Below are 144,179 nucleotides of genomic sequence, written 5' to 3'. Positions count from 1 at the left end.
AATGCAGTGGTGGCACACAGATGCTGGTCAGAGCAAGAAAAGAGTGCAATACATGACCTGTGCATAAATGTACCTTTTATGTCAAAAAAAAAGACAAAATTAAAAGTATGTTTTTTTCATTATGTGTGTGTTTACTGAACTGAAAAACAAAGAAGTACATGCATCCTTACTGTGATCAACTTTGCATCTCCACAACATGGACTCTTGTTTGGTCTGGAAGAGGGCAATTTCTTACTTCTCCTGCTTATTTCTGTGGAAATGGTTTTCCTTTGGCTATAATATTCCACAGTATTGCCTAAAATGTGTGTTCTGTAGTGTGGGTTTAATTTTCTATTTCCATTGTATCATGCAGTTGTCTTTTCACCTCCAAAAAGTGACATATTTTAGGATCACAATGCACCCAAGAGGTGTATTTTATTAATGCCGAATACTCACTCTGATTCTCAACTTTGCTGTAAGCATCACTGACACATGATAAGTATCACCAAACAGACTCCCTCCTTTTCATACTAACTCAAGACAGTTCAGGTTCTCATCAAAGTCACATTCACAAGTGATCTGTGACTCTGGGAGAAGAGCAGGGGGAAAGAACACAGCCCTGGGGAATTCCAGTGTTGATGGCCCCACTGCTTAAGACACTCTTCCCTAGTCGCACATGCAGAAAACAAATGTAAGTAAGAATGGAAGAAGAATTTGTTTCAGATTGCTTTACCTGTTGTGTCTTTGTCCAGTTGGAGTCAGTAAGTGCATCTGGTGTAACAACAGGCTGTAACTACCCAGGCAGGTTTTACACCAAAGTTGCTGCTCCTGAAAGAAAGTGGGCAGCTCAAATGTGTCTTTGTCACATAGATTTATCAAAGGCAAGAAAATGCATATGTTCTTTGTAACATGTATGAATGTATTATACAATTCTGTGGATTTAACACAAAATAAACCACTGAGAACTTAAGCATACAATATATGCAAATACAACCATAATATTTACAAATACAAAGTATTATTGAAAGAGGAAGTTGTTAGCACAAGTTCAGCTGCAGTTAAACAAATCTTAACACTTGAGTTTAGTGGTGTGAGAGCTCCTCCTGTGTTGGCCACAGTGAATAACAGTCTGATGTGTTTTTGTACAAGCTCTACACATGTACTTTGTGTGACTGTGTGATACCGAGCACAGTAGTACACTGCAGTGTCTCCAGGCTGCATGTTCTGTCCATTCAGAGTCACTGTGTTACTGGAGGAATCTACATTTATACTGAACTTGTTCTTCAGTGAATCTTTGTAAAATAGGTTGGGACTACACCAAGGACAGTGATGTCCAATCCACTCCATTGCCTTTCCCAGCAGGCTGTCTGATCCATGCAGTACCGTAAGCTGCTAACAGAATAAGAGACAGTACAGGAGATGGTGAGAGTGTGTCCTGGCTGCACAGTCACAGAGGCTGGCTGTGTCAGTGTCTCACACTTCACACCTGTGGAGGACAGAGCACAATATTGAGGATCAAACTGTGCTGTTTAGTTGTACCAGAGTTTACTGATGTGAACAGAGACTTACAGGATCCAGCTGCCAGCAGCAGCAGAAGAGCTACAGACAACATCATCAGTGTGGAGTGCACTGTCACACTCTCACATGGGCCTTATATAAACACACAGGAGTAGTTTCCACAGTTTCCATTCAAAATAAAGGGGAGGGGCATCTGTGGGAAACAAAAAATGGGTTTTCTATTCATTCATTCACAACTTCCCTGAACACAAATGAACAGTAAGAAGCAAACACCTCCTCTAGTGGTGAGACAGTAAACTACATGCTCTATTAACCTATTGATTTAGCACATTGTGTTGGACTGCTGTAGTAGTTTTACATTCATTCACTTGAGGTAGTAGTTTGCCTGATGTAGTTGTGTGTCCAGACGAGGAGTGGGTCTGGGTGTGTAAGCCTCTGTTCACTCCACCTTGTGTTTGAGAGTCTCTGTTCTCTGTTTAAATAGGATGGACACAGAGACACATGGTGAAAATATCAGTGTTCATAATGCAGTGGTGGCACACAGATGCTCCTCCTGTGTTCAGCTGAGTTACCCTGGACATCTGAGTAGTGTTTAGAGCAGGAAAAGAGTGTAGCACATGACCTGTGTGTAAATGTACCTTTATTGCCAAAAATAGACTCAATTAGAAGTATGTTTTTTCATTATGTGTGTGTTTATTGAACTGAAAAAGAAAGAAGAGCATGCATCCTTAAAGTGAACAGCTTTGTATCTCCACAACATGGCGTCTTGTTTGGTCTGGAAGAGAGCAATTTCCTGCTTCTCCTGCTTATTTATCAAAGGTAGTTTAACTAAATTAAATAGTTTAAATAAAATGCATATGTTCTTTATGACACATATAACTATTATACAATTTTGTGGATTTAACACAAAATAAACCTCTAAGAAAATTATGCAAATACAACCACAACATTTACAAATACAAACTATTATTAAAAGAGGACGGTGGTACCACAAGTCCAGCTGTAGTTAAACAAATCTTAACACATTTATTGTGAAAGTGGTATGAGAGCTCCTCCTGTGTTGGCCACAGTGAATAACAGTCTGATGTGTTTTTGTACAGCTCTGCATATACTTTGTGTGACTGTGGGTCTCGAGCACAGTAGTACACTGCAGTGTCTCCAGGCTGCATGTTCTGTCCATTCAGAGTCACTGTGTTACTGGAGGATTCTATATTTATACTGAACTTGTTCTTCAGTGAATCTTTAAGATAAAGAGTGCCTCCTGTACGGTAACTCCCAATCCACTCCAGGCCTTTCCCAGCAGACTGTCTGATCCATGCTGTGTAGTAGCTGCTAACAGAATATGAGACAGAACAGGAGATGGTGAGCGTGTGTCCTGGCTGCACAGTCACAGAGGCTGGCTGTGTCAGTGTCTCACACTTCACACCTGTGGAGGACAGAGCACAATATTGAGGATCAAACTGTGCTGTTTAGTTGTACCAGAGTTTACTGATGTGAACAGAGACTTACAGGATCCAGCTGCCAGCAGCAGCAGAAGAGCTACAGACAACATCATCAGTGTGGAGTGCACTGTCACACTTCTCACATGGGCCTTATATAAACACACAGGAGCACAGCAGTAGTTTGCATTCACACTAACAGGGAGGGGCAACAGAGGGAGACTAATTATAAAAGATGTGTTTGAGCATGTGTATTAAAATGTCAGTTATTACTGGTGTCAAATAAGTTTTCTTTAACTTCAGAACTTTTGATCATCACCAGCTGTTTTCAAGGAAGGCATGTGGTCACATTAAGATTTCCTTATTTTACTTTACTTTACTTTTATTTAGATGTTTTTCACACATTCATCTTCTCTATCTCCTCCTGTTTGGTTTAGTGTGTGAATGAAACCTTCTCCACAGCTATGGTCCTGCGCAGGTACCTCCCAGGATTGATTCAGTGACTTGTTTTTAATAATAATAATAATAACATAATAATAATCATTGCATTTATATAGCACTTATCAAAATACCCAAAGTGCTTTACAGTTCACTCAACACACAGCTGCCCTAGGACAGACCAACAGAAGCGAGGCTGCCAATCCGTGCCATCTGCCCCTCCGACCACCACTAACACTCACACACACACACCACTTTCATACTAGGCAGTGTGGGTGAAGTGCCTTGCCCAACCCATCTATACAGTAATGAATGCATGTTCATTACTCACATTCATTATTCAAGTTTGTCGTAACCATCACTGAGGCATGTTATGTATCACCAAACAGACTCCCTCCTTTTCATACTAACACAAAGGAGAAAAGGTTCACGAGGAGGCAACTGCTGAGAAGGCTCTGTAGAGCTGAGTTTGGTCTTGGGCAGGCAGAGACAGTATGAGTTGTTGGATGCAAGAGACCTTGAGTTGGACTGTATGGTGAGGAGGTTTTTCAGATACTGAGGGGCAGCACTGTTTTGAATGTGATGATGCTTTTGAAGGCTTCTGCCTGGGATCTTGATGAGCACATTGGAATAATCCAACCAGGAGGAGACAATGACGTGGACCAGCTTCTCAGCATCACAGAAAAAAAGGGAATGGCGGAGTTTGGCGATGTTTGTCAAATGAAGGAAAGCAGTTTTGGACAGATGATGGACATGTGAGTAAAATTTGAGGTGGGGGTTGAATTTGACCTCCCATTTTAGTGGAATTGGGAAATGGGGTGATGAAGTGGCCAGATAAACAAATGCAATTTAGAGACAAGGATCAAAGTTGATCTGGGGTGCTAATTTGGAGGGCTTCAGTTTTAGTGCTGTTTGGCTGTAGGAAATGAAGCAACATTCACACCTTTATCTCCTCCAGGCAGGAGACAAGAGCTGAAGGGGCAGTAGGGGAGGCCGGGTCCAATCTCATATACAGCTGAGTATGATTGGCATAACTATGGAAGGACACTCCACGCTTGTCAATGATGTGACCCAGGGGGAGCATATAGATGTTGAAATGGGTTGACCCAAGAACCAGCCCCTGTGGAACATTACAAGCGATGGTGTGGGGATTAGATTTAAACTCCCCCAGGGCCAAATGCTCAGCTCTATCAGTGAGATAGGACCCGAACCACTTCAAGGCAGTGCCAGATAAACCAACTATTGTCCAGAGGAAATGGATCTTGTAGTCAGCTGTATCAAATGAAGCTGTGAGGTCCAGAAGGAGAAGCAGGGATGGTGAGCTCTCGGCAGCGGCCACCATAAGGCCATTAATGACCCTGAAGAGGGCTGTCTCTGTGCTGTGATTTGACCGGAATCCTGATTGAAATTTTTCAAACAAGCTGTTTTATTTTGAGGTGGTCCTGAAGTTTGGCAGAAACAACCTTTTCCTTGACCTTGGCCAGGAAAGGGAGGCTGGAGATCGAACAATAGTTTGTCATAACTTCAGGATCCAAGGAAGTTTTTTTGAGATGTGGTCAGATTAAGGTGGCTCTTAGAGAGAGTGGGACTTGGTCATTTTTGGAGAGATTGTTTAATTATTGTAGTGATAAACCGATAAAAGGGGCTATAGCAGAAACATTACATTTAACAAGGGGGGTGGGAAGAGGATCCACAGAACATTAAGAGGGTCTCATCCTCTGGATATCCCTCTCATCGTCTCCTGAAGAGGTGATGGTGAACTGGGAGAAACCACCTTCTGTTTCTGCTACAGGCAAGTCCTGCAATGATTGATCAGTGAATATGATTTCGGCTGTTGACAACCTTTCTAGTGAAATATGCTGTGAATTTATTGCACTGCTGTGTTTAGTTGGGGCCAAAATATTAACTATGGAGAAAAATTTTTAAGAATTTCCAGGATTGTTTATTGCACTTGAGTAGTGCTGGGACCTGGCAAGTAGCTAGTCTTGAATCGAGCTTTTGGTGTTCTCTATATGCCAGTTTATGAACTGTCAGGTCACTTGCCACAGTATGTCACTCAAGAGTCTGTTCAGCAGCCTTCATAAGGCATTAGGCTTAACATTTTAATTAAATAAAATGCACATATTCTTTGCAACATGTATGACTGTATTATACAATTCTGTGGATTTAACACAAAATTAACCACCAAGAACTTTATCATAAAATCTATTCAAATACAAAGTTAGTACCACAAGTCCAGCTGCAGTTAAGCAAATCTAAACACTTGATTTTTTGATAAAAGGCAAATGTTCTTTGTAACATGTATGATTGTATTATACAATTCTATAGATTTAATACAAAATAAACCAGTAAATTACTAACTTTATCCTACAACATATGCAAATACAACCACGACATTTACAAATAAAATGTATTGGTACCACAAGTCCAGCTGCAGTTTAACAAATCTTACATTATCTCAGTGGTATGAGAGCTCCTCCTGTGTTGGCCACAGTGAATAACAGTCTGATGTGTTTTTGTACAGCTCTACACATGCTTTGTGTGACTGTGGGTCTCGAGCACAGTAGTACACTGCAGTGTCTCCAGGCTGCATGTTCTTTCCATTCAGAGTCACTGTTTTACTGGAGGAATCTAAATTTATACTGAACTTGCTCTTCAGAGATTCTTTGAGGAAGATGCTGTATCCTACACGGTTACTCCCAATCCACTCCAGGCCTTTCCCAGCAGGCTGTCTGATCCAGTGTGTTCTGTAGCTACTCAGATCATAAGAGACAGTACAGGAGATGGTGAGAGTGTGTCCTGGCTGCACAGTCACAGAGGCTGGCTGTGTCAGTGTCTCACACTTCACACCTGTGGAGGACAGAGCACAATATTGAGGATCAAACTGTGCTGTTTAGTTGTACCAGAGTTTACTGATGTGAACAGAGACTTACAGGATCCAGCTGCCAGCAGCAGCAGAAGAGCTACAGACAACATCATCAGTGTGGAGTGCACTGTCACACTCTCACATGGGCCTTATATAAACACACAGGAGCACAGCAGTAGTTTGTATTCAAACTAACAGGGAGGGGCATTAGAGGCAGACTCTTTTAAAATAAATATTTGAGCATGTGTGTGAAAATATGAGTAGTTGGACATGTTTTGATTAACCTCAGAACTTCAGATCATCACCAGCTGTTTTCTTTATAATGAATATTAAGAATGTGCAATGCATCCAGGAGGTTTATTGTATTATGATTAAACACTCACTTTCATTATTCAAGTTTGTCATAACCATCACTGAGACATAGTTAAGGTCTTGCCCAAATTGCCCAAAATTGACTCTTGTGAGCTTTAAGACATCTCAGAATGTTGTTACCTCCTCAGGATCAGACCTGAAATTGTATTTTGTTTCATTCACACATGTTTGAGTAACCCATTATTATTAGATTATCTCCATCTCCAAAGCTAAATTTTCTGTTCCACTTTGTGATGTCATGAAGATGTAGTTTTCAAGTTAACAACTATATTTTACCTTTAGTTTAGTAGAGATTATGCCTTTCAGCACTGAATATTCAATAATATCCAAATTATTCTATGTATGTGAATGAGTTTAAAAACACAGTGGAGCACTTCCTGAATTACTAAATGACAATCACAGCGTGGAATAGACTGTTTTCTAAATGCAGCCTAAATATGCAAGGTTTGTGTGAATAAAAACATTTTTTTTTTAAACTCTCAGTATGATTTTGATGAGAAAATAACATTAGAACAAATCAGAAAATCGGATAACATGAGCCAAAAACAAACCAAACTGACCTTTTCATACTAACACAAGACATTTCAGGTTCTCATCAAGTCACATTCACAAGTGATCTGTGACTCTGGGAGAAGAGCAGGGGGGAAAGAACACATCCCTGAGGAATACAATATTGATGGTCCCACTGCTTAAGACACTCTTCCCCAGTCGCACATGCAGAAAACAAATGTATGTAAGAATGGTATAAGATTTGTTTCAGATTGCTTGACCTTTGCATGAGAAACAGACTAGAGGCCATAATGGAAACCTGCCCCCACCCCCTTCACAGTGTCCTGGCTGCACAGAGGAGCAGCAGTGGCAGACGGCTCCTCTCACTTCGGTGTAGGACTGAAAGATTCAAGAAAACCTTTTTCCACACAGCCATCAGGCTTTATAACCTGTCATAACCCCACCCGTCACCCTACAGAACTAGCACTGTATGCACACAGCCTTTGCACGTCTTGCACAAACTTTGAATGACTATTTACTGCATTTTATTAATTTTTTTACTGTTTTAATGTTTAATGAAATGTGTGAATGTGAGCTATGTGGACACCTGAATTTCCTTTTCTGGGGCTCAGTACATTATTTATCTATCTTATTTATCTGTCTATCTATCTATCTATCTATCTACCTGTTGTGTCTTTGTCCCAGTGGGAGTCAGCAAGTGCATCTGGGGTAACAACAGGCTGTAAATACCCAGGCAAGTTTTGAAAGTAAGTGGGCAGAGGAAATGTGTCTTTGTCACATAGATTTATGAAACGCAGTTTAATAGTTTAAATAAAACACATGTATGACTGTATTATACAATTCAATGGATTTAACACAAAATAAACCACTAAGAACTTTATCATACAATATATGAAAATACAACCACAACATTTACAAAAGAGGAAATTGGTACCAGTCAAGCTGCAGTTAAACAAATCCAAACACATGACTTCAGTAGTGTTAGAGCTCCTCCTCTGGTAACTACAGTGACTAACACTGTAATGTGTTTTTGTACAGCTCTACATATACTTTGTGTGACTGTGGTTGTCTGGCACAGTAGTACACTGCAGTGTCTCCAGGCTGCATGTTCTGTCCGTTTAGAGTCACTGTGTTACTGGAGGAATCTACATTTATTCTGAACTTGCTCTTCAGTGAATCTTTGATGAACATGGTGCAGCTTCCAGAACAGTGTTCTCCGATCCACTCCAGGCCTTTTCCAGCAGGTTGTCTCACCCAGTTTGTTGGTGTAGCCACAGAATATGATACAGTACAGGGGATGGTGAGAGTGTGTCCTGGATGCACAGTCACAGAGGCTGGCTGTGTCAGTGTCACACATTCCACACCTGTGGAGGAAACAGAGTGAGTGTGACCCAGTCAACAGTCAGCCATATTCTGTCAATCAAACTCACTGTGTCCAACAGCCAGCAGCAGCAGCACACACACACTCCTCATGGTTGGACTCATGCTGTTCTCAAGGAGACACCTCCCTATGTCTGCTTTTATATCTCCACCCATTTGCATGAGGATCACATTATGACCAGTATATCTCTGCCCATTACTGGCATCACTGGCAACATTCAAGTTTGCTAGAATCATCAATGAGACAAGTTCAGTGAAACAGACTCCTTCCCTTTCGTACAGGCCATCACAGAAGACATTTAAGTCTCTTGTCAAAACCATATGTACAAGTGATTTCTGACTTTGGGGTCAAGTGCACAGGTCTGGGGTGTTACAGTATTGAATGTTGGACTGTCTATAACAGGCACAAGTGCAGCAAGTGCTTTACAAGAAGAAACACTTCATAAAACATATATTTAAAATAGTACATGAAAAGATAGGTGAATAGTGAATAGCTGAACACACAATGATAACTATGTTATTAGGTTCTTTTTTTCAGACCTAGAGTGTTATTTCATACCTGACAGTTTTGACAGCTCACTAGCGTCTTCCTCAGAGTGGTCATGTGATGTTGCTGTGACGTGTCTGGTCAGCTGATTTAAACAGGTTTTGGCGCTGTCTTCCTACCGGTGGAGGCAGGACGACAGCGCCATCTGCAGTCCCACTTCCTCAGGACAGCATCCCAGGTGTGTGAGAGTAAAAAAGCCCCCTCGTCCCGGTTTACAGTCCTGTGGGCACGTTTCCGTATTTCGATTGCTTCTTTAATCCAGCGGCGATGTTTGTTTTCCTCTGCCCCAGTGATGTTTGCTCCATCCCAATCCATAACGTGGTTCTCTCTTTTACAATGGTCAGAAATGGCCGATTTGAGTTGTTCCTGTTCTGCTTTGTGTTTTGTTGCTCGTGTGCATGCCTTCGCTGTTTCCTTCTCGCATTCTGTTCTATGTTCCTTTTTTCGTGTACTGAACGCCCTCCCTGTTTCCCCGATGTATGTTTTATTGCAGGACATGCAGGGTATTTCGTATATAACATTATATTTATGCTCTGGTTCTATTTTGTCTTTCGGGTGGACGAGTAATTGTCTGAGTTTTCTGTACAGTTTCACTGGTGTGTTGATATTGTGTTTTTTCATCGCCCTCCGTACTTTTTCTGTTATGCCCCTGATGTATGGTAATGTTACCATGCCTGTGCTAATTTTTTCTGTTTTGTTTTTGTTTCTCTGGTTCTGTTTTTCTTTCTCCTTAACCTGTTGTTTATTGCCCATTTTGGGTATTGGCATTACCTTAGCCCATTGTGAATGTGTCTTCTTCCTGTTTGTCTTGTTCATCTGTTATGATGTTGGTTCTGTCATACAATGTTCTTACAATGGAGAGTTTGTGGGCTGTGGGATGTTCTGATGTCCATAAGATAAGATAGTCCGTGTGGGTTGGTTTTCTGTGTATTTTTATTTTGATGCTGCCATCTTCCTTGTGTGTAAAGGGGGCTTTTTTACTCTCACACACCTGGGATGCTGTCCTGAGGAAGTCTGACTGCAGATGGCGCTGTCGTCCTGCCTCCACCGGTAGGAAGACAGCGCCAAAACCTGTTTAAATCAGCTGACCAGACACGTCACAGCAACATCACGTGACCACTCTGAGGAAGACGCTAGTGAGCAGTCGAAACTGACAGGTATGAAATAACACTCTAGGTCTGAAAAAAAGAACCTAATAACATAGAATATCAGAAGACCAAATGAATCTCATTGGACTACACAATGATAACATCCAAATATTATGGGCCCCAAGCACTGGGGCTGCTCTAGCAGTGATGTTGCAATCTGAAAAAGATATCTTAATAGGTAAGAGAAAATTGCATTTGTTATAAACAGGGAGCTTCGCCATAAAACCCAATTGGGGCAATGCCTCCAGTATAAAGGTTCATCATTAAAATTCTAATCCCTTACTAAAAACAGGAAAGTACTTATAAATCACATTCAGTATGTCTAAATGTAAACTTAGCAGTGTAGCATGTTCTCAGATGAAGAGGGAGAGCATCCCAGAGCTTAAGGGCCACACAGAGAAATCTCATCCTCCTTTGGTTTTGGGGGATGGTGAGGAGGGAATTAAAGAGAGAGTCTGACAGCTTTTTTATTTTGTTTGTTTTTAAGGCAACCTCTGAAAAAAGTGAGCAGCACAAACTGTTTTTATCTGACACATTTCCAAATGGTGCTGCATAATTTCAATACAAAATTCATCATATTTATGCATCTATATAAAAAGTTGTCAAAAGAGGAATTTGGTATCACACATCCAGTTGCTGTGAAGCCTTCAGCAAATGATATCAGTGGTGTGAGAGCGCCTCATCTGGTGGTTATAGTGAGTAATAGTTTTTGTATAGCTCTACATATACTTAATGTGACTGTGGTGCTCTGGCACAGTAGTACACTGCAGTGTCTCCAGGCTGCATGTTCTGTCCATTCAGAGTTACTGTGTTACTGGAGGGATGAGCTACACACAGGAGCACAGCAGTAGTTCGTATTCACACTAATAGGGAGGAGCATTAGAGGGAGACTAATTATAGAACATGTGTTTGTGCATGTGTGTGATAACAATAAAGTTCACAATTTATCAGCAGTTTAGTTTTTCTTACTCACTGTATTGAGATGTTTCCAGTGATTAATTTTCCCCCCTTCTCCTCCTGTTTGGTGTAGTATGTGACTGAAACCTTCTCCACAGCTATGGTTTTAGGCAGGTTTACTCTCCCAGAACTGGGAGACTAAGTAGACTAAGAGACTAATACTTGTTTTACTTCATTCACTTGAGGCATTAATAATTTGTCTAATGTAGCTGCATGTCCTGATAAGGAGTGTGTGTCTGCTGCAGAGTCATTATTCTCTGTTTAATTAAGGTATTAATAAATGTAAACAGGTGTCAGCAGAAACTGAATAACCATGGACTTGAATCACATGTAGTATGTACTGTACAGACCAAGAGAAGAGTCTAGGAAAACACCGAAAGATGATCCATGAGTGCCTATTTAAAATGAATACTAAGAGCGTACAATACACCCAAAAGGTTCATTGTATTATGATTGAAAACTCACTTTTATTATTCAAGTTTTCTATAAACATCAGTGAGACATGTTAAGTACCACCGAACAGACTCCTTCCTTTTGACACTAGCACAAGGCATTTCAGGTTCTCATCAAAGTCACATTCACAAGTGATCTGTGACTGTGGGAGACAACATCATCAGTGTGGAGTGCACTGTCACACTCTCACATGGACCTTATATAAACACACAGGGACACAGCAGTAGTTTGTATTCAAACTAAAGGGGAGTGGCATTTCTTAGAAAAAAACGGGCTGAGAGTAAAACTCAGTTGTGGAAATAGGCAGTGAGAATTTGTGTATGCAAGTGTTGCATGTTTTTGTCTAATTTGGGATGAACTTCTTACTTAATGACAAAGTTCATTGTATTCTTGAGATCACATAACCTTTTTTAATCATTCATCAAGAATATCTGAATAAAATGACAGTGAAAAGAGGAAGGTAAAAGCACAAGACCAACTCACTACACATGTGTAGAACAAATGTTTCCCATCATCTACTGCCCCCTGGAGTTTGTGCTGGTTTTTGTACAGACTCATAATAAAGTTAAACCACAGTGTGTCGGGCACAGTAGTACACAGCAGAGTCCTCAGGCTGCAGGTTGGACAGTGTGAGAAACGTCAAGCTTCTGCCATTGTCTCTGCTGATTTCTATCCTCCCTTGAACACTGTCTGCGTAATACGTCTTACTTGCATCGTAATAAATGAGCCCCAGCCATTCCAGCCCTTTTCCTTCAGCTTGTCTGATCCAGTTCATCCCGTAGCCACCAAAGTTAAACCCAGATCCACTGCAGGAAAGACTGACAGACTCCTGAGGGGTTTTGAGCACTGGAGAAGAGGGAATGGACTGGAGGATCTGGCAACTCACACCTGACAAATAAAAACGAGTTAAACACATGCACGATCCAAACATACTGAACATGTTTGTGGAGAAGTGAACTCACAGGGCAGGGAGAGCGCCCCCATCAGGAGGACCAGTGTGTTCATCATGGTCAGACTGTGTTAGAAAGGATGTGTCTGTCACTTTATAACAGTAGACTCCAAGGATACAATATTTACATGGGCTGTGGAGAGGAGGGGTTTGTGAGGAGATTTAAAGTTATGGAGCATGTTCCCTAAGCAGAGCATATATGAGACTCACCCTGTCACTACTGGGCAAAACCAGGTTAAATTTGAATTACAAAAAAAGTTTGGTATTCAGTGAAATATATTTGTAGAATTACGTACAATGGTAAAGGTTATATTTTTCATACAAAAATAAAATAACGGTCTAGTAATTTACTGAACCAAGTTTTTTTATGTGACTTGGCTGTGTCTTGAGAAATATAAACTTCATCACAAGTGTAATTTGTCCAAATGCCCCAAAGCAACAGTTCAGTGTTTCAAATGTGTGTTATTTAGTTACTGTAGCCATTCTGTAAATGTGTAGTTATATAAAGTGACTGTATAAAAGCTTTTAACAGACATTTTGTGATTCATTTGCACATGACATAATTTTGCACATTTTAAATAAAACAATATGTCAATAATATCTCAAAATAAAACACAAAGTATTATGCAAGTCTTCATTTAAAACAAATGAACTCAGTGATATGAGAGCTCCTCTTCTGGTGACTACAGTGAATAACAGTCTGATGCATTTTTATACATTTCTACATATACTTTGTGTGACTGTGGTGCTCTGGCACAGTAGTACACTGCAGTGTCTCCAGGCTGCATGTTTTGTCCATTCAGAGTCACTGTGTTACTGGAGGGATGAGCTATACTGAACTTGTTCTTCAGTGAATCATTTATTGTAGCTGTACACCCTGCACAATTTTGTCCAATCCACTCTAGACCTTTCCCAGCAGGCTGTCTGATCCATGCTGTGTAGTGGTCAGTATAAGAGAGAGTACAGAAGCAGCAGCAGAAGAGCTACAGACAACATCATCAGTGTGGAGTGCACTGTCACACTCTCACATGGGCCTTATATAAACACACAGGAACACAGCAGTAGTTTACATTCACACTAACAGGGAGGGGCATCAGTCAGAAACCATAAAACTATGAGGATGTTGGACAGAATTTAGTTATCTTATGTATTTTATCATTTTGCAAACTATTATGAAAGTTTGCTCAAAATGTACTTAATGACTCATAAGATTTGGCACCAGTTTATTTTGGGTGAGTGGCAGTGGACACCAGGGCAAATTAAAGGCTTGTCATGTATAAAGAGACTAAAGAGCAAAGGCCCCAGTATGGATGTATGCTCTCATGGATTTTTGTGAAGCTACTGTACATAGCATCCTGTCTGACCCAGTTTGTAGTATAACTAACATAACACAATATGACACAGTACAGAGGACGGAGAGATTGTCCTGGCCACACAGTCAGAGTCAAAGTTTTCATAGGAGGTTTTTATTTTTTATATATTTTTTGAAAACCCCTCAAATCCCTTTAGTCCACACTTACTACAATTTAATTTTGTGTGACAGTTAACATAGTCCAAGGTGGCTTTCCATTTTTTCATAGGCTAATGTCCAATCTGACATATTAAAAGACATCCGTTCATAAGAGGCCACTTTATTCAGTTCTGTGAACCACTCATGGAACGCTGGTTCCTCCAGGTCCTTCCACTGTCTCAATGTTTTGTTTTTTTTCCAATCATAATACTGGTTTGACTAAACTCTGATGATGAACACTGAGCGGCCATTTTTTTATCATTCAGAACATAGAGTTGAGGGATGAATTTAAAGGTGTTTTGAATATATATATATATATATGTTTTTGTCGGACACCCGTGAATCTTCCTCCAGGAGTTTTGAATTAAAGGACATTCCCAGTGATGTGTCAGAGTTCCTTTCAGCATTTCTAGCAGTTGTCTGAGTCCACAAGCTTCAGTCTAAAGAACCGTGATGGAGTCCAGTAGAAATGATTCAAATTTTTTAATGAATTTGCTTGATTTTTACATCACTTAACATCTTATTTGTGTTTTTACATATTTTATTCCAATCAATGTCAGATTAATGTTAAACTCTGACCAGATTGAATTCAATGTAGAGCATTAGTGATTTATTTTGAAAAATCAGACCCCAATAAAAAGATGCCTCATGTCCCAATCATATTTTTAAAATGATTTCTGACAGAAGAGTTGCCTGTTGTGGGGAAGAGTCTTTACCAGTAACTGTACTCGAGCTAATTATATTCAAGTGTCAGTTTTTCAAATGATTTCAATACATTTCCCTCATACAAATCTGCAAATTAAACAATTCCCCCTAGTAAGCCAATCATTCCACACAACACACTGTTTATCTCTTAGGAGCTTTGGATTGTTCTGGATACAGGAGTCTGTATTAAGATGCACATTTAAATTAAGTATGTGAGATCTTTCTCCATGTATTAAGGAGATTGGCTATAATGGGATGGGAACAAATCTGAGAGGTAATTTTAGTTACTATAGTACTTTGTTACTATAATTTGATAAATTTATATAAATGTATATAAATTGATGTTAAATATTATATTATGTCTTCTATTATGTATTGTATGCTGCCTGAAATAAGAATTTCCTTCAGGATAATAAAGTATCTATCTATCTAGTTCCCAGAGCATCTATTGGGCTGAGTAAAGAGAACAGTTTGGCCTCTTTTTCCATCCACGGAGGGGCTCGTTCAGGTGCCAGTTCCCATTAATGATAAAGAATTAGGGAGACCCAGCCTCCTTTCTTGACTGGCATTTACATGTATATCAGTTTTATTCTGGGATGTTTTCTGTTCCAAAAAATTACTTGCAAATGCAGTGAAATTTATTTTTGGGGTGTAATGATTGGTAAACATTAATATAGAGTTTTATTTTGGTACACAGTTTATCTTTCAAATGTTAACTTTACCACACAGTTATAGGGTTAATGATGACCATCTTTGTGTGTCTAAGGGTTGTTGTTTTTTTTTTTTTTTTTTTTTTTCCATGTGTGTTTATTGGACTGAAAAACATAGAAATGCATCCTTACAATGAGTGGGCTTGGATTTCCACAAAATAGCCTGGAAAGAGGAAGATGATATCACAAATCATGCTACAGTTGAATAAATCAACACACAAAATTGTCTCAGTGGTGTCAGAGCTCCCCCTCTGGGGACTACAGTCTGATGTGTTTTTGTACAGCTCTACATATACTTTCTGTGACTGTGACTGTCTGGCACAGTAGTACACTGCAGTGTCTCCAGACTGCATGTTTTGTCCATTCAGAGTTACAGTTTTGGTTGAAGAATCCACATTTACACTGAACTGGCTCTTCAGTGAATCTTTGAGGTACATAGTGTATCCTGCACGGTGACCTCCAATCCACTCCAGGCCTTTCCCAGAAGGCTGTCTGATCCAGTGTGTGTGGTGGCTACCAACATCATATGAGACAGTACAGGGGATGGTGAGAGTGTGTCCTGGCTGCACAGTCACAGAGGCTGGCTGTGTCAGTGTCTCACACTTCACACCTGTGGAGGACAGAGCACAATATTGAGGATCAAACTGTACTGTTTAGTTGTACCAGAGTTTACTGATGTGAACAGAGACTTACAGAATCCAGCTGCCAGCAGCAGCAGAAGAGCTACAGACAACATCATCAGTGTGGAGTGCACTGTCACACTCTCACATGGGCCTTATATAAACACACAGGAGGACGGCAGTAATTTGCATTCAAACTAATAGGGAGGGGCATTTCTTGAAAAAAATAGGCTGAGAGTAAGAATCAATTGAGGAATTAGGCCGTGACAATTTGTGTATGCAAGTGTTGCACATTTTTGTTTAACTTGGGATGAGCTTCCAGCCCTTTTCCTTCAACTTGTCTGAGCCAGTTCATCACGTAGTCACCAAAGTTAAACCCAGATCCACTGCAGGAAAGACTGAGAGACTCCTGAGGTGTTTTGAGCACCAGAGAAGAGAGAATGGACTTGAGGCAACTCACAACTGACAAATAAAAACAAGTTAAACACAAGTACGATTCAAACGTATTGAACATGTTTGTGGAGAAGTGAACTCACAGGGTAGGGAGAGCACCCCCATCAGGAGGACCAGTGTGTTCATCATGGTCAGACTGTGTTAGAAAGGATGTGTCTGTCACTTTATAACAGTAAACTCCAAGGATACAATATTTACATGGGACTGTGGAGAGGAGGGGTTTGTGAGGAGATTTAAAGTTATGGAGCATGTTCCCTAAGCAGAGCATATATGAGACTCACCCTGTCACTACTGGTCAACAACAGGTTAAATGTTATTTACAAGAAAAAATGGTTTGATGTTTAGTATTGTATATTTCTAGCATTAAACACAAAAATAATGCAGCTTTGAATGTCCAGTTAAATTGTTTTGAAAGCGGATGAAAAAACTAGAAATAGAACTCATGTGGTTATAACTACCTGACCTGTTCTGACCTGTGATATAGTGTTATAGATTCATATTTGCTGAAAGGAATCAGAAAGGCATCTGGTGATATGGGGCTGTCTCATTTCAATACAAAAACAATCTTATTTACAGATCTATGTACACGAAAAAGAGGAAGTTGATACAACACATCCAGTTGTGGTTACAAAATTTAGCAAATAATGTCAATGGTGTGAGAGCGCCTCCTCTGGTGGTTATAGTGAATAACAGTCTGATGTGTTTTTGTACAGCTCTACATATACTTTCTGTGACTGTGCTGCGTTCGTCTTGCACAACAGTAGTACACTGCAGTGTCTCCAGGCTGCATGTTCTGTCCATTCAGAGTCACTGTGCTAGAGCCAACATTTATACTGAACTTGTTCTTCAGTGAATCTTTGATGAGCATGGTACATCCAGATCCACAGTGTTCTCCAATCCACTCCAGGCCTTTCCCAGCAGGCTGTCTCACCCAGTTCGTAGCATAACTACTGTGAGAATATGAGACAGTACAGGGGATAGTGAGAGTGTGTCCTGGCTGCACAGTCACAGAGGCTGGCTGTGTCAGTGTCTCACACTTTACACCTGTGGAGGAAACAGAGTGAGTGTGACCCAGTCAACAGTCGACCATATTCTGTCAATCAAACTCACTGTGTCCAACAGCCAGCAGCAGCAGCACACACACACTCCTCATGGCTGGACTCATGCTGTTCTCATGGAGACACCTCCCTATTTCTGCTTTTATATCTTTGATTCATTTGAATGAGGATCACATTATGACCATTATATCTCCACCCATTACTGGCATCACTGGAAACATTCAAGTTTGCTAAAATCATCAAAGAGACAAGTTCAGTGAAGCAGACTCCTTCCCTTTTACACAGGCCATCACAGAAGATATTTCAGTCTCTTGTCAAAACCACATGTACAAGTGATTTCTGACTTTGGGAGAAGAGCAGGGGGAAGTACAGCCTGACAAAGTTAGACATAGAGAAAGATCAACGCAATATGAAACATTATTATCATTATTATTATTATTTATTTATTTATTTATTTATGATTTTTTTTTTCATAATTTGTCTTCACCTGTGGGATTGTATTATTGAGTCAGATCATAGAACTATAATAAAACTATAATAATATGACTCCAAGATGGAGTCATATTGTTTTCAATGGCCTGTGCTCAATGGGCCCAAAAATTTTTTTTCTGCATTTACTTCCTTAATATGGGTGAGCTCCTCCCACTCATGTGACATCTGTAACGTGCACGGCATGGAGCGTTTGGACCAATCAGAGCGAGAGCTGCTAAAGTGGAGCTACCGCGGGCTCACAGCAGGGCTAGGTTAAATCTTACAAAACTTACTTTTAGGCGCTTTGAGGATTTACTTTTTTTTTTTTTTAAGTTTATATTGTGAGAATAAATAGATAATAAATAGTACTTACAATATCTGACATTTGTGAAAGTTGTCGATGCCCTGTCAGGCAAACACAGGTAGTTTGACTTCCCAAAAAATGCATTGTGAGATGGGAGAATTCTGCAGTACCTGGAGTGGCCACTAGTCGCTCTTGAGCCAGGACAGGGGAGTGCTTTAGCCAGTTTTTACTACAGAGCCATGAGTCAGATTTGCTGAGAAAATGTATCAAAAAAGTATCTGATACCATGAGAGTTTCTGAATATCTGACAGATTTAAGTAAGAGTAACATTATGTCAAAATAATATTACTCTATATAAAAGTAAATGTACTTAAGTAAACAATGTATGTGGGAAAAGTAGTACTCAAGCAAGAGTAACATAAACTTAACTGATAACATCTGATTTATAACTTGAAGGACTTAATTTTAAATAATGCTCAAAATTTGTTATTTTCAAAGGACGAACACAAAAATTAGACAAACACAAATCATATCTGAAAGAGTGCTGCAAAAAACTGAAATGTTCAAATCATTTCATATTGTCCACAAACAGCTTTTGTCACTTGTAGACTTACTCACAGTGGGAAGAGGAACCACAACTTTTACTCTAGTAAGATCACTGTATTTTACTTAAATAATACCCAAGTAGTAGTAAAAGTATGTTGCTAGAAAAGTACTATGAAAAGTACTTGTGAATATAACTGATTACTATCCACCTCTGGCCTTTGCATAGTGTAAATCATCTGAGAATACAGATACATAAATTAGTTTCTAATATAGGACAAAAATGAGGAAGTCATGACCATAAGTCCAGCTGCAGTTTATACACCTGGGAAATTCTATCATCTTTTTGCATTTTTCACTTTCGCAGTTTCAAATGATTTAACTGCCCCCTGGAGGCTGAAGTAGGTTTAGAGCATGGCAAAAGGAGAAATTCAATTTGTCAACCAGACAAAAGTTTATTTGGTCGAATACGTTTCACAGCTCACCTGCAGCTTCTTCAGTTCTGGTCAAAATGTTGGTGAACATTTCCTTATATCTGCCTGAAGGGAGGAGCTAACTTCAAAGAAACTACTCTGAAATGAACACACCTACTTGTTTACAGTTTCTGTTAGTTCGGCGCACACACACACACACACAACATTTAAAAACCAGTAAAAGAACTTTAAAAACGATTATGAAACTCACAGGGAGCCAATTCAGTGATTTTAAAACTGGTGTAATGTGGTCACGCCCTCTGGTTCTAGTCAGGACCAATAAATAATACACTTGAAAACTACCGCTTCATGACATCACAAGGTGGAACAGAGCATACTGAGCTTTGAGATGTAGACAGACTAATGATGCAGGATTACTCAAACATGTGTGAATTAAACAAAGCTCAACTCCAGGTCTGTTTTTGAGGAGGTAACAGCAGTCTAACATGACTTAAAGCTCAATTTAAAGTCTATTTTGCGTAATATTGGAGCTTTTAATTATGAAATTGTTTGCATGCACACATTTTGATACCAGTCTTGTGCAAGGACAAAGGCAGCAGCTACGATCAGATGTCACCATTGCATGTTATTCTGCGCGTGGTCTTATCCTGTAGGTTTCATAATGCCACCACGGTTATGCAATTAAATTATAATCTTGATTGGACGTTTTATCTTATTTCGTTGCACATGCAATGAGAATTAAGCACGCAATATGTCTACATTTTGTTACGCTCTGTTCTGTTTGTGCTGATAAAATTGAATATGGAAATTAAATGAATAAAGAGATTTACAAAACGTTAAATTAAGGGTCCGTATTACGCCATTTTCTGATCTATGTTACAATTTTGTTTCTTCGTCTCAAACGTACTGTACCTGGAGTTGCATTTTGTTTCATTCACACATTTAACTCACAAACCCTACATATTTAGACTAGAGTTCTTTTATTCCTTTCTTTTATTATTAGACCAAACATACTGCCATTTTTATGCATCATTTACAAGTACACTGGGAAAAAAAAGCAATATCTAGCTAAGTTAACATGACTTAAATTAAGAATGATTTACTTAGTCTTGTTCCACTGGCAGATCATTTTACTTGTCAAGTGAAATTTATTCAAATCATCATAAAACTTTCTTAATTCAAGTCATCTTAACTTGGCTAGATTTAGTTTTTTGCAGTGTAGATTTTTTTTAAAGCCATAGTCAAAGGTTTGTTGTAACTAAAAACTGTATTTAAGTAAGAGTAACATTACCTGTGTGTGTGGTTGTAAAATCCAGCTTTACGAATGTTTCTAATCATTTTTGTAGTTTTGTAGTTGGAATGTAAAAACTTTTCTAATTGTTACTTTTAATGTAATGTTCAAGTAATGTTCCATTTCAAAAAATATATATATTTCAAGAACAATATTTTGAGAACATCTGGAGACTAGAAAGTTCAATTTGTAAATTCAAAATCGGGAATTACACACATTAATCTTGTGAGCTGATGTTGTACTATACCATACTACATGGACATAGTATAACATAGTCCGTGCTAAGCCTCCGCTATCTCTCTACCAGATTTATCTTGCTTTTCTGGACCAAAGCTGTCGAGATAATCCACATCACGACGCACTTGACTGCTGTCCACTCATGAACCAAAAAGGAGAAAGGAAATAAGAAGAAAAAGAAGAGTTTCGATTTTTCTTTTATGCTTTAATTTTTTACCAATTTGCAAATAAAACGATTCTGCGATCATGAGTTTAAAACAGCCGTGCATTTTTCTCAAAGGAGCCGCCAAGAGACATGTGAGTCACTGTTGTATGAGTGTGATTCTTTATTATTCAAATTATATTGAAACTGTAAATGTTTTATGCAAATAAAATAAAAAAAAGTTTAATACTTGAAACTTTTTTCTTTGCAGAGAAGACTTACGAATGATGAAATTGATGGTAAATATGATTATGGATTTCATATTTTCTTTAGAATAGTTGTTTGTGGTGATGTGATGTGTGTTCATGGCACGAGTCAGTCTTGTATTCCAATCGCAATTTTGAGCTGGTTGTAGTTGTGATTATTTTGTAGTATATTTATTCAACTTTCAGATTGCATCTTAGATAAAAAAATAATAATAATAATAATTCAATTTTAAAAAATCTAAAATCTGTCTATGTCATTACATAATTTTACGGCTTAAACTAAAAGGACGCAGGAGATACTTTGCAGAGAGATGAAAGCTTAAGCACTTTTTTTCTTTTTTTCTTTTTTCTTATTCCAGTTTTTGCACTAACTCACAGGCATTTTGACTGTGAGCAGGGCAGATCTGACCTGTAACTTGGATTGGTTTGGTCTCCATGAATGTAGAAAGGTATTAAACCTTTTAATCTAAGATCTCCATGGAGAAAAGCATTTGGTGGTCCATTGTGGAAAAGTTACACAATGCACCTTTTAAGTTATATTGTTGTATTTTTTCTCTAAGTTTATTTATTTATTTATGCCCATATTTGTCCAATATTTCACTTCAGTCCATTTGATTGTCAGTCTTTGAAAGAGTCTTTTTGATCTCCTAAGTTTTTGTTATGATTTTGTCTTGTCTCGTTCAGAATTGCGTGAGGCATTTGTGGAGTTTGACAAAGACAAGGATGGCTACATCAGCTGTAAAGATCTGGGGAACCTGATGAGGACCATGGGCTACATGCCCACAGAGATGGAGCTCATCGAACTGAGCCAGAACATCAACATGAACTGTGAGAGGCACACACTACACTTCACACACATTATACAGATTATTATCACCTCATCTTTATGCTCTGTTTCAACTCTCTGTATATAAAACTGAAAACAGAAAGTGCTTTCATGTTTCAAATCCATTCTCCTTCACCAAACTCATCATCGGGACTCTTCAAAAGTGTTCAATATCCACTTTTGAAGCTGTCAGCAGTCAAAAGAAAGGAACTGGGGATTGTCTTGAGAACACTCCCATATTTATCATGAATACGGTTTGGCCCTTTTCCTTTTTAGAGTCAAACTCACTACTGTAAAAAGCAACTCTGAAAAAAAATCATGATTAATGCTGTCCCTACTACTTTTATTGATGGTGAACCAGCAGTAGGAGTGGTGGGTGAGTTGGCATTTCTGTCACAAGTTCTGTCTGGTTCCCTAAAAGTTGTAAAACATGCTCAAAAACTCCTAAATTAGTTTACGTAATCTAAGTCAAATGAAAGTAAAGAACAACAATCAAGTCCAGTCAACTTAAAGCTCCTGATATTTGGAGTCAAGAGTGAAAGAAAAGAGTTTGTACTGTGGCTTTAACTAGACACAATAATGCAGAGGTTTCCAAAGTCATATATTTTACAATTATGACACTGTATTTAAAGCTGAATTATGCAGCCTTTTCAAGAGAAGGTCTGAAGATTTCTCCATGGAACCCCTATTGTGTTCCCTGGAATGATCCATGGTATAATCAATAAACCGAGAACATGTCAGATCTGTAGACAACATTTAATCATTTAATAAAGGAAAGATGGCTGAGTTCAATGCCATACATAGAGGCAAAACAATGAAATCTACATGAACATGAACCACTAGAAGTTACACCATGCCCCTTTAATCTATTCTCTTTTATTTAAAGATCACATATTACGCTATTTTCTGATCTGTTATAATGTTGTTTCCTCATCACAAACAGACCTGGAGTTGTGTTTTGTTTCATTCACTCATGTTTTATACACAAACCTGCATATTTAGCTTGAGTTTTTCTCTCAAACTCCACTGTGTTTTTAAACCCTATACACTTTCACTAGAATAATTTGGATGATTTCAGCCCTGGAACTGCCAATCTCTCCAGAACAAAAATTAAAATGTAGCTGTTAACATCACAAGGTGGAACAGAGCATTTTGAGCTTTGGAGATGTAGATAGACAGATAATAAAGGATTACTGAATCATGTGTGAATGAAACAAAACACAACTCCAGGTCTGTTTTGATCAAGTAACATTATAGAGTCCATTTTGTGTAATACAGGACCATTAAAACTGAAATTAGGTAATTAATACACTAAACTATTCTGATAAACAGTGAAATAACTACTTGAAAATACTTGTAATAAATACTAGAGTCGACAAAGTGGATCACAAGTCGAATAACTTGTGAAAACTATTATCTGTATATACTCAATTTTGTGCAGTTATAGTTAGCAAAGTTATCGCCACAATCACAACAAGACACAAATTACACTCTCCTTTGCCTGAATAAGTAAACCAAGGTAGGGCATCAGAGATAAATCCTAAATAAGAGCAAATAAGATGGCAGTAGTGTATCACATAGGCCTGGCTTGTATCAATTTTCTTTCTCTCATTACAGATACAAACTAAGGACTTTTTTATCATGAGTTTTAAGTCATGTTATAATGTTATTACCTCTTGAAAAACAGATCTGGAGTTGTGTTTTGTTTCTTTCACACATGTTTGAGGAACCCATTATTATTATTATTATTATTATTATTATTATTATTATTGTTATTATTATTATTATTATTATTTCTTCATCTCCAAAGTTCAAAATGCTCTTATGATGTCATGAAGCGGTAGTTTTCAACTTTTCACCTACCTTTTACCTGTTGTTCCAAGGCTGAAATTATCCAAATGACTCTACGATTCCATGATTTGACAGATAAATGATAAATGTATATTTACTTCAGCCACATATTGTACTAAACGTTGTTTTGTTATCATGGCAGGCCTATAGTATCATGTATATCTGGCATGTATATCTGTACTACTTTCCAGTCCATGTCTAGACTCGATACTGATTCTGATTCTAATCCGCATTACTTTTCTTCGGTTGCAGTAGGCGGCCGGGTGGATTTCGAAGACTTTGTAGAGTTAATGACTCCAAAGCTCCTGGCTGAGACTGCTGGGATGATTGGCCTAAAGGAGCTCAAGGATGCGTTTAAAGAGGTGAGCAAAGATTTTCTATAAGGATATATCTGTGGTGGAAAGAAACAAAGTACAGGTGGTAAAATACTGTACTTAAGTAGAGTTTTTTGGTATCTGTACTTTACTGAGGGCGCTTTCACACTGCTAGTTCGATTATTTGGTCCACACCAGGCAATAAAATTGTTATTATATAGCATATGGACTCCAGTGTGGTCTGCCATCACACCTGCAAATCAACCAAAGTCGGTCCGATTGACGTATATTCAAGGGTCCTTCACACAGGAGGTTCAACTACACGTGGCTCGGGGACACCAAGGCTTTCCCACATACCAGACCTCTGGCGTTTCCCTATTCCTTCTCCTCCAGCAGACACGGCAGACCCTGCCTAAGAGCCTTCCTGACCCAAGAATCTCGGACTCACAAACCTACAGACCACCAGCTACGGGGCAGGCATTCAGACCCAACCCCAGCCCCCGGGAGTTGGCGCGATCAGTTCGGGAGTCCAAACACTCCCATGATCCGTGACGCATTTCGAATTGTTTGTTTGGACCTACTGTTTATTGTTTGGACCCGAGTTTACGTTCTCACCAAAGAGACTGCACCAGAGTTTAGCATTTGGTGCAGAGTCGAGTGGACGGAGACCACCTCTTTTTTGAGGTCTCAGTCCACTTGATTTAGTGCGGGTCCAAGTGCGACTGAAGCTTTCACACCAATGAAAACAAACCAAAATAAGAGCTTTTGGTAAGAATGGAACGTTTGATTCGCACAAACTGCTGTCTGTGTAAAAGCACCCTTAAAAGGCTTATTTTCTGATCTATGTTATAATGTTCTTTCCTCATCAAAAACATACATGGCGTTGTGTTTTGTTTCAAACTTGCTCCTATAACCGCCAGCTTTGATGAGCTTCATTTGACTGGACTTGGTTGCAGTGGGTGAAGTCGCACTAATTTAGTCCACCTTTTTATACAACCTAATTTTTGGAAGAAATAGACACGCCAACAAAACGTGCTAGTCTGTGGTGGAAATTTATGGCATTTTGTCCAGGGGCAGGGCCGAGCGTACCATGTCAATCAGAGCTAATCAACTGCTGCGTACTGTGGTTTCCATTCAGTTTCAGTTCATTATATAATCTGCAGATGTAATTACAGTAAACATTATGGTTCACTGACATGGACAGTATTTTTGTGATCCAATAAATACAGCTGAGTAATAATTTTTTTTTTTATATATAATTTTCTTTTGTCTATAAAACTATAGCTCAGTTTGAATAGACCCGGTTAGAGGACCAAACCAAAAACCCTACACTTACCTATTCCTAAACCTAACCCTGAAACTTATCCTAAACTTAACATGATGTGGACTAAAAGTGGATATGTTTTTAGTATGGTTTTGGTTAAATTCAGCTTCATCGTGTCAAAAAGCCTGTTTTGTAGACCTGGCAGCACAGGTGAATGGGAAAACACTGTTTAAAAGCGGGTTGCTATGATTATAATAAAACGTTGAGTCTCGCTCTGGACGAAATGCAGAGTTTTAAGGGAGTCCCGTCCAAACAAATGTCCAGTAATTTCCTTTGTGGATCAATAACATTTGTCTAAGCCTATGTCCATGTCTAATATTTTCCTGCCTGCTTTTTACCCCTTGCAGCTGAATGCCTCTCTTAGTTTGTGGCTAATGTAAATCAGACTGTGCATGGTGTTATATGTAGCAGGTATCCAAGTACGTGTACCGGACTCTCCAGATGTGTTATTAGGATCTGGGAGATTTGAATCTCAATTAAGGGCTGCGTCCGAATGTCCACCCTAATCCCTAAACCCTCATTCACTCGGGATGAAAAAAAAAATCTAAAGGCTAAACTAAAATCTTGATTTCTGTCTTAAATAAAGATCAGATCAATTCAAGTTTTAGTCAAGATGGATTTCACGCAAACTTCCTGGATTATGTGCCTTTTGATTTTGAAAAATTATAAATGATCAGGATCAGCAATGCCATACACCAGCACTTATCTGTGTCCTTCAGTAGCGTTCTGTCTAGTTAAAGACTGCTGTTGTTGTTCCGACTTTCACAATGCATCGTAGTCTATATTGACTTAGTGTAGTGACAAACAATGCCCACTAATCTTTGGATGCATTGTGGGAAATTTTGAGTACACTACATTTTCACAGCTAAAAAATGGCAGGAATAGTGCGTACATTCAGAAGCAGCCATGGTTACAAGGTTTATATGCATTTAGAAAAATTGGTTTAAACTGGACTAGGCCAGTTATCCAGTTTTCCTGACGTGCACTTAAATGTAGTGAAAGCCAATAAACCCGAGCAAACAGATTAAGCAAAGAAAGATCATGGCTTGCTGGCAGTGTCTCTTTCAGTCTTTCAGTGTCTTAATCTGCAATTAAACACTATGAAACTATTTGCAAACTCTATTTAACTTGACCAGAAAACCTAAAAAAGACATATTGTGCTTGTGTCTACTATATAGTTATAATTTATGACATCCATGGATCATTTTGTTATGATTTGTACATTTTAAATTGCAATGATCATCTAAAAGGACTTGGCCTAAACGTCATCAGAACAAAGAGCCACGCAGCTGTTGGCACCTCTTATGAATATCTGCAGATCACCCTAGCAAACACCAAATTTAAAAAAAAAAAAGTTACACTACCCCACACTGCCAAATCCTACACCGATTACGAAAAAAGACCAAAGAACGAAATATGTACAGAGCAGTGGGCGTGTACATGTGGATTTAATCAGAGCAGTGATGTCCAGGAGTATAAAGATTGCTCAATTCACTCTAAATACAGCTTTGAGAGGGTAAACAATTTTGCATAATAGGTGAGCTTTAAAGGTGCATTGCGTAACTTTTCTGGTAGAGGGTCCATCAAATAGTCTCTTAAAAACATCTCTATGGAGATGTCACGGCTTTCTCTGGAGTGTTTCACAGTAGGGGATTCCAGCTTTCTATCTTCATGGAGACCAAACTAGTTAACGGTCAGATCTGTGGAGAGGCAATTCCGCTCACTAGATATTTTTGAGCAGTAAAACTTCTTGTAGTTGAAGAAATGTAAGGTTGAAATGTTTAAAGTCACACGGTGAGTCCTGCACGGGTCAATTTTTGAAGACCCTCACCCGCCCACAACCGCACAGTACAGCACCACACCCGCCCGTTAACCTGCGATTATATCAAAATTAAATCCACACTCGCTCGGACCTGTTAACATTCCGACCGTTACCCACCCGTGCCCATGATAAATCGGGGTCAGCTCATTCGTCTGACAGCCCAGTAGTCCAGGACTAAACCAGGACTGAATCAGGATTTAACATACACCGTGTCATTAGCGGATTATAAATACATACACGCCGTAAACCGCAGAGCTGATCACCAGGACTACACCAGGACTGGACCAGGACTAAACCAGGACTAAACCAGAAGCGCAGCCACTGAGCCGATCACCTCCGCTGATGGTTTTATGTAATAAATACACTAAAGTCACTCTCTCAACCTGGTCTCCCATCGTTCTAGAACCGGGAAATGGCTCTTGTTTACAGGGCAACTGACATCCTGGATACACGTGAAGTATTTTTCTCCCGTTCGTCGTTAATTTGATCCACTTGACCCGCCCGTGTGTAATCACTACCCACCCGCATACCCGCTCATAAAATTCCTGAATGTTAAAACCTGCCTGTTTCAGCAACTATTTGCGAGTACCCGACTCGGTGCAGGTCTCTGCTGTGACACAGTGCTGTGACAAAATCTATAGAAACAAGAGGGTGACAAACACCAAAGTTACATATTGGATCTTTACTCCAAACTGATATAACTTTACTATAACTACCATGATTTTGGTGAAGGACTCAGCACCAACTAATCATACTTTCACCTACCTTTTTTTGTCTTTTTAGTTTGATATTGATGGAGACGGCTCAATCACCATAGATGAGTTGAGGCACGCCATGGTGAAGCTGTTGGGCGAGCACACCAATCGCAAGGAGATCGAGGCGGTGGTGAGGGAGGCGGACAACAACGGAGATGGGACAGTGGACTTTGAAGGTAAGTTGTGCGTGTAGAACATTAAAAGAGACATATTACGTAAAATTTACCTTGTGTGTTTTTAACGTTATTCTGTTCTTCGCGTATCTAGTTTCATTCTGAAAAGTTTTGAGTATTTCCTTTGTGGAGATGTGGTGTTCTTTCTAAATAAAAATACTCGGTTTCAAATCTTAATGATGTGCCATGTAACTTCGAAGGTGGAGGGTCCGCTATTTGCTTGTCTTCCTGGAGCCTGTAATGTTCCACAGTAGGGCATTAAACATATTTCCCTCACGTTTATGTTTTATAGCTCAAAATCAACTTAAAAAAAATATGAATTCTTACCATCTATGGGTTTGCCTCTCCATAGATTTGACCATTAACCTGTCTCTATTGTGATTACCCTGTTTATTTCCGTACTGTGGAATAATCAAGGCAAAACAGTAACATCGCCATGGAGACAAGCAAGTGGCGGATCCTCCTGCAGAAAAGTTACACAAAGTGGCTGTACACAGATTAAATAAAAAATAAATAAATAAAATCCAGCACAGATATAGTGTAGAATTAGTTTGGACCTAAGTTTAGTCTGGATCTAATAGTGTCTTGTCTGCCTCTGTGAACCAGTCAGTAGTGCAGTTAGCATGCTAGTTGTTGTTAGTACAGGAATGGCAAAACTAGACTCTTGCCTCTAAAAGTGAGTGGGAAAAAAAAGAGTGAAAGTGAGTGTATATTTAGGATGTGGATATTTTATCTTGTGCAGCGCCTTTAAGAAATTTTAATCAGGAATTGTTTTAAAAGGTACACATATGTTCATTGAAAGTTTTTAATATTTTGAGATAATTTATGTGTTAGTGTCACGATGTTGCTCTGAAAACCAGTCCGTTCAGAATGCTTTGCTCCTCATAACGAAAGTGAAACTGAAACACATTTTACATTTACTATTTATCAACATCATTTTTTGACCAAGCCCGCAAACCTGTCTTGTGGCCTATCAGTGGAGGACCGCTTTTCTACAAAAGGTGCACTGTGTAACTTTTCTGGCAGGGGGGGTCTGTCAAATGCTTTTCAAATGTTATTGTTTTGTCTGGAAGGTTTCACAGTTTGGTATTAAACCTTTCTATCTTTCAAAACTAGACCAAGTTACAGGTCAGATCTGTGGAGAGACGACCCCACTCACTGTTAGAATGCCTATTTTTTTCTGTAATTGAACAAATGTTAGGTAGATCTGTTTATTGTCATACTGTGGAACATTGCGGACAGAGTAATGACACATCCACAGAAACAAGAAACTGACTGCCCCCCTACCGAAAAGTTACACAGTGCAGCTTTAAAGTGACATTACACTATTTTGGGTTATAAAATGACATATGTTGAGACATTATATTACTTATTTCTATTCTATTTTATTTTATTTGACATATACATTTATATAATTATGCCTTATTTGACACCAGTCTTTTGATATTTTTGCAACTTCTTTAGAATTTATTATTACCATTTGTATTTTCACTCTTTGTTATTATATTATATCCCCTTAACGCCTGAATTTATATAGATGTATGTAACAAAATGTTTGCGTTTTTGCCTTTAAGTAGATAGTAAATTAAGTTGAGAATATAAATTTGACCATAGCAAAAAAAACAAACAAAAAAAAAAAAAAAAAGGCTCCTCAGAAGATTCTGCATATGCACGAACCAGCATTAGGAGAATGCGGTTTGTTGCATATTTGTGACAGTCGGCGTTAAGAGGATATTGTGATGTGTGAGCTACTGTGTCCAAATAATTTCCCTTGTAGATCAATAAAGTTTGTCTAAGTATAAGGGTAACACAATAATTATAACGCAAAAATGTGGTCAAAAGTACTTTGAAACGCTAGAATGGAGCATAATATTTCAGACAAACTAAAATTATAGAGACAGATAATGATGACGTATTCTTGTCTTTGCAGAGTTTGTGAGGATGATGTCACAAAAATAAACAAGGATCACGTGGATAACGGTTCTGTATCTACTACAATTGGAATTCATACGAGGAATATTTATTTTATAGTTTAATTTTGAGAGAGGATATACGTACATTTACCACAGCTATTCCATTTCATGTCAATTGAATGTTATTGACTAGATTAACCTAAAACATGCTTCTTTAACCAGCCTAGTTAGATTTTAACTGAGAAAATTGCATTAATGAATGTTTATGATTGTTCTGTTAAAGGTGCACTGCGTAACTTTTTGTTGGGGGGGGGGGTCCACCACTTGCTTGTTGCTATGGAGATGTCATCGCTCTTCCTGGAATGTCCCACAGTATGACAACAGTTAAACAGTTCTACCTCACATTTATTCAATTACAGGTGGTTTTATAGCTCAAAAATACCAAGAAAAACTGGGATTCTGATAGATCTGATGTGTAACTTAGTCTTGTTTGGTCTCCATGGAGATAGAAAGGTTTAATGCCATACTGTGAAACATTCCAGACAAAGCAATAACGTCACCCTGGAGAAAAGCATTTGATGGACCCTCCTCGGAAAAGTTACACAATGCATCCTAAAATTTGATCATGTATCACTTATTTTCTCATTGTTTAAGATACTGTATTTATAAAGTAATAGCCAAAAACACATTTGGTAAACAAAATATTTAATAGCTGGATATTATTGTTGTTTTGTGCCTTTTGTTTGGTATGTACGTTTGGGGGTAATATTGATGTAAATAATGAGAAATACTCATTAATATTAAAATAAGCAAAGGATAAAAGTGTTTGGTTTGAATTAGCTACTCATTGCTTCTTATTATAATCATATAACATGTTTGTATCCTTAATTTTGTGTTATTTTATGTAAATTATATTAAAATTATATTAAAACGTACACTTGTTGGCTTATTAATTGACAAAATATGTAAGTAAACACAGTGAAAGGAATTGATCGGCAACACAAAATATGCGATTAAAAATGGCTTAAACATGCACAAATCACTCCAAACGCAACTTCAACTTTTGTTTCATTCACACATGTTTGAGTAACCTTTCATTATTAGTCTGTCTACACCTCCCAAACTGAAAATGCTCTGTTCCACCTTGTGATGTCACGAAGCAGTAGTTTTTAAATGAACAGCGAGTTACGTTTTACCGTAAATATGCAGGATTTGTGCGAAATAAAGCACAACTCCAGGTCTGTTTGTGATGAGGAAACAACATTATAACATAGGTCAGATCTACTTCACAGTAGATCATGTACGCACCAAAAATATTATTAGTAGTAGTATCCTGAAGTTATGTCATGTTTCATCTGATGTGGCTAATCCGATTTCCAGTTGATGACAAATTTAAACACAGATCTAATTATTGTGTTATCTGATTTATACTATGTAAATGTCACACTGTCTCATACCTTGTCATGTATATATAAAACATGAATACTGTGAGGATGCCCCCAACAGCATATATGACAAGAACTCACACCATAATCTATGCGTGTGCCTGTCTGAGCGGGATTAGTCCACTCGTCTGTAATCCTCATCATGGGACCCTCACAGAGCAGATGGCCGAGCAGGCGAATCACCCATAATTCCTGTCTGCAAACTCCAGCTCAAATGTCAACCAAAAGAGCCATAGCAGATTAAAACAGCACACATGGCTCGCTATGTTCTGAACTCAAAGTCAAAGAGCAGGTTTTTAGGGCAAAGAATGGTGTTTGATAGTCTTAGAATCAAGATTTAATGTGAGTATTCTATCAGTTTTGCCACGTGCTGCTTGTTGGTTCTAGTTGCTAATGTAAAGAAATGTAAACTTCTTTAACTGCAGATTATGATGGATCATTTTTATAGAGCACTTTTCTGGACATTCAGTGATGCTTTACAGAGCAATATTCATCCACTCCACACTTAGGGTGATAAGCTACTATTGGAGCCACAGCTGCCGTGTGGCAGACTGATGGAAGCAAGGCTGCCAATCTGTGCCATTGGCCACTCCGACCACCACCAACACTCACTAAAACACCACTTTCACCACTTTTAGACAATGTGGGTGAAGTGCTTTGCCTAAGATTTTGCCAGTGACAGTGTGGCACCTGGAATTCCCAGCTGTCTCCCATCCAAGTACAACCAGGCCCAGCCCTGCATAGCTTCTGAGATCTGATGAGATCAGGATTTAGCCACAACATTATAAGTGTTGAATCAGTTTTGTTGTATGTATTTGTGTGATTTTGACAGTGTTGGGAAGGTTACTTTTAAAATGTATTCCCTTACAGATTACAGATTACATACCCCAAAATGTAGTTTGTAACGTAATCCATTAAATTACTTAAAGTGAGTAACGTAATCTGATTACTTTGGATTACTTGATATTGTCATGCTTTTTAAAACAACGTGAATGTAGCAACCACATCCTGAAAATTCTTGTTTGTTCTCTTCAAATTGTCTTTTGAGCCCAAGTCTCTATGAATAAGCAACTGTTTGCTGTAGAGAAGCAAAGACAAGGATATTTTAACATAAGATGTTTTGTCTGCTAAAAGACAATAACAAGATCAGTCTTTCCTTAACCATATTAAAAAATATTATTGATAGAGAAATTATGTTTATAACAGATCACCTTAAATTATTAAAGTCTAACCTACTGTTAGGTGTCATATTGTTTAGACCTGGTTTAGTCCTGGTTTTAGTCCTGGTTTAGTCCTGATTTTAGTCCTGGTTTAGTCCTGATTTTAGACCTGGTTTAGTTCTGGTTTAGTCCTGGTTTAGTCTAGTCCTGATTTTAGACCTGGTTAGTTCTGGTTTAGTCCTAGTTTAGACTTGCTTTAGTCCTGGTTTAGTCCTAGTTTAGACCTGGTTCAGTTCTGGTTTAGTCCTAGTTTAGTCCTGGACTGGTTTAGTCCTGGTTTTAGAGGCTCACAGGAGGGAGCGCGATCTACGCAGCGTACGCGAGAAAACACGGTCCACACGCGGCACACGGGAGGACGTCGGTGTCCGCGCAGTGTCTACATGGAAGGAGACGTGACCCGCACGTTCTCAGGTTGATGACGACGATGAAGGTGTTTGTGTGTGTTTGTGTGTGTGTGTGTGTGTGTGTGTGTGTGTGTGTGTGTGTGTGTGTGTGTGTGTGTGTGTGTGTGTGTGTGTGTGTGTGTGTGTGTGTGTGTGTGTGTGTGTGTGTGTTTGTGTGCATGTCCCCTCGTGTGGCAGGTCACTATAGGACAGTAGTGCAGACATCATGAGTCTATGCAATTTGTTTTCACCAGTGCCAGTAGCTCCGGTTTGACATTTAACTTGTAGGCGATTTTATATTTGTTTTTTTGTTTTATATATATATATATATATATATATATATATATATACACAAATGTGTTTTTACCTGTGCACTGCTGACTCTGTTCTACTGGCTCTTCGACCTCGTCCATTGTGTGACTGACGCCGCCAACATTAACATGACGTTTACATCGCTCTTATTGCCGCGTTCTGTTTGGGTTTCCGGCAATGAGTAGAATTACCGAAACAAAAAAGAAATAAATGGGAGGTAGCACAGAATGTGAAAACAGGAAAATACCGCCTTGTAATCCACTTATTTCAGCAAAGTAACGGTAATCCAATTACCACTCATAATTTGTACTCTGATTACGTAACGGCGGTACATGTAATCCGTTACTCCCCAACACTGGATTTTGAGCTTTCATTTCTTAATAATCTTAATTAATAACCATAAGAAATGTAGGATATGTTTGAGGTCTATATGATCAAATGGACATACATAATAAAACCTCTGGAGATTATTTAAAAACTGAAAATATTTAAACTGACATTTTACATGATGTAATGAGACAAAAGTGACACATTTTAAACTGCAACTTCTGAATTTGCAAAGCAATTTTATTCTTGAGTTTACAAAACAGAATAAAAACAACATTTGAACTGCTTATTAAGTATTTAAAAAATGGGATCAATCAAGCCAACTAACTTTATATGTAATGTAAGTGAATAAAGTCAGTCAAGTGATGAAGTTGACATGAATTCAAACAAACTTCAAGTTAAAAGGTAGGGCATGGAGCTTTTTAATGTACAACAATCACAACTGAACCTGGGTGTGGAGAAGTAACTGAATAATACAATACATTCTGAATATTAATTTTGAGTAACTGTATTCTGGTACAGTTACTTTTTCATTTGGTGGCATTCAGAATACAGTTACTTTCCTAAAAATCATAGGAAAACATTGAGTACTTAATCACACAATTTAGGTTTCTAATTGCACAGAATTAGTGAGAAAAACTGAGAACTTTATCGCGTCTTATAGCGTGTGCATGTGCAGTTTTTCCTTCCCCAGTTAGTGATAGGAAATGCACCGAAACAAATACAAAAATATATCCATGTAAAAGTATTATAAGTATTCAGAATTCAGTACTTTAATTGGTAGGTTGGTGATGCTCCCCCAACCAAAAAGTTACATATTGCACCTTTAAGTGATTTAATCTTGATTTTAGAAAGTAATCCTATGCAATAATTTGTGATTGGGATGTTTTTGATGAATATAAACAGTGTATATTGTGTTTATTTAAAGGTATACTATGTAACTTTTCAGTAGTGGCCTCTTGTTTCTATGAAAATGTCATTGCTCTAACCTGGAATGTTCCACAGTATGACATTAAACAACTCTACTTAACATTTATTCAGCTACGGGTGGTTTTATAACTCAAAAATACCTAGAAAAATGTGAGTGGGGTCACCTCTCCACAGATCTAGCCTGTAACTTTGTCTGGCTTGGTCTACATGACAATAGAAAGGTTTAATGTCATACCAATGCCATGGAGAAAAGAATATGACAGACTCTCCAACAGAAAAGTTACACAATGCACCACGTTGAGGCTTAATTAAACATGATCTCACACTCTCACAGTTTGTTGGTTTATACGTAAACTCCATTGCTTTTTCATTGTAAACATTTTTTTTTCTGCATGCAACACTTCTGGTAATAAATTCGTTAGCTAGAATCGCATGCAGATAGTAACCTTTGTGTGCAGTAAATACGCTGATGTTACATGTAACCGTCACGGTCCTGCGTTACATGATTGGTTACAACATGCTAATGCTAACAGAACGTGGCACTTCCTGGTTTAAGCTTGTAAAAACACAGTGACGACCCAGCACAGCAGATAGAGGCACTCCAAATAAAATAAAAATAAATAAAAATAAATGAAATGTTGGCTGCAAATACATGTATAGTACAGTCTTTTTCCATTTAAATATATTATGGAAAATCTACCCATACGCTGCCCGGGCCGCACCTCCTCCCCCGTGGACCATGTCTCTAAAACAGAACTAAAACCAGGACTAAACCAGGTCTAAACCAGAACTAAAACAGGTCGAAACCATGTCTAAACTAGGTCTAAACGAGGCCTAAACCAGGTCTAAACCAGGGCTAAAACCAGGACTAAACCAGGAATAAACCAGGTCTAAACCAGAACTAAAACCAGAGCTAAATCAGAAATAAAACCAGGAATAACCATGTTTAAACCAGGACTAAACCAGGTCTAAAACAGGTCTAAACCATGTCTAAACTAGGTCTAAACCAGGTCTAAAGCAGGGCTAAACTAGGTCTAAACTAGGCCTAAACCAGGTCTTAACCAGGGCTAAAACCAGGACTAAACTAGGTCTAAACCAGAATTAAAACTATAACTAAATCAGAAATAAAACCAGGAATAACCATGTTTAAACCTGGACTAAACCATGTCTAAACAAGGTCTAAACCAGGTCTGAACCAGGACTAAATCAGGACTAAAACAGGATTTAACACAATCTCAAGTGTTTTGCCCAAGGACACAAAGTCAGCATTCATCTGTAGGAGCTGGAATCCCACCGCCTACTGATGCTCAACCAGTGTCGGGATTCGATCTGCCAACCTTCGAATCATTTCGACCATACAGGCCAAGTTCATGACCTATAAGCCACGGGCAGCCATATATTTTAGCTCTAATGTAAACAAACTCCAAATCCATAAAATGCTCTAATGTCAGAACAGTCCTAATCTTTACTGTCAGCATTTATATAACTACACTAAATACTGCATTAAACATGAACTACAGTATAAGTGGTTTTGAGCTTTTAGTGTTTATTCATAACTCTCTCTGCCTTTTATAAGTCCACACTGAATGCCCTGATATCTGCTCCGTCTGACGTTAGTTGGCCAAAACTAAAATTAAAGGTCGTATATTACCCAAAAGTGCCTTTCGTGAGCTTTACAATGTTTTTACCTCGTTAAAACATCACCCAGAGTTATGTTTTGTTTCATTTGCACATGTTTGAGTAATACTTTATTATTAGTCTGTTTACATCTCCAAAGCTTAAAATGCTCTGCTCCACTTTGATATGTCATGTAGTGGTAGTAATTTTCAAGTTAACATCTACTTTTTACCTTTAATTTGGCAATTCCAGGGCTAAAATGATCCAAATGATTCTAGTGAGGGTGCATGAAGTTTAAATATACTGTGGAGCACTGTATGCCACATGACATCACAATGTAGAACAGAGAGTTTTCTGTTTGAAAGAGAGCTCAGCCTAAATATGCAGGATTTGTGTGTTAAACATGTGTGAATGAAAGAAAACACAACTCCGGGTCAACAACATTGATCAGAAAACTGTGTAATATGAGCCCTTAGGCTACGTTTACATTAAAACAAATCACCGTATCACCGTATCGGAAACGATTTGCATACAGACATGTCGTTTCTGTGTCCGCAAGCCTTCCCTATCCACACAGCTTTGAGCATATTTGTTTACATTTTACAGAAACAAAACTTAAAACCGCATAATTTGCATAAACTGAGTGCTCAAAAAACAGCTCGCATCTTGTGCGCTGATGCGGTTCATCTTCGGTCGGACTAAAGGACACGATTCAGTGGATTATATGCATTCTTTCTGAGACAGAGGGGTGTTCTGCTGATGGTGAGTCTGTTCTGTGCTTCTATCATGTTGGAGATGGTTCATGTTAAACTTTTCAGATATTATACGTCTGCAGGTCATACACATAGACCGTATATATGAATGGACATATATTATAGCCTCTTAGCGTTTTGGCGGTGAATTACTTCACGGCACATAGACTTACATCAGTGTATCAGCGTTTTCAGGCGTCTACATGGTGCTGGATCAGATCTGTACTCAGATGAATTCGTCTCAGCTGGCGGCATCAGATTGTTCCGTCTCTGGAGCCGTTTTCCATCGGAGTAGTGCGGATGAACACTGCATCCACAACAAAAACGACTCGACTACGTACTAGTGTGGACGGGGCCTTTAAAATATGAGTACTTATGATGTCAGCCTTTTAAACTAACAAAAAATTTACTTTGAATCAAAATGAAATAAAGGAAAAAAAGATGACATAACGTGTTTGAAGCCAACATTTCTTATCTTTTGTTGGAGTGTACAGTGTCCATGTTGCATTGCCCTGCTATAGCACAGTTGGGTTACTTCAGGGCTCAGGGCTAAACATGAAGTCCAGGGCCTGTCTCTCCGCTGCAGCCACGTTGGGATGCCACAGGTCCACACTGAGAATGACGCGGGGGCCGGCCTCCTGGGGACCTGCACAATCAAAATATGGAAAAGAATGTCGTACTCGATGTTAATTTCTTTTGGTTTAGATCATTAGTCCTCAAAGACTGGGTCGCGAGAGATGTTGTTTGGGTCGCCTTGTCACGATCTGCATGTAGGTCTGCAATATACAGTTCTGACACATGACACATCTGTGCTCACAAAAATGAAGACAAAGCACAGAAACAGACTGAATCCTGCACCTGATCTGCTGCTGTGCTCTCCTCCTTCAGCCCAAACTGGAACATGTGACAAAAACGCAGACAGATCCACCTACCTCATTAGAAAGGTTGAAATCGTAAGACATGTTTTGTATAATTTCTTTTTTCTTTTCTTTCTTTTTGTAATTATTTTATTGACTCTTTTGTTCCAATATTGCTGGTTCAACTGAATGTTCAAAAGAAAAAGAAATGGGCTACATTTTATGCCCAAATAGGCGACTTATGGATCCTTTTATTGTTGGTTCAGTAATTGTTTTTCATTGTTTAAAACTTGAGTACTACTAATTGTTCAGAGAAGGTTGTGTTGTGGTCCCCAACCCCCAGGCCATGGACCAGTACCTGGGCCATGGGTCGTTTGGTACTGGGCCATGAAAGTGTGGACCTCCCCCCCCTTTTTTGACTGAAAGACTTAACGTAGAGGGAAAGAGGAGCTGACTCTCCAACAGGCTCCTACAGCTCCGCTCAAACAGTGAGAGACACAGGACTACATTCAAACAACTGTACAACAACTCACCCTTATGTAACAGATAACCCTATGTCCTGTCAATCATTATTTCATTTTTGCACTGTTTTGCCTTACGACCTCTTGTATATAGCTGAGGTATATTTGTATTACTTTATTTTGACTTGTACATATACATTTATATAATTATGCCGTATTTGACACCAGTCTCTTGCTGTGTTTGCTGTGAATGTATTATTATCATTTATATTTTATTCTTTATTATATTATATTGTGATGTGTGAGCTACTGTGTACAAATAATTTCTCTTTTGGATCAATAAAGTTGTCTAAGTCTAAGTAATCTTTGGATTTTGTTGGGTAATAATTAACAGTGAAGCTGGTCACCTATCATTGAACATTGCAAAGAGTTCTGTTACAGCTTTACTTTTATGCACAACAGAATTTAAGCTTTGCACATGCATCGGGAAGAGGTGAAGCAACTTCTTTCCCTGGTCCACATTAACCAGGCCTCAAACTACGCAGCCAGTCTCCTCTGTACGCATGGAGCGACTGGGAGAGGAGGGGGAGCGAACAGGAGAGGAGGGGGAGTCGTGTCTTTCCTCTCGCTCCTCAGATCCTCCATGACCAGAAAAGTTTCATGGCCCATATCAAACTCTTGTCCGTGTGCACTGTGGCTCCTCTCTCGTCAGATCATTTTAAAAAGTTACACTTTGAGCCCATTTTCCGTGATGTCCTTGCTCCATTGCCCTGGCCTTCTCAGCGTCACCGCGAGCGAGCACAAAGCAGCTTAAACTTCAGGTCTGAGTTAGTTTGGCCAGACTCAGGCTTATTTCTGTCATGGAACGAGTTGTGGATGGAGCTAGTTTCAGGATAAGCCTGGATTTGTTAAGCCACTTTGATGAAATACCCCCCTAGTATTGAATGTACAATAACAAGAGTAGCTATATTTATACATGACTCTAGGCCCACTTTAATATAAAACACAATTGTATGCCATATATATAGTAGGGGGGTCCCTGCTCCAGCTCTCCATCAGTTTGGGGGTCCCTGGCCTGAAAAACCAAAACGTTGACAAACCCTGCATTAGAGCTTTAGGCCATGTGAATGCTTAGCTGATAGATCTTTGCACTCATTGTGAACACGATTTGACCACAAGTTCAGTGATAGTTTATGGTCTTAAAACATGCACAGGAAAAGTCAACATTTTTACTTGTGACTAGGAATGTAACAGTAGCCAAAATATCGTGATATCGTATCGTCAAAGTTCTCACGATAATATAGTGGACCATCACAATACATCGAATTACTGAATTACTCTTTGCTTAAATTAAGAGTTATAGCCAAAAAAAAAAAAAAAAAAGACAGAGAGAACTACATAGACCATGATCTTTTGTAGACTACATGAAGAAATAACAGTTCTAAGCATTTAGTTCTTTGGATTAAATCTTGTCAAGGCATTTTAAGAGGAAAAAGTTGCATATTGGCAGTTTTGTTAGCCTTCACAAAATATCGCAGTAAATATCGTACCGTATGTAGATCTTGAAAATATCGTACCGAGTGATTTGGATATTGTTACACCCCTAATCATATCGTGATCGACTTTCACACGATATCGTAACAAAAGCCGTTCCATGAGGTTCTTACCATGACAATATCATATCGTGAGACTTGGACATCGTTACACCACTACTTGTGACTCAACAATCCAGACTAAATGAGCAAAAGAGCCTTTTTGAGAGCTCAAAGAAGTACACTTTGGATTTATTGATTAATGAAACAAGTGAACGTAGCAAAGTTTCTCATGAGGGAACAGCGTTATAGCCAAAAAGTCCATTATGCATATGTGTCCTTTAAACTAGAACTGAGCTGTTCAACCGTAAAACAACATTCAATCCAACCTCTGTTTTATCCGGGACATTGCTTCAGATTTGTGCTATTTTCTTTTATAATCCCATTGTTCATTTTTGACATTCATCCGCAGTCTAACCTTTAACCAACCTTTATGCGAGACCGTGTGGAGGAAGGAGTCATCCACCAGGAGGCAGTGTCCTTCTGACCAGCACTGCGGCTCTCCCCCCACCACCAGCTCGCACTCCGGGGGGGTCTGCAGCCCTGTGAGGCAAAGCACAGGGGTTAGCTAGAGTTTAGGGTTTACTACTGTATCGTTAGGAGGAAGCACGCACTCTTAGCCTGCACTATCCAAAAAGAAAGGATTACAGAATCAGATTAGACAGGGTACAAAACAGGATGAGTAACAAATCTTCAAACTAACTCAGTCTTATGTAATACGCTGGCGTGTGTTAAGCAGGGATGACGGATTTGGGAAACTATTTAATTGTGCCGTTTCTTACCAGTAAAGAGATTGTGTTTAGATTTGTGTTTAGATCAAGCCGGAAGTCCACAACATTTTAGTGGTGCTGCCAAAAATGACGTAGGAGGCACAGTTTTGTTATAATGATATCGCAATAATGACTATATTGTTATTAATCTGTGCAGTCCTTCATTCATCCTGGAGTGGTCTACAGTATTCTAAAATTATAGCTTCTCAGACCAGTGCCTTCAGACTGAAAATTATTTCTGAGTGGAAGTTGAAAGTTCAGATGTCTATACCTTTTAAATGCTGGTCAAAAGTTTTAAAACACCACACTTTTTCTAGTGAATTTACTGTTTACTGTTGACAAAACGTTTTCTAAACTTTTGATTCATGAACGTGTCCAGCTTTGGCAGATATAACAGCTGAACACACTCGTGGCTTGTTCTTTTTACAATAGAAATCAAATATTCTTCAGAAAGTTTTTCCCAATCTGTTGCAGAAGTTTCCATAAATGTGTGGCACTTGTAGGTTGCTTGGCTTTCACTCTTCTGTCCTGTTCATCCCAAAACCAGCTCGATGGGGCTTAAGTCTAGGTTAGGTTAGGTTAGGTCACTTTATTCATACTCGTAGGTAAATTTGTTTTGCAGATTTGAGAGGCAGGTCCCACATTTCACATTTCATTCATCCACATTATGTACAATAAACACGTCTAAAAACAGAAATACAAAATAAAGTGTTACAGTGCTCTAGTGCAGAATGGTTTGCCACATAAACAATTAGTTAAATTCATCCATCACACTTGGCAAAAAAAACACAATAAATATAAAATATATAAAAAGACACAATTTTTCCAAGACAAATGTACTAAAATTGATAGATAAATAGATTACAGTTTATTCATAAGCATGATAGCAGCTGGAATGAAGCTCCTTTTAAAATGGTTCGTTCTAGATCTCGGGACTAAAAGCTTCTGACCAAAGGGAAGCAGCTGAAACTCTGAGTTTAGTCGCTGTTGCATATCTTTTAGAATACTCTGGGACATCCTCTGGAGACTCTGGAGACTGTGCTGCCCGCTCCATGTTTTCAAGCTCACCATCTTGTTCTTTTTTTCCTGAGGTAGTTTTGGCAGAGCTTGGACTTGTATTTTGTTCTTTTATCTTTTTTTTAACCTCTGCCTGTTCAGTACTTACCTTTGTACCATTTCAAACTGTTCATGGGACTTGCACGACTTGAATTGCAACAAATAACTGGAAAAATTAGGGTGTTCTAAAACTTTTGAACAGTAGTGTAAGTTTGTCGTATTACTTTTTAGCAAACTGGTCTACTCACATATTAAAGGGACAATATTACGCTATTTTCTGATCTATGTTCTGAAGTTGTTTCCTCATCGCACCTCACCTGGAGTTGTGTTTTGTTTCATTCACACATGTAATACAGAAAGTGATCCGCTGTGTTTTTAAACTCTATACACCTTCACTAGAATCATTTTGATGCTTTCACCCATGGAATTACCAGTCTCTACTGAACTAAAGATAAAAAAGATAGCTGATAACTTGAAAAACTGCTGCTTCATTTTGAGCTTTGGATATGTAGACAGACTAATAATAAAGGATTACTCAAACATGTGAATTAAAACATAACTCCACATATGTTTGTAATGAAGTAACAGCATTATAACATGACCTAAAACTAATAAGAGTCAATTTTGTGCAATATAGGACCTGTAAGTTTAATATTATGACCAGTCAGCAGAAAGTGAATATTGAATTCTCAAAATCGATTTAGTTATCACCAGTATTTATTACAAACAGTGAAAAGTGATGTTAGCCCTGGACCCTGACATCCATGTGTAACACAGGGGTGGTATAATGTATTGATTTCATTGTCCCAAGAGACATTTGTCCTTCACATCTTTTGACCTGTCCTTCAGTGCAGCTGGAGTGACCTATCAGAGGAGCATGTGAAGGTTCGCCAGGTTGTAAGGACCTAGTTATTCTTGCATTGGCCTATTAGATTAGACCAAAACTGAAGCTGGGTTCTTATTATTGTAGAGTCAAGTTTAAAAAAAATATATATATATACACTAATGTAAACAAATGAGCAAAGACGAAATGTAAAAGTTCGAAACCTAAAAATTCTAAATGTTGGTGTGTGTTTGGGTTGACCTACTCCATTTAGGTGTGTATGTCTCACCCAGATGGCAGCGCAGGCGAGTGTTGGTGGGGCCGTAGGAACTGCCCAGAGTGGCCCCGGGCCCCAAGAGCCAAAAGCCGGCCGATCCTAAAGAGTTACTGTTGATGAAGGTGCGCAGAGAGAGAAGGGTCCTGTATGTGCACGGACACGAGCGGCAGTTTCCAGCCACACACACTCCCGCGCTGTACAGAGGGAAGACGGCCTGGCCCTGGGAGAGATCGTGCAAATCCATGTTACCAATGATGAGATGTTAAGAGTAGAGTGAGATTTCTACACTCAAAAAATGTTTCAGCACTATCACAACAAATATACTGTGCTTTTTAATGAAACAACTGCACATCGCGTCAGTTTTGTCAAGTGCCGTGTACAGTTTTGTCTCACGTTTTGTGTATTTATGAAGAATTGTCGTGTGTCTCTTAATTGGGTTCAAATATTGTAATGTATGTAATTAGCATTTGTAAAATTCAAATTTCCATGTACTTAAAATAAAACAGTCTGCAATTTCATTCAATTTCTGGTCATTTTTTAAATGCCTTGGCATCTTTGGTCATCAAATGAAATTCACAATAAAACAATTCAAACATGTCGTAGGAAATTTACATTATTTTACAATGGAACATATAACATTAATTAAATTATAGCAGAAATAAACAAAACAAAAAAAACACATTTAAAAAACCCTCCCCCTTCTTCTAATCTAACACAATGAGCTTTCTTTAAAAATTTTCAGACATTTTACATTAAACTATATGAACTATTTACAAGTGCGGACAAGGAGTCACTGTTATAGTTTGGTAACATAACTGTATTGCAATAATACATAAGAATACCAACAATTATAAGGAAAATATAGGATACTAACAATGGTAACAGACAGCAGAACAAGTAATGGTAAGGAACAAACATAAACCAGCCCTACAGAAGGCAGTACTGTTCTAATATTAAGACTCACTCTCTATATACTGTCACCAGATCATATTTTTTCATAACAACTTGAATTTATGGATATTTTGGCACTGCTTGAGATGTGTATCCAGGCTGTTCCAGAGTTTTACACCACACACAGAAACTTTTATGGGTAGTTCGAACATCGTGGGACTAATAAAAGTTTATCTTGGCTTATATTTGTTCTCAGTTAAAAAAAAAAAAAAAAAAATCTCAAAGCAAGAAATTGAGTAGCATTTAAAATTCTAAATCTGATGAACCAAATGAGCTTGCACGGAGGTTGTTTTGTACCTTGGGTCCCATAGAGGTCCAGCCGTGTTTGGAGTCGATTCCTCTCTGATACACGGCCTGGAACTCAGACAGGATGACGGGGTAGTGGGCCTCCAGCACCTCGATGTCGTGTCTGTGTGCGTCCCGTGGGAAGAAGGGAACACTGGGTACGTCTGGCAGGTAGAACAGGTGAGGCTTCTGGATGGTGCAGTGACTGGCCAGCCTCTCCTGAACAAATACAGACATCACATCACAAGAAACATGTGAATAAATATATATCAGAGGTGGGTAGTTACAGTTACTTGAGTAATTTCTTGGACCACTACTTGGTACTTCTACTTGAGTAATATTATTTTGAAGTAACGCTACTCTAGTACAATTTTTGTCTACTCTACCCACCTCTGATATGTATATGGATATGTTTTTTTTAAAAACATTATTCAGACAATATTTGAGCAATGCATCAAGAATATTTGCCACTGTAAATGTTTTTGAGGTTCAAGTCTAGTACAATACATGAACTGATCACATATTTAATCATAAAAATACATATTTATTCAAATTATATTATATTCTAAAACAACAATTGCTGAATTATAAAGGTTTCTATATATCTCCAATGTTTAAGTATGACTACAATTTTACATCACCCATTCAAACTCAGAGGGATTCATTAGGACAGTGGAGGTGAGATGGGGGACTAACCCAGGTCTAAACCAGAACTGAACTAGGATTGAACTAGGACTAAACCAGGTCAAACCAGGTCTAAACCAAAACTGAAGCAGGACTAAACCAAGACTAAACAGTTCTGCCCTGGTCTCAGTCCCAGTCTCAGTCCTGGTCCTGGTCTGGTCCCGGTCTCAGTCCCGATCTGGTTCCGGTCTCAGTCCCGGTCTGGTCCCGGTCTGGTCCCGGTCTGGTCCCGGTCTGGTCCCGGTCTGGTCCTGGTCTCACTCCTGATCACCCGACAATCTACGCGAGAACACCTCCGGGCCCGTCCCAACACTCCTGGTTTAGCCCTGGTGCAGTCCTGGTTCAGTCCGTATGCGGTGCAAAAGTCCGGCATTGCAGTTGAAGTTAACGGGAAACAGCCATTATCCAATTTTTCCATGATTCATTTAAACACAAAATCAAAAACTGAAAAAACAAATCTTTATCCATTTTTTTCATTTTGGTTTTGGAGACAAATAATGAAGAAAATACTTGTTTTTTTTTTCATTTTCTTATTTTTGGTTTTATTTTGAAAAACGAATGAACAAATGATACACAGATTCTTAACATTTTAAAAAGTGTCTCTATACGTTTCGAACACTATAACTAGGAAATCCTAGGTCGAATATTCCGGACGGTCCCTTTAAGTAGTAGCCGTATTAGAAACAGTCGTGGGAGTACTGGCAGTACCAGTCAAAGTATATAAGTAGCGGTAATGAGACCTGTTCTCGTAGGCCCTTGTGGATCCGTCCCATGCCCACCCAGCTGTAGCGCTTGGCATATTCCTGCAGGGCTGCGTACAGTTTCTTGGCCTGGGCGGAGGCTTGGGTCGGGAACAAGGCGTGACTCAGCACGGGGGTGAGGTATCCCTGTCCCCTCTCCTCCTCGTCATCCTCCTCCTCCGTCGTTCCCATGGAGATGAAGCTGCTCCTGTGATCACCTCTGCTCCCGCCACAGCTCTTCAGGGCTCGGCGCGAGTTGAGTTTGGAGCTGTGCGGGTGTGCGGGTGAGTCTGTGCCCATCCTGTAGCAGTGCCAGAGGAAGAGGAGGAGGAAGGTCCACAGGAGGCCGCTCAGAGACTGTACACCAAGGTCACTGCAGAGGGGGAGGGGCAGTGTGCTCAGGGGCCACTGCATTTTGACCCCCAGGAACCTGAAAAAGAGGAGAAAAGGTTAAATATTGCACTCAAAAATAATTATAACGAAGATTCAGCATCATATTTTGAAGAGCTGTAATCATTTAGTTGGTCAACGGTGTTTTGTCGACCAAAGTTTGTATAAATCAAGTAATTATTTTATTGTATTTTAAAGTGCCTATGACCTATAAACTACTAATTTTACTAAAACAGCATTCAATGTTCAATATATTTAAGATTTTACAAAAAAATGTCAAAATGCATCACTCACCAAGCAAACCAAATTGTACACTGGGCCAAAACTTCTCTAATGTACACAGAAATGATCATTTGACAAATAAAAATATAAGAAAACAACTTTATTTTGTTTAAATACTCATGTAATTACCATTAAAATGTGTTTCTTGTGTAAATTGTGAATGTTTGAATAGAATTGTCCCAAATATAGTGTCATCAATATGGGACTCTCCACTCTCTTCTCAGTTTTCAACTTTTCTTCACAAATAGCTTCTTCATTTGTGTAAAAGTGTAATTTATATTTACAACAGGTATTACCCCAACAAAGAAAGTAAAAAAAAAAGAAGAAAAGTCATATGCACTTTAATTACTATAGTATAAGGATTTATGTGGGCCAACAGCAGAAATCTGTGAGTGAGTGCGTGAGTTAACTCATAATTCACAAGTTGAATCTGTCTTTCCATAAATACATTGTTTCCTAGTACTTTCTTCTGCATAAATAGTTGTTTTTGCATGAGCTCCCCCTGCAGGTGTAGTCTTGTAAGTGCAGTTTGGGTCAGATACATAGAGATCAGATATGTAATAGTTTTAAGAGCTTTCGCCACGCCCCCTTTTTAGTCGACTAACCGGTAAATGGTCTCACTTTTATATAAGCTCAGTGCTTTTCCACCTTTAAGGCACTCAAAGCTCTTTACATCAAGGAACCACTCAAGCATTCACACACACATTTACACACCAATATACGCAGACACTGGGGGCCAGATGGTTTAAGTGTTTTGCCCAAGGACACAATGAAAGCAATCATCTGTGGGAGCTGCATTTTTTTTTTACTACAAATGGTAATAAACTAACCTAACCAACCAATACCAACTAAGCTTCTATCGCCCCAGTTGATTTGCCTGACCAGCCTGTCCCTTCTACATTCTGTCTGAATCCGGAGGGGACTGAAATTGAACCACTCATTTCCTCTCCAAAATTCTTATATTCATTCAGAACAAAATATATAACGTCTTTAACCTGAGATAAGTAATAGTTTGGTGGTTCGATTATTGATTCTGCAAAAAATCCATGTAGTAAAACTCTTGGTCTGTAAAAAGAACCTAATAACATAAATGACGGTACTTGAATCGCACAATTTCGGCTTCAAACTGCACAATAACAGTGTGATGAGTGAGAGATATGGGAATGCGTAACACACTGTGAAACTGACAAAGCTGTTTTTAATTCTGTTATGTCTTTACACTATAATTTAAATGAAACTTGGTGTGAAAGTATTCAGAATACAGTACTCTGATTGGACCATGTATCAATATACAAAATACATTTTATTTCAGGTATTCAGTATTCTGTAACTAAATATTTTTTTAAAAACATTTTAAAAGTATTTTTCCATCACTTTTTTAGCACTGCAGTTAAATTTGTTTGATATTGGATATTCAACACATTCAAAGACATTTAACTTGTGATACATATGACAATTTTTTTTTCAAACAACTTGTGACGTCTTCATAATCATCCAGGGTATATATCACAAGACAGTAATTATTTTAAAAATCTTACTATGAGCTGATTTAGTGCATATTTATGAATTGATTTAACTTGTGATGTACAGACGTGGACAAACTTGTTGGTACCCCTCTGGTAAGGAAAGAAAAATCAACAATGGTCAATGGTCAATGTTTTTTTTTTTTAATAGTTACTGTCTTGTGATAAATACCCTGGGTGATTATGAAGACATCACAAGTTGTTTGAAAAAAAAACTGATATGTATCACAAGTTAAATGACTGCCTTTGAGTGCGACGAATATCCAGTATCCAATATCAAACCAATTCAACTGTGGTGCTTCTAACCCAGTAACAAACTTTATGCAGTGGGCCTATTACAAATCTGACCTGAACCCTTGTTGACAATGTAAACAAATCAACTTCAAGCATGTTTTTGTATTTTAGACAGAAAACTGACCTTGCTAGTGACCAGAGCCACTCAAATGCACCATATGTTTAATCTGAATATTGATGACAGAAATATCGTGCGCGGCATATTTCGTTGAGCTCGAATTAGTTGTAATGTTATTAAGATTATAACCACGGAAACACATTACGCAACGGCATGGGACGAGCAACCAGCAGATGCGTGCAGGTCACCGCGAGACAGATTGAGCGGACAGACGCAGCAAGGGAACTGGCATCTGATGGTTTATTACATCATGAGAGGAACATATCGTCCAGAGTTGATTGGTTGATGAATTAACAGGCAAACTGCGTGCGTGCGTGCCTCGAGCGTGCACGGGTGAGTGTCTGCCTGAGTGCCTGCACGGTGATGGCTGATAGGGTGGGAGGGTTCATTCCTAATCGGTTTATTTCTGATGGTTTATTTCCTGCTGGCATCAATGACACGCTCATGATACGGTCCAATGACAGCGCCAGCACCCATGGGCCACGCCAGGGACATGCATCGACACCCTTCCTTCCCCGAGCTTTTTATATTTTCGCAGTAGCACCAACCCCAGCATCCATTCTATACTGCTTTCTTCAATAAAATATGCGAAATCAAATTCTTAATCCGTTCTCCGAGCAAAACGAGTGGTGCATGCAGGGTTTTACGCACGCATGCATGACAAAACACGTCCAAGCATTTCCTTTTTTTCGCTTTAACTTTACCTTCCTAAAACCGTAGCGTTGTCTTGTTTTGTGGACGCCAGCCTCTGAGAAGCAACGCAGCTCCAGAGCCGCTCGTGTGCAATGTCAGGCTGCGTCCGCTAGAGCGCGCTTGGAGCATCAATACAAATGCCCTCACATCATCGCTGGCTGAATGCGTCAAGCGCACCGTAAGCAGCGAAAAAAGGGGGGCATCTTATCGGTACAGAGACCCCAAGAGCGCCGTGTGTTCCCGGGGCCTAACCACAGCCGCAACAGGGTCTTGGGGGACATTGATACGCACCTCGACGTCCAGGAAAAGCGAGGTAATACGCGCTCCAAATTCGCCTTGATGATTCGCCAGATGCTAAAAAAGCCAGTATCATCCGCTGGTGCACAAAAAGGGCCAGGGGGTTTGAAAATGCGAGCTTACTGACAGGGGTTCGTGGTGTTTTAGCGTCTTCAGCGAGGGAACGCCTAAAAAAAAGCAACATTACGCATATGTAAAGCGTTCGGGGTGCACCTGTGAAAAGATGGAGACGTTGCATTTCGGGTTGTAGCGGATTTTGTGGATCTTGAAGCGGTAGGATTGGGTGCAGAAAAAATGCATGAATATGTTAGCTTGTCTCGGGGGTAGGCCTGTTCAAAACATAGCCTTGCATTATGCTTTTCTGTGTGAAATTGGATTATCTTTCCAATTTTTCATCGACAATGCTAAAAAAAAGGGGGGGCTAAGGTACCAAAAACAAAACAGTGTCCAGATTAGCTATGCAGTGCTGCTTGTTGCTAGTATTTGACCAGCTATGTAAGCAATCTCAGCTGTACATTTTGTAACAAAGCCAGTTATTCAAAATTAATCATATATTTTTGCATGTTTATTCTTCTCAGTGCGTTCTCATCCAAAAACATGGGGGCCACACAGCTTCTGGTGCTGCTGTCAGTCACCATGCTCCACTTGGTGTCAGGTAACTGTCTTTTGTATATTGTGCTTGGTGTCATTTGCCCCATGTATTTATGTATGTGCATTATACGTAATAGGTAATATGTAAGAGGTTGTGTTTGTGTAAAAGAATTTGACATTATTAAAGGTCCTATATTATGGAAAATGTACTCTGGTGAGCTTTAAGTCATGTTAGAGAATGTTGTTATCTGGCGTTGTGTTTTGTTTCATTTAGACTTGTTTGAGTAATCCTGCGTTAGTCAAGTGAAGTCATTTTATTTACATAGCACATTTAAAACAACCATAACAATTTGCAACATAGTGAAACAATAACACAAATATAAAATATGTAAAATATTAGGGATGTAACAATAACCGAAATATCATGATATTGTACCGTTAAAGTTTTCACAATAATATTGTGGACTGTCACAATATATCGAATCACAAATCTCTTTGCTGAAATTAAGAGTTATGGTGCAGCAATAGCTAAAAAAAAGACAGAGGGAACTACATAGACCATGATCCTTTGCTCCATTTCAGTGTAGACTACAAGAAGAAATAACAGTTCTAAGCACTTTTAAGTCTTAGTTCTTTGGATTAAGTCTTGTCGAGGCATTTTAAGAAGAAAAAGTAGCATAATAACAGTTTTGTTAGCCACCACAAAATATCGCAGTAAATATCGTACTGTGACATGTACATCTTGAAAATATTGTACCAAGAGATTTGGATATTCTTACACCCCTAATCATGAGCTTTCCCACGATAACGCATAACATAACGCATAACATAAAAGATACACAAAGATAATAGTCTAAAGTAGAGCTCATGGGCTGTTGAAAGCCATCTTGAAAAAAAAATTGTTTTAGGAGGGTATTAAAGTGAGACAGGAAGGATCAAGATCTCAGATGAAGAGGGAAGGCATTCCAAAGCTTAGGTAGCACGATTCATCAGACGGCTTCACTTCATAGAAACCGTCTGAACTCGTGTTGTTAGAATTTGTTCGCTCAACGGTAGGCGGGTACTTTTTTCATTTAACCAATCGCTGCTATTTGGTCGTGACATATGTAATGCACCACTAACGGGGCTGGTCTATTAAACTTTTCCCAAATCCAGTAGGAAAAAGGGCAATAACATCTTTTCCCTTGATAAAATTCACCAAACATTCTCTTTATTCCGTCTTTAAATCCTTGATCTAGGGAATTGTTGCCAACACAAAATCTATGGCTCTTCGCCTGAACGCGCACTTCTGGGATTTTTGCGAACCATCTAGTGTATTCCGATTCCTGACCTAGTCGCTGGAGAGAAATGAAATTGAGCGGAGGCACTAGGTGGCGTCAGCTTGGCTTAAGCTTAGGGGCCACAACAGAGAAAGCTCGGCCTCTCCTGGTTTTGAGGCGGGATGGTGGGACGGACAGTAGGTTGAGAGAGCTTGACCTGAGAGACCGAGGGGCAGAGTGTGGGGTTAAAAGATCAGTATTTAACAGGTGGAGTTAGGCTAGGATGGGTGTAATATGGTCGCTCTTTTTTTTTGTTTTAATAGATTGGTCCACCTTGTGATATCAATAAGGGGTAGTTTACAAGTTAGCAGCTACCGTTAACCTTTAGTTCAGTAGACATTGGCGATTACAGGGCTAAAATCATCCAAATGTTTCTAGTGGAGTGTCTGGAGTTTAAAAACACACTGGAGAACTTCAGCATCACAGGGTGGGACAGTGTGTTTTTATGTTTGAGAGAAGAACACAGTCAAAATATGCAGGGTTTGTGTGTTAAACATGTGCGAAAGAAGCAAAACACAACTTTGGGTATGTTTTTGATGAGCAAACAAACCTATAACATAGATCAGAAAATATTATAAATAATATGGACCCTTTAAATTCAATTGGAGGGGTCCATAAATGAATGAGGGAGTATTTCTGAATGAGGCAGTCTAAAAGAAAATGTCAAAGTTGAAATAGAGCTGCTAGGTTAGAGCAATAAACATCTCAATTAATGTGGCTGCAGTTAGTAAAAAATGCTTAGACCTATAAAATGAAGTTACTCTGATAATGGGAGTAATAGTGAGTACTCTCCAAGGTATTTACAGTACACTGAAAACTTGAATTAAAATGTATTTTGTATCATTTTCCCATACACGGCCCAATCAGAGTACTGCTTTCTGACTACTTACAGTACTTTCACGTTGAGTTGCATTATATTACAGTGTTAAAACAAAGCAGACAAATTAAGCAGTTGTGTTCCTTTGATTTTAGGAAAACACTGTGTAACTTTTCTGGTAGGGGGTCTGCCACAAACTTGTTTCCATGGAGATATTATTGCTTTGCCTGAAAGGTTTCACAGTATGGCATTAAACACTAATCCATGTCATATTTATTTAATTACTGGTGTTTTACTGCTCAAAAATACTTCGAAAAACCGCTATTCCTACAGTGAATGAGCTCACCTCTCCATAGATCTGACCTGTAACTTGGCCTGGAGGCTTTGTGGGCTTGTCTCCATGGATATAGATGAGTTAAATGCCATACAGTGGGACATTCTAGATAAAGCAATTACATTTCCAATATAGTAGGGTGGCAACTAATGATTATATTTAGTAGTTGACTAGTCAGCGATTATTTTTTGATTAGTTGTCTAGTCAAATGATTATTTCTATTTACACTGAGACTTTTGAAGTACATTATCAGTTAAATAAAGGCTCAAATATGATGACTAAAGGCGAATAAACGAATAAAGTTTATTTAGTGATTTTTTTATTTATTTTAATTTTTTTACATAATGCTGCTGTCTTTGATATAAAAGGTCTAAGCATGTCTGTGTAGTCCAGAGAACATTTATTATCAGTAAAATACGCTTGCGATTTTATTTGCTTGCGACGATATCGTATCGTGAGACTTGGATACCAACAATCCACAAAAAACGCCTGACTTTGTGTTGAAATTGAAGATATTAAAAGTCCACTATGTAACTTTTCTGATAGAGGATCCACCTCCTGCTTGACTCGTTGTAGATGTAGATGTTTTTTTGTTTGTTTGTTTCCTGGAATGCTTTACAATATGGCATTTGACTTAACTATCTCCATGGAGACAAGCAGGCTATATCACCAGGCCAAGTTACAGATCAGATCTGTGGAGATGTGTGCCACACTCATAGTGAGAATGCATGTTTTTGTGGCAGTTTTGAGAAATAAAAACACCTGTGAATGAATAAAAACAAGATATATTTGTATTATTTTATGCCATACTGTGGAACATCCCAGGCAGAGCAATGACATCACCACGAGACTAGCAGATCCACCAGAAAAGTTACACAGTGTACCTTTAAACTTTGCATAGACCCAGTAATTACAGAGGTATTAACCATAAACCAGGTCAGAATTTATAGCAGCAGCAACTTACCATGCGTCCTAACTCTGCTCCTTCTTCATTTTTAAACCTTGAACTCATTAAAATTGCATGCCGTCTTGTGAACACTACCTATTACACACCAATACAAAGTGCACGTTGTCCTTTGTGTAACTCAACCCGTGCTAATGACTCACAGTAATGAGCTATGGCCTTTTTAGGTATGAGCTTCATGACTCCAGAACCTGATACACCTCCGACCTCCAGCCCGGACGCCTATCCCCCCCGGTGAGCTACTCCACGCCGCCCTGCAAAGTAAAGAGTACCTTGGACAACCCGCCACAGGTGCTCCGAGCTGTGTCAGACGTGGCTAGTATGGTTTAAAGGGGACATGTTTTGCTTTATACTGCCTTTTTGATTGATTTTATTTATTTTATTATCATTTTTTAAGCCAAGTTTGGACAATTTACAGCAATGTGTCTTTCGCTTTCCATTTAAGTCAATCAATCAATCAAACTTTATTTATAGAATGCTTTTCATACAAAAAAATGTAACACAAAGCACTTTCGAGTGATTATGATCGATTAGTGAAAACAATCCCACATTTCATCCTACCCCCGCCCACAAAGCTAAGCTAAACAGTTTGGTCTTGAGAGATCTGTGACATAATGAATGTGACATAATATTTTTTTTTTTACAACTTACTATCTGGAATCTGGAAACTTATACTAACTTTGTGGAATCTGGGACACTCTCTCTGGAACCAGTACATAAAGAAAAAAGAAACCCCTCTGCAACATCAGCACATACAACAAAACACAGTACAGACATAATCGACAAGACTAGCAACCAGGGAGGAGAGGGAATTGGAGTCAAAAGGCAGCCTCTAGATCCTGCAGCCAGGGGGCGCTGATACAATATACGCACCCGCCAATTCTGGGTGGGGCAAAAGCTGCCAATTTCAAGGTCCTGTATTACACAAAATGGATTCCTGTGAGTTTTAAGCCATGTTATAATGTTGTTAGTAATGTTAGTTTATTGATCCACAAGGGAAATTATTTGGACACAGTAGCTCACACGTCACAATATAATATAATAACAAAGAGTAAATTAATTCAATGATAAGAAGGAAAAATAACACTGACTAAGACTGGTGTCAAAAACATACCTCATCAAAAACATGCCTGGAGTTGTGTTTTGTTTTATTTACACATGTTTGAGGAATCCTTTATCTGTCTACGGCTCCAAAGCTTGAGAAAGTTTTCTGCTTGAAAAAAGAACTGAAGCTTAAATATGCAGGGTTTGCATGTTAAGCATGTGTGAATAAAACAAAACACAACTCCAGGTCTGTTTGTGATGAGGAAACATTATAACAGAGATAAGACTAGAAAAGCACTCAGAGAGCGCAGACCTCCGCCAAGGACTACCCCCATTTTTTATATAAATTGCGATAAAATCAGTCTTCTGGATCAGATCCGGATCAGCCTTTGGAATATGAAAGAGGATCCCATTGTCCATCCCTGAGTCAAATTTCATGGGGTTTGGTCAATAATTAACCGAGATATTGAGAAACAAAATTTTTGGCCCCATTTACCACAATGTTAACTAAAATTTCAAAGTGATCCAGAATCCAGGATTTCTTCCGGATCAACCCCAAAATGAAATCAGTTCTTCCTTTTCACATTTCCAACAAATCCTGAAAATTTCATCAAAATCGGTCCATAACTTTTTGAGTTATGTTGCTAACAGACAAACAAACAGACAAACGCCGGCAAAAACATAACCTCCTTGGCGGAGGTAAAAATAGCGTAATGAGGGCCCTTTAAACTCTTGGAATGGGTGTCTGATGCTTTCTTCTGACAGTAATAGAGAGTGAACTGTTTTGAATTGACCATGACCCCAAACAATGACAATCAAGGTTAACTTTGTGATGGGGCACGTTCCTAATAATATAATAATGCATTAAGCTTACGTAACGTTTTTCCATATGCTCAAAATCGCTTTAAAATTCCGTGCATTATTCATTCACTGGTGCTTAAGTGACTATATTGAGACTTTACAGCGACATCAATCTTGGGGAGTTTCTACATGTATCTCTGTTGGCAGAATGTTTATCAGTTACTATGGTTAACAAAGCAATAACTACCAAAAGGTTTTAAGACCCTAGAAAACATACACATTGGATTTAAACAACACATTTTCAGGAGCCTGTGAGCAATGTGACTGTAAGTTTTTTGCAAGAGAGACTCATTTAACAGCACAAATCATCTCACCTGTTGTGGTTCCAACCAAGTGAGATAGTCACTTTCTGGTGAGATAGTGTTAAAATAAAGCCCAGATTAAGACTAACTTGAGTAACAGAGCCTCTAACAGAGTAATGCTTTCAGTTAGCTTCACCCCCCTCCCAGGGAATGTTGATGACATCCGCTGCAAATTATGAATTATAGCCACAGATCCCCTGGGGCAGACTGATGAAACATAGGCTGCCAATTTGCACAGCCGACCATCAGCAACACTCACATTAGGGTCCTGCACGGGTCCATTTTTGGAGACCCGCGCAGTATGGCACCGCACCCGCCAGTTAACCTGTGATTTTATCAAAGTTAAACCCACACCCGCCACGACCCATTAACATTCCACCCGTTACCCGCCCGTGCCCGCGATAAATCACGCACAAAATAAAAACATTCTAATGGAAGCATTCATGATGAATACGAATTGAAAAGTTATGACTTCAAGAATTACAATCATGAAATGAAATGAAACGGTTAGGCTTTTCTACGCTTTTCTGTTGGACTCGACTGTCATCACTTCACAGGCATTACTTACTGAGCCGAAGAAACATTGATCGAGATACCGGACTTTTGCGCCGCACACACCACGGACTGCACCAGGACTGAACCAGGACTAATCCAGGACTGAACCAGGACTAACATAGGACTAACCTAGGACTGATTCCAGGACTTAACCAGGCGGACTGAACCAGGACTGAACTAGGACTAAAACAAGACTAAACCTGGACTAAACCTGAACGGAAACAGGACTGTCGGGATGGGCTTGGAGGTGCGCCCGGGTAAACCATCAGGTGACCGCAGGCGAAAGGACCGGCACCGCACTCTGCGCCGCACAGAGGTAAGCGCAGCCGTCACCCGATTGCGCTTTACGGACACCTTGCTCCACGGGCTCGGTGTTCTCTCTTTCTTAAGACCAAGATTAGTCCTGGTTTATTCCTGACCCGCTCGTGTGTAATTACTACCCGCCCATAAAATTCCAGAACGTTAAGACCTGCCCGTTTCAGCAACCATTTGGGCCCCGGTGCAGGACTCACATACACCACATTCGTACCAAACAATGTGTGTGAAGTGTCTTGCCTAAGAACACAATGACAGTCTGCGCTAGAGACACTGCTGCCCTATTGCGGCATCAGGTTTTCCCAACGGTCTCTCATCCAAATTCTAACCTGGCCCGGCCTTGCTTATCTTACAAGATTAAACGAGATCGCTTGTTGGTGCCACCTGCGTAGTTTAATGCCATACTGTGTGATAGTAATGGCAAAGCAATAACATCTCCACAGAGTTTTCCACCTTTAAACATGCATAAATGGAACAAAAAAACTACAAACACAAGGAAATAGTGTTTTCACAATACCAAAATTTTAAACTCGAAATTGAGACTAAGAAATTGACTCGATACTCAGTAGACCTACCGATTCATTAATGATACAACAATTATAATTTTAAAAAGTTAGTTTGACAATAGAGTGTAATTTTCAACATTAAATCATAGTACTGTTATATTACTATGAGGCCCTTAATCTGCGTTGTCCAGGTAGAATATAGTATCTAAAGTAGTGGCTTTTAGAGTACTGATACCTACTCAAATGAGTATCTAGTCTAGTTGGTATCTGATTTTCTATGCTTTTGACAACTCTACAAGGAAAAACTAATGTCATTTAAAATATCTCTGGCATAACATGTCCTTTTTAACATACTGTAATCACACTATTGAAATGTCTCTTGACTAAACATTTTGGGACTTCCAGGTACGACCACCAACCCCACCCAGGCTGTGCCCAGGCTGAGGCAGAGCGAGGCCACCGCAGCGGGTCTCTCTCCGGGTATGCTGACCACAAGTCCCTCCAGGCAGTCTGGGCTGAGGAGCTCCATGTCCTCCCTGCCTGTGGAGGAGGAGACCACTACCACTCTGATCACGACTACTACCATCACCACCATGCACGCTCCAGGTAGGCTGCTTGGATTAGGTTACTGTATTTTTCACATTATAAATGGCTCCAGGGTATAAGTCGCACCAGCCAAAAAATGCATAATGAAGAAGAAAAAAACATATAAGTCGCATTTTTGGGGGGTAAATTTATTTTATAAAATCGGACAGGAACTGACATTTCATCTTGAAAGGCAAGTTATAATAACAACAACAGAACAAGAACAGGCTGTTAGCGTCACGTACGAACAGTTCTTCAGATAACTATAGCATAAACAACAGAACAGAATAAGTTTACCAAACTCTCCATCTCACTCCAAATCAGTAAATCCATTGAATTCTTCATCCTCTGTGTCATTTCAAGCAACTCAGTGACCTCTAGAGGTAAATGGAGCGCTGCTTCCTCTTCCGCGTAGCTGTCATCAGACTCAGCATCAGTTCCAGTTAGAATTATTCCTGCCTTTCTGAATCCTGACAGGATGGTTTCGGTGTCACTGAAGTCCAGGCTTTGTCGATCCATCCAGTAACTTCCACTAAAATTACATACATGGAGCTCTCTCCTGGTTGCCGTGAAGCTGTCTTCTCCATCCCTGCTTTCCGCCAGACCCTCACAAGTTTCTCACTCACTCTAGACTTTCTTTCTGCTGCTCGATTACAGTTTTCGGCTGAATATTTCACTACTTGCAGCAGGACAGCAGCTTTTTCTGCAGGACACATGCACAGAGTGAAGTGACAGTGGTACAGGAGTAATAGGAGCAACAGATACTGGCACACAAGCCTAGAGCGCCTTCTCGCGGCTGTCAGTGTGAAAATTTTAATATATGTTGCACCGAAGTATAAGTCACTGAAAACACCCAAACCATGAAAAAAAGTGTGATGTAGAAAAATACGGTAATAGTTTTGCGAGCTTTTGCCATACCTCCTTTTTTAGTAAATCAGTTGATCAGCAGGATGTATCTTTAGTCGGCCAAGAACTTCTTTAGTCGATTACAGCCTTACTGATTTTTTAAATCATGATAGTTTTAGTTTTGGGACTACAATTCTGTTATAAAGTTTGAATAATGATGATAATGAAGATTACATTGTGTAATTTAATTAAGTGAATGAATAGCCTATACTGTCTATCCTAGTTCATATTTAGATATATTAATGTTGTATTTAATATTATTTTCCTCCTCTTAAGAAAGCTCACAGTGTCTGTACACGTATCGCACTGTACCTGACCTCTTTTTGAGTACATAATGCTCTCCATACGCCCGCAGTACAATGCAACGCAACCTTGTCCGCTATGGAAGATGTGGTTGAGTCACCAGACCCGAGCACCGTGTCCCCCCTGGAGTGTACCTATAGCATCACCGTCTACTCGGGCTATGGAGTGGAGATTCAGGTATGGGAGACACTTCAGAATTGTATGTAATTGATAATTGAATTTTTTTCCCTCCCTGATACTGATTAATTAAGATTTTTGGTTAGACTATTAAAGGGCACTTATTACGTTATTTTCTGATATATGTTATAATGTTGTTTCCTCATATAAGTTGTTGTGTTTTGCTTCTTTGACACATGTTTAACACACAAACCCTTCATAATTAGGCTAAATTCTTCTCTTATAATGTAATGTGGCAATACAGGAAGTGCTCCACTGTGTTTTTAAACTCCATACACCTTTGCTAGAATCATTTGGATAATGTCAGACCCAGAATTTCCAATCTCTACTGAACAAAATGTGTAAAAATGGAGCCATATGTTAAAAAGTAGCTGCTAAAAATATTGCTACCTAACGTCACAAGGTGGAACAGAGGATTTTGAGCTTTGGAGATGTAGACAAACTAATAAAAAAGGATTGCTGAAACGAAACACTACTCCAGGTATGTCTTTAGCTCACAAGTTAATTCCATATTTGTTTCTGTTCCAGGTAAAGAAGGTTGACCTGTCCCGAGATGAGTCCCTGACCATTCTGACCTACGGGAGTCAGGGCCTGAAGTTTTTAGCCGACAAAGCGGTGATGAGCGAGGGCCAGGTCATCCGCAGTCCCACCAACCAGGTCTTCATCCACTACAAGAGCCGTCGCCAGAGCAATCACGGGGTGTTCAGCCTGCACTATCAAGGTATATTTCTTATGATTGCTAAACAGATATTATAATCAATATTTCTAGCCTTTATGGTCTTATTTAATTACCATTAGCTCCATGACTGTTGAATGTGAAGGAATTTTTTTCACAATGCCACTGGAAATGTGTTGTTAGTTTACCATTTCATTATTTATTTTCATTTTAGATTTTTAGATTATGTAATTTATTTATTTATTTCTTCATTCTTTATATTTTATTACCTCCGCCAAGGAGGTTATGTTTTTGCCGGCGTTTGTCTGTTTGTTTGTTTGTCTGTTAGCAACATAACTCAAAAAGTTATGGACCGATTTTGATGAAATTTTCAGGATTTGTTGGAAATATGAAAAGGAAGAACTGATTTCATTTTGGGGGTGATCCGGAATAAATCCTGGATTCTGGATCACTTTGAAATTTTAGTTAACATTGTGGTAAATGGGGCCAAAAATTTTGTTTCTCAATATCTCGATTAATTATTGACCAAACCCCATGAAATTTGACTCAGGGATGGACAATCGGATCCTCTTTCATATTCCAAATTGAAAGATAGGAGACAAATATTTATGGAAAACACAATTAATATGAGGGGGACTGTAGTCCTTGGCGGAGGTCTGCGCTCTCTGAGTGCTTTTCTAGTTATAAATATGACTTGTATTTTTAACAACATCTGTACCTATACAAGTGTTGTCATGATATTAAAACTTTACTTGGTCTTTCTTTTATCTGGGTACTTTATTTCATATTACCATGAAGCCTTATATCTGAGTAATCCCCCAGTCAGTCCAGGTAGGTTCCACAGTGGTCTATGTGCATATACTAGTCTATGTGCTCTTATAGTTGTTCAAATGAGAATCTAGTTTCGATACTAGTTTTAGTATTGAATAATATCTGATTTTTAAAATAATTTTTATAACCCTAACCTGTACCCTCTTTGCCCTCTAGCCTATGTGCTGTCCTGCCCGTTCCCTCGCTCCCCTGAGAACGGAGGAGTGACCGTGACGGACATCCACCCCGGAGGTCAGGCTCATTTCCACTGTGACCCCGGCTTCCAGGTCAGAGGTCATGAAGTCGCGTCTTGCATCAATGCCACCGAGCCGCGCTGGAGTACGCCGGAACCGCAGTGTGTTGGTCAGTCCGCTCACATCAGTGGCAAATACTCAAACTTGCTGATACTCCTCATTTTACAATAAAGATGAGGAGTAAATGCAACTAGGAAGATTATGCATTGCAAAAAATACATGTGGAGTTAAAATAGCTTAAAGGGGGGATATTTTACTTTTGTGGGGTATTAACTGCTAACACTTAACATATTTAGGTCACCATGTTACCTTTTATTGTTTTGAAAATTTTCCCAAAAAAACATGGTAACATGTTTAATAAGTTTCACTTTAGTTTTTGAGCTCTGAGTACCCAATCCCATTGCTCCCCACACAAACTCACTCCCCCTTCAGAGCGTTATCACAACACAATCAGCGTGCATCCCGCAAATTACACTACTGCACATCGCATCAGGTTTGTCAAGTTGTCAAGTTCACTTTTGTATCATGTTTTTATGGAGAAAAGGGCCCGGGAGTGATCACTAAAATACTCAAAGAGGGAGGGAACAGTGTTACTGTTTTACTTCTCAACTAATAAGTCAAGAAATCAGCTAGAAACACGAAAAAAAAATTAATAAAACAAGTAAAAAATAACTTGAAACTCAAACATTTACTCCTACAAGCGAGATATTAACTTTTCACTCTAATCAAGATCATAATCTGAATTCAAGTGATTTTAACCCTTTCATTTTTTTTTTTTTTCATTGAAATTCCTACTTTGTGCTATAGTGACCCAAAAAAACATCTTGAATTTGTTATGGAGTATCCTGATTACAAAATTAAAATGTTATTACTCCTAGTGTTAAAGATACACTGTGTAACTTTTTGATTGGGGGTCCGTCACCTGCTTGTTTCTATGCAGATGTTACTGCTCTGCTTGGAATAAAACCTCAGAAACTGAATAACAGGCATTCTGACTGTGAGCAGGGTTGCCTCTCCACAGATCTGGCCTGTAACTTGATTTGGTGACAAAGCAATAAAATCTCCATGGAGAAAAGCATTTGATGGACCCTCCACCAGAAAAGTTACACAATGCGCTTTTAAAACATGTCTTAAGTTGAGATCAGACTCAAAATACTCTATTACTCTAACAATATACTCAACATTCAAATGGTCATGTCTTCAAAACAACTTTAATGATGTTTTGATATTCTGCCCGCCTCTACTCCAACACCATCAACTTTACTAACCATCACTTTTCTGTCACTGTCAGCCAATCACAGCCTGCTACTGTTGCCTCTTAACCAATCACCTTCAAAGGTATTCATTCATGTACAGTAAAAGCCCTCCCTCATTTTTTTTCTACTTTTCCTACCATATTCAGCACAACCATCAATGTCCTCAGCCTCTTAATTTCCTCCTCTTAAAGGCCCTATATTACGCTATTTCCTGATCTGTGTTATAATGTTGTTTCTTCATCAAAAACATACCTGGAGTTTTGCTTTGTTTTGTTTCATTCACACATGTTTAACACACACGTTGCCCCAATTCTTCAGTTCTAATTTGTTTTGTGTGTTTTAATTTATTTTGCTCACTGTCCTGATTCCTGCTGTGGGAGTCCTGGTCCGTGATTGGTGGAGTACTTCTACACCTGGCCAATCCTGCCTCACCTTCAGCCTCCTACACCTATTTTAGGAAATTGCCAGCACCTATTTTGGTGTTCATGTGTGTCTCTTTTGTGTCACTCACTTGTTTTGCACTAGTACGCGTCTGACTTTGTTTTGTTGAGACACTAGTTTAGTTCTGTTTTGTGCCTTTTTAATTTGTCACTCGATTCTGTTTGTGGGTTTATGTGTTTTTTCTTTGGGGCACTTGTGTTTTAGTTTTGTTGTGTGTCCCTTAGTTTAATCACTCATTTTTGTGTAAGCCTGCATGACCTGTTTTTTTGGCACAACGCGTATGTTAATCCTGTTTTGTTTCTTTGTTTAAGGTTTTTTTCTGTATATATTTTAGTCTGTTTTGTTCATTTATCTTGTACATTCCTGTAAATTAAACATTATTTAATTTATTTTATTACCGTATTTTCCACACTATAGGGCACGCTCTTAAGCCTCCAACCTCGCACCCCACAATCCAGAGCGCCCTATACACGAATCCACGCGGGTGTCCCAGCACGACTTCAGTAAACTTCAAAGCCTGCGCACGCAAACACACACAGAGCAGACAGGGACCTCACAGCGAAACACACCCGCAGCCACACTCATCACTCCACGCGGACGAGGAATGGAATGGAGGAACGAACCGAAAAAGCGAGTCCAATGTGCCTTTCTGAGCCACAACTGAACAACTGAGTCACTGCGAACACGCCAACAATCCAGCTGTACCAAACAGCACCCGCCCTACACGCCACGATCGAACAAAGGCCAGAGTCACCGAGAACGCGCCAAACAAAGTCCGACTGACCCATCTAACTGTTGTGTTTCGTTTAAAGTCTAGTGCGGTTTATTTGTGAAAAAAGTTTGAAAATAGACCATTCAATGACAGTACGCCTTATAATCCAGAGCGCCCTATAGTGCGGAAAATTTGGTATCCATCTTGGTTCTTTTGCTTCTTCCCCTGTCCCTAGCAGAGCTGGTTCACAACACATGTTCTACCTGGTGATTTCATGTGGTAATACAGGAGGTGCTTTTAACTCCAAACACCTTCTTTGGAATCATTTGGCTCTATAATTGCCAGTCGCTACGTAACTAAAGGTGAAAAGGTAGCTTTTAACTTGAAAACTAAAAAAAAAAAAAAATCTAATGCTAATCATGCAGGATTACTGAAACATGTGTAAATGAAACAAAACACAACTCCAGGTCTGTTTTTGAGGAGGTAACAACATTATTACATGTCTTAAAGCTCACAAGAGTCAATTTTGTGTAATACAGGACCTTTAACTCTCGCTTTATTTTTCCCAACTTTCCATTTTCTCGCATTTCTTCCCATTGCCATTGTCTCTACATAAAGGTCTATGCATTTCTGACATAGTTGTTTGTTCCGTAGCCGTTTCGTGTGGAGGTTGGGTTCGTAATGCCACAGTGGGTCGTATCCTGTCCCCTCCGCCTCCCACCGTCAGTAACCACAGCTCTGGGAACAACTTGAGCTGTCACTGGCTCATAGAGGCCAAGGAGGGCCACCGGCTGCACCTGCACTTTGAGAGGATCGCACTCGACGAAGATGAAGACAGGTAATTGTCTGTGTATCTAACTGAATGCCTTTTTTTTTTTTCCCAAATGGTACACTGGATTAATGAATGAATATAGGTGCCCAGCCTGTATAAGATTTTATGACATTTTCATCAATATAAGGACATAAGAACATGTTTCTCATCATAACTACATAACACAGAATTCAATAGTCACACAAAGTCATGTCCTTTCAGGATGCAGCGTCTTTTGTTTCAGTGTCCAGGCGTTCTCCACAAAGGCTGCCACACAAGATATTTCATTTTCAAATAATCAATAGGACATTTGGCCTTCAGGCAGCCAAAACAAATAAGGGTTCTTCTGTTACACAAATCAGTTCTTAAATCATGATACAGTGGATAATAAAACATGAAATGAAATTCATCCTCCACCACAGATAAATCACACACAGAGCATAACCTGTTTTCCTCTGGGGCTCCTTTAAACTGTCCCACTTCCACCTCTAGGGGCAGCACTCCTGAGTTGAGCACATAGAGACTTCTGTATTCTTCTTAAGTTATATTTGACATAGGGCTCATTAAAGAACCTTTTTTTAAGTGTACTTCAAGTTCTTAGTTTTGGCTTCTGTGATGTTTGTAATTTCCACTGCTCTTGGTAGGTGTCAAATATTTGCCTGAGATTAGTGAACAAAGATTTACTACATTTACTGCTGCAAAGATCTCCAGGACCCCTGGAATATCTGTGAGCTCTGTCCCAGTTGGACATGTTGTTGGGATTTTCAAAATAAAACTGAAAATTTGGAAAAACATTCAACATTTGTTCCCTTTGTGTCCCTGTGTTTCCAGACTGATCGTGCGCAGCGGGAACAGCTCGTCGTCTCCGTCTCTGTTTGACTCAGATGCAGACGATGTACCAGAGCGCGGCCTCCTCAGTGAGAGCTCTGCCCTCTACCTGGAGCTGACCGCAGACTCCTCCTCCATCCCTCTGCTCCTGGCCCTGCGCTACGAAGGTACACCTATACTGTTTACAATCCTACAGTCAAAGATGTTACTATCAAATAGTGCAGTGTAATAGAACATTTACTTAGTTAATTTAAAAGTAGAACTGATCTGATTTTCTGCTGTTTCTCTTTTTTTCATAACATGTTTCTTTTGAACACCACAGGGCTTTAGTATAGATAAGGTAAAAATATCTGCTCTAATACAAACACTGGGCACTGAGATATTTATTCAACAAAACGACATTTACATTTACATCTTATTCTTATGTTATGCAAATGTAATTTTGTAATATATATTTCATATTTATTTTATGATTACACGTAAAAGTGTATTGTAAAAAGCATAAGTTTGCGACCAAATCAGACATTGTACACTTTTATAGGTCTATTGAACTGCACTTTTCCGCCATAATAAAAGGTTCTCTATTACGTGAAATTGACTCTTATGAGCTTTAACCCTTGTTATAATGTTGTTCTGTCATCAAAAATAGACCCAGAGTTGTGTTTTGGTTCATTCACACATTTGAGTAATCCTTTATTATGAATCTGCTCCACCTTTTGATGTCATGAAGCAGTCGTTTTTAAGTTAACCGTTACATTTTTACCTTTTGTAGAGATTGGGACTTGGGAAACACATTTGAGCACTCTCTGCATTACCACATGACATCACAAGGTAGAATTCTATTTGAGGGAAGAACAAAACACAACTCGGGATATGTTTTTGAAGAGGAAACAACATTATAACATAGATCAGAATATGATTTAAAATGTACTATTCCATATTCCCTGACATTGTTATATTCCTTCTTACCAGCCTTTGATGATGAGCACTGCTGGGAGCCGTACATGCCCCACGGGAACTTCACCAGCAGTGACCTGAGCTTCCAGCTGGGCACCACGGTCAGCTTCACCTGCTCCCCGGGCTTCGTCATGGAGCAGGGGTCATCGGCCATAGAGTGTGTAGACCCCAGCAACCCACACTGGAACGATACTGAGCCCGTGTGCAAAGGTAAGGCTCCTGTCACATGCGTGGGGTAAAAATAGAAGCTGTGAGCCTGCGTCATGTGTTAGTCTGTGAAGGAGATGTGAGAATCAGAGCTCTAAGGGGGTGAAGTGTTGGAAGGATAGAAAGGTGTGAGAATAAACTTATTATTATGATGGTATTATGATTCAGTTTGAAAAGGTCTTGTGAGCTTTATTGTCATGTATAATGTTGTTACCTCATCAGAAACACACTTGGAGTTGTGTTTTGTTTCATTCACACATTTGAGTAACCCTTTATTATTAGTGTTTCTACACGAAGCAGTAGTTTTCAAGTTAACAACTACCTTTTACTTTATGTTCAGTATAGGCAAAGCAAGGCTAGGCAAGTTTATTTGTATAGCAAAATTCATACACAAAGTAATTCAAAGTGCTTTATAGAATAAGAAATACATTAAAATCACAATAAAAAAATATGAAAACATAAATATCCATCATAAAATTAAAAAGAGAGACACATTAAATGAGAGAGAAGAGTGCAGAATGAAAACCTTTCATTCATATGCAGCTAAACAGCCTTCTTTTAAACCGCATCAAAGTATAGTCTGTCTCACATCTTCAGGAAGACTGTTCCAGATTTTAGCTGCATGAATCTGAAACGCTGACTCCCCGTGTTTAGTCCTGACTCTGGGCACCAACAGGAGGACGGTCCCTGAGCTCCTCGGAGTATGAGATGGTTCTTATGGCACTAACATGTCACAGATGTACTTTGGTGCTCGGCCATGGAGAGACTTGTACACAAGCAGAGCTGCTATAAAGTCTCTGAGCCACAGGGGCCAGTGCAGAGACCTTAGCACAGGACTTATGTGCTCGTTCTTCCGAGTTTGAGTTAGGACCCGAGCTGCAGTGTTGTGGATGTTCTGCAGCGTCTCACAGCTCGTTTGGAGAGCTGTGAGACGATCATCAGTGAGCAGATCATTATAGTAGTATAACCTACTGGAGACAAACGCATGGACAAGTCTCTCCAAGTCTGCTTTAGACAATAAGCCTTTGATTTTTGCTATGTTTTTTAGATGGTAAAAGACTGCAGATGTTATTGATTTGATGCGAGTCCATTATTACCCCTAGATTTCTTGCCTGATTTGAAGGTTTTAGAGAGAGAGACTGGAGGTGAGTATAGAGTATTGACATTATCGAAATTATTCTAGTGAAAGTGTGTGGAGTTTAAAAACACAGTGGAATGTGTGTGTCTCAGTTTGAGAGAAGAACTCAGCCTAAATATGCAGGATATGCGTGTTAAACATGTGTGAATGAAACAAGTTTTTTAGGCACACCAGCTGTGTAGAGAATCATTACTCTCTTTGCTCCTCGGATCTGATTCTCTCTTATTGTCTTTGATCTATTGAAGGCATTTTGGATATCCAGAGTCAGAGAAAATTTTATAAAGATCTCATTAGATTACTGCGTTTGTATATTCCTGGTGAACTTCAATCTGGTCAAGCTGGCCTCACTTAAATGCTCTCGAGTGAATAATAATTTAAGAATACATCATTTTTCTCGCAGTAACAGACAAGAGAAGACTAAAATAGGAACTGCTAAAATGAAAATCTTTCTCAGTCATAAGGGTAGTTTGGTTGCTGCTTTTTGTAACGCTGAAGAGAACATTACTTCTCTTAAATAACTGCATTTTGTTCATTGCAATTCAAATAGTAATTTTGATTTAACTTTATTGATTGTTAAGCGTAGATTTTTTTTAAATCAAGGACAATGCACAAAAACAATAATGGTAAAAAGAAATAAAAAAAAGGTACGGTAAATGTTAAAAATACATGAATCTTTTAAAGTGCTGATTTTGCCTGTGTTTGGTCTCAGCTCTGTGCGGAGGTGACCTGACGGAGCCCTCTGGGACCATCCTGTCTCCTGATTGGCCGCAGAGTTACTCCAAAGGTCTGGACTGTGTGTGGCAGATCCACGGCAGCGAGGACAAGCGCATCGAGCTGGATATCCACATGTGAGTGCTTCAGGTTTTGCTTCTATAATAACAACATGATATACAAAAATTAAACCATATAAAACTAAAAAACAAGAACAGAACAGTCAGCACTATTGTGGTTACATCATTTATTGTGCATCATGGTTAAGGTCTACTACAGAACTGTTATATAACAATGCTGCAGTCCTACAGTAATTCTTTTGAGGTTTTGTTAAATGGATTCTTAGAAGTATTATGGTTTATGTTGTTCATTGTGGTACTGCTATAACAATTAAGTAGGAGTGTCCAATATGAAAAGCTTGGTGCATTAGAAGATATTGTGGACTTTCTGTTGCAATCTCATGGGCTAAAACAAAGTGTATTTTTTGTATTATAGAGTAAAGCAGTTTGATTGAGGCTAAAAAATTGTGTTTTTCAGGAGGTAACAACATTCGAATATGACTAAAAGCTTGCATGAGTGATTTTTGTGCAATTTAGGGACTTTAATCAAATCTGTGGCATGATTAAAAAAATGCCTTTAGGAAACAGCTGAGGATCAAATGCAAATGTTGGAAAATATGTTCCATCTGCCCTCACAGCCTGAACATCCGGCACATGGATGTACTCACAGTGTTCGACGGGCGGGACCTGATGTCTCATGTGATTGGACAGTACCTGGGCTCTAAAGAGCGCTTCCAGGTGGTGTCCGGGGGGTCAGAGATCACCATCCAGTTCCAGAGTGACCCGGATGATTCCAGTTTCATCCTGAGCCAGGGTTTCCTCATCCACTACAGAGGTATATCCAGTAGATTACATTTCAATGTCTCCATTTTACTATGGAACTCAACAGTGACCGCCTGTTCCAATTAAAAAGTATGTTTTCTAACCGGCCATGTCGTAACTAATATTCAACACAGTTGTTTTAAGTCCAAAAAGCACATTTAAAAAGCAAGTTTCAGCAAAATGTTTTTATAACTTAAGAAATAGTGTTTAAATAAAGTTATAGGTCTTGTGGCCATTAGTTACCACATAGCTGATTAGCTTTGAGCAAGCTTTGAATATAACTTTGAATATAATATTTTTTTTATGTTTCACAAGAGTAAAACCAGTGGGCCTTCTTTGATTTACGCTGTTAACATTGCAGAGGTGGAGCCCAACGACACGTGCCCCACCCTCCCTCAGATTGAGTTTGGTTGGATCAGCTCGTCTCACCCTTCACACGTCAGGGGCAGCGTGCTCACCTACACCTGTCTGCCAGGGTACGACATCAGCGGCACTGACATCATCACCTGCCAATGGGATCTCTCCTGGAGCAGCAGCCCACCCACTTGTGTCAAAGGTAACCAATGAACACACACTGTAGAAATCTTACTCAGATTTGAACTTAAGAGGTGTTATAGTGGGAATAAAAGGGACATAACCAGGACTAAACATTGCCTCGCTGTCCACCCAAGACTGACGTAACTATGCTTTAAAGGGATTGAAACAGGGATGAACCAGCTCTAAATAACAACTGATTTATGACAAAACTGGGTCTAAACAATGGCTTAAAGCAGACCTATTAAGCAAAATCGACTCTTGAGAGATGTTATAGATGTTTTTCCTTCTCATTAACCTTTCGAAGTTGTATTTGGAGTGATTTGTGCATGTTTGAGGAATATTTAATCACCTACTTTCAAGATGCCATTTGCAGATCAAACCCCATTTTCACTGCCATCAGTACATGGCCACTGCTGTGTACTTACTTTGTTCTCAAATTTGATTTTCTTAATCTGTGATATACATAGGACTCTGCAGCGTCATGTAGTAATTTTAGTAACTTCACCACTAGTGTTGACATTTATGCGTCTGCTTTCATTGGGCACCTGAGTTTTCTAACGTGGAACTCAGGAGTCTTGTTTCTTTTATTAAGTCATTTTAGATGAATATTGCAAATTAAAATGTGCAAATTATAAGATAATGATCCACGGGTATCATAGATTTTAAATATATAGCAGACACAAGCACAATATGTCTCCTTTAAAACCAAACAAAAATTCTAACAAAACTGGTAGGACTAAATAAATAGACTGTATGTGTCAGCACCCATACTTGTACAACAAAGGACACTACTCCACTGTTTCACTCTTATCTGCCCATACAGTTCAGCAGTGCCCAGACCCGGGGGAGGTAGTGAACGGAGCACGGTCAGTCCGTCCTGAAGCTGGCTTCGCTGTCGGGACAGTGGTGCGTTTCTCCTGTAACCAAGGATATCAACTGGAAGGGCCCAGTCAGATCTCCTGCCACGGCCGCGATACGGGGACCCCCAAGTGGAGCGACCGTGGCCCAAAATGTGTCTGTGAGTCTAGTTTTGCTTCAGTAAAAACTACATAATATGATTTGCTTTTTAAAAAACTTATGTAAGGCTTTGAATTTTATTTTTTTTTTTCACAAGTAGGGTTATGATTCATCACTGACATTGAGTACAGTATATGAAAGTATTTAGACTTAACATTAGCAGACCATATAAGATCATATGTTCTAGAGTTTAAACCAACCAATAAAAATCTATTTCTGTGACCCATTTCTGTGACAATTTGCTATTTTGTTGATATTGTTATTCACTATGTTTGTTTAATTCAGCCCAAATGAAGGCTATTTCTCTCCCCTGTTAGTCTCTTTATAGCTCTGACTGAGTGACAGCTGGTTTTAACCAATCAAAGTGAAATGTGAACGTCCAGAAGAAGCAGGAAGCAGATGACTTTATTTATTATTTAAGTTTACCTGAATCGTGATTAAAATCATTCTCTGGTTCCAAGAATATGATGACATGACTGTATTTTTCGGACCATAAGGCGCACTAAAAATCCTTAAATTTTCTCAAAAATCGACAGTCTGGTGTGCCTTATAGTCCAAAAACAATTGTAATTTTTTGTGATATCGCCCACTCCTAAACCAAGTTTATATATGTTTAGAAAAACCTTAGTTCACAGGTGCAAACAAAAATATTACGATCATAATATAAGATAAAAAAAAACAATTTAGCATCACGTCTTTTTAAATCATAGTGTTCAGTATGAAAACTACAAAGCTGCTGGCTCTAACTGTACCAACACATTAGTGGTAGCGTTAGTGCTGTATCATCATTACACAGACTACCTTTTTATTAGCGAATATTAGATTATGATCCACTTAATTGAATCTATTTTGCTGCGTTTAGCTTTCACATCTAATTACTGCAAATATAATTACAGTAAATTATCTTCTCTCGTGGTCTACTTATTTGTGTCACAGTGAAGTACGACCCCTGCCCAAACCCCGGCGTCCCTGACAACGGTTACCAGACGCTGTACAAGCACAGCTACCAGGCGGGGGAGACACTGCGCTTCTTCTGCTACGACGGCTACGAGCTGATCGGAGAGGTCATCATCACCTGTGTGCCCGGGCATCCGTCACAGTGGAACAGCCCGCCACCATTTTGCAAAGGTTCTGCGCTACGGCTTTATCAGTACAAGTGGTAATGGGTGTGTGAATGCAATTTTAATGCTCTTTTTATTCTAGTGGCCTACGAGGAGCTGTTGGAGGATCACAAATTAGAAGGTGAGTCATTTTAATTTATCAAATTTAATTGAAAAGGTGTTTTTTTATATATATATTTTAGACATTTTAAGGGATAACATTAGTGATTGAAAGTGAAATAAGATCAAAAACAGTCTAAAATAGGACTATTGTAACTGGGTTTACAGTTACAGTAGTTCTAATTTAGTTTAGTTTTTAGTTGTTGTTCATTCATTATAAAGAAAACAACTTGGAAAATCAGAACTTGTTGGTTGGATGGTTCTACCCCAGCTTATTTTTTGGCAACACACTATGTATGAATGTGGTTAGGGATGCACCGATATAGTGATTGAACATTTTCAACAGCTAAAAAAAAATCATAATTTTTATTATTAAAGAAAGGGATTTACTTTTTAGTTTAGCTTTGATTTAAATTCATGTTGAAATGTTCTGTTAAGGTAGTGTTTGTATATTTACTACGTTGTGGTTATGTTAAGCTGTTGTTTAAGTATTTGCTAAATCCTGTTCATCCTTTCACAGTCTCTCAGTCGTTTGAGCCATCTCACCAGATCCTGGGCGAGAACATTGCTCTGGCCATCATCCTGCCCATCATCCTCGTCATTCTGTTGATCGGAGGAATTTACATGTACTACACAAAGTATGCATTTTCATTTCTTATGTGCTGATCCTTTTCTCTCGCTGTAGTTAGATCTAAAGCACGTCTTGTCTCTAACAGCATCTGCAGATTAGAATGGAAGCCTCTGTTCTGGAAGTCCCTCTCCCACACACACTCCTACAGCCCCATCACGGTGGAGTCGGACTTCAACAACCCACTCTACGAAGCAGGGGTGAGTACGGAGCAATTGGCAGATCATTATTGATACTTTGCAGTGACATCACGCTGGGGGGGTTCTGCATATATTAGTTTGGAAGAATGTTCTTCAGTTCTCATGGTGACACGATGCACACAAAGCAAACACTGTCGTACAAAATTTAAACAACACATTTTCAGGAGCCTGTGATCAATACAAGTTTGATTTTCAACAAAAAGGTGAGTGGGACTGACTGAAAAACTGTTGGCTCACCTGTTATAGTTCCAGCTAAGTCAGCTCTGGTCAGATTGTGTTAAAACAAAGCTCAAATTAAGGTCTAACTTGTAGGGATGTAGCAATAACCAAAATATTGTGATATCGTATCGTAAAAGTCTCACAACAATATCGTGGACTGTCACAATATATCGAATTACAAGTTCTTTTGCTTAAATCAGGGGTGGGCAAACTACGGCCTGGGATGTCATATGCAGCCCTGTAATCTTTTTAATACGACCCGCCAAACTTGGAATAATAAGAATAAGAATTTTCAGTGTTTTAAAAGTCATTTCAATAAATAGTAAATACCGTAGGGCTTGAAAGACACATTTTGTTGTAATGCTTTGTAATGATTTTCAATTATGGGATATATATATATATATATATATATATATATATATATATATATATATATATATATATATATATATATATATATATATATATATATTATTTTTTTTTTTTTTTTTTTTTTTTTTTTTTTCAATATTTTACCAGGTAAGTCAACTGAGAACACCTTCCCATTTGCAATGATGACCTGGATATTTCAGTAGCATGGGATATGTTTTCTAAATATCCCATATAATTTTTTTCTCTTATGAGGTGGATTACCAAAAAACTCCATCCATTTGCTCCTGGTCAAATTTTGGAACCCTTTGTGGCCCATGAGTCAAAAAGTTTGCCCACCCCTGGCTTAAATGCATGGTTTTATAGTAGCAACAGCTTATAAGCATCGAGAATTACATATCCCATGATTCATTTCAGTGCAGACAACATGAAGAAATATGTTTTTTACTTGAATTCTTGGGATTATAATGGTAATAATTCACACCAAAATCTTGTCAAGGTATTTTAAAAGCAAAAAAGTGTCCCATCTACAATTATATCAGTGTCTTCAAAATATCACAATGAATATCGTAACATGAGATGCATATCATGATAGTATCGTACTGTGAGATTTGGATATCGTTACATCCCTACTAACTTGAGTAACAGAGCTTCAGACAGAGAAGTGTCTACAGTTAGCATCACACCCCCAGGGAATATTGATGCCATTAGCTGCAAAGTATCAATTTACAGTAAAATCCAGTATATTTTCTTATATTTTTGCTTTTCTCTCAACAGGATACACGAGAATATGAAGTTTCCATTTAAAAGTTCGTGGGTACTACCAAAATTACACAAAGAAAGATACATTTTAATGCATTTTTTAAGAGATAATGTTTATATTATTTACAATGCCTTTCTTTGCTTTTTTTATTTATGTATTTATTTATTTATTTTGAAAACTCTGTGACATAAAAGTGCTTTTCTTTTTTATATTGGCCCAATCATGGATTCTATTTTGCGATTCGTCAAGACTGGTGCCTTATCAAGGGTATGGAAATTCCAACAACAAAAAAGGCCAGCGTGTTGTTTATTTATTGAATTCATTTATAATTTTTGTATTTATTTATTTATGTATTTATTTATATGTATTTATTTATAGGCCAAACGTAAACGGCAACTTGGCAATATGTGGTTTGAGATGATTTTTACGTCGACGCATCGAGTGCACACGAAACAGTTGAATGTTTTCTTTTCAAGTGGCTCTTGTTACCGTGGGGTTTAAGCGGTTAGAGAAGGGGGGTGCAATTGTGTATTCGAAAATATTCTTCACTTTGTGTGTAAACTAATTGCGCGCACAAACTGAATGTAAATATGTGACTTATCGACGAGGTTGTTACAAAATATACAAAATACACACACACGCGCACACACACACAGACATAATGTATTTAAACCTCGTCCGTATATACGCTTCTACGGTGGTGGGAGGCTATCTATTTTCATTACCAGTATAATGGAAATCCAGTGCCAAATTATAACGTGTAATATGTTAATGTCTCTGTGTTTCATCCGTTGTTAAAATAGTGTTTACAAAGGCGGTGTTTCTTTTATTCTTTGCTCTTTTCGGAAGCACGCCATCGATCATGCGCTGTCACATGACCCCTGCGGAGAGGAGGAGGGAACATGAATGTCATTATGCTCCAAAGCATGCACTGATTGTAAATTATATTGCTTCAGCTCAACCATGACATTATTGATTAGCGTTACTCACAGATTTCATTGTTATCAGATTCGATGTTGTATGCGCTATGTTGATGACAAACGACAAACTTGGCTGCTTGCTGTATTGCATTATGTATTTATTTACACCTGATTGTTTGGACAGTGGATCTAGTCTCATCCGCTGTTTTAAAGGAACAATCTTGGAGACTGTTGCTTTGTAGATTTCTCTTTTCACCTGTAGCATTTTTGGCTTCATATACAAATACTCACTTTTGAAGGCAGTAATCTATTTGCTGAACAGGAAATAAAGTCATTGTTGAATGGTGTAAAATGGGGTCATGTTTCTTTTTTTCCACTGCTCCAGACAAAGTAGGGCTGAGCAATTACTGTGAAGCTCTTGTGTAAGTAGAACTATTGTGACAATCAATTACAAAAATGTCTAAGGTTGTCTCAGTGATATGGTGCTCATTTTGACCCGTAAAATTTTGAGCAAGACACTGATCCATCTACTGTGCTTTGAATATATGAGTTACATAGCATTATTACTAATAATATTAACACTTTTGACAGTTAATTGTGACCAATATAGTTTTTTTTTTTAGGTGTTACATTTTTTATTTGATTACTTCTGTCTAATTGTTGCTGATCCGTGGTTGTTAAGTCTGGTGAGTACAGCTGCACAGATTCCTTTTGGTTATATTCCATATGGGGACTGACATACTGCTTAATTCTTGACAAAATGTAAAAGCAGTAAAAATAATGAGTATTTTAAGCTTTACATTGTTTATTTTTGAATACTGTTTTTATCAGCTGCTTATAGATTAGGTTAAATGAAACATTATTTCCCAAGGCAAGTTCATCAAAAGCACCCCATATGAAATAAGAAATACATAGGCTATTTCTTATTTGTATCTATCAAATTTCAGTATTAGAACCATTTTAGTTAAGGAGCTCTGTCAGATTCACTTCTCAACTGTGGAGACAGTAGAGCAGAGCAATTACTGAAGTTTTAAGTAGAACTATTGTGACAATCGATAACAAAAATGTCTAAGGCTGTCTGAATGATATGGTGCTCATTTTGACTCATAAAACTTTGAGCAAGACACTGATCCATCTACTGTGCTTTGAATATGTGCGTTACGTAACATTATTACTAATAATATTAACACTTTTAACCAGAGGTGAGGACTTGCAAGTCGTGAGTTAGACTCAAGTCAGACTTGAGTCACTATTTTTAGGACTTGAGACTTGACTTGACAGACTAAGACTTGGGATTCGACTTGAACTTGAAGGTCAGTGATCTGAGAAGACTTGGAAAGCACTAAATCTGAATTCTTTCTATTCTGACCATAATGATTCACATTAAGATCTTGTCAAGACATTTAAAAAGAAAAAAATAACTAAATTACATTCTACAACTCTTACATACTCTATAAATACTCATATATCAATATACCTTGACTTTTTAAGTACAATTTAGTTTAAAATTCATATAAATTGCAAAAAACAATGACAAAAACAAAAAGCGAAACAATGACTTGGTCCCACCTTTGCTTTTGACAGTCAATTATGACCAATAATTGTACAAAAAAGTTAAGTCTGTTCAGGCATTTATTATCATATTATTAGGCATTTTTACCATAGTCACTACTAAAACATAAGCTCAACATATTTAAACCCATATTTTGTTGTTGATTCAGTAATTAAGGACATTGTGGGATGCATACTGACTCTAGTCCCTACTCTTCACAGTTTGAATAAAAATAATATCGCACACACATTTGGAGTTTTTGTTTATTTAGATTTATCAATAAAAAATTCTGTGATACAGTGCACACAATGGCCACGAGAGGGCGTGTTCTCTGACTCTTGTAGCAGGACGTCAGAAGAAGACGAAGATCGAGCTGCACTGACCTACTTAGCACTAGCATGTTTCAATAGCAACGTCAAAATATCAGCACAATCTGTAGTTATTTGTTAGTCAGACCGTTTCGTAGATGTTTTAAGGATCACTTCGCGTAGTATTCATCTCAAAACGTGACCCTCGCTAAAGGAGATTCTTAGATTGATCTTTTGTTTTTAGCTGTTTTGATTAGCTAGCCTGCTAACTCCTGAGCGACTGCGTATAAAATGAGTTGTCAGATCGCAAAGGTTTAAGCTGCCGAAAATAGGGTCGATTTTTACATTTTATTTTAGCTGTTACATTTTTGATCGCTAAGACACATTTGATTACTTCTGTCTAATTGTTGCTGATCCGTGGATGTTAAGTCTGGTGAGTACAGCTGCACAGACTCCTTTTGTTTATATTCCAGATGGGGACTGACGTACTGCTTAATTCTTGACAAAATGTAAAAGCAGTAAAAATGATGAGCGTTTTAAGCCTTACACGGTTTATTTTTGGATACGGTCTTTATTAGGTTCCTATAGGTTAGGTTAAATTAAAAATTATTCCCAAGGTAAGTTCATCAAAAGCACCCCGGATGAGATAAGATATACATAGGCTATTTCTTATTTATATTAATCAAATTTAAGTATTAGAACAGTTTTAGTTGAGGAGCTTTGTCAGATTCACCTCTAAGCTGTGGAGACACTGGCAATCGTGTCTGTATACATTATAACATGCACTGTATATTTAAATTTTGTATTCTTCTTATTTTTCTATACTATGAACCAGATAATATTTTTCTTAATAAAGATTTAATTAAACTGAATTCAAAGAAGCATCAAAAATACTGAATGAATGAGGAGCAAATAAGCTTATTTTGGGGGAAAAATACATAATATATTTACCATAATATATCACTAAGTAGGGGTGTGCAAAAATATTGAAATATGAATATATTGCATCGCCTAATGGGATGATACTGTATTGATATTGTGAGTATTTTTTAAATATATTTTACGATTTTTAAAAAAAAAAATTTTAACAGCGGTACAGTTTTGTTGCTTGCTTAGAGAAAGGAAACTTGTTTATTTGACATTTTCACTGTTTTGATTATTTAAATGTTTGTGTTTCAAATTAACTTTGCACAAGAAGTGGTTTAACAAAGACTTTTAGTTATTAATTAGTTATTTTTTTATTGAACTGTATCAAATCGATTTGAAATATATTGTATTGAATCGAAAGGTCACTGTATCGAGGTATATATCATATCGGCAACTTCTTAATGATACTCAGCCCTATGACTAAGGCTTAGCAGGATAGGAACCCATTAATTGTATCTGAAATACTAATGTGTATTAATGCATAATTTGTACGTACAGTTTTACTTTTTTATTAAATCGTATCATTCAGAAGTTGCCAATACAGTACATACCTCGATGCATAAGCCAGGATACAATACATATCTTGATACAGTGCACTTTCGATTCGATGATTCAATACGATATATTTCAAATTGATACAGTTCAATAAAAAATCACTAAAAGTCTTTGTTAAACCACTTCTTGTGCAAAGTTCATATGAAACCCACCCATTTTAATCATCAGAACAGCGAAAATGTCAAATATGTCACATAAACGAGTTTCCTTCCTCTGAACAAACCACAAAACTGTAGCTGTAATAAAGTAATTTAGTAAAATATACAAAATATATCGATACATCAGCCCACTATATCGATATCCTATCATCACATTAAACAATACAATATATCGATATTTCTATATTTTTGCAGACCCTTAGTGGACATAATTCTCTCACATGTTCTGTTGTTATTAAAAGCATCACATTTTTTAATACAGAGTTGTGTTTTCAGAAGGCAACCCTGCCTCCTCATGTCTGCTGAGGCTTCAGCTGGCAGTCATGCTGCTGTCTCTGCTGCGTGTGTGTGCTCGAGCACAGACGACTGCACAAACAGGGGTCTGCTGGGGAGTAAATATGTCAAGTTAAATGTAGGAGGCTCTTTGCATTACACCACAGTCCAGACTTTGAGCAAGGAGGACAGTCTGCTGAGGAGCATCTGTAATGGAGAAACTGACGCAACAATAGACGCTGAGGGTTGGTATCTTCTTTTGTCAGTAGTCTGTAAGGATGGGCTGACAGACAGATTTTTTTGAGTTGATACCGATATCTGATATTTAAAATCCATACCAAGGCCCACAAATGTATCTTGAAGTTGAAGTAAAGATCACATATTAACTTTTCAGTTATGTAAAATAAATAACAAAATGTTTTATTTTTTTATCTAGGATATAAATATTAGGCCTACAGCATTGTGTAAACATACAGTCATATAACACTCTTCTTTTTCCGCATTTTTACTCATGAGTTTGTTCACAAAGACAAATCTGATGCAGTGAGGACAATCACAGAGAATAGGACAGCACCAAAAAATATCAGTATCAAATATGAAATGACCCAGTACAGTACTGGAATTGATATTGTTTTTAATGCATCTGTTCAGACCTCAATCAATAACATATACTTCTTATAATGTCTTTATGTTCTTCCTTTGTGTTTTCAGGTTGGGTGGTTTTGGACAGATGTGGTCGACATTTCGGGATCGTGTTGAACTTTCTCAGAGATGGGTCAGTTCCACTTCCAGATGACCACAGAGAGCTGGAGGAGATCTTAAAGGACGCTCAGTACTATAGAGTTCAGGGTCTGATTCAGCATTGCCTCGGTGCCATGCAGGTATATTATTGTTGGACTTAGTCTGTTAAAGAGAGGTCAAATAAAAAAGAAACAATGTAAACAATAAAATACAAGATACAAAGCAGATCTACAAAGTTACACATTCTCTCACCACCTTGGCACGTTTAGGAACAGAGAATTTTTTTCTACCCCACCTATGCTGGTAAAAAAAAAAAGGCCCCTTATTATAAAATCCACCCATTCTGTCTAAATTTTTGTATGAAACTGAAATGTGGAAATGTTTTGTTGTCCCAAGCAACATGTATAAGAGAAAAACTCTGGCTGGCATACCACAGAATTTTACTCAAACAATCCCAGCTATTTCATTTTAGAGCAGCCAGGTTTACTATGGTTTATATAAATTTGTGAAAATCCAAAAATGTGTTGTTTTTTTAAATAATCTAACCCGATAATCTCATTTTCAGAAACAAAAAGATGTGTTGGAAACTGTGTGTCGCATCCCAATGATCACATCTGTTAAGGAAGAACAGAGGATGATCGCCACCTGTAGGAAGGTTAGTAACTTTGAAAATGTAATTAAAATGTTTAATAGTATAAACACATACACTGAAATGAGTACAGGAAAAAGGATCTAATTTTATTTACTTTTTTCTTTTCTTTTTTTTTTTTTTTTTTTTTACAGCCAGTTGTCAAGCTTCAGAACAACCGAGGAAATAATAAATACTCATACACCAGGTAATCTTCCAGTTCAGCACACAGTTAAATACATCATTTGTATGTTTGTAAAATGTACAAAATGCTGGTATTTATCTCTTTTGTTTTCATCAGTAACTCGGACGACAACCTGCTGAAGAACATAGAACTTTTTGACAAACTAGTGTTACGATTTAACGGCCGCGTGCTCTTCGTGAAAGACGTGCTCGGAGATGAGATTTGCTGCTGGTCTTTTTACGGTGAAGGGCGCAAAATTGCTGAAGTCTGCTGCACCTCCATTGTCTACGCCACCGAGAAGAAGCAAACCAAGGTAAATATATAATGCTACGATATCTGTGGTATTAGATTTGCGATGATTAAAGTTTAAAATATCATATTTTTTGCAAATTTACAAAAAGATTGAAATATGCTGACAAGGTTGTGCTAGAATACATGTATTTCAGAGCCCTGTACGCCGCGCAGACTGCAACACTAAAGAAGGACTAAACCAGGAGGACTAAACCGGACATAAAACCAGGACTAAACCAGGTCCAAAACATGTCTAAACCAGGTCTAAACCAGGTCTAAATCTGGTCTAAAAACAGGCCTGAACCAGGCCTAAACCAGGCCTGAACCAGGCCTAAACCAGGCCTAAACCAGGCCTAAACCAGGCCTAAACCAGGCCTAAACCAGGTCTAAACCAGGTCTAAAACAAGTCTAAAACAGGTCTAAAACAGTATTTAGCCAGGACTTAACCATGCCCCCCAACCCGTCCTGTCCTCGAAATATTGTCCAATGTAAAAGCAGTCCGTGGAGCAAAAAAGGCTGGGGGATCACTGCTTCAGAGCATGTTTATACAGATCTGAACTACAGGGTTAGCAGCTTTTAAGCAGAATAAGGATATTTTGTTTGTTTGTGGAGGAAATTATGATGATATTAAAAGTTGCAGGAGTTGCAATTTCAATCTTGTACCTCTACTGTAATCATGTAGTTTCATAATTTATAGAATCTCCCCTGTATAAAACAAATTACCCTGTCTTTTACTGAAAAAAAAACTTATTGTACCTACAAATATGGTCTGAAACGAATGGGGTTCTTGTATTAGTTTGCCAGTTCATTTCAGTCTTCTCTCGTATAATTGTTAAAGGTGCATTGTGTAACTTTTCTGGTGGAGGGTCTGTTAAATGCTGGCATTAAACCTTTCTATCTTTATGAAGAGCAAACCAGACCAAGTTACTGGTCAGATCTGTAAAGAGGCGACCCTCTCTCACAGTCAGAATGCTTGTTTTTCCAGGTATTTTTGAGCAATAAAACCACCTGTAATAAAATAAATGTAAGGTAGGGCTGTTTATTGTCATATTGGGGAACATTCAAAGCAGACATATCCAAAAAAAACAAGACACAGTGGACCTTTAATGCTTCTGAAGTTGTTTACAATGTACACAACAGGTTTCTACTTTTTAAATACATATTGCAAATCGAATTAATGTTGCAATATTTGTCAGAAAAATCTCAATTACATTTTCTTCCTAAACTGATCTGCTTTATCTAAACAACATTTTCATTTCAGGTTGAGTTCCCTGAGGCCCGAATCTTCGAAGAAACCCTAAACATCCTGATCTACGAGAACAGCTGGAGTTCTGGCGGGGTTCATCTTTTGGATTCGAGAGGGCCTTCGCTCGGTGCCGGACACTCGGAGGAGGAGGGGGCCACGGGGGGAGACAGGAGAGTCCGGCGCATTCACGTAAGACGGCACATCATGCACGACGAGAGGGGGCACGGCCAGCAGACTGTGTACAAGGACTAGTGGAAGAATGCCACACTGAATGTACCAATGGTGTGAATGTTTGATGAATGAGAGAAAGAGAGAGAGGCTGCTAATCAGAGCAATAGTATAGGTTTTTTTTTGTTGTTTTTCATTGGTGATTTTAACTCTGTGAATATGGAGGAAGGTGTTGGTTGTTCTTAAAAATGCATGTTTACATGAATCAACGCCTGTCACGGTAACAGATTGTGAAATGCGATAACAAAAATATTACGTAAACGATCATTTTGAAGACCAATTTATGCTACTGATACAACAAGCTTCAAATCTGCACTATGTAACTTTTCTATTAGATTTTTTGCCACCTGCTTGTCGCTATGGAGATGGATACGTTTAATGCCATACTGTGGGTAATTCCAGGTAAAAGCATCTCCAAAACAAGCAGGTGACAGAACCCTAAGTTACCTTAAATCACATTAAAAGCTTTTTATTTTAATTTTTATTTGTATTTGGGAACAACACACGCAAACATATATTAATTTAGATTTTAAAACAAAAGGTTCAGCAATAAATAAATGGTACATTTAAGCACAAAAAGTTGATGTTAGTATCTATAATGAGAGATTTTATTTAAACCAGCTCACATGTTATGGTACTACAAAGTAAATGTATTTTAAAAATCCCGACTAAATGATGGTACATAGGCTAAATATAAAAAATAATATGGTTCATTTTTCATTGAACTATTGATAAAGTATTTACTGTGACAGGCTGGCGATGCAAATATGTACAGGACTCAAATAGAAAAGTATACTTGTAACATAAACTGGCTCATATACTGGCTACTGAGGAGGTTTGGTCTACTGACATTTCAACCCGTTTTATAAAGTGTTCATAACATAGAATTGAAGCCTTCTAATTTGCTTTCATTTTAAACACTGGAAATGTGGTTGTTGCTATCAGCTCTTCGAGATGTTTATACTGAATTAATTTATATCCCTAATTTATTTGTTTGATATTTAACTTTTGTACAATATGCAAAATGTGTGTTAACATGTGAAAAATGCACTTAATTTTGTTATTGTAAATGTTTTTCTGTTTTTTTTTTTCCTGGGTTTATCCTGAGCCATAACTTTTTCAACAATGTCTTCTTACACAAATCGTCTCCAAGATTATCACTCAAATTATCTTACTGTGATGTTAAAAGAAACTATTTTATTTAATTTTTTTCAAGATCTTAATTAATTACATGTAACTGTTTTCAGAAAGTCACCTTGAAACATTGCACTAATTGAACTTCCGTCCAATTTGTGGTTGTCAAAAGTTGATTAATAAATTATTTGACAAAAAAAAAGTTTATGCCTTTTTTTAAACTCATAAACCATTTCTTGTTTCAGGTTGTCGAAAGCTGATTAAAAAGTTGTTAGAAAAAAATTTTTATTATTATTTTCTTACTCATTGAGGTCAAATTGACAGCTCTGAATAATAAATAATAACTGAATGAAGTAAATATTGTAATTAAAAAAATATTTGACAAAATGCCTTATTTTTTTAAAACCAATTTATATTTCAGGTTGTCAAAAATGTATTTAAAAAGTATTTGATTGAAAAAAAAAAAACTCTTTTTAGTAATAAACCAGCCAATTCATAAATAGAAATTGGAACTGAAAATTGCAATTATTCTGGTTAAATTTTGCAGAATGAGTGTGTTTTTATAATTTAGATTTAATTTTTTTTAAAGATTTTACTTTTCTGCATGTGTTGGGCGTGTCGACGTCACTTCCTACGCACGACGTGCCCCGGCAGAGACGCGCCAAATAAACAAACGTGCCTCAAAATGACGGTGACCGAGGAGGAGTCCCAAAACATTCGTAAATTTGTGTGTTCCCAGCTCCGGGGTGAACCAGATCTCAGGTAGGACCTTCAATAAATGCATTTAGGTCCAATCGACAGCCTTGAATAATATTAATGTTACGAGATAAATAATATAACAGTACAGTAATTTTACACAGCCTAAAACAATTACTTCCCTTACGCAACATCGAAATGGCTAAACTTCGTAACCATTTTCTGCGTAGTAATCTTATCTAACCTCTCCATTTTAATATACTTAATTTATTTTTGCAGTACTTTGACTATAGGAGTGTTAAAGCAGCGGTATTTGGCCCATGTTTCCTCTGATTCCTTGAGCTCGGAGGCTAAGCAGTTGCTGAAGGAGATAGTGAAGGAGGAGCTGGCCAAAATGCAGGTATGTCAGGTCATCTAATGGAAATTTGTACTAAACTTTGAACTAGGTTAAAATAAAAATCAAGTTGACAGTCAAAATGGACATGTGTAAATTCTGGTATTTCCAAATTTCTTTCAGTAATGATGTAAATGTATATAAAATGTTTGCATTGTGAAGTACAAGTAACAAAACACACCCTCACCTGTAGTCCTACTTAATTTTAATATTTGACAAAGTATTCCTCAAATAAGATGGGCAGTACTCTGTCACACTTACTTTAGCAAAATAATTGTACTTCACTGAGCAGATTTAACACATCGGTATTCTTACTTGAGTAAACGTTTTGATTACTTTTCCCACTGTGAATAAGTCTACAAGTAACAATTCTTTGTTTGTTGCACATGAATGTTTCTTCCTTCCGATTACTTAAATTTTAAATCAGTTCTTATTTCCATACCGTTACTGTTACTTGAGTTGTTTATTTTTTAACTCCTTCGCTTGTTTAATATGATTTTGTAGGTACTGTACTTTAACTACAATTTAGGGCTACACTGCACTCCTGTTAAAGAGTATAGCCCAAGGATAGAATTTATAGCTAATGACCTCCCATCTCTGTGCCTATATCATTGTTACTGACAGCTTGTTTTAAATCTGATTATATTTATAGGACAATGAAAACAGCCCTGAGAAGAGTGAGACCAAGACTGCCTCTAAAAGGAAAAGGGAACATGGGAGTGAGGAGAGTGAAAGTGAAGCAGATGATACATCCAGAGCCAAGAAATCACGTCAACAGTCACGATCCTCATCTGGTATATTTTTTTATACTCATATATAATGATGATTAATTTAAAAGTTTGTAAGATTTTGATTAAAAATTCTATAAAAATGACCTAACTATGCCCCCAGGTATGAGGTAATTATGTTCAAATCAACAGCATCTGCTAATGACATTTGTAAAGCTGGCCAAGTTGTTTGTTATATTTTGGTGTTTTGGTTCTCAAGACTATTATCCAATCAGGAACACAAATGAGCCTCACACAAGTCTCTCATTTGGGTTGCCAGTCTCAGTGCTGAAATCCAGTTGGTTTAAACCTAAAATGCCTCTCTCTGATCTGAACGAATCCTATCTAAAACCTAAAGTTTATTGCACAATTTGTACACTTAGTAATTCAATGTACATTACAGAATAAGAAAGAAAAAATAAAATAGCATTTTAAATAATTTTAAAGAAGAAGAGAAGAGTAACAAATAAAATCCTTTCAGTCATATGCAGAGCAATATACAACCTGGATTTGAATATCGTCAGAGTTAAGTCACTGGCAGCCCAGGATCAGTTGTGATTGTTCTACCTCTTTAAACTGTAAGAGTACAGACTACCTTTGTATACATTATCTGTAAATGTAAATATATGTTTTGTTTTTTTAGAATCTGAAGATATAAACAGCAATGCAGCCAGTGACAGTTCTGAGGATGATTCTAAGAAAGAAAAGGCTACTGTAAAACAAAAGAAAAAAAAGACGGTGAGCAGTAAGGATTCTGATGATGAAGAGCCAACTGAATCCCCAAAGAAGAAAAACAGTGCAAAATCAAAAAGAAAGAAACCTGACGGGAAAAAGAAAGGATCAGGTAAACAACAGCATGTCAGCAGTGATGAGGAGGAAGAACATAATGGCCACCAAAACAAGAACTCAAACAAAAAATCAAAAGTTACAGAAAAGGTTGCATGCAGTGATGAAAGCGATGACCAAATGGAAGCTGAAACTGCGAAGGAAAAAGGTTTAAAAAATGAAAGCAGTGACGACTCAGAGAAACGGGAAAGTAATTCATCTGATTCGGAGAGCGAAAAGAAAACTACGCAAAGTACAAAGATCAGTAAAGAACAAGATGACGTAAGCAGCAATAGTTCTGAAGATGAGGAAGAAAAACAAAGCAAAAGAGCAAAACCTCAAAGCGACAGTGAAGATGGCTCTGGCTCCGATCATTCTGTTAAAAAGGATAAAAAAGATAAATCGTCAGGTGAAAGTAATAAAGGTATGTATGAACAACAGTCAGTAAAAAAAAAAAAAAACACTTTAAAATTGTGTATTGATTTTGGTTTGTGTTATAAGAGAATGGATCGAGGAAAGTTGAGGAGCCAGACTCTGATTCCTCTTCACTCCCCTCTTTGGAAGACGAAACTGACAATAAAAGAAAAAAAGGGAAAGCCTGAGGTGGCCAAGAAAAAGGGCGAAAAGAAGGGAGAGAAAAAAGAGAAGAGATCAACAGGTGAAAAGGTAAATCATTATTTTAATGTCTAGATCAGTGTTTCCCAAACTTTTTTTCTGGGGACCCATATTTTAAAAGTCACAAACCTTCGTGACCCAACTCTGTAGACTATTCGTGAATCACAAAATAAATGATTATTATTGAACATTAATGAGGATATTTTATTTTTGACTGAGTGATTGTGTCTCTCTGAACAATTAGTAGTACTCAAGTTTTCAAGTTTTAAAGAGTAAGGGAGGAGAAGAAGTGAGGAGCGGGGAGGGGTGCGTGTAGATGTATGTATATGTATATTGCAGACCTACATGCAGATCGTGACAAAGCAACCCCAAAAAAATCTCTTGCGATCCAGTCTTTGGGAAACAATGGTGTAGACGTGTCAAACTCATTCAAATTTGGCCCGCGAGATCATATCAGCTATGTATTAGAGCTGGCCTGTCAGCTACAGATCGGCTATAGACACATTATTTATTTAAAATTTTGTTATTTTATATTATGCTTGTTCTGGATTCAATGTTTAAGTAAAACTATTATCTCGAAAGAAGAGAAAACATGCAGATGTTGCTGAGATTTTTCAATAAATATTTATTTTGGCCCATGACTTGGTCCCACTTTTTAATTTGACCCTCTGTGAATTTGAGTTTGACACTCCTGATCTAGATGGTTTAAAATGCTGTACCTGATTTTTGCTGAACTAGATCATGTTCATTGGTTTGCAGTGGTCCATCCTAATTATTCACCACAATGAGTTTTAAGCACTTTTCGCAACTTTCAGAGACCAGAGCTAGAATACTAACACACACTTCCTGATTATCAGACAATAAAATGCTTTGTAAATAGGGAAAAAAAAAAACGGTACAGTGCCTTTTAATTGTTGCTATAAAAGTGTAGCTATAAATATTATCATTGTTTCTTCATTGTATCTCTTTAGGAGGAGCACAAATCTGTGGTTAGGCTCAAACGCTACATCGGCCTGTGTGGTGTCAGAAGGAATTATAAGAAAATGCTTGAAAACTGCCGCTCTGTTCGATCCATGGTGGAGAGATTAAACAAAGAGCTGGAAGATCTTGGAGTAAAAGGTTAGTATGAACATAAAACTGAATCCAAATATATCTAAATTGAACACATTTTATTTCATGTAATGGTTATGTTTATAGGCAAGCCTACGATAGAAAAGTGTAAAAAGGTTCGAAAGAAAAGGGAGAGGGCCCAGGAACTGTCCGAGCTTGATACCAGCAACATAATAACATCACAAGGTATTTAACTACTGTGTTTGTGTCTGTACTGTGAACATAGGTAGGCTTTTGAAATAATAACTATTTTCTGTCCCAGGTCGACCCAAACGACGCGCTACTTTACCCTGGCATGAACAGAAAGAGCCTCCAACTTCTTCTTTTCAGCGCACACTGGACTCTGGGTCTGACAGTGACCAGCAACAGTCGCACAAAGGTTCTAGAAAAACAGACTGGAATAACCTCCAAGGAATTATTAGTGACGACGGAGAGAGCGACTAAAAGGAACAATACACAAACTAATAAAATATTGTATTGGTAATGTTTAAATATGTATACTTTTGTATATTTTCTATGTTACAATGTTTTTAAGACCACTTTGTCATTTAAATAAACTGTTTTTGTGTTTCATGTAGGTCCGCATGTTTTGTATTGATATTTTTTTGCATTGTTGTATTGATACTAGGGTGATGGTCGGACATGGTGGGACTGACTCTGAAAATGTTAACTTACTGGTGGTATTCAGAGCCAGATTCCCTGTTCATTATATTATAGTTTATTATAGTTAGTGAAATATCTAGAATCAAAATCCACAAATGTTGAACCTGATCACCAGCTGGTGCTTTGACTCTAGAACTTTTCATATTTCAAATAAAATAATATAATATTCATTTTAGCTGAATTGTGTTAAATAACATTGGCCTATAGAATGTTATGATGTTATCTGAAGACAGCTGAAGAGTAATGAGTTGTAAAAGTTCACAGAAGTATTAATTTTATGTAGGAAAATGTGTTTATTTTTGGGACACTGAAATAAGTTGGATGAAGGAAATGGGCCTAAGTGACTCTGCAGGACAACCAAAAGAGGGACAGTCAGGTTGTCACCTAAATAACTTCACTGTAACTGTATTATTATTTTTAATAGATCCTTGAACTGTACACACTGCTGAGTTTTATTCCCGGAACTATTGTCCGTCGCATACACGGAATTATTTACAGACGGACGAGTCCGACTGGAGACGTGTCCTCCAAAACACTTCGCAGGTCTGTTTTTTCCATTTTATTTCTTGAATCAATTAAAAATAAGCCTTTACTTGTTGGTATGAATTAGACTCAGTTTTGTTGTGGATTGTGTATAGTTTGAGGTTTTATTATGCATACCTTTGTGGAAAAATGCTTATGACCTATGTACCACCTTCGTAATAACCACTAGTAATAACGCGTGTTTACATTTTTTTCATGTGTTAAAAATATAACTTTGCGTATTTATTATTGCATAATCTTTTGTTATATATCCTTGGTTGTTACACTTTAATAACCTGCTTTTTATCTACAGAAATGGATGATGACTGCTCCACAACAGAGGCCTTTGCTGAGTTGAAGTCCAGATCACTGAGAGTTTCAGATGTCGCTCAGATCGCAGCTGGCACTGGTCTCGCTGTTTATGCCATGTGGGTGGGAATACTGCAGCCTGGCTTCAGAAGAGTCCCCTTAAAATTACAAGTATGATCCTTTAAAACTTACAACTCGTAATCCTCCTGTTGCTTTTGTATTTCTTTACAGCAAATGTTATTTTAAAGATGCACTTTATAACTTTTCTGATCGTGTCATGGAGATGTTAAACATGTGATGTTCCACAGAATAGCATTAAACATATTAGGCCTTTCTGTGTGGAGTTTGCATGTTCTCTCTGTGGGTTTCCTCCAGATACTCTGGTTTCCCACATCAACCCAAAACAATGTACTCTACGTAGGTAAAAAAAAATAAAAATCCTTCGGCTAAGGCAGTCCTGACCAAGCATATGCAACAAGATCTTGGAGATGGTCCCTGGATGCCCATGTGCTGCCCACTGCTCTCGAAGGATGGGTGAAATGCAGAGGACCATTTCCCTACTGTAGGGGTATCAAACATACGGCCCGGGGGCCAGATCCGGCCCTCCAAGACCTTTAATCCTGCCCTCGACTGATTTTCTTCTAAAATATTTTAATTATATTTTCTATTAAGATATTAGTAATTTTCTGCTCCGCTTAGCACAGCAGCATCTCCAGCGCCTCTGTGCGTGACCCCTCCCACCAGAGCAGCACAAATGAAGACTTGCGTCTTTTCAAACACTCTTAAAAGATAATCATTTTGACTGTTGACCGTGACACCCTCATCAGCAAAATGTCAAAAATAAGAAAAGTGGACACCGAGTGCAGGATTTTCCAAGAAAAATTGACTTATTTCTATTTGCATACAAGTTAATGTTAAAACATTGTGTGTGACATTGCATTTTTCGTAAAGTTTCAGGTTGTTCGTAATATTATAATATTTTGTAAAAGAAAGTTCATTAATTAAAAAAGATTTCTGTAATAGATTTGCATTTCTATGCACAAATATTTGAACTTTTTGCTATTTTTGGAATATATATGTCATTATTTTTTTCCCAGCCCCCGGACCAAAATGAGTTTTACACCCCTGCCCTACAGGGACAATAAATTCTACAAAGTACTACAAAAGAAAATATCAGTCTTGCATTTATTCAATCAGAGCTGTTTTTATTCCTCTAGACTTCTTTGGAAGACAAGCATTCTCACTGTGAGTGGTTTCATCTCTCCACAGATCTGAGCTGTAACTTTGCCTGCATACTCCCATGTAGATAATGCCTAACAATAACATCTCCATGGAGACAAGCAGGTAGCATAAGCTCTACCAGAAAAGTCACATTGTATAACTTTAATATCTTTCAGGTGCCGTACATACCAGCGAGCAGATCTCAAGTACGTAACGTAATGACTCTACTGAAAGGTCGAAAAGGAGGCATAGTGGATTTAGGATCTGGAGACGGACGCATTGTAAGTTTAAGGAAGCAAGCACACTCCAAACTACTTCTGCTGTAAGGTTTTCTGCTTATATTTGCCAATGTTTGTCTGTATTTTGAAGGTGTTGGAAGCCCATCGTCACGGTTTCACTCCCGCTGTCGGCTATGAGCTCAACCCCTGGCTTATTTATTTGTCCCGCTTTAACGCGTGGAGATCAGGTCATCACAGAAAAGTTTCATATAGAAGAGAAGATCTATGGAAGGTAATTGTAGCACCTTTCTTAACCCAATTATTAATTATTACACATTTATAAGCTCACTGTTATCCTTATTTTTATTTTATGCAGGTGGATCTTTCAGAATGCAAAAATATTACAGTGTTTTTGGCCCCTAGTGTGGTGGGTGATATTCAGTGTTGTCAAATTAGTTGGTAATATAAAGGTATTTACTATTTGTTATTATTTTGTTTCTTATTTTCTAGCTTTCGTTATTGCAAAAGAAGCTGCTGGCGGAGCTTCCTGATGACGCGCTGGTGATAGCTGGTCGTTTTCCATTTCCAGACTGGACTCCATGCAGAACAGAGGGGCTTGGTGTGGACAGAGCCTGGGCTTATAACATAGAAGTTCAAAGAAATGTTACCAAGAATGCAGACAATGACAGTGTAACCAACGAAGAGGAGTCAACGTAAACAAAGTGTATTTATGGATGAACTATTCTACCTCAATCCTCAGGTGGACATTGGGATCATTTTCCCTTCAGTGATAGACATCCTGACACTGGATGCAGTATCACTAAACTAGATCTTATATATTATTTATTTTCTCGAGTGCCTGTTGTAAAACTTAAATGGTGTGTTTTCACAGTCCCCCTTTGTGTGCGTACGTGTTATGAAGGACTTTTTAAATCACAGTTTTACTAACCATGGAACATTTCAGACTTTTGCAGCTGATGGTGCTATTATTTTTAATGTATTGGTTGTATTATTTTGATTTGTTTTAAGAGATTTTGTAATGAAAAAGAGTTGAAATGTTACAGGCATATAACATTTCAAACTGAATATACATAGTAAAATTGTGTAACGTTTTGCATTTGTGTGTGCTTTTTAGACAAACTTTAGTGATCCACAATGGAAATTATTTGGACACAGTAGCTCACTCATCACAATATAATATAATGTAATCTTAAAAACAAAGAGAAAAGATATAAATGGTCATAATAAAATAACATATTTTTTTAATAACAGCTACTAGGTGCACCCAGTAACTTTTTGTTGCTTGTTGCTTGTCTCAGCTTTACCTGGAATGTTCCACTGTGTGGCATCAAGGTCATCTTCATGGAGACAAGTAGATGACGCCACCCGGCCAAGGTACAATTTAGATAAGTGGAGAGGGGACCCCACTCACTGTAAGAATGCATGGTTTTCAAGATTATTTTGGCATTAACACCTGCAATGGAATAGTAAAGATAAGCTGTATTGTAAAACATTCCAGCAAAGAAATAATCATCATGGAGAAAAGCAGGTGACTGACCTTCCATTAGAAAAGTTACAGAGGGTGACTAAACGTCTGTATTTACCCAGGACACACCCAGTTTTGAGCTCCGTGTCCCCTATCCCACCAGAAATATCCAAAATCATTGATTTGTCCCAGTATTTGACAACAAAAGAGGGGCACAAATTGTCAGTTGTTTATCTAAAATACAGAAAACCGTGCTTTAAAATGAGCATAATGGAAAAAATGCACCAACGTAAATCCCTCAGAGTAATTATTTATACCAACCACCCCAATCTTTTGAAAACCTGGTCAGTCTATACATAGTGTGTGCTTTTAAGAACATACTTTTTTTTACACAATTATAAGAAATCTTGACAATGAGAAGTGGATTTGTATTATTAATTTAGATTTGTATTATTGTGCATGACTGAAACTTGAATCTGGTGCATAGCCTAAACAGAAAAATACAGTAGTACAAATAAATCCTTAGTTGGGCTAATTTGTCTTCATTAAATTGTCTTATTTTTATCCCTGACCTCGTGCATTTTGATCTTAAATCTTGCGTTTCGCTTTTGCCCTTGTAGTTTGTCAGACCTAACCGGATGCTGACTGTTTTTTAGTCTTATCTCACTTGACTACTGCACAGCGGGGCGGTTGCATTGGCTGATTTCTACAGCAAAAGAGGAAGTTGCGAAGGAAGCCCCGTTGTAAACCCGCAACAAGCTAACATTAGCAGGGCAGAATACAGAGCCGCCCTGTGCACCGAAAAGAGGAATAACAGCAGCCAACGCGTACAGTATAGATCTCGATTTCACGCCATGGTGTATTTATAAGTTGTATCTGCATTTCGTTGGCGTGGAAACGATATTGCACGGAAAAACGAGGCGTCGTGATAGTCCGAACGAAGCATGCCTGCGTCTGACAGCTAGCAGAAAGGAAATGTTGCCAGAAACGCTAGCGGAGTAGTTAGCAATGGTGTCGAAAAATTGGCTTCAAACCACAATTACAGAGCAAGATTCGGGTTAGTTTGCGCTGTAGAGGATTACGATTGCAGGAAGTGTTAATCAATAGCGTTAAAGTCAATTTTAAGAGCATAGGAGTAGTGCAACAACAACAATTCAACATCCATGGTGGGGTGTTGGGTCTGCGCTTGAACGCATCGTGCAGGAGTGCCATAAAATGCTGTAATCCAATCTCGACGTCGTTTAACACCGCTAAGGTCGTGAGAGATCGTCGAGGGATATTGATCAAAAGCAGAATGATACGTCTGTGTAGTTTTATTAGCCTCCACCAGCATCTTCACAGCTAACGACAGCTAACTGCGGAGCTGCCTGGGCAAAACTCAAATGCTGGCGTCGATCGGGGATTAATCGAAGACTGAAAACCTAAAGAAATCATCTGTGAAATGGTAATCTGGTGTTTATTTTCACTTCCTTGTCTCTTAGGTAATGATCAGTGTTGAAACGAGGCTCTGATCTTGAACGGGAACACGTTGCATGGAGACATTGTGGCTCCTTGGAACAGTTTTTTATCAAAAATCCTGTTGTTTATTTGGGTGCATTTGGTGTATAACGGTGTGCAGGACACGTTAGCCAGGTAAAGTGCAACGCCCATTCAGCAAGGCATTTTTGTACGGAGCGTGAGGCCTCTGCAAGTCCTGGCTTATTTGAAGAATTTAGACCCGCCTGCATGCTACTACTCTTGTCAAATCACAGTTGGCCATCTATGCTTTCCCCAGTGTCAACAACTTTCACAACTAGCTAGAAATGTTCTCCTTAAAGGGTCTGTGTTACACTATTTTCTGATCTGTGTTATAATGTTGTTTCCTCATCAGAAACATACCTGCAGTTTCGTTTTGTTTCATTCACACATGTTCAGCACTGACATCCTGCATATTTAAGGTGAGTTTTCTATCAAATTGAAAGTTCCTTGTGAAGTCACGTGGTTACACAAAGATGGAAGTGCTCCACTGTGTTTTTAAACTCCATACAAGGGGTGACCAGATGCCCCTAATTACCCAGGGCAGTCCGAGTTTTGAGCCCTGAGTCCCTTGTCCCAGCAGATTTATCCAAAACCATTGATATGTCCCAGTTTTATACAAGAAATGTCATAGGTGTCCCTATTTTTGATCAGGTTCATAGCCACCAACAGTAAAAAGAGATTTGTTTCAGTAAAATATAGAAAAGCTGCTTAAAAATGACCAAAACACAAAGAAAATATGACCATACTGACACGTTAGTCATGAAAGGGCCAAGTGCATAACAATTTTCCTTAATTATGCACTCGTTTCACAATTTAATTATTACCAGCCATCACAAAGCAGGGGTTTTAATTTTGTAAATCTGGTCACGCTATCCCTACACTTTACTGGAATCATTTGGATGATTTCAGACCTGGAATTGATGGACTCGACCAAACTAAAGCTAAAAGGAGCAGTTAACTTTAAAAAATATGGGTTCAACATCAAAAGGTGGAATAAAGCATTTTGATCTTGGGAGATGTAGACAGACTAAAGCTTAACTGAAACATGTGTGAATAAAACAAAATACAATTCCTAGTATGTTTTTGAGAGAAATGGATGAGTGGTTGTCTGGTTATAGATGGGAACCTGTGGGCAAGACATTTCTCATCTACTCTAAAACATGCTATTTTGAATTTTGGAGATGTAGACAGACTAAAGGACTACTGAAACTTGTATGAATAAAACAAAATACAATTCCTGGTATGTTTTTGAGGATGTAACAACATTATAGCATGGCTTAAACCTCACAAGAGTCAATTCTGCAAAATATAGGACCTTTGATGCCCTTGGATTGTTCTAATAAAAAAACAAAACAAAAAAAGTAGTAACTCATATAATCTCATAATTTTCAGTTTGTAATGCCAGCCCACTGATAATGCAGTTCACAGTAGGTGTAATTAAATGGCACAGGTAGTCATTATTGTTGGCTGATATCAACATTCACAACTAGAAATGCTGTTACTGCACTTGGAGTGTAAAAATATCTAAGCAGTAATTAGTTTAACCTTATGATTTTCAGTCTGTAAGGTCAGTCCATTGACAATACAGCCCATGAAGTGAGATTCAGTGGTATAGGATGTCATTATAGTTGGCTGACATCACGTTTTGCTACTAGAAGTGTGGTTACTGCATTTGGAATGTAGAAATCCCAAGCAATAATTAATAACCCATTAGTTTTCAGTCTATAAGATCAGTCTTTGACAATGCAGTTTATATTAGGTGTTATTAAATGACACAGATGCTCACTATAGTCGACTGATAGATGGGCTTGTCACAGTAATTATTATATAGTATATTATGTGAAAGCTGAAACTGTATTTTTTTTTAATCACTATCTATTAGCCATAGCCATATGATAAGCTTTAAACCATAAAGGGTTGAATAAATAATTATTACAGATGCAAACTAAGTACTAAAGTGGTTGATTCTGCTGATTTGTTTATTGCAGCCCATGTTTTTTTTAGCAGTATTGTAGATTTGGATAGTTTTTGTGTTTTAAATCTGCTCTTGGGTTTTTATTTACTTTTAATTTGTTATCGTTTCAGGCCTACTGAGAGCAGCTTTCAAAACTGGAAGTGGTGTTCCTGCTGTTACTTGGATTGCAAAGAATCAAAGCAATAATTGATTTAACCCAAAAATAGTACAGTTTTTAATGTCAGTCTTTGCCAGTGCAGTCCTCCAAGTGTAATTAAATGGCTGAGTTTGTCACGATTGCTGCTGATATCAACTTTCACAACACGAAATTTTGTTTTTACTACACTTGGAGTGCAGTTACCTTACAATTAACTGCAATCCAACAATAGTTAAAGACCGCAGTCTGTCAGTATTGTTGTTTTGATATGTAGGGTTGTCCAAAATATTCCAGTCAAAGATGCGGTTTTAATTGCCGCAATTATCTAATCATTAAAACTGCAATCAAAACTCTTGCTGCATTTGTAGGCCTGTCACGATAACAGATTTTGAAGTATGATGTAATGCTGAAGTAAATATAGATGATACATGATAATACTGAAACCAAAACTTTAAAGCAGAATCATTCACAAAAAATATTCTAAATGTACAGTCAGTAGAGTCATTGAAGTTCATAATTTAACCTTTTTATAGCTCAAATCTCATCGTGGTACAGAAGATTTACCAAATATTTCCAACTACAGTAGAGAAAAAGAAGAAAAAGTCCGACGCTTAAAAATTATTCTTCCATCTGTCATGTACCGAGCGGTAAGTAGATGTAGTATTTATTGTTACAGGCCTATGTACCTGTAGTTTAGACCTCGACAAACAGGTTCGGAATTGCATGGGATTCTTTTATTTGTTTATCCGTTCAGGTTTCAGTTTTCTCTCAAATGTTAATGCTTCAGGAGTTGTGTACTCTGAATGCAACTTTTCAAACATTATACTGTAAATAGGCCTGTCACAGTAATTACTACATCGACTTATCGTTCTATACGTTGTTGTGGAAAAAATGTTGGATCTTTTGATGATGAATAATTAATCCAGTTGTGAAGCCTGATGAGTTTTTGAAATACAGACAAAGGTTTATTCTTGTTATAGCAGATATGGGCCCCCCAAGTCACTCCTTTCCATCTCCCCCCAGAGCGTCTGAGCTCTGAGTATTTATACAGAAATACAAGTTACATACATCAAAGCAGAGTAGCTTTTTCTGTTAATCAACTTAATTTCCATTGAAGACAGTTATGAAAGGAAAGTTTCTTGTGGGATGGGGGCCATATGTGTAGTAGTAGCAGCAGGATGTGTATGCTGAGCCTTTACTCATGCTTATGAATGGTCTGGTCTCAGATAGAAATCACATTCACTTGCACAAAGATTGAGAAAAATTTTTCCACAATATACATTTCTATCACAACATGACGGAACATTACGTTTTGTGACTCAATCTTTATCATCAGTGGCGGAGTTTTTTTTTATTTTTTATATATATTTATTGTCTGGTTTTCTCCATTGATCTTGAGACACGCACGTCTCTGTTTATTTGAATTATGATGGATTGTTAACTTAGTCTTATTAGTTTGGTCGCTTAACCAGATCTGAAAGTAGTTTTATTTTTTGCTGATATGTCTCATGCACTGATCTAAATGTTAACCGTTTTCTTCATATTCTTTTAGGCGTCAGAGGAAGCATCACTGCACGCCCTCGAAAACCTCATGACAGAGTTTTTCACAGTTGTACGACCAATGAGCGAAAGAGAGAAATAGGTGAGTGGTTGTCTGGTTATAGAGGGGAACCTGTGGGCGTGACATTTCGCATTTACTCTAGAACCTACTTTCAATTGCACATTTACTGCAAAATTGTTTTAGGGCAGCAGAAAAAAAAATGTATACCTATTTTTGTAATTGCACTAGTTAAAAATATTGTGCAATAATATAGTTTTTCCCACGTTTTATATAGAGACTAGTGGATATTTGAATCATATTATGTAGTACCGTTAGTAATATATAATAATAATTGGCATTTGTTGTCTCTACTGTTCAAAAAGCAAGTCTGTGTACTCTCTCAGTTGTCCAGGTATGTTCTATTTCCATGGATCAAAAAGGAACTGATTACAGATTAAATATACTGTAGTTAACTTCATGAAAAAGTAACAACCCAAATGTATTTTTTGTATTACCATTTTTTTATTCAACATATTTTAGACTGTTTTTAGATATGGGGACAAAATTATACTAGTCTTCACTACAGACAGTGAAATACAGAGTAACTAAAAAGTAAGTTTGGGCTACATAAAAACAGAAATGTCAAATAGTAATCAGTCTGTGTTACAATGAAAAACCTTACAAAGAGTTTTTTTAAAAAAAAAAAGGTTAAATTTAAAACTCAAGAATAAACCATCTCAGTAAAATATGACATTTTTAAATTTTTGTTTAAGTCAATAATGCATTTTTTGTACAATATTACCTAAAAATGAGCTGAAACAAACAAATAGAAGAATAAAATACTATGTACTGTTTCCATCGAGGTTTGACAAAATTATAGAAAATCAGATACCATATTTCGATACTAGAAACTAAATACTCATTTGAACAAGAATCAATACTAAAAAGTCAGTATCAGCAGGACAGAAATTAACCTTTCCTGAATAGCTTTAGAATGATTTTGAGCTTTATTAGAACAAGTATAAGAGCACATCGACTAATTTACGCCCATCGACCACCATGGAATCTACCTGGACCACTGAGGGATTACACAGATATAAGGCCAGGTGATAATATAAAAGAAATACTACGATTTCATGTTGAAAAAATTTTAGACGGTACTACTAGCATCTATAATGAGGCATAAAAGTTACTACGTACTACAACATGATAGCAGAAATATCCCCACTAGTGCAAAGACACATTACACACAGTAAAGACTCCAAATCAGCCCAAAAAGTATCATTGTAAGTCTATGTAGTAATTATTGTGATAGGACTAGCAGTAAACCCTATTACATATAAAGTTACCCACTTCCTGTGCACTGTCATCTCCATCGCTTCTCTCTTTGTTCAGAGGAGCTGCTGAATAACTTTGCGCAGCAGACCGGAGCATGGCGCCACTGCCTCTTCTTCCTCTCCCACACGCGCAACGAGTACGTCATGATGTACAGCCTCACAGTATTTGAAGTAAGTGCCTCACTATTGTGTCCCTTATTTACTATTATGTCATAATTAGAGCCCGACCGATATATCGGCTGGCCAATATTATCGGCCAATATGGGCACCTGGAGACATATCGGCTATCTGCCGATATACTTGCTGATATGGGCCGATATTTCACGTGGGCATGTTATACCTCGTTATAAATCTTAGACTCTCTACATTATGTTAATTTAATCCAATTTACAGACAGATAAATGTACTAATATGTGGCTCCGCATCAGTATTTATCTGCGGTGTCATTTTCTGTGTCCGTACTGTCCCTAAACACACCACCAGAGTGACGTCACTTCACTCGTGTGTGTTTGTTTACCCCCGCAGTGGTGCGCAACACTGAGATTATTTTCTTTTTCGGACAATCGGTTTGAGTCTGGATTAAAAGGACATTTATTAGTGCAGACTTGTGATGTGAGGAGGAGCCTGTGTGAGCGGTGAGTGTTGGAAATACATCGACTTTGAAGCTAGTTTAGGTTTTGTTAGCGGTTAGCTGCTGTAGCTTCCGCACATAAACAGGCTGTTTTCTATTGGTCTATTGTAAAGTGACTACATTGGCCGTATATTTGTTACTGGAGCTGCATTGTTATGTAAATGAGCTGTGAATAGATGTGTGAATGATCCACATTTATACATATAATTAACTACCGCGGTGCGCAGCATTTACGGCTAAAGGCTAATAGCGATAGTTTACTAGCTAGGAGTTATGGTTCGGTCGCGATCGAAGCGGCTCTTAGATCCGGCTCTTTGAAGCGAACAACGGGAGCATGTTTCTTATTGGCAGCCGTGTTTTCTCTTTTTCTCACTTTTTCTCTTCATGCCGCATGTAGACCCGTAGTTTGACAGCAGCAGCGGCTGAAAACGAAACTTTCAGAAATCTGCGTGTGCATAGGATAAAAAAGTGCATATTTGGCTGCAGTTCAGCATAAAATGAATAAACCAGGACTAATCTTGGGCTCGAGTGCAGGAGAGAGATAGAAACCGAGTCCCGACACTCAGTCCTGGTTCAGTTCTGGTTTAGTCCTGCTTGCAACAAAACAATCTCAAGAGTCGCTTGGGAGCCGAAAGAGCCAGCTGCTTTAGTGAGCCGAGCCAAAAGAGCCGGTTCTCCGAAAACAAAAAACTAAAATTGGAATACCCATCACTAGTAGCTAGAATGTGATGCAAAAATGCCATTAGGCCAATCTGCTGTATGTAAATATGATGTAAAGAGTCAAAATAACAATAAATGTTGCCTAAATAAACCCAATTTAGAATCCACTAGAGCCAAACCTAAGTTTTTTTTAATCAATTCAAGATTTACAGTGAATTTTTACATCACTAAATATATCGGTGATTATATCGGCTATCGGCAGCTCCAACTCCCATTATATCGGTTTCATATCGGCCACAACAAAATCCATATCGGTCGGGCTCTAGTCATAATTAATATAAAACAATCATAATGAAACAAGAAGTCAAAATAGATGCTGTTTTATTTCAGAGGCAAAACATTCAATGATTTTTACAGATGGGTAAATCCTACATTAGACTAGGGCTGGGCGATATGGAGCAAAAAATATCTTAATATGTTTTGCTATATCTCAATATACGATATTTATCTTGATATCTGTACAGGAAAAATAACCCCACAAAAAATATTGCAAAACAAATATGCCAAATTCCACAAGGTCTTTTATTGAAGTGCAAAGAGGTAGGCAAAGTGCTTCTGCAGCATAAAAAAAATCCCTGTATACAAAAATAATAATTTAACTGTAAACAAAGAAATAATACTTTTTGCCTTCTTTTCATTCAAAAATAAAATGGCTCAGCTTAAGCTCATTTTTGCATTAACTCGTTAACCGTATGATAATCATAACCATGACCTTCTTTAGCAGAGGAAGCATGGGAGGTTCCTTATTTGAATAGATCCATGTTCCTAACCAGCGGTAAGGAGCTATGGGGTATTCCAAATACTATTGTACAAGTTCGACGCTGCAGCAGATTATAAATTTAAATCTTCTGCATATATAAATTTAACATTACTAAACATATAAACCATAACTACAAAAGAGCCACATTAGCCCGTTTGGTATTATAATGTGTTAAATGCAGTTTTGCACAGTTCTTAATGTTTTAAAGAAACAAAACTTAAAACCACATGGCTAATTTACATAAACTAAAAGCACTGAAAAAAGAGCTCGCTCCTTGTGCCAGGCGAGCAAGGCAGTTGGGGCAAGCACAGAGAAGGCAAACAAGCGAAGTGGCAAAATCAGAATTAAATATAAGCATTATAACAATATATACGATATGTCAGAATCCATTTCGTGTTTAAAAAATATCTTGATATATTTTAAATATCGGAATATCGCCCACCCCTACTTGAGACTTATATAGCATTTTTTGACACTCAAAGATGCATTACAGATAATAAGCAGACAGTACAAACTGTGGAAAATGGGTGTGAAACTCATGATTTGAAGTGGTGTATTGAATCTGAGTTTCAGAGGGTGAAGGCTCTGTCCCGTAAGGTCCGGTGCTTTGTCCTGGAGGGAAGAGGTCGGTGAGAAAGGGAGACGACAGATCACAGAGGGGCTTGATGTGATGAGGGGGACCTTGTATGGGGAGCCAGTGGAGTGGTTTGAGGACAGGGGTGGGAGGAGGAGCGTGCCAGTTGTGCACATAGAACAAAAACAACTTATAACAAAACGGCGCCTAACTGAAAAGCCTGGACTAAGAAAGGAAAAGCCTTACCTAACTTATCTAAAAGGCTCTGATATGATTAAACAACCAGGGTGGCAACAGCTGATAAATGTAGTCCGTGTATAAACAAACATCGTACATGTTGTGAAGTACTGTATAGGGCACCCGCTCACCTAAAACAACCTCTCAACCAAAATGACTGCGCTATCATACTCTAGTTATGACAGGAGAGAGAGAGAACGAGAGCTAGCAGAACATCGCTTCTTTTGAAAGTTCCTCTCCTTACTCTGATTGGGTGCCAGGGTGCCAATCAGCCAATCTCCAACCAGCTCCCGCCCACACTATCTTCACACGGAGAACAGAGGAGAGGCAGAAACAGCGCACAGAATGAAACCGTGCTCACCTTTTCAGTAGTTATTGACTCACAAATGAGGTGTAAGAAGATGGAAGATGGGCTAGAATTTTGTTGCTGTAGTAATTGTGGCAGCCATCTTGTGAGTGTGGGAAGAGCAAGATTGTAATGGAAAATAATAATTATAAAAATGTAAAAATAGGACCAGAAGACTAATGGTTTTAACTGAACATATGATATATAGGGGTGTGAAAAAAATATCAATATATGGTATAGTTCAATGTGATGATACAGTATCTATATCATGAGCTGCTGTATCACTTTATCGCCAGGACTTTTTGGTATATTTTACTAAATTATTTTGTTACAGCGCTACAGTTTTTGTTGCTTGTTGTTTATGCAACACATTTGACATTTTCACTGTTTTGATGTGCAAAGTTCATATGAAACACACACATTTTAATCAAGTGGTTTAACAAAGACTTTTAGTATCACAGCCACGATTTAGCCTTTAATTTTTATTAAATCATATCAAATCGATTTGGAATATATATTGTATCGAATCGAAAATGCACTGTATCGAGATATGTATCGTATCGTGGCCTGTGTTTCGAGGTATGTATCGTATCAGCAACTTCTAATTGTTTATCTGTAGTTCTAATAATGCAGGGACCACTGTATAATTTTTTTTTTACACATATTATTAAAACTATTTATTACCTAAAATGATTTGGGATTTTTTTTCCCTCCCAGGATGTTTTCATATTAGTTTCCTAGAACATGGGTAATAGATAAAAGTATTTGAGAGAAAATTTGAATTTAAAAAGTCCAACTTCCTATTGGTTTGCATGAGTTCTTGGAATTGTACGCTCACAACATGTTTACTGGAACTAGATGTTGTTTATTCCAGGTTCCTGTGGCAATGATCTCTTAAACCTTTATTATACTTTATTTATAGACACAATCCAAGTATATTTGGTAGATTTTTGCTTCGACCATGTGACAGTAATTACAGGTATACAGTATTTACATTTACGCACCTGACATTTACAGTGTATTGTTTATTTGATGTTCATTCTGCAGAATTTGGTGAACAGGATGTGGATTGGGGTCGCCTCTCAAGACAAGATGGAGATCCGCAGCTGCCTGCCCAAACTACTGCTCGCTCAGCACAAAAACGTCCCCTATTTCATTAGGAATAAACTCTGTAAGGTCATAGTGGATATCGGTCGACAGGACTGGCCAATGTTCTACCATGACTTTTTCACAAGTACACTGCAGGTGGGTCATACTAACTTGTTCTGTTGTACTTTTTGAATATTAGAAGCTCAGAACATTTCTATTTTTATCTTCCAGCTAATCCAGACCCCAGCGTTGGCTCAGTTAGGGTTAATTATGCTCAAAACCACGTCAGAGGAACTTGCCTGTCCTCGGGAAGACCTCAGCGTGGCTAGAAAAGAGGAGTTGCGTAAACTGTTGATGGAGCAGGTGCCAACTGTGCTTGGACTGTTAACAGGTAACAGTGAAATTTTTTTTCTCTAATTTGAGTTCTGAAATGTTTGGAAATTAGCACAGTGATCAAACCTGGTGAGAATCCTGTATAAGCGGATAAATCTAAATTAAAATGGCGTCTGTATGTTGAACCCTATGGGAATTTTGAGGCTGCGGTATGGTATATTAGATGAACCACAAACTATTATCATTGCCACACTTTCCACCAAACCGGAAGTCAGCCATTGTGGATTATCGTCAGAGTGGATTTTACTCGTAGCCTATTTTTACAAATTGCCTCAAATCTGGTCCATTCTCCACAAGGGATGTGCAAAAATTTTAAAATATAAATGTATTATATCGTTTAATGTGATGATGATACAGTATCGATATTTGGACTGCTGTATCGATATACTGGCAAGAGTATTTTTTGGTATATTTTACAAAATTATTTTGTTACAGTGCTACAGTTTTAGAGGAAGGAAACTCGTTTATGCAGCACATTTGACATATTCACTGTTTTGATGATTAAAGTGGGTGTGTTTCATATCAACTTTACACAAGAAGTGGTTTAACAAAGACTTGTAGTATCACAGCCATGACTTAGCCATTATTTTTTATTGAACTGCATCAAATCGATTTGAAATATATCAAATCATATCAAATCAAAAGTGCACTGTATCGAGATAAGCATCATATTGTAGCCTATTTATTGAGGTACGTATCATATCGGCAATTTTTTAATAATACCCAGCCCTACTCCATACCACCTAGAGACAAGGGGAATCTAAAATTGGGAATCTTAACAGCCTGCTTCCAGTTTGTGCCACCAATCCTTCTACCCACCACCACTCACCCAGACCACATCCATGTTATAAAAGTTGGATGAATTGTCTTGCCTAAGGACACAGGGAGAGTATGCACTTATTTGAACAGGGGAATTGATCCTTTGTGGTGGATAAGTGTTATAACTACTGAGCCACCCCATGTTCTTATCTCCATCAGTGCGGTAACATTTTAATGTGTTTAATTTAAAGGTATCCTTGAGACCTACTGGGACAAGCACAGCATCATCGCGTCAACTCCACCTCCATCACCAACCTCAGGGGAAAGTGGTAGGTCTCTTAAGACGCTCTCTACAGTTCATTATCACCCTCTATTTTTACATATTTCTGTCTGTGTTTCTAGTGGAATTGCTTGGGAACTTATTTCAGGGAAGCCAATACTCCAAGTTGCTCTGCCAGCCCATGGCAGCCCTGGACAGCGAGAGCCACCAGCTCTGTTGCCTGGTGTTAGAATGTCTGGCTCATCTTTTCAGCTGGATCCCACTGTCCACAAGCATCACTCCCACTCTCCTCGCCTCCATTTTTCACTTTGCGCGTTTTGGCTGCGACCTCCGAACCAAAGCCAAAATGAGCTCCTTCATCTCCAACTCCTCTTCATCAAACGGACAGCCCCATCCCATCACCACAGCCAACGGCGGAGGCAGGAACGGGCAGCAGACGGAGATGACTAAAGTGGAGCGCGCACGCCTCGGGGTGCTCGCCATGACCTGTGTCAATGAACTGGTGTCAAAGAACTGTGTGCCAATGCATTTCGAGGAGTATCTTTTGAGGATGTTCCAGCAAACGTTCTTCCTCTTGCAAAGACTGACGCGTGAAAACAACGCCCACACTGTCAAGAGTAGACTCCAAGAACTAGACGAGAGGTTCGTATTATTATCTCTTGGTCTTTGCGAGTGGATTTTGTTTAGACATTTTCTTGTACTTGTGCAGTTGTTTACTTTAATTTGCAGTCAGACGTTGCCGGGAAGTGCGAGGTGTCTCAATGCCGTCATTGTTCAGATGGCTGATATTTCTGCTCTGTTTCTGTGTTGCTATGTCACTTGACTATTAAGGGAGTTTGAATGTTGTCTTGCTGCTGGGTTTTATGGAGAGCTCTGCCATTAATCATGTTACATTGTTTCTGTACATTTCAAAATTGGTGCCCTACTTTTCAAACAAAAAAAAAGTTATTGCTATGAACATGGGCATGTTCACATTTCAGGTGAAAGGTCCTCAAAGGAATCTTTAAAATCAGGGAGGAATCATTTGCCTGAAACACATAAATAGTAAATATGGAAGGCTGTGTATGGCCGTGTCTCATTTTTCTTTCCTTTCTTCCTTCTCCTTGATTCCTCTGCTCGATTCTGCAGGAAATGGGTGAGGAAGTCCCACCCACAGAGGAGGCACAGGAAGGAGAAAGGATATAAACTCCTCACTGAGACCAATAAAGTTTGATTATTTGATCTGATGTTTGCCTCCTGAAGCCTCCCTTAGGTTTACTCTCTCCTTCTGTAGTTTTCTTCGGGACACCACTTAATATGACACATTTGATTGACAGCTAAAAAATTGAGGATTTAGGAGAGGAAGCAAGGAGAAGAAAGAAAGGAAAAAGAATTGAGACGCAACCTATATCTGTAATACGACTGGGAATCGCAGGGTCCCTCACAATTCATGATACATGGCTCACAACATAGTATCGCGATATAGCATTGACGATACATGCAATAATCAATATATTGTACACGGTATTGTGTGATACATTGCTATTTATTAGGAACCAAATACATTACTGCAACAATATTTCTTTGTTAAACCATTGTTTGTGCAAAGTCAATATGGAATAACATCTATTTTAATAATCAAAACAGTCAATATGTAAACAAGTTTCCTATCAATAAATTAGCAAGAAAATAGTAGTCACAAAAAAAAAGAGACCAAAAAATACTCTTGGCGATATAATGAAACAGCAGCCCATGATATTGGGGTTATTAGGATATTTTACAGTAATTTCACTCACTTTGTTTATGTTGGTCACTTTATTTAGATGTTAATCAAGAGCATGGACTACTTCTTAAAATGCAGGTCAGGCAGCAGGTCGGGTGCAATATTTTCAAATATTTTTTTGCGGTTGGAGTTGCAGGTGGGTTAGTTGAAAACGTTGGTCAGGTAGGGGTCATTCATATATGGACCCGCACATCACTGGTTGCAGGTGTCACGGTGCCCCCTCTAGGAAACACCATTGATTAAGCCTTGATTTATACTTGGTGTAATGCAGATGTTTGTGTTGCAATGTTCACTATATATTTATCTAGTACATTTGAAAAAATATATTGGCTGTGTTACTATTTTTGGTATAAGCTTGCAAGTCACCAATTAAAGCTTGGCGAGCCACAAATGAGTGTTCCGGCTCTAAGGTACTGTGATATCGTTACATTCCAACATTTATAAACGTTAACATAAAAAGAATTTGAAAACGGCCTAAACAAGAAATCCAACGAAAAATAAAGTAACGTTCTTGTCTACTAAATGATTACATTTGTATTTCTTTTTCAGTTACTTGGAGAAGTTCACAGACTTCCTTCGCCTGTTCGTCAGTGTTCATCTGAGGCGGATCGAGTCTAGTCCACAGTTTCCCATTGTGGAGTTTCTCGGCCTGCTTTTCAAATACACCTTTAACCAGGTAGATATCACACCAGCCAAAATGTATATTTATTTGTTTTATTTTATTCATCTAATTTTACATTTTTTCTTTGTAGCCCACACATGAAGGATACTTTGCCTGTCTGGATATATGGAGTGTATTTTTAGATTATTTAACAACAAAGATCAAAAGCAGACTGGCAGACAGAGAAAGTGTGCTGAATAGGTGAGTGATTAAAAAAAAAAGCAACAACTTTCTTGGAAAGGAGTGTGCCAATTTCATGTCTTCCAGGAAATCTTGTTGCTTTGCCTGAAATGTTCCACAGTATATAAACAATAAACTTATCTATATTGTGCTGATTGAATATAGAGGAAAAAGAAAACACATACCCTTAATGCAAGTGAGGTCCACAGATCTGACCTTTAACTCACCTGGTCTAGTCACCACCTTGTCGCCGTGGAGATACAGTAAATAAGTTTAGGACAGATTATCTAGCATTATACAGTAAACAACAATCTAAACAGCAAAATATTTTACGATTGGTCTAATAAAATAAATGATAGCACCTTTATTTTGGTGACCGACCTTACACAAGAAAAGTTACACAGTGCATCTTTAAAGAGGTCATATTGCGCTATTTTCTGATCTATGTTATAATGTTACTTCCTCATCAAAAACGCACCTGGAGTTCCACTTTATATAATACAAGAAGTGCTCCACTGTGTTTTTAACCTCCATATACCTTCACTTTAATCATTGGTCTGAAATAATCCAAATCTCTGAACTACAGCTTCATGACATCACGAGGTGGAACAGAGCATTTTGAGCTTTGGGGATGTAGACAGACTAATAAAAATAAAAAATAAAACGGTTACTAAAACATGTGTGAAACAAAATATAACTCCAGATATGTTTTTGATGAGGTAGCAACAATAAGACAGTGGTCCCCAACCTTTTTTTACGCCACGGATCGTTTTTATATTCAACAATATTTCGCACGGCATGGTTAAGACCTGGCTAAATCCTCTATTAGTCCTGTTTTAGTCCTAGTTTTAGACCTGTTTAGGCCCTGTTTTTAGACCTGTTTTTAGATCTGCTTTAGTCCTGGTTTTAGTCCTGGTTTTAGTCCTGGTTTTAGTCCTGGTTTAGACCTGGTTTTAGTTCTGGTTTAGATCTGAGTTTAGATCCGGGTTTAGTTCTGGTTTTAATCCTGGTTTTAATCCTGGTTTTAATCCTGGTTTTAATCCTGGTTTTAGTCCTGGTTTTAGTCCTGGTTTTAGTCCTGGTTTTAGTCCTGGTTTTAGTCCTGGTTTAGACCTGGTTTAGTGGTTGGACAGTCCACGTTGCGTACGGCGGGGGGTCCACGTGCTGTATGGAGTGTTAAAATGAACTAAACTATTGTCTTTATGTTATTTTTTTTTAACTATATTACCCTTGTTTTCAGTTACAAAGACGCGTTGGTTCTACTTTTACGGGAAGTGTTGAATCGCATACAGTTCAGGTATAACCAGGCACAGTTAGAAGAGCTGGATGACGAGACGCTGGACGATGATGTAAGAAATTCATCACCTTCAGTCAGTTTTCATTTTCGTTTTCGCTCCACACGCTTAACTGAATGTCTTTGTTTGGTAACCGTAGCAACAGACTGAGTGGCAAAAATACCTGCGTCAGAGTTTGGAGGTTGTTGCCAAGGTGATGGAGCTGCTCCCGTCACACGCTTTTACTACATTGGTAAGATAATTTTACTACTACTACTACTACTATTACTATTACTATTACTATTACTATTATTACTACTACAACTACTATTATTACTACTGCTATTACTATTATTTCTACTGCTATTTCAACTACTGTTATTACTACTACTGCTACCATTAGTACTACTACTAGTACCATTGCTACTTCTGCAACTACTACGACTACTACAACTACTACTATTACTACTATTAGTACTACTACTACAACTTCTACCATTACTACTATTGTTACTGCCACTATTACTATTATTACTATTACTACTACTATTACTACTGCTATTACTATTATTTCTACTGCTATTTTGACTACTGGTATTACTACTACTTCTACTATTACTACTATGACAGCTACAACTATTATTACTACTACTAAAACTACTACTACTACCATTACTACTACTCTTACCACCTCGGTCACTATTATCACTACTACTCTTATTACTACGATGACTACTACTACTACTACTACTGCTATTATTACTACTATTATTACTACTGTTATTACCACTACTTACTACTTCAGCTGGCTGTTATCTCACTAAATGTGTTCTTTTTTGTTTCCTTCTTCAGTTTCCTGTTCTTCAAGAAAATCTAGATGTGTATTTGGGTTTGCAGCAGTTTATTGTAACCACTGGTACAAGTAAGTTAGTTATTTAATGTTCTATGTTTGTAAAACTTTAGCCATAAATAGACTAAAATAAAAGCATGTTTTAGTTTCGTTTTTTTTGTGTGGAAAGTTGGTGTGAAAGTACGTGCTTCTTTAAAGGGGTGATCTATATATGACCTTATGTGAGAAAACCATTTTGAGGAACTTCCAATCTCCCATGTAAATCTATGAATGCAAGAGTCTTACATTAAACAAAATGCCAACAGAGTGCAATCTAGTGGTGTCAAAATTAGGGTTGGGTATCATTAAGAAGTTGTCGATATGATGCATACCTCAATACTTAGGCCACAATACAGTACATATCTTAGTACAGTGAGCTTTTAATTCGATACCATTTAAAAAATAAAAAATAAAGACTAAATCATGGCTGCGATACTAAAAGTCTTTGTTAAACTACTTCTTGTGCAAAGTTAATATGAAATCCTCAGAAACAGTGAAAATATCAAATGTGTCAAATAAATTAGTTTCCTTCCTCTAAACAAGCTACAAAACTGTAGCTCTGTAACAAAATAATTTATTAAAATATACCAAAAACTACTCTTGGTGATATAGCGATACAGCAGCCCACAATGTCGATACTGTATCATCACATTAAACTATACAATATATCGGTATTTCAATATTTTTGCAGACCCCTAGAGACAATACTAAAACTTCAAGCTCAATTTTAGTACAACTGTTTTTTATATTACCATGTCACCTTATATCTCTGTGTCTGGCCTTCTCAGTGGTCCAGGTAGGTTCTATAGTGGTCCATGGGCGTATACTAGTCTTGTGATCTTATACTTGTTCTGATACAGCTCAGGATCACTCTAAACCTATTCAGGAAAGGTTCATTTATGTCCTGTGAATGTGAATTTTCTTGGTATCCATGGTTCAAATTAGTATTAAAACTCAAATCAGAAGTAGTTTTAGTATTGACTAGTGTCTGATTTTCGATACTTTTTACAACCCTAGCGCAACCTGACCAAAAAAAAAAAGTTTTAAAAATTGTTTATTGTATTTTTCCTTGCCTAAATGATCAAATAAATAAATAGCTGACTGTCCTTGTGCTCTTGTGCTGCTCCAGGTCGCAGGTTGAACATCAGTGCAGAGAATGACTGCCGGCGCCTGCACTGTTCTCTCAGGGACCTCAGCTCTCTGCTCCAGGCCGTGGGGCGTCTGGCTGAACACTTCATCGGAGAGGTGTTTGCTGCCCGATTCAATGACGCTCTAGCTGTAGTGGAGAGGTCTGTAGTTGAGATATTTTTTCAACTAAAATTGTATCTTTTTTATTGCCAGAATAAACTAGCTCTATTTATACTGCATTTGCATTTGACTTGCAGCTGCAACAAATACGCTCTGTTATAATAATAGACTACACAGGCAGACAGACTATACAAACACATGGTAGAAGACGTTTTATAACAAAGACTGGCATTGAATCAAAAATGGAAAAAAATAAACAAAATTCACAAAGGTCACAAAATCTGACCTTTATCAGTTATGCACAAAACTCGACTACCAGCCCTGATTTGAATATTGCTAAGGTGTGTGATCTGTTTAAAATGTCAGTCTAATCATTTGCTCTGAAATATTTTTGTCTTCTCTGATCCAGGTTGGTTGAAGTGACCTGCTATGGTTCTCAAACGAGCCTTTATGACCTGGAGACTGCTGTGCCTTCTGTGTTAAAACCAGACCTCACTGATGTGTGAGTAGAAAATCAATTTCAAGCGGTGTTAAATTTGTCAAGAATTTTTATTTAGTTTTAGTCAAGATGAAGCCAAATGGTTATTTTTAGTTTTAGTCTAATTTAATTTGAGAAAAAAAATCGACCACTTTCGTTGACTAAATGCATAGTTTTAGTCAATTGGTAAATATTTTTATTTTATTTCAAATATGATAAGTTGTTTAGCATTGCTCCTTGGGACATGCGGTTTGGGGCTCTGGGATTCAAAAGTGAACTTGGATCTAGTCTCCTCTCATCCTGTTATTCATTCATTACTTAATAAAAATATCACTACTTTTAGTATTGATATTTGACATGGTTTTGGTCAGTATGATTGCTTGTTATTTAGTTTTAGTCTGCAAAAATACAACATGATCTGAAAATATTACAAAAACTTTGACGTGCCAAAATAAACATTGACAGATGGAATGCTGCTAGCTGTTAACTTGAACTTTATTGTCTGCACAGTAACCACACTGAACCTGACATCACCTCACACTGTCCATGCAAAGGCGTTTTATTTGATATGATCTTTGCATTTGTCATTTGCTTGTTGCAGACACGCACAGGCCCTGGCTGCTTTGCAAGCCTACTCCCATTGGCTCGCCCAGTTTTACAGTGAGGTCCACGGCCAAAACCAGAGCCAGTTCATCAACCTCATCACGTCTGCTGTAGAGGCCTGTAGCCCTCTCATTACAGCTAAGGTATCCCCTATTATGTTACATCATGGCTTATTATTAGATTGGAGTCTAATGCGGGTTACTGGAAGCATTACTAACAATATGACTATCCATGGATTTAAGAATGATGAAAAATAAGGATGGTTGCCATAGCGAATAATGATTAAAAACAAAATATTACATCTTTTAAATGGGATCAAGTTCTCAATAATATTATAATTGCCCACTAGTTTAAAAGAACATAAATTATGTAGATTAAAAAGCAGATACAGCAGACTTGGAGAATGACAAAATCCTGAATTACTATTATTACTTACAGCAAAAACATCAAATATAAAAGATTAGTTGAAGCATTACAACATATTACAACAATATTTTTATTATAATATGACTTTACTTTAGTAGTGCTATAACTTTATCTCAACGACTATTTTACTCTCATAAAATTCTGTAAAACCTTGAGGCATTTTGATCTTAAGGAATCATCTAACTGTGACGGTACATTTTGCAGGTACCTGAAAAGCTGCTTCTGTCTGCATGCCATCTGATGGTGTCCCTGACCTCTACAGTACGGCCAGTATTTCTGGTGACTCTGCCCACTGTCCAGAACATCTTCAATCTCATCACAGACAACCAGGCCCCCCGACTGCCTCAGGAGGTCAGTATCACCTGCAGTGTTTCCTCGGGTCCTCATAGTTGAATGTCATGTGACTGGGGATTTATTACGATGTCATTTATTGCAGTTGTACTTAAATGTTAGGCCAGCTTGGTATAATTTAGGCCTAGTTCATTTTGTATTGTAGTGATTAAACATTAAACTTGAAAAACTTGATTTAATTCGTTTTGACAGTGAACTGGGCCCTTTAATACAAACAGGTTGTGGCTGTAGTTGGCACATTAGCTTCTTTTCGCTCTGTTAAAGACAATAAACCACAGAGTAAAAGGGATTAGAAGGAGAGCTAATGTTCCGTTTGTCTCTCTTCTGTCTCATCGCAGTCTCACGTGAGTCTCCAGCACTTTGTGTGTGTATGTGTGTGTTTGTGCACTCCTTCTCATGCAGAGTGGTCAAGAGAGAGAGGGAGAAAGAGACAGCGACAGCAGTTGTACGCAATGACTCAGAAACCACAACACCATCAACAGCTTTAATGAAGTCACAATCTAAAATGTGTCACAAAATAGGCTTAAGACACCAACTTCTTATTTTCTGTTTACTAACCATGTGAAACAAGTCTTGACTCTGCTGAAACAGGAACAGGGGAATTTCAAGTGGGGCATTATACCGTGTAGGTCAGAATTCAGCAAATACCATATTTTTTCGGACTGTAAGGCGCAATTAAAAACCCTTAATTGTCTCAAAACTCGACAGTGTGCCTTATGTACTAATTCTGGTTGTGCTTATTGACTTCGAACTGATTTTCACATATATTCCACTGAGTTGTGTCCTTTAGTCCGACAGAAGCTGACCGCATCAGGACACAAGGAGCGAGCTGTTTTTTCAGCGCTATAGTTTATGCAAAATAGCCATGTGGTTTTTAATTTCGCTTCTGAAAAAATGTAAACAAATGTGCGCCAAGATGCATTAAACACATTATTACTCATTGTATATTTGAGTCCTCCCCGTAGGAAATTAAAAAAAACTAAAAAAAAAATGCTCAAATTATCCACCCACATTCAGAATACACATTCACCAAGACAGGGAGGCAACGCCGCGCAAATTATGCCATGATCTGCCAATGGATCGTGGATGCCGGGGCTAAGGGATCAGTCTCAAGTGTCGTCCGTTTGTTTAGCTTAATGCGCCTTATAATCCAATGCAATTTATGTATGAAAATAGATGAGAGAATTCAACATTATTGATATTGTGCCTTATAATCCGGTGCGCCTTTTATAGTCAGAAAAATACGGTAAATAAACGAAAGCACTGCCCCCGTGTGTTTCTCTGGTAAACTTCTTAACATCATCTGATTCACTGGTTCCTCTTTCTCCAGGCCCACATGTTGGTGTGCCGAGCTCTGTCCAACATGTTCCTCCTGCCATGGCCAAACTTGCCCGAGAGCGAGCAACAGTGGCAGTCACGCTCCAGTAACCACGCCAGCCTGATCGCCGCCCTCACCAGAGAGTACCGAATCTTACGAGGCACTGTGAATGTTACCCCACCCCAACCCGCTCTAGATAATGGTCAGTATTTTACACATGGGCTGGGTTCACATGACAACACAACATTCAGCTTTCTAAACAGCAATTTGAAGGGGGTGTACCTGATTTTTTTTTGTCATGTATTTGAGCTAAATTTGCCTTGCACCAGTACAGATTTATTGTATAAGCAGCTCTTGAGGTCAGAATAAGTCAGTTGCTCACTATCTGCATCAGACTACAAAGAGTTTTATTGTACAATAATCAGGAAGTTTGCAGTCAGTATGCTGGTTTGTTGGCATTAGCGCCTACGAAAGTTGTGAAAAGCATTTATAAACTCATCGTGGAGAAATATCAGGATGCCCAAAATACATACAGTAAGTGAGGAATAATTCTGGACCACTGCAAAATGAAACAGTTCTGTTTTTCACATTTTTAAGATGGTCCAGTCAGGTACAGCGCCTTTTTAGATGCAAATGTTTTGACCAGGTTTATGGCGAATATCAGTGTAATTACCGGACCTATCCTCATAAAACAAAAACTGACACAAAGTTCTAGGGGTGTAAGAAAAAATTGATTTAGTGATATATCGTGATACTTCATTGCACAATTCTCAAATCGATTCAAAATGCACCCAAATTGTTTTTTAACTAATATTTTTCACTAAAATTTCATTATTTACATTCACTGTTCTGATGATTTTAGCATTTTTGTAAATTATATTTCATACAAGTGTGTTCTTGTGAAGGTGCAGTTGACTGTATTAATAGATTTAATTATTGATACATCACAATATATCATCCCATGTTTTAGTATTGGGATATATCGGGATATATTGAATCACATTATATGTTTTGTATCGTCAGACCCAACGCTACATAGTTCAGAAATAAACAAATACAACTTTTTGACTATAACTTCAAAATGTTGCCTTATTCAATCTTAAAAATGTGTTTGTTATCAGTTAAAAAGACTTTGAGCCACAAGATTACAATGCCAAACTCAAGGATCTAATCTCATCTATCAACTTTTTCAAATTTTCTGCTATTTGAGTTATTTATTTCAAGGCCTCTGCCCTCCATCTGAAGTTATAGCATCAAGATTCAAAGTTGTTGTGGTCTACTTAAGGTTCTGTCCAAAATCTTGAGTACTAGTGTTTACTTTTGTCTTGCAGTGAAAGCAGTGATACAACAGACCCTACCTGTGCTGAGGGACATAGTGGACAGTATTTCTGGAGAATCCACCAAATCTCGCCAAATCTGCTACCAGAGTCTGCAGGAGTCTGTCCAAGTGTCACTCAGCCTTTTCCCAATTTTCATACAACAACCAGGTCCCCCTCTTTCTCTCTAAAATCTAAGTTTAAGATTTTACAGAATGAATGTGGCCTAATGCGCGTCTCTGCTCTCCTCAGATGTGACTGATGAAATGCTGGCCTTCTTCCTGACCCTGTTCCAGGCCCTCCGAGTCCAGATGGGGGTTCCCTTCACGGGGCAGATCATCCACACATTTCTTAGCATGTTTACCAGGTATTTCAAGCATAGAGTGACCAGACGTCCCTATTTACCCGGGACAGTCCCACTTCGGAGTCCTGTGTTCTCTGACCCAGCAGATTTATACACAGCAGATATATAAGATTTTGCTAGACGATTAATTGACCAAGAAATTAGTGCGACAAACGATAATATTGACATTTTGAGACTATTTTAACACAGGAACTGCAAGACAACTAAAAACAATAGGCCTAAATAAAATAGACTTGTTAACATATGAATAGCCTATTGTAGTCTGGCTTACAGCAACGACTTGTTAAAAAAATGTGCTTGAATAAACCATTGTTGAACCAAACACAACCAAAACAATAAATAAAATGGATTATTAAGTCTCTGTATCAAAATTGCCCTTAAAAGTTATGTTGGGCATTGACTTTCATTGGAATATTGTGGCCTCTCTCTGTGGCTGCTGCTGTTGCCTTGTCATTTTGGTCTTGAAGTGTTCGTATTAACCCGCTATCCTGTCTGGTATCATGTCGGAGTCTTGTGGGATTTCAGTGGATTTTGGGCTCTCTCGGGGGCTCGGTGAGTTGTTTCAGTCGAGTATGGGTGTATGAGCAATTTCTTCACTTTGTTTCTGCGCTCGCCTGCATTTGACGCATGTGGGCAGTTGAGACGTGTCCCACTCACTAGTGTTGATTTGGCATCATGACTTGGTTTGGCGATGAACTGTTTTGTTGCTGTGACGGCGGCGTTAGTGTTGCGGCTTCTTGTTAACCGCACAGACAGCAGCGCTTTCTGTACTCAGGCTGCGCACGGATCCGCTGTTGATAAACAAATAATCCGTCTATAGTCTACACTGACACGTTTGTTCAAGCGTCATTTTGCTAAGGAAACGAGGAGTCAGCAGAGAGCGATAGAAGCCTTTTGACATTCAGTCTCTTTCATAGAAGGCGAGAGAGATGAAGAAAACAAACAAGCCTGCAAATAGAAATTATCGCACCCAGAAAAGGAACTGGACTTGAAAAAGTTATCATACGATTAATAGGTTTATTGATTATCGTTACAGGCCTAGTGATATTTCCCAGTTTTATACAAAAAATATCTCAATTGTATCTATTTTTAACCAATTTGATCTAAACCAGGATTAACTAAACTAAGATTAAACCGGGACTACATCAGGTCTAAACCAGGACTAAAACTGGACTATCACAATTTTTGACGAATCTGATCCCCGTCAACAGGAGCATAAATTGTCATTTGTTTAGCCAAAATACAGAAAATCGTGTTGCAGAATGACCATAAAGTAAAAAAAAAATTCAGCAATGCACAATCTTACATGCTCTTTTCACAAATTTTATTTATACCAACTATCACAGCCTGGGTGTGTCCCAGTTTAGAATTTTGAAAATCTGGTCACCCTGTTCAAACATCTTTTTAATGGAGGTATTAAAGGGGATGTTTTTTTGTATGTCAGATTTGTCTTAACCCAGTGCAGTTTTAAAAGCATTTTTATAGTCCCGGAAGACTGGTGTGCTCTTAGCATGCTAGTTGTTAGTATTATTGTGACAGCAAACACTGGCCTCTGACATTTGTACAAAGAGATTATAAACCCATCGCATCTGCAAACTGTTTGAAAATGTGATAAATAGAGCTAGTTCATTTTTCCCCATGTCTTGCCCAGTCCAGATTTATTGTATAATCAGCTCTCAGGGTCAAAATGTCAGCTGCATCTGAAAATCGCGAAGTGCACATTAGCTCTAGTAAACAGTTTAAAATGCACTGGTTCTGTTTTTCATGTTTTTAAGACAGTAAAAATCATGTACTGTGCCTTTTACATATTATGTACACAGTTGTAAATGTGTTGTGTTGTGTTGTGTTCAGAGAGCAGCTGGCAGCGAGTATCCTGCAGGATGGCAGTGCCGGGTGCAGGGTAGTCCAGAAGTTTCTAAAGATTCTGCAAGTGGTGGTTCAAGAACATGGTCAGGCCTTCAAACCGTTCCTGCCCAGTATCCTCTCTCTCTGCATGGAGCAAGTGTACCCAGTGGTGGCAGAGGTACGGCATTTTAGGTCTAATTTAAATTAATTTTTATGCCATTTCTTGTGTTTTGTTGTAATCTTTTTGTATTTGTTGAGCACATTGTGTATGAAATGCATAGTATAAATAAATATGCCTTGCCTAGTGCTTATAAAACACTACGTTTGTTATATTATTTTTTTATATTCGACTGTAATATTCAGCCGTCAGTATTTTGGTGCTTTTTACAAAATTCTGAAAGCATTAACAATTTTTTTTGCTTGTTTAGGGAAAGGCAGGTTTTTATGCAATAGATTTAATGTATTTTGATGCTAAAAAAGGGTGTCTGGCTTGTGCAGGTAGTGGTTTAACAAAGAAATATTGTTGATTTAAAATGAATGTGATTCTTTGAAATTCTTCCCAATTTATTGAATATATCGCAAAATTGTAATATTAATATGATCGTCATGTGAGCTATGGATAGGGCTGCTATTATTACAATTATTTTGGTCAATATTGAAACACAATTATTCAAACGATAATTTTTTTTAGTTGCACAATGCATTTATTCAGCATTAATCTCGAAAAAAAAAAAACAACAACACTTTGTTACTGATAATTTACTTTCAAATAAAATAAATATAGGCTACAACTATGTACCTTAGAGCAGTTTTGCGATGTATAAAACATAAAATTAATAAAATATACTTTGAACATGAAATAAGGCATAGAAAAATATAAATGTAGCTAAAATAAACTATATATCCAGCTGTTCTACAATCTCTATATTTAAAAAAAATGAAATAAATATACTTATTCATATAAAAAATATTCCAAAATAAACTTTAAGCTTTATCATTTCAACTCAATTACATGAGTTTGGAGATCATTTGACACACAACTTGAAATTGCGATCAAAATTCAGTTAATTGCACAGCCTTAGCTATGTATCATGCATTTTATAAAGTTGTGACTTGCCTTTTCAAAAACCATCTGCAACCATATTTTCAGGCAAATTAAATTACTATAGATTAATCTACTGTAAAATGGCTGTATACATTAAAAAAAAAAAAGTTTGCTCAAGACTAAAAATGTGAAAGGCTTGGTATAAATGTGTGCAAATTGTATTTTTTAGAAGTACTGATCTAATTTTTCTGTGTTGTTTTTTGGGGGGGGGTTTGTAGCGTTCTTCACCTGATGTCAAGGCAGAGATGTTTGAATTACTTTACCAAATACTTCACCAAAACTGGAGATACTTCTTTAAAACTTCAGTCTTAACAACAGTCCAAAAAGGAGCCTCAGAGGATGTCATGGAGAACGAGGCTCAGTTCACCGCTGCCATGCAGGTCTGTGTCAACTCTTGTACTTAAAAGAGACATATGGCGCTTGTGTCTGCTATTAACCTATTTACACCCGTGGATCATTGTTATATTGGACATTTTTAAATGGAGAATAAAGTTTGTACAGAGCATTAGGGGCGTTTAGCGGTGGCAGTGAAAATGGGAGTTGACTTGAAAATAAGCGATTAAAGATTACTCAAGCATGCATGAATCACTCCAAATAAAACAACTATAAGATGGTTAAAAGCTCTGAAAAGTAAATTTTGCATAATGGGTCCACTTTAAAAATGTATTTGTTTTTCAGTTTAGATTTCTGACTTTTTTTTCTTCATGTTTTGGCAGGCGTTTGGGCAGTCCTTCCTGCAGCCCGACATCCACATTTTTAAACAGAATCTTTCTTATTTAGAGTCTCTAAACAGCAAGCACAAGCTGTATCACAGAGTAAGTTTTAGTTTTTTGCACAGACATGTTTTCAACAAAATACGACCAATCTTAACAGTTTCCCCTCTGTGTTCTTCAGAAGCTTTTTAGGACCTCCATGCTGTTCCACTTCATCAATGTGCTGCTGCAGGTCCTTCTGCACAAAAGTCATGACCTTCTTCAGGAGGAAATCACACTGGCCATCTACAACATGGCCTCAGTGGACTTCGATGCCTTCTACTCGGCCTTCATGCCAGAGTTTCTCAACGGTTGTCAGGGAGTGGACAGCAACCAGCGAGCCGTTCTTGCCCGTAACTTTAAGCTTGAGCGGGTGAGAATTCAAATACTTGTAGTGGTTAATGAGTGTGCCCCGTAACAATAAACTAATGATTTCCTTGTTTTGACTTGTTGTAGGATCTTCCCTCGTTCACTCAAAGTGTGCAGCGGTTGGTGAACGACCTTCGCTACTACAGACTCTGTAATAGTAGCTTGCCCACAGGCACCATCAAGCTATAGCACATAGATGAAGCACTCCACGTGAATAGTATTTTTAAAGACTGCTTGTGCTGACCACTTTGCCCCACGCTCCAAACTCGCTTTACTGGACCTACTCAGAGTGGTAGGGAGGACTGAACACAGGGTTTGGAGTTGCTGCTGATAGTCTGAGTTCTACTGTAGAAGGAGGTGTTGTTGTGAACCATGTGTTGCCAATGAGGATTTGGCAGAAGCGTAAACCTGGTCTGCCATGGACCTGGAACCTCTGAGCCAGGCCTTCTTTCCCACGCCTCTGCACCATGCGAGGAGGGACTGAGCACTTTCAACTCATTCTGAGTTTTTAAAATGTCTGCTTTTATTCATTTTGCCTTCAAATGTCTAATCTCCGAAGGAGACCACTGTCAACTTAAGATCTTTCATATCATTCCATGAAAATGAAAAGAAACTGCTTAATTAATAAAGTTCTTTTTTAGTAAAATTAAGTATGTTGTCGTTTTTGGCTTCAAATGTTTTAAGAGGGTGGCCAGCGGGGTAGATTTTATTCATTTATTCATTTAATAAGCTCCATTTCTCAAAATGTAACATCTTTCACCCAGGTTGAAAACAGTTTATGTTTAAATATGTTTACATACATTTTAGGCGCTCTAAATTCACTTTATTTTGTACCTTATTGAAATCAGAATAAAATCAATGTTTGGTAGAACTTGGGATTGATTTGAAACATAACAGGTCAAAGCAAACACAACTTTTGCTCAGTAAACAGTCGGGCCCATCACGGGGGCCAGGCGGATGGTGACTCGTGAGTTTTGATTGAGTGGAGTTGACTCGTGTTTGTAGTGACGGACCACGCGCACGAAGATGAGCGTCTTCCAGCGGTGCGTTTTCCAAAGGCTTCTTCAGCAGGTGTCCTCAGGAGCGAGCGCGGCGACCGGACTGGCACCGGCGTCCACCCAGAGCGCGCTTTGGAGAGGGCGCGTAACGACTGGAGCAGGTCACAGGAATAAATCAAGTAAGGCTTGCTCTGTAGGATCAAAATAAGACTAAACTGGACTAGACTATAATACTAAAAAAAGCCAAGTCTATATTTGGACTAACTGAACTCAGACCAGAACGCCACAAAGTACTTTTATTATTATATATATTTTTTTTTATTTTACCTTTATATATCTATTTTATAATATCGTAATGTGTGAGCTACATAGTGGCCAAGAAATTTCCCTTGTTAAATCCAGTTAAGTCTAATTACATTAAGTTACAGTTTTGTTTTATGAATAATTGGCAAAACTCTTGTTATGTATTGATTTTTTCCCCCATGAATTTAATAGGTCATCAGTACAAGTTTTGCCTGCGCACCTTGAGGTCACGAACTAAAAGTAGGTTAGAGGCAGGCGCTTTGGGGACAGTAAAGTAAAGTACGCAGGACACACGTAAATGTCGCTTTGGTCACATGACGCGTTTATTGATTGCTCGCGGTCATTCATTAGGTTAATTTAGCAGCGTTCTCCTTTACAGTAACACTTTTCAGTAGTTACACTAAAATAGTTGCTTAATAGTTTTAATTTAGTGGACACTGTTTTGTTAATCCTTGTCGATTGTTTCCAGGTGGCCCGTGCGTAAAGGAGAGGACGTTCATAGCGGTAAAACCAGATGGAGTTCAGAGGCGTCTTATCGGACAAATTATCCATCGTTTTGAGAGACGAGGATTCAAGCTCGTTGGAATGAAACTGTTGCAGGTACTAATAAAACTTTCTTCAAAAATGTGTTTAGGCAATGTGAGACTAGCGTGGGTCAAAGCATTACAAAATTCCTCCCTTCATTCATCTTCTATTGAGCGCTATAAACCATGCGCATAAAACATAAGAAAATACCATTAAACTGAATTATTGCCACAATTTTTCTGAATTTTAATGAATACTTGCTAATGAAGAATATGATTTTGGAACTACTGTGTTCAAGTAATTTCTGAGCCTGAGAATGAAAAATGTTCCCCAACAAAAATCTACCAGACCATGAGCTAAAATTATCATTGAAGTGTGGCCCAAGTCTCTCTAGTTTCTACTTTAACATGAGTCAAAGGGAGACTGGATAGGCACTAAAAAGAAGTTCCAAGGACTGAAAAAAGATCCCTACAGCCCAAAATATCTAATGAAATTCTATTAAATTTGTACAGGTTTCCAAGGACCTCCTGTCTGAGCACTACTGCCAGCTGACCAAGAAGCCCTTTTACCCAGATCTGGTGGACTACATGACCTCAGGACCCGTGGTTGCAATGGTGACTGTTTACATAATATAGTAATTTTAGTACTCAGTTTTGTTATTTACCTAAGCAAAAAAACTCAAGTAAATGTATCACATGGAAAAAATCTGCTCATTAAGCTTCAAATGTTGTGATTTTGATAAAGATTTGTACTGAATTCTGTTCAACAGAAACAACTGAATCAAGTTTTGTTCAATATGTTCCTTGTTTTACTCAAACAAGGAACATATTTAAAAAAATAAACCCTGCAGGCTTTTCTGTAGGTCTCATGCAATCATAAAAAATACTATGTTTACTTTTCAATCCTGTTCAAAAATGTAGTGGACTAAAACGTTCAGATACTTGCTCTCAAATGTAGTAAAGTAAAAGTAAAAAGTATCTGCTTTAAAATCTACCTAAGTAAAGTACAGATACCTAAAATGTATACTTTTTACTCATTACTTTTCCATATAAGGTAAAAAAAAAAAAAAAAGTCCCTTTCCATAATTGAAGGATTTTATACATTTTACTTAACTTTAGGTGCTTTACAATCGATAGTAAACATTGTACCTTTTAAACTGCCTATCCTCCACATTTTACATTTATTATAATTTAATTTTAGTCCAGGTTGTTGGGAAAAGGATTCCAAAAGGTCCAATAAAATTTTTAAACAATGAGATTTAGGGTCATTTGTGTTGTCAGCATACATTGATATTTTTGTTTCTATGTTGTTACTAATAAGTCCTTCAATATTTTTATTCAGTCTAACTTTAATAGCTGATATTTCCATTGCAAAAATAAATAAATATAGTGACAATGGACATCCTTGTTTTAGGGGTACTGACTCTCAGATGTGTCCATTATTAATAATTATACAATTTGTTTAGAGAGCCACCAAAGTTAAAATTAGATTTTTTCCTATAAAATCTAGATTTATTTGATGCCTGTTCTAGAGCTGCAACAAAAATGAGTCCCTTTTTATTCTCTGTATTATAATTTTCAGTTATTTCCAGCAGCTGTCTAATGTTATTACCAATATTTCTATCGTGTAAGAAGCCAGATTGAGCTTGGTGAATGATGTTTGGTAAAATCTAATGTACTTTATTACTTTTACTTCATTTCCACCACTGCCTAGTTTACAGTACCAAGTAGGAGCCAGGACTCTTATGCTTTGGTAACATTAATTAGTCATATTAGTTTTCTTTTAGGCAGTCAGCTCCTTTGTGTCAGTATTATTTTGTATTGATATGCTGTTGTGATCTGTGCTCAGGTGTGGGAGGGGCCCGACATTGTGAAGACCTCTAGGATGATGGTGGGACACACAAACCCAGCAGAGGCCCACGCCGGAACCATCCGAGCAGATTTCAGCTTTCATATCAGCAGGTGAATTAACATTTTTCATATTAAAATGAATTTGCTTTTTGGAGCTTTTAAACATGGTTAAACCTAAGACCACTGTGCGTATGAGAGATGGAAATACTATTGATTTCACTAACCTCACATGGCCTTTGTTCAGACCATAGAGTGTAACGAAGTGAACAAAGGGAGTGTTGAAACTCATGATGTTAGTTTTTATTGGAGCAAATTTGAAGCCAGGTCCATATCAGGAATAGGAATTTATTTATGGACAAAATAGTGAAAATGACGTAAAGTGGGTTAATACAAACATTTTAAGACCAAAATGACGAGAATCACTGCTGTAGTTACAGAGAGAGGGGTGACAAATTTTCGAGTTGATGGAGCCTGAAGCTAGCCAGGCTGGCACCACGTAGTGCCTCCGCTCAATTTTATTTCTCTTCAGTGACTAGGTCAGGAATCAAAATACATTAGACGGTTCTCAAAAACCCCGGAAGTGCGAGTTCGGGCACTAGCCAATTAGTGAAGAGCCATATATCTAGTGTTGTCAACGATTCCCGAGATCGAGGATTTAAAGCCGGAATAAAGAGAATGTTTGATGTATTTCATCAAGTGGAAAGATGTTATTGCCCTTCTTCCTACAGGATTTGGGAAAAGCTTAATATTCTACTTAGCCCTTTTAGTGGCGCATTACATATGTCACAACCAAATAGCAGCGATTGGTTAAATGATAAAAAGTACCCTCCTGTCGTCGAGCAAACAAATTCTAACACTGCGAGTTAGACGGTTTCTATGAAGTGAAACCAGCTGATGAATCAGGCTTGAAGTGCCCCTATGCTCAGTTTCTATTTGAAACACAGCGACTCGTGACATAGCTATGTTCATTTATATATACAGTCTGGTTCAGACTCACCTGTGCTCTCTGGTCTTCTTCTGTCAGGCCAAAGTTGAGCTCAGTCTAAATATACAGGGTTTGTGTGTTAAACGTGTGTGAATAAGACAAACCTCAACTCCAGGTATGCTTGAGATGAGGAAACAACATTACAACAGAGATCAGAAAGTAGTGTAATATGTATGCTTTAATCATAATTACTGGTACTACATTATAATGACCAATAATGACCTTAGCCCAAATAAAGCACAAATAGAAGAAAAAATTCAGGCTTATTAACTACTTAAGAGTGGTTTTAAACTGTTACCTATTCATTATATATATTTATAGGAACGTGGTCCATGCTAGTGACTCAACGGAGGGCGCACAGAGAGAGATCCAGCTGTGGTTCGATGGAAAAGACCTGCTGAACTGGGACTGCATAGACCAGAGTGTTACTAGTGAACTGTGAGGGACCGTAACCCTAACGAACGCAGAGAGGAACCATGATTCTACCTCTTCTCCTGCTGCTCTATCTGTTTTTGATCAGATAATTTGTAACTTAATTGTCAAAATAATTTATATGAGCCAAAGAGAACGTTTTTTTAATGTGTTTATTAAATATATTCAGTACATGTGCACTTCCTGTGCTGGTGCTTCATTACTGGGCTTCAGGTGAAATCACAACATTGTATTGTATTTCTCTATATTGTATGTATTACTAAGATTAAAGCACATATGACAGTTTGGACTACTTATTTCACAGTTAAAGTAAATATATTTAAGATTTACTAAACAAATCTTGCCTAATTTTTTCCTCTTTTTAAAAATTTTGATGAAGTATATAGTTTTATGTCATTGTAGGACATGGACAGAGGATATGACATAATGTAAACAAAGGCTTGTCTAGATTACGCAATAGTTATGATAAGAATAATGAAAACCGACGCCCACACTTTGTTTTTTGAAATAAAATCAGTTCAATTACATAGATAGTTATTCTGTTTTTGTAACTACTATTACTTCTTACTTCCTACTTTTCTTTTGACTTAATTGATATAAAACTATGATAAATATTTACCACAGGTATTATCCCACCAAACCAAGTCATAACTGGAAAAGAAGGAAAAACAGTCATATGCACTAATATGCAGTTTTATGTGTGGTTGGATTATATAGCAGGATTACAGCACAGTAAGTAATTTGTTTCTTATGTCAATCTTTAAAGGGACAGTTTGGAATTTTGGACATAGTGGCTCATTTCCTAGTTAGCCAGAGTGTTTTCCATCCAGTCCTTGTATTTGCAGAGGTTGTTGGTGCTAGGCTAGTGCATGTCAATGGCCATGGTTATTCTGCTAGTAAAAACAGTCTTACCCACTCCACAAAACACCCGAAGCAAATCTATTATTACGCCAGACTGTCGATGTAAATGTCTCTGTTGATATAATAATGACTGAAATAAATCTAACCTTGCATCACATGAATTGTCGCATGTTGAGGGACTATTTTCTCATATATCAGTCCGCCGCTGCCAAGCTTTCTATCAGGAAGTACAACTCGCTGCTGCTGCTCAGACATAAATCTTTCAAATGCAAGGTTGGTTTTATTTCTAAAATTATTCTATCAACACAGACATTCACATCGACAGTCTGGTGTAATAATACATGTGCTTCAGGGGCTTTGTGGAGTGGGTAAGACTGTTTTTAGTAGCAGGATAACTATGGCCATTGACATGTGCTAGCCTAGCACCAGCGACCTCTGCAAATCCAAGGACTGGATGGAATATTTAAAAAAGTGTCTCCACACGTCACTCTGGCTCTCACTCACTAGGAAATGAGGCCCTATGTCCAAAAAAAATGTAAAAAATGTACTGTACAACACATTCCAATATGTCCAACTTTAATAGACATTACTGTTTCTGAATACACCAATAAAATGTAAATACCAAAAACGTATGTTTGATTTATTATGGACTTATTAGTAATACGTTAAAAACTTGGACGTTTTTGATTTAGCTGGAACCAAAAATCCATACTAAGATTATGACATCAAGCCAACTCCGTTTATTTATTTTGGCTCCATCTCTTCACTTTCACAGTATGTTAACAGCTCATTTGTGGATTCTCCATCACACCAGGCCTTCGTCTTCAGAGCCAATCTTCAACTTTTGTTTTTCCATGGCGGCTTCTAGTTCAGAGGCTTTGCGCACATCCTAAATACAGATAAAACGTAATTAATTAAAAGGAACAATTAAAACTTTGGCATGCCAGTTTAAGATGTGATTAATTGAAGCAAAATTTGTCAATAGGAACACATACAGTAGCCTATATTACCGTATTTTCCGCACTATAGGGCGCACTCTTAAGCTTCCAACCCCATCATAAAACGACTGCACACCCTAGCGACCTAGACACGAATCCACTCGGGTGTCCCAGCACGACTTCAGTAAACTACAAAGCCGCACCACCCGCAGCGCACGCAAACACACACGGAGCAGACAGTGACCACGCAGCAAAAAACACCCGCAGCCACACCCATCACTCCACGCGGACAAGGAACGGAACGGAGGAATGAACCGAAAAAGCAAGTGCAATGTGCCACTTCTAGAAACAACTGAACAACTGAGTCACTGTGAACACGCCAACAATCCAGCGGTCCCAGACAGCACCCTCCCTACACGCCACAACTGAACAAAACTGAGAGTCATCGTGAACACGCCAAACAAACTCCGACTGAGCCATTTAACTGTGTTTCATTTAAAGTCCGGTGCGGTTTATTTGTGAAAAAAAGGTCACAGTGCGCCTTATAATCCAGAACGCCCTATAGTGCGGAAAATACAGTACAGATATACCTATTTAAATATTACTCTAATAATACAAGTAGATGTAACACTGTTAAATTATAACTTAAAGGTATATATGTTACCTTTATATTACACAAAATTGACTCTTGTGAGCTTTAAGCCATGTTATAATGATTTTACCTCCTAAAAAACATGACTGAGAGTTGTGTTTTGTTTCATTCACACATGTTAACGTAACCCTTTATTATTAATCTGACAATATCGTATCGTGAGACTTGAATATCATTACATCCCTACTAACAAATCATTTTAAAGTCTTGTGAATTGGTTTCAAAAGTAGGTCATTTCTAAAGACTTCTAAAATGCAAATCTCTTACACAAAGGCAAGAGGCAGATATTGTTAACAGCACTTAGAATAGATTAAATTACTTCAAGCCTTTTTAGAAATATAGTAGAGTAGAAAGTACTCTCAGATGTAGTGAGTCTAAGTATAAGTACAACACAGAGATCCTGACTTGCTTGAATACAGTACTAGAGTAAATCTACTTAGTTACAGACCAACTCCAACTCAAATGATTCTAAATTATGACCATATTTTTCTCTTCATTGCTGTATGACATAGGTACATTTGCGCAAGTGGGTGCAGTGTGTAGTCAGAGATAAGTAACACCTCACCTCCAGCAGGGCCTTCTGAACCATGACCTGGCTGTAGACTCTCGCCCCCTCTTGTGGCGACACTGTGCACAGCTCCCCCTTATTCAGAGAGAACAGCTGCGCTCCGTTCAGAACGCCCAGGCTATTCACTGTCCTGGATGGAGGAGGAAACAAGGTGCAGATTGATTATTGATGCACTATTTGGTTTGTTTATTACAAGCTTTCATGTTTTGCATCAGTTCAGTGGCCGTGTCAGTAGCAGTGAGTCTACCTATGACATGGATACAGAAAATTCTATCCAAAATACAGAGACAAGAAACATTTTTATGACAAATTAAACATTGATTTAACAAAATAAATGTTTTATTTGTCTAATCATAAATATTATGTAATTTAGACAGGTGTTGGTCACTGTTAACATAAGTAATCTCTTTACCTGTGTCATATCTACTCTGTATCCAACAAGAAACACAAATTTCAAACCTCACAGGAATTATACAAAACTAGGCTATTTTTGGTAAAATAAAAAAAATAAAAAAAAATTTGATGAAATATGTTTTAGTGAAAAAGTATTTAAATCTGTTGTATGCACTTTTCCAGTTTCTGATTGGAAGAGTCAAATAAATAAACTCAAGCCAAATCAGCAGAGGTGGAGACCAATTCATGACTTGGACTCGAGTCAGACTTGAGTCACTATTTTTATGATTTGAGACTTGACTTGATAAAATGGACAAAGACTTGGGACTCGACTTGGTCTTGAAGGTCAATGACTTGGGACTTGACTCAGACTTGAGGCCTGTGACTTGAGAAGACTTGATGCTTCTCCTAAAAAAATATATGTTTTTAGAAAATACTTTTCTCTTTACAGTTGACAAATGTGGTGCTGAATTTTACAGAAACAAACTGGAACATTCCCCCTCCCACTTCTCTGTTTGGTACTTTGGATGTAACTGAAGTACTGTGATATGGTGTCCTCAAATGTACTATACATATATATATATATATATATATACAGTACAATACAGTAAAACAGAGGGAAGTACATAGAACATGATCCTTCTATCTCAGTGCAGACTACATGACAAAATAACTTAAATCTGAATTCTTTCTGTTCTGACCGTAATGATTCACACTAAGATCTTGTCAAAACATTTAAAAAAGAAAAAAAACAAAAAACATTTCTACAACTATATAAATACTTGACTTGAACTTATGGGCCAGTGACTCGAGACCCGACTTGGACTTGGCTGCCCTCCTCAAGTCCGAGTCAAGTCCCAAGTCATTGACCTTCAAGTCCAAGTCGAGTCCCAAGTCTTAGTCCATTTTATCAAGTCAAGTCCTAAAAATAGTGACTCAAGTCTGACTCGAGTCCAAGTCACGACTTGCAAGTCCCCACCTCTGGTCACAACTCACGATACTAAAATGTATGTATCGATTAGTATATGACTTTCAGTACTTTTGACGACTCTACCACTGACACCAGATGTAAACACCATTTGAATATCTGTACATCGCAGTAGCTTTGTCCACCTACTGTTCACTGAAGCCTTTACTGGAGAGCCAGGCCTTCACCTCTGGGCAGGGGAGTGATAGTTCAGAGGGGAGGAAGTGTCTGCAGCTTTACTGACCACTGGGGGACGTGTGGATCCTCTCCTACCAGCCAGTCTCTCCAGGAGCTCATCGTTCACTATTAACACTGCACAATAGATAACACATAAGAACAAGCCAGGGTATAAAAGGTCAACATAACATAAAAGATTTAAGTTAAAAGTGCACTACATAACTTCTCTGGTGGAGTGTCTGTCACATTTTTGTCTGTCTCCATGGAGATGTTACTGCTTTGGCAATAAACTTTTCTAACTAGAATTCAAAATATACTAGCATGCTCAAAATATATTGACATTTTTCCAAAGATCTGCCATGTAACTCTGGCCCTTCAACAGACATTTCAGGGCCAAGAAGGTTTTCATGGGCCCCCATCTAATCTCATCTTTTTGAACAAACTATAATGCGTAAAAAAGGAAATAGAAGAGTGTTATGTGATTGTATGTATGTTCACAAACATATAGCACAGTATTTTATATCCCAGATAAATACAGTTTGTGATCATTTTTACAAAAGTGAAAAGTTAATTTGTCAATTTTACTTCAACTTAAGATAAATCTGTGGGTCTTGCTATGAATTTTAAAAGTTAATTTGGCCTTGGCAGAGATTTCTTTGTGTATTTACACTAACATGAAAGATTCTCCAAATGACCATGATCTAACTGACAAGACACACAGTCAAGAGACTTATAACATCTGAAACGTGATATATTGCTTCAGAGAAATATTGCAATTAACAATAACATTAAATCTACTTTATGTCAATGACACAAAACAGGATAACCTTTTTATTAATATACTACAATATGATTAAAAACCTTAGCTGCAACATATAAATGACAGAATAAACCAATAATTAGCCATATAAATGATTTATTCAACTCTCTACTGCTCAAATCTTGCATTATTGCATAAAAATGACAAAAATCTCCCAACTATAGCAAGGAAAGCGATAAATATTGAGCTCCATCATATATTGTTCCAGCTTTCATATAATGAACAATAAGTCAATATAGTAATTATTGTGTCAGGCCAAGTAAAGTCACCAAATACTTGTTTAAATAGAGATTTAATAATATGCAAAAAAACATATTTTTCATATAGTCTGAAAATTTGAAAAAAATGTTTTTGTTTTTGAACTGAATTTGGAATTGGAAGAATCAGGATTGTTGCTAAGGATGGCAAGTGTAAAACAATACCTCTGTTATATTGAAAAAAAATCTAAGTAATGAATGGCACAGTGTATGTGTTAAGGTGTTAGCATCATGGTCTGTTTTTGTGCTTTCTTTGTGCTATTTTTATGCTTTTTGTATGCAGCTTGTACAGCACTTTGTAAACCTTGTTTTTAAAAGTGCTTTATAAATAATGATTAGTTATTGTTATTATTAAGGTACAAGCAAACATTTTACCCCACTATAAGATCAATGTATTCAAATACTAAACAAACCTGCATTCTTGTAATTAAGAAGCATTGCAATATGATAAATCTCCAGTAGAGGGCGTTATGCTGTTAGATTTGTGGGTTCAGTATGCGTTTGTGAATTTTCTGTTGAATTTACCTCTGCTGCTGTCTTCTGCCTGCATGGACATTGGAGTGGGCAGTACCATACTGTGAGGTCGGGCTGGTGGGTTTTCAGAGGTAGGACTATTTTCTACTGCAGTACTGGGGGCATAGGAGTAGTACTTGGAGCGGGGGACCAGGGCTGTCTAAAAAGTAAAAAATAAACAAACTTTTTAATGAACTTAAAAATAAAATACAAATCATATGTAGATCTTTTAAAATGTCATGTTATCAGATCAGAAATTCTATTTTCATTTATTAACTGACACCAGAGCAAAATACAAATGATTTTAAGTTTTAAACAAATTAGAAGCAACTGATTTTAATTTCCAGTGTAGAAATGAAATACTATTGTCTAGCCTCAAATTTGTATTTCACTTTCACAAAAAGCAAAATTTGTGATAAAGTATGTCATATATATATAGATAGATATAGATATAGGTAGACAGATATACATATACATATACATATAGACAGATAGATAGACTTTATATGGATTATATATGATTGGTTATTTGCTGAAACTTATTTAATTTTTTATATTTTATTCTATTCTTTCTAGTCTAACCCCAGTTTCTCTGTTGAAATCACATTTTATTTCTCTTCACTTTTGCCTCCAGTTGAAATGTTGAATGTATTTATTTCTTTTTATTTATTCTTTTACCTTAGTCTCCCTCCGCACCACAGTCACATCATTTTCAGTCTTGTTCAGTTCAGACAGTGGCTCCAGGATGTTATGAGGAACAAAGCCGATCTGGTCAAAGCGATTACGACACTTCCACCAGCGCTTGGATGACTCGAGTACCTGCAGGAAAAGTATTTGTAAGAAGAGAAGTGTCATAGTAGTATTTTATTTTATTTTTTTAATGGGTGTACCTCTAATGTCTCCCCCTGCAGGACAGAAAGCTCACTGCTGTTACGCGCCACAAAGTCGTAACTGCAGCAGTACAAGCGCTCCCCCTCTGGCAACCCATTTCCATCTCTGAAAAAAACAAATCAGAAGTTTTATTAGGCAGATTAAAGAGCAAAAGGAGACAAGCAGAGGAGACCAATAAGCCAGATCTGTGGAGAGGCGACCCCACTCACAGTAGGAGTCCATGTTTTGCTAGGTATTTTTGAGCTATAAAAACACCTGCAATTGAACACATGCAAAATATAATCTACATCTGAATGATGATATCATTATAATGTTGTTTTGTCATCAGAAATATTCCCGGAGTTGTTTTGTTTCATTCACACATTTAACACAAATCCTGTATAGTCCAATGAGGTTCATTTGGTCTTTTGATCATTTATATTATTGGGTAATTTTTTCAGACCAAGAGATTGTTTTCATACCTGACAGTTTTGACTGCTCAGTAGCGGTCTTCCTCAGAGTGATCACGTGATGTTGCTGTGACGTTTCCAGTCAGATGATTTATACAGGTTTTGGCGCTGTCTTCCTACTGGTGGAGGAAGGATGACAGCGCCATCTGCAGTCCAACTTCGTTTGGACAGTATCCTAGGTGTGTGAGAGTAAATAAGCCCCCTTGTCCCAGTTTATAGTCCCTTGGGCACGTTTCTAAGGAAATCGGAATTCAGTACAGTAAAGGTATGAAAACAAACTCTTGGTCTGAAAAAAATAACCTAATAATATAAATTATCAGAAGACCAAATGAACCTCATTGGACTAAACAGGATTTGTGTTAAATGTGTGAATGAAACAAAACAACTCCGGGAAAACATTACAATAATAACATAATTCAAAGGTAGATGTATATTTCACATGTGTTCAATTGCAGGTATTTTTAAAGCTCAAAAACTGTGAGTGGGGTCGCCTCTCCACAGATCTGGCTTACTGGTTTCCTCTGCTTGTTTCCAAAGAGATAAATACTAGGGATGTAACAATATCCAAATCTCGCAGTACGACATTAACATGATATGCATCTCATGGTACGATATTTAGGAGGCTGATATAACTGTAGATTGGACACTTTTTTGCTTTTAAATTACCTTGACAAGATTTTGGAGTGAATTATTTCCATCATAATCCTAAGAAAACACTGTGCCATCTTGGAATATAATATTGCAGTATAGGAAGTGCTGCTCCACTGTGTTTTTAAACTCCATACACATACATAGTCATTTGAATAATTTCAGCCAATCTCTACTGAGCAAAAGATAGAAAGTAGCTGTTAACTTGAAAACTACAGCTTCATGACAGACATAACGAGACAGACTAACAGACAGACTAATAATAAAGGATTACCCAAACAATGAGTAAGAGACTTAAACATGGCTTGACAAGAGTCAATTTTGCGTAATGTGTTGAAAATCTTCTGACTAATTTGTTAACACTGGTTCCAAAATAAGCAAACATGTTCTCTGTACAGGTTCCACTACCCTCGTGTACTGATTAATGACATGACTGGTTTACTGTAAGTTATTTCCTTGCACTCGGAAAGTCCCAGCTGAAATATTTCCTGTACTTTTAGTAGTTTTATGTAGTGTAGATGGAATTTAAACTCTTCCTATCTCTGTCCCTGTCAAGATATAAAGTAAACATGTACAAAAATCTATACACTTCAAATCTTAATAACACAATAATGATGTAAAGGTTTGCTTTGGGTTGCCAGATTCTACAACTTAGTATTTATGTCGGGAGTGTAAAAAAATATTAATGTAGGCAGCACTTAAAAAGAGCAAGGGATCATGGTCCTTGTAATTCAACAGTCTAGATTGTTGCATTAACGTGAGAGGAATGGAGTTTTAAATGTTTAATATTGTGTGTAAAGCAGAATGAGCTTCCTGGTTTGGGTTGCCAGATTTGACAGCTTACTCACAATTTTTTTTAAAGCAAATGGCCATCCCAATTTGTGCTGTGATTGATTTTTTGTACTTATTGCACTATAAAATGTAATCTTTTAGCAATTTTGGTCAAGGGTGCAAGTATAGTGCTTTTTTAATTGGATCCCCATTACTAAATTAACAACAGGTACTCTTTCTGTACACGTTAGTGCCAGATAAGACTGTCAAAAGTATCGAAAAATAGAAAGATAGTAGAGAGTGTTTTTATTAGCAGAATCAGTATTCAGTCTATTCCATAGTATCGAAATTGCAGTTTTTGCTGATTTTAAGGATGGATTCTTGCTAATTTTCCTTCCTAACTCATAAGTTTGAATTAAAGCCCTACAGTATATTACAGTAAATACATTTTTCTGTTCAAATCCCTCACGTTTGATCAGTCTCTGTGGCCAGCTCCTTGGCTCTCTGGGCCAGTAGACTCTCCATGAGCGCATCCTCCTTGTGCTGGGACTCTATGGGGTCCTCCACAGGCTGACCGGTCGAGTCAAACTCTCCAGGCTGCCACCCGTCCAGAAACTCAGGGCTGTACGGAGCAACGGACACACCCAGATGAGACCTGTCAGGGCAAAACCAGAGTCAGAAGACAAGCTAAGTTAGATTTAGACTTACTTAGACTTAGACAAACTTCATTGATTCACAAGGGAAATTTCTTGGACACAGTAGCTCACACATCACAAATAATACAATAACAAAGAGAAAATATATAAATGGTAATAATAAACTCTAAATAAGCAAAAACAGCAAGTGACTGGTCTCAAAACAAGTAAAAATAAAATAGAATTCAGTAAGGAATTAAGGAAAACAGTAATTATATGAATGACAGGATATCGGTTTATTTGTTACACAAAGGTGAGTTGTTGTACAGTTGTAGGGAGTATTATCTCTTACATAAAGGTGAGTTGATGTATGGAGTATGGTATGAATGTAGTCCTGTATCTCTCACTTTTTGAGAGCTGTAGGAGCTGGTCGAGAATGAGCTCCTTAGGTGAAAGCACAATATACACACTATTTTTAACTGTAAAGGGTTTGAAGTGTTTTTGTTATTTGTTATTGCTACAAACGTATTTAGGTAATAATAGTCTGCGGTCTGGTGCACCGTGGAGTTTAAGCTGGACTAAAAACAACAGCTGCTATGTTAAAAGTAGCAATGCATCTTAGTTAAGGCAATCTGAAACCTGAAACGAACACTTAAAGAAAGGTGGAACAGAACTTACACTGATATTTAGTTTTAGTTTTTTTTTTTGTCTTTGTGCAGTATTTTATTTACATTACCTTACTACTCTTTTTTTTGTCTACGTAAATGGGCTGTGAGCTATTGTGGTCCTATATCTCGCCTTGTGGATCGATAAAGTTTACCTAAAAGCCTAAGCACTGACCGGGCTGATGTCCAGTTGTGTCCCAGAGAAGTCCACAGCTCCCTCTCGTCTGCAGTGAGCTGGTCCTGGAGCAGAGACACGGCTCCAGTGGTCAGGGCCGGACTGACCACAGAAGCCCCCAGCTCTGGTCCAGTGGTCTTCACCATCTGTCACACAAACTCTGCTCAGTATGGCTAAGAGTATGGCTTGTGTAACTGAAATGTATTTGTAGTACCAGTCTAAGAGGTACAAATATGTGATGCAGGAGATCCGGAGCGCTGGGTTCTGATATTGTGGTCTTCAGTCGATCCTGCAGATGTAATAAAATATAAAATACAGTTGGGGAGAGGCCCACTGTACAGTGTGGTATAAAACAACATGTTACTAATGCACATTTTGTAAAATACAAATTAAATGTTTTATTTTTTTGATTTTATTTTTTTTATCATAGATATGTAAACTTAAAGTCCTAAAATAATTAAAACATTTTCACGTAGGGTGTAGTGAAATAAAGCAAAGGACCATGTTAGTGCAATATATTGTTGCATTAACTTGAGAGGAATGGGGTTTTAAATGTTCTATATATTGTGGCGCTTATATCAAAATTTGGCCAGAATGTTTCAGTCGATGATACAACTGTGAAATAAAAAAATAAATTCTAAATGCTACATTTTATGAAAAAGCACTGAAAATTTCAATGGGATAGATAATTTCCAAATAATTGCACCATGGGGACAAATACTTATTTGAAAATAACTGAATACTGTAAATTGACCCCTAAAAATTATATATTTGTTTAGTGAGCATGTACTACAGGTCTTACAAACTGATTTGTTCCATCTCAGTTCCCATTCAGTTCCAAAATCCCAAATGGGCTAAGGATGTCAGGTCATACCCACACTTAGAGAATTACAAAATGTGGTACAAATTAGACAATGAGGATTATTGGAAACAATTTCACAGTTGTATCACCAACTGAACAAATATTGCACTAATCACTATTGCTGTATAAATATATTAAATAAACAAAAATAATGCAATAAAATAATCTCACCAGTAGGCTGAAGGAGTACTTAAACTTCTGATAGATGTCCACAAATTCATCTTCTTTTGGAGGACAGGCCTTCATGGTCAACAGGTCATCTGCACAAAAAGATGTATCATTTCAGCACTGCATAAAATAAAGTATGTTTTTACTCAGGATACATTATAATGACTAAAAGCTAAAAATGATTTTTCATGTGGAGAAACTATAAATACATTTACATGTGTTGAAATCAACACCTTACCCTCCTTCTCCACCTTCTTTTTGCTCCTCCTCTTCTTCTTCCTCTGGTTGAGAACGCTTTGAGCCTCTGCTGTTTGCTGTAGCCGCAGCATGAATCGCTCAATATCGTCAAAACAGTGGTTCAGGATTTCCTATAATACAGTTCATACATTATTCATATGAACCATTATTTATTATTTATTATTTATTTCAGTAGGTTGTATTTATGACATTCTAAAATTCAGAAAAAGTTGTTAAACCTCGTTCCACAAACTTCCCACACTGAAGTCGTACTGTCATGCTTGAATAAAGGCACCACTTTTTAAAGCCATATCTATTTCATGCTGACACAGAAGAATTTTTTTTGACAGTTTTTGTTTTATTATGTGGATAGAAACAGAGATATTAACCATAAACCAGGTTAAAACTGCATTTTGACAGCAAGGAGGCACCTTATTTTTGAAGGTTTTCTGGTGTCTGCTTGTTCCCATGGAGATGTTATTATTTTGCCTGAAATGATGGATGGATGTTCCACAGTATGGCAATGTCTTAACAATGCACGGCAAAATGAATTGTCACGATATTCACAAGTTCACAAACTCACAAGAATCCATCGCGGCATTGAGGATTGATAATGTGTAGAACTCAATTCAGAGTGGCATACATACAGTCTATATATATTTACACAATTACGGGAATTTTTAAAAGTTATACAGTGCACATTTAAACTATGGGTAAAGAAAGTTGAGATGTCACATGAACCCAACCCAAACTATAAATACGTACAACTTCTTTTTCGGAGTTCACTGACGATTGTCCATTGTTGTTGGTCGATCTGGGGTCCATCTCTAGACAGCAGCACATGAGCCGTTAGACTTGTATACACAATAACACAGGAGCTGCTGATTCATGGATAACTTCTTGTTGAAAGCAGGCAGGACACATGTAATACCTTTAGCAGGGTCCGGGAATGCTGGCAGGATGCTGGGCAGGGACTGGTCATCTGGGCTCAGCATGACGCGAACCCCCGAAGGTTTCCTGGGAACCACCGGTGGAGGGACAGACATCTATACAAAATGTAAAGAGAATGTTTTAAATGTTGTCTACAAGTATATGACTAAATTTCTGGACTTGTGGGTAGTGTTGTCAAAAGTATCTAAAAATCAGATATTAATCGATACTAAAACTAGTATCGCAAGTATATTCACGGGACAGAAATGAACCTTTCCCCAATAGCTTTAGAAAGAGCACATAGATTAGTATACGCCCATGGACCACATTGAACCTACCTGGACCACTGAGAGATTACATAGATGTAAGGCCACATATAAAAGAAAGTACTATGATTTAATACTGAAAATCACATTCTATTGTCTAAATAAAGAAGAGTTGACCAGGTTTTGTATTCACCCTGTGTGTCTGTGTGTGTGTCTGTCCACCCGCGATAATTCCACCACTTATGAACCGACTGTCACCAAATTTGGTACGGGGTCAAGCTCCCATGCCCGATGTCGCAAAAAAAAAGTTTGGTGATGATCTGAGGTAATTTGAGGTCACACGGGTCAATTGAAAGGTCACGCCAATATAAAGGACAGGCAATTTCGGCAATTTCTGAACCATCTGCGGGCTAAAATATTCACCCAGTCATCACACAAGTTGGCACACACATAACCGGGATATGGGCTGGGCTCCTCATAAGCTGATTCCGTGGTGATGAACTGCCCCCATCGATGCCTCATGGGGGACCAGGTTGCTATTTCTGATTGCGCTTGTTTTTTAATATTTTCACCGTAGTATCATAATCAGTATTGAGTATCGAGTCTATTCCTTAGAATCAAAATCAAGTTTGAAATTTTTGTAATATGACAACATTATTTGTGGGTTTACAGTCTAGTCACTTGTGAATTTACAGTCTAGTCACTTGTGAATTTACATTCTAGCCACTTACTCTTCAAAATTTTAACCTCAAGACTAACCACAAGACAGTCATGTTCAAAAGTGCACTGCATAATTTGTGGTGTGCTTGTCTCCATGGAGATTTTAAAACATTGACTGGAATGTTTCACAGTACAGCCTTCAAATTATCTATCTCTCATTTATTCAGTTACATTTTTTTGTTTTGTTTCTGAAATGCTTTTAAAAACATGCATGAATTAACCCTTGTTTTATACAGTATGGCTACTAGATTTGTTACAATTGAATGTTCGCAGATCGCAATTATTAAAGTTTTAAGCCATGTTATAATGTTATTACCTCATCTCAGCTCCTTTAACCTTTAGCTCAGTAGAGATTGGCAATTCCAGAGCTGAAATTATCCAAATGATTCACGTGAAGGTGTATGGCATTTAAAAACACAGTGGAGCACTTCCTGTAATTGGTGGTTTCATCGTGCTCATGTCACACTCTCAGTTTTTTCCTTCTGATTACATTGTACTTTGCCATGAAATATCAAGAAAGTAAATTCCCAAAAATGGACCCTGATCATTTCTATTACTGACTAGACCCAAGACCCTGTTATATTACAACAAACTAGGGGTGTAAACAATAACGGAAATATCGTGATATCGTATCGTCAAAAGTCTCAAAATAATATCGTGGGCTGTCACAATATATCAAATTACAAGTTCCTTTGCTTAAATGCATGGTTTTATAGTAGCAACAGCTTATAAATATCAGGAACTACATATGCCATGATTCAGTTCAGCACAGACAACACGAAGTAATATGTATTTTACTTGAATTCTTGGGATTAATATGGAAATAATTCACACCAAAACCTTGTCCAGGTATTTTAAAAGCAAAAAAGTGTCCCATCTACAATTATATTATCCTCTTCAAAATATCATAATAAATATCGTACTGTGAGATGCTTATTGTGGTAATAACGTACGTAACAATCTGTATTAAATAATATTGGCATAGAGAATTTGAAACCCAACAATACCACATGACATCACAAGTTGTCCCGGTATGTTTGTGATGACGCAAATGCACATAACTAAATATCCTTTAAAAACCTGCTTATCCTGTGGTTTAGACTTCTACAAACATGTTGTGAAAAGCATGTGACTCTTGTATTAGTTTATCAGTTCATATTTCAGTCTTCAGTCTCAAATGTTAGTGCTCTTGGATGCGTCTAAAGGTGCATTGCGTAACTTTTCTGCTTGTCTCCATGGCGATGTGATTGCTTTGCCTCCATGGTGTGACATTAAACTTATACATCTACTCATTACATGTGTTTCTATCGCTAAAAAATACAATTATTCCTTCAGTGCATAGGGGAAACTCTCCATAGATCTGAATTGTAGTATTGTGTAGTGCTGTTAGAGGTCTACGTGGAACATTTTCAATCCCACTCCAGCGCCACCTAGTGCCTCCGCTCAATTTCATCTCTCCAGCGGCTAGGTCAGGAATTGGAATACACTAGACGGGTCACATAAACCTCGGAAGTGTGAGTTCGGGCACCAGCCAATCGGCGAAAAGCTATACATTCTGTGTTGGCAACGATTCCCAAGATCGAGGATTTAAAGCTGGAACAAAGAGAATGTTTGGTGAATTTTATCAAGGGGAAAGACGTTATTGCACTTCTTCCTACGGGATTTGGGAAAAGCTTAATATACCAGTTAGCCCCGTTAGCAGCGAATTAAATACATCATGACCAAATAGCAGCGATTGGTTAAATAAAAAAAGCACCCGCCTACCGTCAAGCGAATGAATTCTAATGCTGCGAGGTCAGACGGTTTCTACTAAATGAAACCAGCTGATGAATCAAGCTAACCTGCACCCGCAAAGAATTGTAATTTTCATTCTCGCTCTTGTCCACATCTGTGATAATTTGTCTCGCTCCTGCCTGCAAATCCTGCAAGCTGGGGACATTCGCTGGGGATGGAGAAGCAGAAAGGAATTGTCTAAAATGTGCTTGAGATTAGAACACATCCACACATTTAGGCTGCTTAAAATGTTTTTCATTCATGCCAAATAAAATGTCCAGCACAAACTATGTATGATAGGCAAACATTCATCATTTGTATATTTTACTTCACACTTATTTTTAGTTTGCAGTCCAGCTCCCGCAATGAGCTTTAGAATGTGCAGGTGCAGGGCTCGAAGTGCTGTAACTTGCTTGTCTCCTTTGTGATAGATAGGTTTAATCTATATTGTGGAACATTCCAGACAAAGCAGTAACATCTCCATGGAGACAGGCAGGTAGCAGACCCTCTACCAAAAAGGTTTTGACAGTGCAACTTTAAAATATGAATGTTGAATATAATCTGAATGTTAAAATCTCAAATTAAAAACTGCAAATCGGTATTTTTTTCCGATTAATCACTTACATTCCACACACAATTTTCTAAACTAACTTTATGATTGACAACCTTTCTGCTCTCCAGTTTGATTGTGTCATTGTTTCGATTTATGTCCCAGCATTCCACAGGCTGCGCTCAAGAATGCCAGGTATCCGGAAAGAATACGTTTTACTTTGTGCTCAGCTTGGTGACAGGTCCACGCTACAGGAAAAACCACTATCACTTAATGTGTGGTATGCGCCTGACACAATACCCCAAACCTGACTGAAACTGTGCAGGTTCCTGTGAAAGTGTCAAACTCTGTACTGATTCTCTGCAAAACTATAAACTTACAGGTCCAACATTACACAAAATTGACTCTTCTGAGATTTAATCCATGTTATAGTGTTGTGACCTCATCAAAAACACACCCAGAGTTGTGTTTTGTTTCATTCAAGCATGTTTGAGTAATTCTTTATTATTAGTCTGTCTACATCTCCAAAGCTCTAAATGGTCTGTTCCACCTTGTGATGTCATGAAGCGGTAGTTTTCAAGTTGACATCTACCTTTTAGCTTTTGTTCAGTAGAGATTGGCAGTTCCAGGGTTGACCTTCCACAGGTTTTTCTTGAAAACAGCTAAGTGCCTCTCCTCCAACGCACGTGCCCCCAGTCAGGTGTACAGAGTCTACACAGAAAAAAGGGCTGAAATTGTCCAAATGTTTCTAGTGAAGGCGTATTACCACATGACATCACAAGGTGGAACAGAGGGTTTTCCATTTAAGAGAAGAACTCAGTCTAAATCTTCAGGGTTTGTGTGTTAAATGTGTGTGAATGAAACAAAACACAGCTCCAGGTCTGTTTGTGCTGAGGAAACATTATAATATAGAACAAAAATAGGCCCTTTAACAAAATTATTTCATTTTGGCTATTGTACCTTTTAAAATAATAAACAATAAACTCCTTAGAATACACATGTGTGACCTTTAAAGTTGCACCATGTAACTGCACTGGCGTAGAGTCTGTCATCTGCTTGTAACCACAGAGATATTATTACTCTACTCAGAATGGCATTAAACCTTTCCAGCTCACATTACCAGTGGTATTATTGCTTAAAATACTTTGAAAATCTCCACAAATCTGACCTGTAACTTGGCCTGCTGCCCTACCTTCTTGCCTCACTTTCTTGACTGATAGAAACATGTATTGCCATGTCACATTATGTCAAAGCAATAACATTTCCATGGAGACAAGCAGCTGGTGTTGCCTCATCAGAAAAGCTCCACAGTGCACCTTTAACATCACATTCAAAAACATTTCAAAACTTTTGCCAACTTAGACTTGAAATAATGAAATAAAGAATAGTTAATTGCAAGTGAATATTTTTAACATGTCAACTAGAAGCATTAATATTCGAGAGAAAACTTAAATTAAACTTACATTGAACTGCTTAATCAATGCAAGAAACACAAGCATTTGTCGAGGTCTAATTTACAAGATGTCAATCAATCAATTTACAAGATATTTTGTTGTCTACAAGCAGACATTACATTACCTATATGAATCATTCAAATTATAACTGCATCCTATTACCCTATTATGCAAAATTGACTCTTGTGAGCTTTAAATTGTTATAATGTTGTTGCCTGGAGTTGTGTTTTGTCTGTGTAATCCTGCATTCCTTATTTTTTTTAATTTAGTTTTTCTCCAAAGCTCAAAATGCACTGCTCCACCTTAAGATGTCATGAAGAGCTAATTTTGAATTTAACAGCTACTTTTTACCTTTTGTTTTGTCGAGACCAGCAGTTCCTGTGACTGAAGTTATCCAAATGATTCTAGTGAAGGCGTATGGAGTTTAAAAACACAGTGGAGCACTCACTGTATTACCACATGGCATCACAAGAGCAGAGGGTTTTCTGTCTGAGAGAAAATTTGAGTGTTAAACATGCATGAATTAAATAAACCACAACTCCAGGTATGTTTGTGATGATGAAACAACATAACAGATCAGAAAATAATGTAATATGGGTCCAAAATCCCACATACACACACAAAACTCACACATATTCGATTCTAATAAATATATTCTCAACATTTAGTTCATCAGCAAAGCAAAAAAACTAACAACAGCATTTTGTTTTTTTACATTTTGAGTTTGAATCATGCCCTTCCAGAAATAATCCTCTACTTACCCTGACTTGGAAGTGATACAACAACTAGCACGGCCATGCAAAAATAACTATTCGTCAAAACTGAAAAGTACATAAGACAGTCCAGACTCATTCACATACACACGCCCATATAACCAATCCAATAACAAATATATGGCTCATACATCACTGTACCTGTGCAGGGCAGGGTGCAGATCCTACGTTTAGAAATCTTGAGTACTGCTTAGCTTATCCTGTTTACAAGAGGCCAGCCTACCTCCTACAGAGATATGCAAGAACCAGAAAAACAAGTCGGGTACTCTACGGCTGGTTCTCCTGCCCCTTTCACTATCTGATACTACAAATCCCTCCTTCCAATTCTTCACTGTGTACATCTTAAAATCATGTGTTGCTTGAGATTTTTAAAATGTGGTGTTGTTTTGAGATTTCAAATGTGATTAAAATAGAGATTTTTTTCATGGCCGATGCCGATGTTTGTAATCCAGATAAATCAGCAGCCGATAAGGTCTGCCGATATTTTTGGGTCGATATGTAGAGCTGATTTAGATCCTTTTCCCCACTTCAAAGAAATCCACAAACCTGTTTTACTACAAAGTGGATAAGAGAGCAGTTTAGTCATGTTTTACGCAGTGTCTCTTCGGATTAACGTCATTCAATAAAGTGTGATGCCTATTCTTTATTCATTACTCTGGTTCGCCCTAAATATCAGCTTCTGGAAGAGATTTAAAGATGCATACTGAAACTTTTCTGGTTTAGGGTCAGCTGCAAGGCTGGTTTTCATAATAAGTATTTTCTTGCTTTCCTTGAATGTTTCACAGCATTCAGCTTTTCTATCTCCATGGAGACAAGAACGCCACTAAGGGTGTGCAAAAATATCAGTAACTGTAAATCCGCTACAGTTTTGTTGCTTGTTCAAAGAAAGAAAACTTGTTTATGCAACACATTTGACATTTTCACTGTTGTGGTGATTAAAATGTTTGTGTTTCATATAAACTTTGCATAAGAAGTGGTTTAACAAAGACTTCACAGCCATGATTTAGTCTTTATTTTTTATTGACCCATATTAAATTAATTTGAAATATATTGTATCAAACTGAAAGATCACTGTATCGAGATATACATCGTATAGTGGCCTATGTAACGAAGTATGTATCGTATCAGCAACTTCTTAATGATACCCAAAAACTAAATACTAGATGCTAAATGCCACCAGGCCAAGTTATTGGTCAGATCTGTGGAGAGGCAAGCTCGCCCTTTTTCAGTGTATTTTTGAGCAATAAAAACACATTGAACTGAATAAATATTTGAAAGATAAAATTCAATACCATAGTGTGGAACATTTCTGGGAACCCTAATAACACAGCACAGTAATAAGCACAGTAGTAACAAAACCCCAAACAGAAAAGTTGCACAGTGCACCTTTAAGGCCGATTTGCTAAAAAGTGCAAGTATCGGCCCAATTGAAAAAACTAAAACGTGGCTGTTTGCTGCAGGCGTTCCAATCAGTAAGAACAGTCAAATGGGGCTCTTGGAAAAAGGATCACAACTTTAGACAGAATAAAATCCAGGCACTCCATGCAATGTTGCATGAGGAAAATATAAATATATCAAATGTAAACAATATAAAATAATATAAAATATATATCGGACCAATATATTGACCAACAAATTGCACAATTTAGGACAAAAAAATTGTAATTTAAATTTAATTAAATTTAATTGCATTTTTTTTTAGAATTTCCAATTAGCAATTTATATTTTCAAATCAGGATTCAGTTCACATGATATGAAGTACTAAATTAATACAAGAATACCATGCATTTCTGAACATCTTTGCAGAGGTTTAAACAAAAACAGGATATTTTTGGACTGTTTAAATAATACAGTATTTGTGATTTTATAATTGTGGCCATTCAGTATTTCAAATTCGATTCAAAATTCAAATTAAACCGTAATGAATTGAGCAGTCAACAAAATGCCACTGTTGCTATAAAAGGTAAAAGCTATTGTAATGCTAATGTGAAGGTGAGCAAATGGACTTTAAAAACACTGAAGAGCACTTCCTAGGTGATAGTTCTGTTACTATAAATATTTTTTTAAATACATGACAGATGGAACAATCATTTTTGAGAGTCAGTATTTATTGTGGATGCTTTTTCTTTGTACTAGTGAGGAACTTTCTGTAATTTGTTGTACTTTTCTGAAGATTTCAGTTGAAGAAGACTGAA

The 144,179-nt window shown here is 37.9% G+C and overlaps 9 protein-coding genes, 1 pseudogene and 3 gene segments (V, D, J or C); 7 read left to right on the top strand and 6 right to left on the bottom strand.

Moving 5' to 3' along the window:
• Positions 1-1,591, bottom strand: part of LOC110158764 (immunoglobulin heavy variable 2-26-like) — a 3,057-nt pseudogene extending 1,466 nt beyond the window's left edge.
• A 10,581-nt stretch (positions 1,592-12,172) lies between these two features.
• LOC110158214 (immunoglobulin heavy variable 3-33-like) lies at positions 12,173-12,678 on the bottom strand. The segment is given in 2 exon segments: positions 12,173-12,495; positions 12,570-12,678. Coding segments are annotated over 2 exon segments (369 nt in total).
• Positions 12,679-15,575: 2,897 nt separating this feature from the next.
• On the bottom strand, positions 15,576-16,217 carry LOC110158230 (Ig heavy chain V region 5A-like). The segment is given in 2 exon segments: positions 15,576-16,091; positions 16,175-16,217. Coding segments are annotated over 2 exon segments (525 nt in total).
• Positions 16,218-17,269: 1,052 nt separating this feature from the next.
• LOC110158229 (immunoglobulin heavy variable 3-23-like) lies at positions 17,270-17,759 on the bottom strand. The segment is given in 2 exon segments: positions 17,270-17,598; positions 17,665-17,759. Coding segments are annotated over 2 exon segments (384 nt in total).
• Positions 17,760-21,138: 3,379 nt separating this feature from the next.
• Positions 21,139-30,324, top strand: LOC110158252 (calcium-binding protein 5-like). Its single transcript, XM_020922697.1, has 6 exons — positions 21,139-21,189; positions 21,306-21,333; positions 21,985-22,128; positions 24,230-24,339; positions 28,221-28,368; positions 30,296-30,324. Exons 1-6 carry the CDS (start codon positions 21,139-21,141, stop codon positions 30,322-30,324), a joined length of 510 nt encoding a protein of 169 aa, XP_020778356.1.
• A 7,476-nt stretch (positions 30,325-37,800) lies between these two features.
• Positions 37,801-49,451, bottom strand: asphd1 (aspartate beta-hydroxylase domain containing 1). The gene is made up of 6 exons (XM_020922702.2): positions 49,352-49,451; positions 45,761-46,190; positions 44,349-44,555; positions 43,113-43,320; positions 40,604-40,717; positions 37,801-37,910 (listed from the first exon to the last, which is right to left on the bottom strand). Exons 2-6 carry the CDS (start codon positions 46,172-46,174, stop codon positions 37,801-37,803), a joined length of 1,053 nt encoding a protein of 350 aa, XP_020778361.1. The 5' UTR covers positions 46,175-46,190; positions 49,352-49,451.
• Positions 49,132-74,809, top strand: sez6l2 (seizure related 6 homolog (mouse)-like 2). Its single transcript, XM_020922689.2, is given in 20 exon segments — positions 49,132-49,373; positions 49,936-50,012; positions 53,550-53,617; positions 53,619-53,673; positions 57,371-57,571; positions 58,812-58,936; positions 59,465-59,657; positions 60,600-60,785; positions 63,740-63,923; positions 64,728-64,891; positions 65,697-65,891; positions 67,736-67,874; positions 68,435-68,631; positions 68,980-69,174; positions 69,979-70,173; positions 71,109-71,300; positions 71,376-71,414; positions 71,913-72,030; positions 72,109-72,220; positions 73,586-74,809. Coding segments are annotated over 19 exon segments (2,646 nt in total). The 5' UTR covers positions 49,132-49,373; positions 49,936-49,954; the 3' UTR covers positions 73,616-74,809.
• Positions 74,810-76,401: 1,592 nt separating this feature from the next.
• kctd13 (potassium channel tetramerization domain containing 13) lies at positions 76,402-82,912 on the top strand. Its single transcript, XM_020922663.2, has 7 exons — positions 76,402-76,784; positions 78,268-78,509; positions 78,976-79,145; positions 79,571-79,660; positions 79,789-79,841; positions 79,935-80,130; positions 81,370-82,912. Exons 2-7 carry the CDS (start codon positions 78,287-78,289, stop codon positions 81,604-81,606), a joined length of 969 nt encoding a protein of 322 aa, XP_020778322.1. The 5' UTR covers positions 76,402-76,784; positions 78,268-78,286; the 3' UTR covers positions 81,607-82,912.
• A 446-nt stretch (positions 82,913-83,358) lies between these two features.
• Positions 83,359-87,700, top strand: hirip3 (HIRA interacting protein 3). Its single transcript, XM_020922695.2, is given in 9 exon segments — positions 83,359-83,478; positions 83,692-83,812; positions 84,459-84,600; positions 85,217-85,822; positions 85,900-85,979; positions 85,981-86,064; positions 86,985-87,132; positions 87,211-87,309; positions 87,386-87,700. Coding segments are annotated over 9 exon segments (1,539 nt in total). The 5' UTR covers positions 83,359-83,401; the 3' UTR covers positions 87,568-87,700.
• A 282-nt stretch (positions 87,701-87,982) lies between these two features.
• Positions 87,983-91,325, top strand: antkmt (adenine nucleotide translocase lysine methyltransferase). Its single transcript, XM_020922698.2, has 6 exons — positions 87,983-88,329; positions 88,622-88,788; positions 90,015-90,119; positions 90,208-90,348; positions 90,433-90,483; positions 90,567-91,325. The coding sequence occupies exons 2-6, from the start codon at positions 88,624-88,626 to the stop codon at positions 90,771-90,773; spliced, it is 669 nt and encodes a 222-aa protein (XP_020778357.1). The 5' UTR covers positions 87,983-88,329; positions 88,622-88,623; the 3' UTR covers positions 90,774-91,325.
• A 936-nt stretch (positions 91,326-92,261) lies between these two features.
• Positions 92,262-119,428, top strand: xpo6 (exportin 6). Its single transcript, XM_020922636.2, has 24 exons — positions 92,262-92,986; positions 96,724-96,813; positions 98,107-98,219; positions 102,364-102,561; positions 102,637-102,796; positions 103,809-103,886; positions 103,960-104,479; positions 106,149-106,275; positions 106,352-106,461; positions 107,681-107,789; positions 107,875-107,967; positions 108,567-108,636; positions 109,733-109,892; positions 110,261-110,353; positions 110,931-111,075; positions 111,563-111,709; positions 113,040-113,229; positions 114,359-114,514; positions 114,596-114,710; positions 116,559-116,730; positions 117,876-118,037; positions 118,374-118,472; positions 118,552-118,782; positions 118,866-119,428. The coding sequence occupies exons 3-24, from the start codon at positions 98,193-98,195 to the stop codon at positions 118,965-118,967; spliced, it is 3,264 nt and encodes a 1,087-aa protein (XP_020778295.2). The 5' UTR covers positions 92,262-92,986; positions 96,724-96,813; positions 98,107-98,192; the 3' UTR covers positions 118,968-119,428.
• A 303-nt stretch (positions 119,429-119,731) lies between these two features.
• On the top strand, positions 119,732-124,737 carry nme4 (NME/NM23 nucleoside diphosphate kinase 4). 2 transcript variants are annotated; one of them, XM_055152578.1, is made up of 5 exons: positions 119,732-119,955; positions 120,549-120,679; positions 121,117-121,218; positions 122,453-122,565; positions 123,761-124,737. In XM_055152578.1, the coding sequence occupies exons 1-5, from the start codon at positions 119,805-119,807 to the stop codon at positions 123,879-123,881; spliced, it is 618 nt and encodes a 205-aa protein (XP_055008553.1). In that variant the 5' UTR covers positions 119,732-119,804; the 3' UTR covers positions 123,882-124,737. The 2 variants fall into 2 exon arrangements, with proteins under 2 accessions (XP_055008553.1, XP_055008554.1); XM_055152579.1 differs by lacking the exon at positions 119,732-119,955 and adding an exon at positions 120,376-120,430.
• Positions 124,738-125,389: 652 nt separating this feature from the next.
• eps8l1a (eps8 like 1a) lies at positions 125,390-142,040 on the bottom strand. The gene is given in 15 exon segments (XM_020922686.2): positions 125,390-125,621; positions 126,888-127,020; positions 128,401-128,446; positions 128,449-128,562; positions 130,030-130,177; positions 130,696-130,836; positions 130,908-131,013; positions 133,246-133,431; positions 134,252-134,397; positions 134,466-134,540; positions 135,285-135,373; positions 135,520-135,649; positions 136,284-136,345; positions 136,450-136,564; positions 141,973-142,040. Coding segments are annotated over 14 exon segments (1,575 nt in total). The 5' UTR covers positions 141,973-142,040; the 3' UTR covers positions 125,390-125,537.
• Between the last annotated feature and the right edge of the window lie 2,139 nt (positions 142,041-144,179).

The sequence above is a fragment of the Boleophthalmus pectinirostris genome, unplaced genomic scaffold, assembly GCF_026225935.1.
Source record: "Boleophthalmus pectinirostris isolate CB_2022bp ecotype Guang Dong unplaced genomic scaffold, ASM2622593v1 HiC_scaffold_17, whole genome shotgun sequence".
In the NCBI taxonomy this organism is placed as follows: Eukaryota; Metazoa; Chordata; class Actinopteri; order Gobiiformes; family Gobiidae; genus Boleophthalmus; species Boleophthalmus pectinirostris.
The sequence above is the reverse complement of the archived record's forward strand: the minus strand, read 5'-3'. Positions and strand labels throughout refer to the sequence as shown.

Bases quoted from the DNA above. Each gene is read 5' to 3' on its own strand.
- asphd1 (XM_020922702.2), bottom strand. From the start codon at position 46,174: ATGCAGTGGCCCCTGAGCACACTGCCCCTCCCCCTCTGCAGTGACCTT. The intron at 44,556-45,760 runs GTCTCATTACCG...GTATTTGTTCAG, and splicing joins ACAAGGGCCTACGAGAACAG to GAGAGGCTGGCCAGTCACTG. The intron at 40,718-43,112 runs GTGAGACATACA...TTTGCCTCACAG, and splicing joins TCGCCTGCGCTGCCATCTGG to GGCTGCAGACCCCCCCGGAG.
- xpo6 (XM_020922636.2), top strand. From the start codon at position 98,193: ATGATGTACAGCCTCACAGTATTTGAA. The intron at 103,887-103,959 runs GTAGGTCTCTTA...CTGTGTTTCTAG, and splicing joins ACCAACCTCAGGGGAAAGTG to TGGAATTGCTTGGGAACTTA. The intron at 108,637-109,732 runs GTAAGTTAGTTA...GTGCTGCTCCAG, and splicing joins TATTGTAACCACTGGTACAA to GTCGCAGGTTGAACATCAGT.
- kctd13 (XM_020922663.2), top strand. From the start codon at position 78,287: ATGTCTGCTGAGGCTTCAGCTGGCAGTCATGCTGCTGTCTCTGCTGCG. The intron at 79,661-79,788 runs GTTAGTAACTTT...TTTTTTTTACAG, and splicing joins TGATCGCCACCTGTAGGAAG to CCAGTTGTCAAGCTTCAGAA. The intron at 80,131-81,369 runs GTAAATATATAA...TTTTCATTTCAG, and splicing joins CCGAGAAGAAGCAAACCAAG to GTTGAGTTCCCTGAGGCCCG.
- nme4 (XM_055152578.1), top strand. From the start codon at position 119,805: ATGAGCGTCTTCCAGCGGTGCGTTTTCCAAAGGCTTCTTCAGCAGGTG. The intron at 120,680-121,116 runs GTACTAATAAAA...AAATTTGTACAG, and splicing joins TTGGAATGAAACTGTTGCAG to GTTTCCAAGGACCTCCTGTC. The intron at 122,566-123,760 runs GTGAATTAACAT...ATATATTTATAG, and splicing joins TTCAGCTTTCATATCAGCAG to GAACGTGGTCCATGCTAGTG.
- LOC110158252 (XM_020922697.1), top strand. From the start codon at position 21,139: ATGAGTTTAAAACAGCCGTGCATTTTTCTCAAAGGAGCCGCCAAGAGA. The intron at 21,334-21,984 runs GTAAATATGATT...TGTCTCGTTCAG, and splicing joins TACGAATGATGAAATTGATG to AATTGCGTGAGGCATTTGTG. The intron at 24,340-28,220 runs GTGAGCAAAGAT...TTGTCTTTTTAG, and splicing joins TCAAGGATGCGTTTAAAGAG to TTTGATATTGATGGAGACGG.
- antkmt (XM_020922698.2), top strand. From the start codon at position 88,624: ATGGATGATGACTGCTCCACAACAGAGGCCTTTGCTGAGTTGAAGTCC. The intron at 90,120-90,207 runs GTAAGTTTAAGG...TGTATTTTGAAG, and splicing joins GATCTGGAGACGGACGCATT to GTGTTGGAAGCCCATCGTCA. The intron at 90,484-90,566 runs GTGGGTGATATT...CTTATTTTCTAG, and splicing joins TGTTTTTGGCCCCTAGTGTG to CTTTCGTTATTGCAAAAGAA.